The sequence below is a fragment of the Cotesia glomerata genome, linkage group LG9 (genome assembly GCF_020080835.1).
Source record: "Cotesia glomerata isolate CgM1 linkage group LG9, MPM_Cglom_v2.3, whole genome shotgun sequence".
Taxonomy (NCBI): Eukaryota; Metazoa; Arthropoda; class Insecta; order Hymenoptera; family Braconidae; genus Cotesia; species Cotesia glomerata.
In genome coordinates, this window is record NC_058166.1 from 5,815,227 (window position 1) to 5,959,405 (window position 144,179).

The window sequence follows — 144,179 nt, forward strand, 5'->3', positions numbered from 1 at the left end:
CAATGCTTTAAGATAGGAACAAAACATTTTATGTGTGTTTTGTTAAAACACTTGGATTTACAGTGTTATTAGTAAATAAATATATATATTTATATTTGTATATTTTTATTTATATTCATAAATCTATTTGTAAGTAAATAAATCATTTATTAAAAATCATTAGTTTTTTGCTAAAATTTTTTTTTTTTAATAAAATCAAAATTTTTTTTTTTAATAAAATCAAAACTGCTAAATTTAGACAGTTGATAAATTGAACAATTGATAGATTAAATTTGTTGATTACAGTACTTGTATACTAATTAAAAAATTTTAATTGAGATAATAGTCGAATCAGTTTAGAAAAGTTTAAAAATAGTTAAAAGTTTTTTTTTTTTTTTTGAAAGAAAGTAAATTTGAAATATTATTTTTGCAATATTATTCTAAAATTTAGGTTAAGAACCTTGTACTTACATTTAATATTATTATTTTTAAGATGTAAATATTTTGTATTTAAATTGCCATTTGGCCTGTGCCTTGGCATAAATAAATTTATCAATCAATCAATCAATCTCTCTCACACACACACACACACACACACACACACACACACACACACACACACACACACACACACACACACACGCACACACAGAAAATAGTCAGCTCTTTAAGTCCTTACAACGTGGAGATCTTATGAGAACTCGATTTTCGAAAACCGGGGTAAAATCAATAACTTCCCGAAATTTTTTAATCATTGATTTTCTTAGCGGGAAGTTAATTCTCGAATGTCAGCTCTGTCCGCACACTGTCTGACGTATACACGCGAATAATATTTTCTCTCTTAACAACCTGTTAATTCATTATAATGGACAATAAATTACACTCAGTCAATAATCCTTATAAGAATTTCGAATAAAATATTGCGGTTTTTATAACCGATAGTCGTTTACCCAAATTCTAAATTTTGAAATTCAAAATACATAATCTGATTCAAATTAAAAAATTGTGTCTTGTAAATATTAATTGAACCGAAAAAATTACTTGACACTCTAAATTATATTTTCAAAGTTATGTATTAATTCTAATTTAACGACGAAATTTAACGAAAATAATCGATAATTTTCAATTGTTGATTTACGATCTGCGGGCCTTTAATTCATCTGTCTTTGAATGCATATAATATAACATCGGACAGTGTTAAGATAATATAAAATATTTAAATAAAACTTTATCAGTGAAATATAAAGTATTGAAGAAAAAAAACATTCTTAAAATCAAAAATGAAAAAGTAACTTTTGGTTGTTGATTATCTTGTAAATAATACCTTTATCGATATGCTTTTTTTTCTATGAAATTAAAAATTTTCTTAACGGATAAAAAAAATTTATTTTTTCGTAGTATACAATTCTACCGCAGTAAATCAAAGTCATTAATTTGTTTTATAATTCTAATAATGAAACAATAAACTTGGCATCACTTGAAATAATTTTACAATCTTTTTATAATACAAATTACAAAAAATTTCTATTGTAAAATTGCAATTTTGGTAATTGTTTAGTTTTGCATTCATCTGACTTTTTGGCATATTAAATCGAAAAAAATTACATTTTGTGATTTCTTCATCCAAATTAACCTGAGAGACAATTTTATTTAATAGTAATAAAATTTTATTACTATTTAATAAAACGTTTATTTGGCTAATAAAGGGTAAGGGGAAGTAAACAAGTAGGTTAGGTTAGGATGTCTCGTTGAAAAATCTTTATACTGTTTATTTATTAAGATATTTATTGAAAGATTTTACTGTGAAAATATATTTGAATATATTATAATTAATTGATGATTATTAATTTTTTTTTTTTTTGAGATTAGATTTGTTTTAATGACTTAATATTCGTATAAATGACAGCAAATGAAAGCGACGCTCGTGGCTATTTTCATAAACATATATTAGTATTTAAAAAAATTTTATTAAATACTAATAAAATTTTATTCATATAAAATATAATTTTATTAATATTAACTGTTTTCTTTTCAAGTCCAAATAAACTTTTTTATTACTATTAAATAAAATTGTCTCTCAGTGTATGATATTTCATCGCGGATTGCCGGCAATATCCCGACTAGAAATTGTAGTGAGGAATGCCGAAGAATTAGTGAGGGACAAGTTTGGCTTGCCTAACTTAGGCAAGCCTAATTTGCGCCTTCTTAAATCCACGTTAGGCAAAACGAAGATGAATGCCAAATTTGCATGCCAAATTTGCATGTAATTTGGGACATCTATGGCAAGCCGAACTTCGGCGAACCTTTGGAATGCCTGACTAGCTGGAAGTAACGATAACCAAAGATTTGCCGTAGTTTGGCTTGCCATAAATGTCCCTAATTACCTTTAAGTTTGGTAAACCGAACTTTCGTAAGCCTTTGGATTTTATAATTTCCTGCAAGTTAGGTATTCCAAACATTCGACAAACTTCGTCTTACCATTGATGGCCCCAATTACTTTCAAGTTTGGCAAACCGAACTTCCGTAGACCTTTGGATTTTATAATTTCCTGCAAGTTAGGCATTCCAAACATTCGCCAAACTTCGTCTTACCATAGATGGCCCCAATTACTTTTAAATTTGGCAAACCGAACTTCCGTAGACCTTTGGATTTTATAATTTCCTGCAAGTTAGGCATTCCAAACGTTTGACGAACTTCGGCGTTTCTTGCCAAAGTACTCTAAAACGGAGTGGGAGAAGATATTTGGCTTTAAGTCTTTCCAAAGTTAAGCCTTTTAGTTCTATACATATAAAAGTGTTTATTTATGAGAGTATTTGTGTATTGTACATATAAACATGGTGTCTCATGTACCTTAGGCTTGCCTAGGTTGTACCTCATAAAAACCAAGGTAGGCAGAACGAAATGTTTGGCTTGCCATATTTGAACGTAACTAGGAAAGTTTCATGGATTCCTTAAGTCTGATATATCATGGAAACGCCGAACTGGTTTCAAGTAACGATAACCTGAGTTTTGCTAGTTTGGAGCGAACTTGGCTTTCCAAACTTAGGCTAGCCCAATTCGAATCTTATTTGTTTTAAATTAGGCAAGCCGAACATTGGTTGTGCTTATAAGTATCTTGAAGTAAGAGGTCGCTCATCATCGGCGTAGCGTCGCGGTATGGTATAGGGCCCTCGTGCATCGGGTACCGTGTTCGAGTCTCGCGTTCGACATGTACGATTTTTAATAATTAATAATTACCAATTATAATTACTATTAAGGCGAGTATGAAGTAAAGTTAAGTGTTATGTGTGATTAGTATATCTAACTCCTCTATCATCTCCTTCCCCTTTGACTTATCAAATCTACCAATCAAAAAAATCTCTTCACATTAAAAAACGCTCCAAAAAACAAAAAAAAAAAATTACAGAAAAAATAAAATTAAATAAAAAAAATAATATTAAATAAAAGCAACAAAGAATTTGTTTTTTTTTTTTATTCATGAAATATTTAAAAAATTTAGTCCTAAATTTAATATTTATACTTAAAATAGTAAAAGAAGATAAAAAAATAAGCATTTGTTATTATTAATTTTCGCTTGATAATAAAAAAGCTAAAAATCAAGAAAGAATTAGATTTGGATTCTTCGTTGCGAATTTGGTTTCCAAACTGCAACCTAATCAGGAAGCCAAGTTAGGCTGAGCCTCGCAACTGCGTTATATCCCAAACTTCGGCCTGGTTTGGATGCCTCACTTACTGCAAGTTTGGAATTCGGTATGCCTTACCTGCGCCAAATCACTGCCTCACTGAAATTTCTAGTCGGGAGTATTCTACACTGAGACAACAAATTTATTTTCAAAAAAATGGGCATCATTGTGACAAGAAATTAATTTTTTGCAAATTTTAAACAATTTCATCTTTAGCTGAAGAACTAAAAATTTTTCTCACAGTAACTTTCTTGTTGAAAAAACATTTTTTCGATTCGGAAAAAAAAAAAAAAAAAACAATTTTACCTAAACAGCTTGCGAATTTTCATCCAACTTTTTTTCCCCGAATCTAGAAAAATTTTGATTTCTACAGCTAAAAAATAAAACAGTTTAAAATTTTTAACAAATTTATTTCTTATTATATTGCTCATTTTTTTCAAAATAAATTTTTTCTCTCAGCATTTGTGTAAAAATAAACAATTGTTTGGTTTTTTTTTTAATCAAAAAAAATTTTTTTTAATTTTTTATTTAACAATTCTAATTTTGATATAGTAAAAGAAAAACAGGCGATTTTTAAAAAACTTCAAATGTCATTTTTATATTTAAAAGTATTGTATGGACCATGAAACTGAATTTTTTCCATTAAAATTTTTTTTTTTATTTCGTAAACAAAGAAACATGTTTTTAACATATAATCCTCAATAATAATAACAATAACTGTAGGAATAATTGTAGTAGATACATATTTTCCCTCTTTAATAGAATTCATTTATATAGCAGTATAGTAATAACATATATAGTTTTCATGCTCATGGACTCGAAACTTACACGACAGCAGAGAAAAGATAGGAGGGGAGCCACACCAAGTTCTTCACCGACAAGTCCGCTTTGCATTTCCCTATACTTACGCTCGCATTTGTTCGTCGTTCGATGTGTGTGAGGTAGGTTAGTGAATCGGCGAGCGTTATCTTGATGCACAGAGCGTGCAGACGGTCAGTATACTTACATTTGTGCATTACAAACGAAACGAACAAATCCAGTTTTTAAATTATTTGTTATTCGAAGTTGTTCAAATTAATTCAATAATTAATTTTTATTTTTGTTAATTATTTACACTTGTTGTTAATTGTCAACGAAAATTTTTAGTGATTTAAGTGTAAAACTGTTAAATGATGACATTTAAATCATTTTTAAAAAATCTTCAGTACAAGTTTTTATAAAACAAAAAGTTAAACTCGTTCTATTGGATACTCAGTTTTTGTGTGAGTGCAAACCGAGTGCATACGAAGTGCTTAATACGCATTAGTGGTTATTTGGATATTAATACGATGAAAAAATAATTTTTAATGGTTGTATAATTCTACTGACATTTGGTAAGTCTTTAATAGAACGAAAAATAAAAAAATTACTAAAATAAAATGATTTTTTCATACGTATATAAAATTGAACGCAAATATAGCAGCTCTGTTTCTCTGTTTATCCTCTTCTGTCTCATGATTAGTCATTAAGTAAAGAGGTAGCTATTGATTCGAGAATTTTTTTTCCGAAGTGCACGTAATGAATAATCATCGAAGGGTGGAACATTTATACAGGAATAAAAAAAGCTGGATAAAAAGCAAAAAAAATCAAAAAGTAGAGAAATCAGTTTGAAAGCATCTCCATACTTCATTTTCTTTGCCGATGTTTATTCGCCGTCGTTTTTCATGCGCTTGCATGGTCTGATTCGCTCGAGTGCAAATAGGGAGGGTTGTTTTATTTCTAAAGTCCGCAAATGCAAGTACAATATATATAAGTATATATATATATATATATATATATATATAGCATATATATATATATATATATATGTATATATATATATATATATATATAAATATATTTATTGTATGTTAACTTATCTTATTTAAAGATAAAAAAAAAATAAATGCACAATCTAAAAATATTAAATATTAATATTTTATCTTAAATTTTAATTTTTATTGGTAGTTTTAATATTGGAGAGAAACCAATTGTAAATTTAAAAATTAAAAAAAAAAAATTTGGAACGTACTTGGTGTGCGTGGTTGCAAAATATTTTACTTTTAATGAAATTCGTAAAATTTATTTACTAGGACTTTCAAAAAAATTGAAATACACAATGACGCACACCAAGTACGTTCAAAAATTTTTTTTTTAATTTTTAAATTTACAACAAAATTTTTTTTAATTTTCGAAAATCGTATACAATCATATCGGTTACTTGGATTTTTCAATTTTTTATTTTATATCGAAAAAAATAGTCTTATGAACGTGGACTTGGCGCGATTTTTTTACAGTGAAACTGTTTTTGTTCGGTTTTAAATACAGAGCACATTTATCCACCGAGTAAATGAATACACACTTTCGGTTATATGTATGTGTGTAATACATCACTGCGTAAGGATAGGTCATGAAACGTTTAAATTAGAGAAGACAGAAGTAGCTTTGTTTCATGAGTATTTGGTGTGCAAGTAATCGTTGCTAGTAACTGCGGTATATATAATTTTCTGCTGATAAATATTTTACAACAAAAATATTTTTTTTTTTAATCAGTAACTTTTTTTTCTTAAAATTCATCGAAAATAAAAAAATTTTTTTACTTAAATAAATTTTTTTATAAAAATCCTTAAATTGCTTATTTTAAAACCAAAAAAAAAATTACTAAAAATCATTTTACTCATTTGGATAAATTTTATTAACAATATTAATTTTTTTAATCATTAAAGTGTTGAAAAGTAATTATTTTAAAATTAAAATAATAATTTTCTTATTTCGACTGATGGATGACTTGTTTAAAAATGATGAACGTGTGTGTGTGTGTGTGTATGTTATGAATGTGTCGTTAGCATTTAATTGTGATGGTAATAATAATAAATATAATCAGTACTGTTAAAAGAAAAACTCAAGCAAAACATGAATAATTTTTTTTTTTTTTTTGAGAAGCGACATAATATGAAAAAGCGATATTGAAGAAAAGGAGAGTGTGGTTATTTTGGAATGACCGTGGCCCTGCTCTCGAGCCATTCTCTTTCGTTGAACATTCTGCATCAAAGAATGCATAGCATGGGTATGTGATCGTTTCGACTTTCAATGTTGTATATAATACATGTACCATGTACCCGGTAGTTTGGCGGTAGAACCGTAATGCAGCTGGTCGCCAGACAAAAGAGAGGGGTGACGCACGTTATGGAGAATTTGGGGAGGGGGTCAGTAGTACTGAAGGCTTAATACTCGACACTGTATGGCAAGTTAACCCAGGTCAGTGTACGAGGACAGAAAATAAAAAAAAAATAGCAGAGGGCGACGACCGAATTTACTCATTGTATTAGGGAGGAAGCAAGAGAATTTCACACGCCCAGGAACAGTAGAGAGTTATAAGTTTATGAGGGGTCAATGTTTTTGGATGAGAAATAATTACATCCGTTGTCAAACAAACCAACAATCTGTCGATGATAAGGAATAATATTTGCTAAAATAATTTATAATTTTGTTTTTATTATCTTTAGATGGATGCTTCATTGCAATTTTACATTTTATTATTCATGTATGCTTGAAGATACTTTGCATTTTAAATTAAGTTATGTGATTCTTTTCAATTGATTGTTACTGATGATTGTATGATAGAGTTTTTTGACACTAATAAAACCTAACCACTTCATAAACCGAAAAAAAACAGTCACACTTTTTAAAATATGAAAAAATTTTGAGAATTTGAAACGTGCGCACACTGTGGCTTTCCTTTTTTAAAATATAATTATAGACATTTCTTAGATTTGAAAAAAAATCAAAATTATTCTAACAAAAAAATATTTACACTTATAATTGATAAAAAATTTGATTTGTATAGAAAAGATATATTGACAGGCAGTCCCCTCTTTTTTTCATGTTGCACTCACTGCGAGAAACAATACTATCTTTGTTGCACTCATGATTATAAAGCTATTGCAATAAATAATTTAAAAATCTATTACGTAACAGAGCGTTTTTTTCAAAATTTGTCTAGAAGATAAATATAAAGCTGCAATCGTAGGGACCAGCGGTTAATAAAAAATTTTTTAGAAAGAAAAATGAAAGTTGAACAAATATATTTTTTTTTTCAAACTGACAAAAAAAAAAATTTTCTCAAAATTTGAATATTTTTTCAATACTGCAAATCGACGTTCTAATTAGCAAATTGTCTAACTCCATTTTAGAGAATCTTCTATTTGTACTCTCTTAAAAGAAATCAGTGGAATTTCACTGGTTCACCAGTGGAAGTTCACTGATTCCAACCAGTGAATACAATGTCACTGGTGAATCAGTGGATTTCACAGATTCAACCAGTGGACATACCAGCGCGCATGCGTGCAGATATTTTGTTCACTGATTCAATCAGTGAATTTCACTGATTCACCAGTGAAATTGCATTCACTGGTTAGAATCACCGACCTTCACTGGTGAACCAGTGAAATTTCACTGATTTCTTTTAAGAGAGTACGAAAAAAACAATTATTTCAAAATTTATTATCACTTTTAAAAATCATTTAATATCATTATTATCTAATAGAGATATAATATTTAGGTTTGAATCATTCAAATAATTTATAATTCGATTATGGCTACATCGAAATGTTAAAAAACCACCCTCTAAAAAATAAGGAGTTAGACAAATTGCTAATTAGATCGTCGAAATAATTATTTTCACTGGTAATTTTTAAAAATTTGAATTTTTTTTATCAGTGTCATACTTTATACTCCCTCATGGATCATTTGTGAAGCAATATTCTATATATGTGAATTACATAACTTCTATCATTGATTTATTTTATTATTAATTTTGACAGTTTTAAAAAACGTACTGGCAATTTGTTAGAACAATAATTGGATGAAAAAAATTGTTTTCTAGATAAAAATTGATATTTATTGACTATTTGTTTAACTTCTAATTTCTATTTAAGACAATCGTTCCGTAAGACTAAAAAATCTGATGGAAATCAATTGACCCTGAAAGTCATCCGTTAAACTTCTCACATATTTTAGAGTGCTAGGTTCGAAAATGAATTAAATTTGAATTTTTGAGCTTGAATTGATCATTTTCAAAGGGGAAAATTAAAAAATATGTAACTGAAATTTCAGGTACAAAAATTTCAATCATTAATAAAGGTGTTTTAATCAAGAATAAAAATAATATTTTATCTATCTATCACAACCCAATCATGGCGCTGCAACATGCTGTTGTCCTGTTGCTCCCACAGGAAAGTTCCTGTTGCTTCCACAAGCAAAAACCTGTTGCTGCATCAGAATTTTGTCCTGTTGCTCCCACAGGACAGCATCCTGTTGCAGTAATTATTTATAATTTTCGTTTATGATTTGTTTACCTGTTTATGTTATTTAGTAGAATAATTGATAAGAAAATGTTATTTTTTTTTAAATTTATTTTATTTTTGGAAAATACATTTTTTTCTCCCTTTTTGAGGAAATACTTTATTTAATCTCCAAAAATTAAAAGAATTTTTTTGGCAGCTACTAATAATTTTTGTTAGTTATTTTGAATACAAAAAAAGAAAAGGTTCAACGTACAGATAAAAATAAAATAAAAATATATATCCAATGTTTTTTTGCTTAAGTCATATTTCCGCAGTTGGAATTACAAAACATTTTGTTCGATACGTTATGTGTAAAGTGAGAAATTCGATACATTTGAATTTACGATATGAGCTTGAGATTACATGGTGCATCCAGAACGGATTTAAGCCTGGTGTTATAAAAACGAGCAAAACGAGTGAGCGAATCAAAATCGCTCATTTCGAACATATACGTCAAAAATAATTACTTCTTTTAAATTTCATGTTAAATTTATCAGAAAATTCCCGATGTGTATATAGTATACTATTAGCTGCGGGAAGTCATGAAATGGTTATATACTGTTTGTCGGTAACTAAAATAGTTTTTAAGTTTCTTTCAACAAATTTTACTAGATCTATACCATATAATTTTGCCGTAATTGACCATAAAATGAACTATTTTTTTTTGTAAATTTTATTTAAAAAATGATAATAGATCAAGCGTTGCACAATGGCCCTCAATTACTGTGGCTCAATGGTAATTTTCAAAGAAAAAGTCTTTCCGTGCACTTACAGAATGTTAAAAAGATTATTCAGTTTGCTGTAAACGATGAAAAATATTTTTACAATTAAATGGTAATAAGCAATGACGTCTCAACCGACATTTTTAAAAAATTATTTTCGACAACGTTCGTTCATCGTACCATTATGTCTGAACATGAATATGTTATCGACAAAATTTCGAAGAAAATGTTGGATAAAGCGTTATTGCTTATTGCCATCCTATTGATAATCAAAATTGGGAAAATGAGAAGTTTCCGATCAAAAAAAACTATATTTTAACTATTTAAGGTAGTTTTCATGGTACAATATTGTCAAAAAATTAGAGATTATACGCGCCGCAAAAGTATATGAGCTTTTAGCTAAGTAATCCATATATAATTTTTATCCAAGACTGTACCCGTGGAGATGCAACCTATACAATTGTTTTTGTCCGACTCCGTATATATACATACTTTTTCATAAATTATTGAACTTTAATCCGTTAATTATAAATAATTAGACGGTCAAAAATTTTTTTTTTAAACTCACAACAAACACATTAAAAGACTGTCAGTTTTTTGAAAGTTTTTGACAGTTTTTTTTTTATAACTAAGAAACTGATGGTACAGAACTGCAGAGAGCGTACACTGATAAAAAAATTGACTTGACTCAAGAGCCAAAGTCTTGAACCAAGAATACCATTTAAATAAAATGATTTTCTTGAGTCAAGAGAATAAATTCTTGAGCTAAGAAATTATTCTTGGTCTAAGAAACTTTTCTTGAGTCAAGAATTTATTCTCTTGACTCAAGAAAATCATTTTCTTCGAAATGGAATTCTTGGTTCAAGAGTTTGGCTCTTGAGTCATAAGTCAATTTTTTTATCAGTGCATGCAATCAAATATCCAATTTTTAATTGAATTCATCTTGGGTTATAGGTGGTCAATCGACGTCAAATTTTTAGGGTAATTGTATAATCATGTCCTTAATAAGTGTACAAAAATTTAGAATTCTCTAACGGTATGCCTCAACCACGACAACTACCTTAATAATAATTAATTAACTATTTTTTTGGTCAGTCAAAATTATATTTTGGTTTTTTTTTTTTTTTTTGTTTTTTTTTTTTTTTTAGTTTGAGCAAAGTGCGAGTGAAACTTCCGAAAAACAATCTAAATTATAACAATACTTTTTATATACGAATCTACATTTATTATTAAATAATCATTACATTCGTCACCATGTTTGGTACATGAGACATTTAAAGGAAAATTACTTCAAAAATCCAAAATTTTTAGAAACAAATCTAGCTTGTACAACAATTTCGATGTAAAATGATCGTCATAAAAAATTTCGGTCATTTTTAGATCAATTTATTAACAATTTATAAAAAATGAACACAATAGTAATTTATCAAGTTGATCAATTGACAAACGCGTTCTCTGTCTTGCATCTCTACACAGAAATGAAGAATTGCTTGCGCTAAGAAAATTTTAAGGAAGACCAAAGTTATTTTGGAGCAAAAACAAATTTTTTGGTTCAATAAAGTTTGACTATGTTCAAGAAATTACAACTTCATTCAAGAAACGTTCAATCTTTCTTTATGTTTTTTTTCAGTCGAGAAAATTTACTCTTGAATCAAAAATTTTGACTTTCTGTGTAGTCCTTTCGGTCAAGCAATTTTTTAAATTATAGTAATTTATGTTATATTGCCGCAAAGTGGCGATTTTCTGACATTCGCTTTAAAGTTTGTAACGCGAATGTACGAAAACGAGCGTAAATTTCCGTCCTCGGCTTCGCCTCGGACGTTAAAATTTCGCCCGTTTTCGTACATTCCCGCCACGAATCTTAAGCTTATATCGCAACATCGTCGTTGTCAAAATCACCACTTAGTGGCCAAATGACATACAATATTTTTTATTATTATCGCTCCATAAGTTTAATTTTTGAGGGATAGGAGGCAAATAATGACATAATCAAATTTTATGAAGTTTCACAAGAGCAAAAAAACTTAATTTTATATTAATTATCTTTTTGTTAATATTTATTTATAACGTTGTTGTTATTTTATTAAAATTAGGTCTGCTTCGTAATAAATTGCCACACAGTAAAAAATTTTTCGTCAAATTTAACACAAAAATTTGTGTTGATGACTTTTTTTACACAATTTGTGTTGAATCAACACTCTATTGTGTTGAATCAACATACTAAAATGTTAAATTCTACACAAACATTTTTACACTTTACACAAGGGCGAAAAATTTTTTACTTTGCAGCAGAGAAAGAATTAGCGCTACTCAATAGTAACTAAGTTTAAAATTTACTCAAAATCCATCGGTCAGTACACTAGAATTTGATTTATTTCGTTCTAAATTTCATCCGATTGCACAAGGACAGTACGGCAAAAAAAGGGGGAAGTAAACTTTGCGGTCTAGGCCGCGGAAAAAAGGCGGTATGGTAGTCTCTAGAAATGAGTATCTTTTCGGACGCCACCCAGCGCTCAAAAATTGAACTTTTGGAGCGAGTATAACAAAAAAATATATTGACTTCAGTTAGAAATGACCAGGAGATGCAAGTGGTTGAGCCGTTCTATCTAGAAATAAAAAATTATAAAAAGAATTAGTTTTCTTTTTTTATGATTCAATCTCTTTGGTTGAAGATTCTAATGCATCCTAAAATTAATTAGATATACGACAAATTACTTTCAAAAATACACACATAATCTATTTGCGACCGTAATGAAACACATGAATATGTCAAATGAAACAATTTTATAATAACAATAACATTCATGCGGCACAATTGTATAATGCAAAAAAATCAAGTAGACTTTAGTGTGAGTTTCTTTGATATACCCCGGTAGCTTTAATCTTCAGGTGTCAAGATGAACGTTAGAGTGGTTGGCACGGCGCCATTGAAAAGCAGGAAAAACGACGCTGAAAGTACACTACTCTTAGCCTCGTCGCTCCTTTGCTCTGTGGTGCTCTGAGTTTTTCAACCTCTTTCAATGATCGTAGACCGATAGTAGTAGGTAGAGTAATTTCTAGGATCGACAAGCAACAAGTAGATACAGTTTTACTACTGTACACAAACATTTTCCCCAGATAACTTCAATATATATGTTCTCGCTTTATTGGATCTTTTTCTTAGTACAATAATATCCCTCTACATATCTAAGTAAAGCTTGGTCCTGAAACTGCTTAGTAGTATCTATAAGTTGGTTTTAATTGTAGGCATAGGTATACCAAAGAAACTTTAATTGTAAATAAAGTTCTTCAGTCAACTGAATTCTTTTCGTTCAAAATGAGAAAAAAAGGTTGTATTTTACTGTTTATATTTTATAACATTTTTAACTTCCCGCTAAGAAAATTAAATATTTTCAAAAATCGGGAAGTTATTGTTCTTACTTCGTTTTTCGAAAATCGAGTTTTCATCAGATCTCGACGTTTTGAGGTCCTAGGAAGCTTCCCTGGCTATTCCCGCGATGGTGTCTATGTCTGTATGTATGTAGGGGAACCTGGGGCACGAAGTCCCCCTGGGGCACGACGGCCCTCCTCAAAAATCGGGTAAAAATTTTTTTTTCAATTTCCGTCAGGTTATGACCTCTATAATGTTTTATAATATTTTAAGCCAATATGTGATAGGCCGAAAAAATTTTTTTTCGTGACAATTTTTAACTTCCCGCTAAGAAAATCGAAGATTTTCAAAAATCGGGAAGTTATTGTTTTCACCCCGTTTTGCAAAAATCGAGTTTTCATCAGATCTCGACGTTTGAAGGTCACAGGAAGCTTCCTTGACTATCCCCGCGAGGTTGTCACTATGTCTGTATGTATGTTTAGGTATAAAATTAGCGGGAAGTTGCACGGATGGCCTTCAGGGTCTACCGTTTTTCTAATTTTTTTTTTTTCGAATTGTAATAAATTTGTGATAAAATGAATTAGAAAAAATTTAATTGAACTAAAAAATTGAATCATTCAGGGGAGAGTGGTACACGACGATCCCTGGGGCATAACGGCCCCTCTCATGAATTAGGAAATAAATTGTTTTTTTTCATTTTCCGTCAAGTTATGACCTCCCGAGTAAAAATAAAAATTGATTTATAAAAAATAAAATTTTTATCCACTGCCGCAACACCGCTGCGTTTTTTAGGAATTACTTTGAAATTCCTTGTTCGATCAATATAAACTTAAAAGTTCTTTATGAGGCTTTAAAAACTGCGTTAAATGCCACCAACCACGAAAAAATCGGTTAATTCATTCAAAAGTTAGTGCGGTTTAAAAATTCGAAAAATAGTGTTTTATTCAACTTCTAGCAGATTTTTGAGCTCGGAGAGCTCAAAATGATACGAAAATTATATCTTTGAGCTCGAAGAGCTCAAAAACGTAATAAGTGTAGGTTTGTACGCTTAAGTATGAAATGAGCGGGAACTTGCAGGGATGGCCTTTAGAGTCAACCGTTTTCCTAATTTATTTTGTTTAACTGAGGGCTTTTTTTTGCTTCATTTTGATTTTTTTCTTTGAGTTCTCGGCGATACTCGATACTCGTTAGAATTGTGGTTTTCCCTCGACGACGTTTTCTGGGAGGAGAATTTCTAGATTTTGATGGTGATTTTTTCAGTGAAAAAAAATTTTTTTCATCTGATTTTTTTTGGGGGGGGGGGGGGGCCGTCGTGCCCCAAAAAAAAATTTTTTTTTTTCAATTTCTTGCAAAAATTCGATTGATTAATTCGAAATAGATAGAAAATAAACGAATTTGATGGTTAAAAGCCACAAAAAGTAAAAATCGGCTTAGGGAGGCCGTCGTGCCCCAGGCTCCCCTACAGACATACGGACATCATCGCGGAAACATTCAGGGAAGCTTCCTAGGATACCAAAACGTCAACATCCGTTGAAAACTCGATTTTCGAAAAACGGGGTGAAACCAATAACTTCCCAACTTTTGAAAATTTTCAATTTTCTTAGCGGGAAGTTAAAAATTTTTCCAAATGTGGTTTTTTTAATGACTTTCAAACAGCGCGACCAATCAATTCCAAAAACTAATCAGCCCTTAACATCAAAAAACCACGTTGATCGCCACCAATCTGGTCAAAATCGGTTGATTCGTTCGTGAGTTATCGTTGACGAAAGAAATAAAAAAAAAGTATTTTTTTCGAATTACACCGAAACTTCCGGTCTTATCAATTTGTGTTTAAAAATGCATCATAGAATTTGAAAAACTGCGTCGAATACCGCCAACTGCGTGAAAATAGGTTCATTCATTCAAAAGTTATTGCGGTTTAAAAATTCAAAAAATAGTGTTTTATTAAACTTCTATCAGACTTTTGAGCTCGGAGAGCTCGAAACTACACGAAAATTATATTTTTGAGCTCTTCGAGCTCAAAAACATAATAAGTGCAATTTTGAGAGCTTGATTACGAAAGTAGCAGGAAGTTGCAGGGATGGCCTTCAGGGTCAACCGTTTTTCTAATTTTTTATAATGTTATAAGTTTAAGTCAGAAAAAAACTTTGAAGTCAAAAAATTTGTATTTCTTTATATGCCGAAAAATATTTATTAATACAGAGAGTAGCAAAAATACAAAAATTTATATGCTAAAAACAAGTAAAATAATATCTTAATTCAAAAGTCGCGCCATTGTTGGAACAAGTCGGTAATATCTTAAACCAATGTTACCGTTTATCTTAATCCAAAAGAAAGAAATTCGTGGGCGAAGTTGTATACATCTTATTTTAAAACAACCAAGTTTCTTGATTCAAGAATCAATTTCTGAAGTTAAGAGAATTCAATAACTTAAAACAAGAATGACATTTTGAAGGAAAAGTTTTTCTTGAATCGTCATTTTTTTTATCAGTAAAATAGAAAGCTTTGAGCTTGTAAATGGCGGAAAATTTTAGAAATTGCTTGCAAAGTCAAGTATTTTTATTTATTTATTTAAATTTTTTATTTTCAATTTTTAATGTGCTTGTGGAACTAAAAAATTTGTAGATTTTGCCGGTTTTTGGTATCATACAATTTTCATTTTTAAATACATTCACGAAAAAAACTATGTAGTAAATGAGTGAAGTCAATAGTTCCCACATCAATTAACAGGTGGCAAAAGATAGCCTATAATTTTCATTGACAAAGTGGTAGATTGAGTACTTATAAAGATCCCGTGTTGCAAATAACCTTTACAATGTTATTTATATTCAATTCTAAAATTAATAAAAACTATACAGAAAGAAAAAATTCTGGATTCGAGGGTAAATTTTTGGACATTTCTATTCATACGTAAAAAAGTCCTGATAAATCCACGCCGCGTGAATGTAAGGGCATTAAATTCACGCTGCGTGAATGTAAAGGCCCTTATATTCACGCTGTGTGGATTTGTCAAGATTTTTTTGCGTGTGAATAGACACATCTTAAATTTTTTTGGCTTAAAATCATACTAAGGAATACTAAATTTATCGAATTAACTCAAATTTTATTGAACCAAGAAAATTTGTTCTTGCTCCAAAATAACTTTAATATTTTCCAAAATTTTCTTGGTGCGAAAAATTATTTTTCCTGTGTACCTTACTAATTCTATTCCTTATTTATTTAATATTAGTAAATAATGTTACACATTTTATCAACGAATAAGGTTTAGTGAAAATATTTATCTCACTTATCTGTCTCAAATCTTTTAATTCCAAACATACTATTATAACAAATTGGAAATTTGTGATCCCATTAAAGATATTGAGGATAGATAGTTTTTATATTTCACAATTTTGAACTATTCCCACATTATTCATCGTAAATATCCGTTTGAATACAGTTTTATTCACTCCTTAAATTACACGGAAAAAAAAAGATGATTTAAAATTTGCACCACAAATGATGTAAAAATCCGATTGTACGAGTGGCGTTAGTTTTGGATTGAGGTGATACAAATATTGTATCACCGTGATGTAGATTTTACATCACAGTGGAGTAAATTATGCGTGCCCTACACGCATGCGCCTGAATATTGTATAGGTTATATTTGTTGTTAATGTTTGTAAAACACATACCCCATCGCTATTTATTTCTAAAAGTTTAAATATCTATGTATATAGAGGGTAGGGGGGCAAGATGGACCGCTAAAGAAAAAAATAATAATCTCAGTTTTTCTCACTGGTTTCATTTTTTTTCAGTCCAACACGTATTTGGTATCAATAGGGGACGGACGGGCAAGACGGAGAGGGCGGGTAAAATGAATAATCGTTTTAAATCGCTGGTCGGTCGATAGAAACATTTTAGACAACAATCTATCAATCTATTAATGTAACTACACTTACCGTTATCGATAAAGCATTGGTTTTACGCATACTTGTGGGAATTTTTTTATAAATATTGAAATTTAGGAAAAAAAAAAAATTTTTAAATCGTAAGTATACAGTACTTAGTTTAATGTTGTTAAGGACGATGCAGATTTGATTTTTCGAAACCTGTCATAGCAGAAGCGCTTTAGTATTTTTCTATTTTTTATAATGATAATTTAGGTGATGCGGTGCTGCTTGGTACGCATTAATCTTTTTCTTCCAATCATCACTACTGGATTGTGCTATTTTATTAAACGGAAGCTCAAATAATTTGTTATTATTTTCATCGCTACTTTAATTATAAACTTTAAATATCTATGTATATAGCCAAGGTTAAGAATGGATATGATTGTAATAATATAGTTTTTCTCACTGGTTTCATTTTTTTTCAGTCCAACACGTATTTGGTATCAATAAGCTGTAATATCCGTTGAAAAATAACAATTTCGAAAAATGAGGCATGACAGGCACCTAAAAAAATTTATTATTTGAGTTTTTTAACTCGTTTTACTTGTTTTCTTAGCTTCTTATCACGTACCTATGATACGCTGATTAAAAAAATAAAAATCTTAAAATATAGAGCAAAATGGATCCCCTTAAAAATTAAATTATTTCGGTGGTTTTATTCGTTTTACGAAATTATTTTTGGTTCAAAGAAATTTTACTGCATCAAAAATTTTTCTGCATCACTCAAGATTATTTAATTCTTCAAAATGATGTTCTCTTTCTTTCTCTCAAATTAGTAAAAGATTACGACTATAAAATAAAAATCAGAATCAAGACCTATAATTCGAACATATCATTGGAGTTCCTAACTGATAGTAACATTAGTAACCTTAACCGTAGGTTTACCAAAATTTGGAATACTACACTGATAAAAAAATTGACTTGACTCAAGAGCCAAACTCTTGAACCAAGAATTCCATTTTGAAGAAAATGATTTTCTTGAGTCAAGAGAATAAATTGTTGACTCAAGAAAATTTTCTTAGACCAAGAATAATTTATGTATCTTAATGGTTTTTACTTTCCATGGTTTGCAAATTTAAACAATTATTTTATATGACCTAATTTTTTCAGTTAAAACTTTAATTTTTTTAATATTTTTTTGTTTATTGTTTAAATTTCACGAAATGTAAAATTTGTACTCATAAATAACAAGTTCAATTATTGTTTTAACATAAATTTAACTTTTTTCTTTTAAGTGAATTTCGCATTTTTTTAATGTCATCGTTATTACATTGAAAAACTATAAAATTGACAGTTTTAGATTGACAGTTTTCACAATGTGAAAATAACATTTTTGGGTTGACAGCGGTAAATCTGTAAATTTGACAGTTTTTTCTGTAATTTTGACAGAGTCTTTTTTTCCGTGTTGAGAACCTCCGTTAGAGAACGCATGATCGCTGAAACTTCGTCTTGTAGGAGAGTTAAATTTAAGGTGTTAAGTTCCTTAAAAATGGTAGTTCTTGAATGTTTGAGCAGAGTAGATCTGTCATTGTTGTGGTATGGATTCTGTCATCAACTTGGTCGAATTTTCGTCGAATTTCATATCACTTTTTAACGCATGCGTAATCTAGCTGTACTTTTCAGTCCAAGTACAGGTTATATCTATGTTGTTTACATTTGTGTTTTTTCATAATTATTCCTAAAATAATAGTAAATAAATAAAAAAATATGTAACCTATAATTGTGCATTAAAAATTAAAAGAATGTTCAATAGAAATACCGGTCAAAAATTCCTATCTACGCGTATTTACTGTCTAATTCTGTAACCGAGGCGAGAATATAGAAGCCGTCGAATAAGTTTCATTTAAAAAAAAGTTGGTATCACCAGTGGTGCAGTTTTTATGTCACCTGTGTGAACACTTCTTCTGAAAGAGTCCGAAATCTTCGAATGACGTTGAATTTTGATGACAAATTAAAATTTTTTCTCACGACACTTTTTCTGATGTTGTATAAGAAAAAGTAAACATCTAAGAACTGTTATTCGTACTCATAAAAAATTATTCTCAGTTTTTTTAGAGAAATACTTCCACATGGATCATGTTAGGTTTAGAGTATACATTTTTTATAACTATCTAATTCGAAATTTATAGATTCCTGTATTTATCATAAATCGCAAGATAATCTTTTTTTTTTGTTCTACTTTTTTTTTAAATATTAAAAAAATAAAAAAAATAATGCTATTATTACATATTTAAAAAATAAAAAAATATATTTCTTTTCATTTTCACGATACATATACATTACTCTCTCAACAATTTATTGCAAGAGATTTTTAAGAATACTTTTCTTATCATTTATGTACATTTAAATTCAAGAGCATGAAACATCTACTGTCTTAGAAATGCAACACTCTTGTCTGACCTTGCGGACCAGCTATCCAGAACTTCCTTCTACCGTCTAAGCTTGAAAAAATTTTTATTGTGAATACTTATAATATATAATTGAATTCGTGGATTCCTTTTTTCTCTTATTGAGTTTTAATTTATTTTTTCTAAAGTAGACTGTAAAATTAACAAATTTTCCACTTCAAATACTTCTTAAAAAATTTGAACAATAAAATTCTTGTAACTTCATTTTAAAAAAAATTTTCTCAACTTATTCTGTTTTCGTTTAATGAAATTCAATAGTATTAATTTTCTCAGTTTGAATTTGAAATCAAAAGTACCAGTCGAGAATTAGCATCAACAAAGATTCCTTGTTAAATATAATATTATTTAATGAAGAATAAATTTAATGATTACAACTGCAGTTTGTCTTTTAACAAATGTTCTTAGCGTATATGTGACGCACAGTGACGCTGTATATAGTGCACCACGGCTGATACGATAAGCAGAGATATACGGTCAAGGCCTTTTTGCAGCCGGCGTCCGTTCCCTTTCCGACACGCTGGATACCCGTTGAATGCCGGGGTCGTTACTTGTGCAGTATAGCATATACCAATGAAAGTATCAACCATGCAGTCAGAGGTTCCTTGGAAATTATGAAACACAGAATAAGTCAATTTTTTGGGGACGAGCATACCACTTGCTTCGAGCCTTTTTAGCAAGTGCTGGCTAACAAAAGATCGACAAAAAATAACCGGTAAATTGGTTGACCTACTCAGCATGACCTTGAGACACATGAAACAATGAGAGCTGGAGTTTTTGTTTCGTTTGAAATCGACAGTAAATTCGTTTCAATTATTTTAACTTATAATCCGAAGCCGGACTCCAAAATGTTACAAGCATCGCCGTATGCACGCATACTAGATATGCTAGATGAATAAATAAATTGATGATATTTTTATCGTTAATCTTTGGGTCACCAATGCATTTCGTATTGCTTATATTATATATTTATATATTATACTTGTTCTTTTCGAAACTTGCATAATTTAATCATTTGGAATAAATAATTCATGACGATAATTTTATATTTCCTTGATAGATAAGTATTAAAAATATGACTGTACATGAATAAAATGGTTGTTTAGTAATTTTATTAATATTAAACATTTTTTTTAGTCAATTAAAATTTTTTGCCTATTTAAATTCAGAAGAAACAAGATGGAATTTAAAAATTTATCAAGCATAAGTATGTGCCATAGGTATATCAATGGATACCATATTTCTGTTTAATCTATAAACTGTATCGCTCTAATGCCCCTGAAGATTTTGTGAGGCTCCGCCTTCCACTTCTATCCGACCCATTCTAAACAAATGAATCATGCTCCAAAATGGCTGACTGAATTTAGACGTCACGTGGCTTCGACACACGCACTAGAAGTTGTATACATACACACATGTGTTGCGGGATGTCGAGTCGGGTGAGCAACTCACGCGAGCCTCACCAAACACATGCATACCAAACACATACCCAATGAAGACTATTTCTTCCCTCCGCTAACGCTCATTCAATATGTCTTTCTCTCTTACACACGTCCTGCAAACAATTTAATGTTGTTTCGGAATAAGAACTTCACTATTATACACTATACTATACGATATCATACCATGAACTCGCCATAGAGTCGTTCGATCACGTTCATATTGTTCTTTCTTTTGTTACGACTTAATAACCTTTCATTAATTTTTATTCACTGTTCCAAACCACGAGTATTACCTACACATTGCAATCATTATCAATGATTATTATATATAAGATTATCAATACATATCTATTATCATTAATGATAAATTTTTAATGTATGTGTCTGTTATATGGATGTAATATGTCGATGTTGAGTTATTAGTCATACGTAACAAAACGTTATTAGTTATTGTTATTATTAGTGTAAAATTTAATAAAAAAAAGACATTAGCTTGAAAGTGTAAGTAAGTTTTAATAATTTAACAAAAATGGTGGATCTAAAATATTTGAGAATGCGTGATATTACTGCAACAGTGTAAAAAGACCTCGAAAATCCACCTCCGCAATCGCCGTGGGCGGACATTTTTCGGGACGTGGCTTAGGCATTGGTTCGCTCGAACAAGAAGAGAAAGGCTTGATGCTTAGATGTGTAGTAAATAAGGGGGAGAGTTTAGAAGGCCGCCATAGAATGTAATGTCAAGTATAGGGAATTGGTTTTATGCTACACACAAACCCAATGGCGCAAACTTCTTTAAGTTCTCTTTTCTGAAATACATTAATTTTAAAGTAACTTTATTGCGTCGAGTGAGATACATTTAGAGTTGGAAGGGGGCTTGCAAGGCATTCCATTATGGTATTTAATCTTAGTATTTTTCTGGGTTATAAGTGCTATTAAACTGCCATTTTTTATTTTTGCGAATTCGGTTTAGTTGAAGTGATATTTCACCTTATCTGTTTTGAAGCGATAAAAGTTATTTAATTTCTAAGTCTTTTTTTTTGTACACTACATTCGAATGTTAGCAAAGTTTAATATGCACAAATACATGCAAATAAGTATTTTTCATTTATACATAGTTATGAATGGTATTATATCTATTGTGACGCTGGGAAGAAACTTAACTTAATTAAAGAGAAAAATCCTGAAACGAGAAGATCATTTTGAAGAATTTGATTATCAATTATTATATAAACTGGATATAAAGATGATCAAGTGATTCAGTCAAGTTTAATTATTAGTTGCGTCCCATTGTATATATAATATATTTATACTTCTTCATATGTGATCCAAAATGGATTACATACCATTTGGTTAATGATTAATCAAACTGTAAAATTCTAGAACCAATCAATTTTAATTGGCTTAAGAACTTCTCTATACTTACAATTCGACGCAGACAAATTCTTCAAAATGATTTTCCTGTTTCAAGATTTTTACGGCTAATTTTTCTATTACACTAAAGAAAATTATTTATTTTATAAGTAAATTCTTGAAGCAAGAAAATAATTTCAAAAAATTTTCTTGTATTGAATCAAGTAGAGACATTTTTGAACTAAGAAATCGTTTTTATTTTAAGTAAATTTTACTTGAATCAAGAAATTTTCTACTTAGAAATTTTCTACTAATCTACTTTTCAAAATGATTTTCTTGATTCAAGATTCTCTCAATGTTCTATTAACAAAAACTTTTTGTAAATGAATCAATTTCAATAATTGAAAAATTTGAAACAAAAAAAATGCAACTAACCAAAAAATTTTTTTACGTGAAGAAAATTGGTGACTAAAATTTATATTTTAAACGTTGTATGATAACATTAAAGACCATATGGAGTTTTAGTCTAGAAAAATATACACAGAAAAAAAAGTATATGTTCGTACATGTAGACCAAAAATATGTTACAAGTTATTGTCTTCATCAAATATTTAACGGTTTTACACGCAAGTCTTCTAGGCAAACAATTGAATTAAACGCGCGGAAAACTCAAGTTTGAATTTCTACGAAGTCAAAGTCACGAAATTAGGAGGATATATATCTATAATTTAACACATAATATAAAACAATGATACCATTGAACATAAATTATAACAATTTTTAACCATATTTTTCAGTGAATTTTTTTTTTTCTAAAGAAAAATTTCTTAAGCACAGAATCTTTGATTTTAAAAAATTAATTTATTAATAAAATTTAATATCAAAAATGAAAAAATATTTAATATGAATTCTTATTATTGTATCGTCATTATACCGAAATTCAAAGTAGTAATAGCTCCTTACGTCAAAGATTTTTTTCTTAAAACTACTTCGTCAACTTCTGAGTAATCAAATCTAGACCGCAACAGTTGTTAACTATCAGAAAAAATTTTTAATTTCCTCGACCTTGGCATGATAAAGTACAAAGTTTTCGATAAAACCACAGAAATCTAATTGTTAAAATAATAATAATAAAAACAAAATGATTACAGCAATATTTATTAAAATGAGTCCACTATAAGTTCTTTTTAAATTTAGACACTTCAATATTCTCTGAAGAAATCGATATAACCTCAAAGTTGGGTGGAGCTGTTGCGCAGAGTAATTTATTTACTTAATCAGTTTCGCATTGATGTTGGAGTTCTAAGATTACCGATGGAGTTATGTTGCAGGAAAAAAAAATTATGAGAATAATACATTAGTACAGGCATGCAGATACTATTTCTCCATTTTTAGTTGATGCGTTGAATTTTTTAATCATATTAGTATATAAAAAGTACAATGCAACGAATTGTCTTCTATTAAGAGTGTCATGGTCATATAAGTATATCTATTCAGCGGATTGGTGCCATTATGATATCAACCAGAGCACAAAACTAAAAACAAAAATATATTTTAACGAAAGAAGAAGAAAATTAATAAATATATTGTTAGTAAAAAATAATTGGTTAAAACGAAGGATTTATTTATAATAAAGAAAATGATTTACTGATTTTACCTTGAAGTAATTTTTCCTGATTGGCAGACTCTCGAGCTGAAAATTCAATTGAATTTATTGATAATTTCTGCGTTGCATTCTACTAATACAATAATACAAATATCTGTTATTCGGAAGTGTATATATAAGTATATAAGTATGTATGTGCATAAGATAGAATAAATGTTGTATACTGAAAGTGGTATAAACGAATCCGGCTAGCCGATTATTAGTATTGGTGTCTACTACTTGAAAGACTGGTGTAAGCGTTGATGGAAGTAGTATTATTGTAGATAGTGTATGTGCATGAGGACGAAAATGCATTGGGAATAGTTTGGTACAACGTCAACGTCGGCGGAGGGCGCACGAGTAGTTATATTAAAGTGTGTAGTGGTGAGTCTCATATCGGTGGTGGTTGGCGGGATGCGAGGAAACGTAACTAGTGGTGGGGTTGCTCAGATGGAGGCGCTTGTAGCACGAAAGTTGCGCTGACGGACGCGGATACAGTTACGGGAGCGCAGCGCGACCCAACGCAACTCGCAAACGCATATCTAGACGTAACAGTCAGGAGAGCCCTGAGTACTCTCCCTCTCTCTCTCTCTTTTTTTTCTTTCTCTCTCTCTCCCTTTTTATCTTTGTGGCCTCCTTTAGTATATCCTCACAGAATAAAACCTACAATAGAGAAAGAGGAATGTTATTTTGAGACGAGAGAATAATAATAATAATAATAATAATAATAATAATAATTAACACATTTAATAATTTAATAAAACACTAAATAATTCGACGACTCAAGGAAAATAAGTGATTAACGTGGAAAACGAGAGCAAGGAAGTTGTTGTAATTTTGGTGATACACATCTACAGTGACAAAGTGTTTAAAGTTATTAAAAATTGATTAATTAATTAATTAATTGATTTAAAAAAAAAAATTATTTTGAAAATCTTTAAAAATACTTTAGATGCAGTGAAAGGTTAATCGAAAATAAATAAACTACCAAGTGAATAAAATATAAGAAGCTTCTCGCTTGTCGAACCAGTGCTCACAAACGTCATCATTGTCCTCGTGTTCGTGCATGGTTCAAGTTCGTTTTGTTTAAATATATATTATCTAAAGTATAAATCGTGTTGCTTTACTGCTGCGATTACCTGATGATGCTGGCTAATGTCAATGTACTATTTTGTATTTTGTTTTCGCTGATACCATATCCACAACAGGTTGTTTAATATAAAAGTGAACCCTCGAGACAGCCCGGTTATGATATCCGCGCACGCTGACGACTAACAACGATGTTCTCTTTGTTTTCGTTGTTCTGCGAGTTTGCGCTGGCGCTTTTCTATCCGACGGCGGTAAATCACTATTTTCAATTTAATTACATTTTTGTGTGCGAACAAGCAAATCTTCAAATTTTTAATTAACTTACTTAACAACACTAGCAACTTTTTATTAATTAAAAAAAAAAAAAACATTTAAATACAATAGACTAGAAACAGTGAACTTTGTTGACATAATTATTTTAATTACTTATGATTTTAATGACATATAATAAATTTGTTAGTTTTTTTTTATTTTGCTACTTTTTAACGAAAAAAAAAGTGTGTTTTTTTTTAAAATAAAGTTTAAAGTTACTCCAAAATAATTAACATATGTATTGTGTTTCCGGCATCGCGAGTATCTCATTGTGAATATAATACAAATACAATTAATATTTTTTTCACTCATCAGTTTATTTATTGTTTGCCGACATCGACGTCAGTTTACACTTATTAAAACCGATCAATAGATAATACATGTGTAGCTGAATTTACATGCTATATATATTCAATTATCATCAGCAAGATGTATCGAATTAATCAGATCAAAAGTTAAATCGAAGGTGCGTGACAAGTTTCTTTATTTAGATAAATAATTAATCATATCGTCACATTTCTGATACATTGTTCTGGTTTATAAATTTAATTAAAATCGAAATTAAAAATAAAAACACCCAAATTAAAGGCCCAAGTAATTGTAAGGGGTAGTTTGTCAGTCCAACACCATCCAGGCTAGTAAGCAGTTGTGTACTATTTTTCTTGCAAATAAATCTATTATTATACTTTTTAAAAATATTGCCTCGTCCTGTAATTTCTTTTAATTAATATAATATAAAAATCTATATTCTACATATAGTTAAAAGCAGCTGACTTGTGACTATTTTTACGTCAACAATTGTTATCTGCGAAAACTCAATTTTTCTTCAGTGGATATTTTTATAAATATAAACTAATGAAAATAGAATACCCAATAAGTAATTTCTTTATTATTAACTCCCTATAAACGAGCAACAATGGTTTAGTTCCATTCGTCGACAGTGATGCTTGTCCTCATTCTGTACATACACTAAGATTTTATTTCGAGTTGTTGTTTCGTCATAACGAATATTCTCATAAGCACAAGGGCGAATCTGAGGGTAAAGAGTAGGAAGAGAATCGAGTGACGAGGGGAATGAGAAAAATGAGGGAGTCTACAGCAAATGCTGTTTCATATACGAACGTACATGCACATAAACGTATGAACGTATGTGCATGCACATATACTCGGTAATGTATGTAAGAAAATAAAATGCATCTTCAAAAATATTATGCAAACAAAGGAAAATAATAAAATTAAAAAAAAAAATAATAAAAAAGAAAAATATTTTTTTAAATGTTAAAATTTTTCTTGAGTCATCCGATCGCAACGTATAGATATTTAAGTATTAAATATACGACTCTTGGCCACTAAAATGGACGAAAGTATACTTTTAAATCGTCACTGCGACGACGCTACTTATCCCTCCCTTATTAATTGCACTCCTACTGAGTTTTTTCTCTCTTTATTTTTAATTTCTTTTTTTTTTATTTTTTTATTTCTTATAACATAATACGCTATATCTCTGCATTACTGTGAATTCGAAACTGGCACTGACAAACGAGCTCACAACATTTTCTTATCACATAAGCCTTTGTCAGCCATTTGTGGTATATCATGAATTTTTTTTTCTCTTTCTATCTGTTTCCTCTACGTGCTCTTATAATGCCACAATATGCACGTTTAATTACCACATGATTCAATTGTAAAGTTTGATTACTTTTTTACTTGTTTTACGTTTTAAATTTCAAGGGCATGTTCATGTAAATATAAATTTAACTAAAGACAAGTAAAATTGCTGGTAGCAATTAGTTCGGTAGTTTTATTTTTTGCTTCTACAAAACCTTTCAGTACATGTAGTTGCTTAACAGAAATTAACGCTATTGAAAGACTTGATCTCCTATTTTATTGTTAGAATTCTTACGTTATGATCTACCGGCTGTCTGCTGCACCACGTGCACGCGGAAACCTGTCGCGCCTTCAATGTACATACAACATACATGCTTACTCGCTGCAAACTTGAATACGAGTAGTCCGGAATGGACCAACGCGCATCCGGAAAACACCGTTGAGCATGCGCTTATTCCAACACAATCTGCTATATCGAATCTGTTCAACAGTTTGTTTCCATTTCTGTTTTTTTTTTTTTTTTTTTTTTTAATTGCTTTTTTCGTTTTTTTTTTTTACAATAACATTCAACAATGAACCATGTCCCAGACCGACCGAGTTATTGAAGTTTCAATTTTATATAACAATAATAATACCGTGACATGTATATAAATAACACAAACCCATGCATGTGGATAATAAAAAAAGTAACAAAATTACATTCAAACCGAAATTTTTATTGCCTCCCACGAGTATATGATGTTCATTGAATAATGGTAATAGTATTAATGGTACTTCGACGCTACTACCATTACACGGAACGAGGCAAAAACGGAACGTTTAAAAATTATTAATTACAATAAAATTTTATTAACATTGGTAAAGTTGGTGGGTATGCTCTAAATTATTGATCAATTTTCATTTTGAAAGCTCTTTTTCCACTCGATAAATGACAACGTTCTAATAAGATAAATTTTTATTTAAAAAATTCGATGTAAAATAAATCGATGACCTTTTAGGCAAGGACTAAATTAAGTTTTTTTTGTCTTCCTAATGAGCTATTATGCGAATTCTTCTGAGCTCAGAAAAAATAATTACGGTGCCTTTTATTAATTAAGTTCAATACTTTTTTTTTGTCGGGTTTGAAACATGTGAAAAATCAATACGGTTACGTAATATTCGAGGAAGGGGTTGTTTATAAATTACGTAAGACATTTTTGGTGAGTTCCACCCTCCCCTTTCTGTCGTACAATATCATAAGATTTCGATTACTCTAAATAAAAATATGATATCAAAATTTAGTCGATTATTTAATTTGGCAATCGGAGGAATCAGAAACATTTGGGATTCGAAAAATACTGTTTTTTAAATAATTCAAAGCTTCTTCATTAGTCATTTAAAATATTTAAGATCCTCAATGATCATTTATTGATTGATTGCCAGTTCTTCATTTCTTATTAAGTTGTATTATAGTTAAGGCATTTCTTATTAAGTTAATTATATAAAGTAAAAAAATCAAGTTGAATATTTTCACCTATTTAGGCAGAATAAGCACCTCTCAAAATGAAACTTGCGGTAACTGTTTAAGTTCAATATTTCTTAAAGACAAAATAGTTTCGAAGGATATAATTATTAACAATGTTACTGTAATTCTTAGTAGTCGTAAGTATTGACAAGTGAACTTTTTGCGGTGCTTAATGTACAATATATAATATGTAAACGCACACTATACATATCGTTATACATATTATTTTACAAAGAATAATGTAGAGAAAAAAATAATTTATTATATCTTTAAATTCAAAATTCTCTTTAAGTATAGGAAAATAGTCAATTGAAGTTCCTGATTTGCACTAAGTTAATTATTAATATTATATTAAGACTCTTATAGCCTTTTCAGCTACACTTTTAATCAAGATCAGTAATTTTATGCACATTATTTTTATTACAAGGATTTTAATTTGGATGCTAATAAGCAATAATGCCTTAACCATTTTTTTTTTTTTTCATTTTATTAATGGCATTTTCGGGTTTAGGCATGTTTAATACAAAATTTTTAAAAAAATTTTCGTTAAAATGTAATTGCTCATTACAATCCATTCGAAGAAGAACTTTCTTAGAATATATTCGAATGTAATTTTAAACGATGTACTTAATTACTCGAATTACCGCTTTGCAAGTGAAAACTTTGGACTATTTTTTTCTATATTGCGAATTTCGTGTAACTACACAGTAAAAAATTTTTCGTCAAATTTAACATAAAAATTTGTGTTGATGACTTTTCTTACACAATTTGTGTTGAATCAACACTCTATTGTGTTGAATCAATATACTAAAATGTTAAATTCTACACAAACATTTTTACACTTTACACAATGACGAAAAATTTTTTACTGTGTATTTACTAATCAATTTTTATAATTATAAATTTGATTTATATAACAATATCACACAATCTTTGAATTCAAAAATAATGTCTTAAAATTCATACCCGCTAAATATTGTTTTATTAATCATCGCTATCGTCTATTTCTATAATAGTTATTATTCTATACGAATTATATCAAATTAAGAAATAGTCTGCTAATGCAATGCAATTTAATTCGTTCATTCATACAGCATATATTTTTATTTTTTTCGGTACTGTAACAAAAAACTTATTGCTATCAAAAATACTAAAAACATTACATTCTAGAAAAAACTAGTTGCAATAGCGTTAACGCCCGCGCTACCATACAAATGTATCTATCTCCATACTATACCCTCGCTAATTACCCCTATGCCAGTAACCGTAATCCCACTGTGGCCAGTTAAGTGTAAGGATAATAGGGTCTCAGTGATAAATTACATAATGCAAAGTAGAAATAAAATCCAGTCAAGTAATTAATTTCGTGATAAGATAATATGAAAATATAATATAATGCATAATCTATAATACTTTCTTTGATCATAAAAAATATTTTAAAAATACTATCGGGATTCGTTGAGTGATTTTGAAATTAAGTTATCTAAGCATTAGAATAAATTTACACTTCTATCTAAGCCTCAGCGGTTTCTCCAAGTTCTACTGCAATAGCCTTTTATAGGGTAAACATAATTCTGCAGCTACAAATAGTTCATATTTTCAGCTTAAATTAACTCAAACACAGTTTTTTTCATTCGAAAAATTTAACACAATTACAAAATTAAATTCAATCAATTTTTAATCTATAAGATGAAAATTTATCAATAATTGATAACATTTTTCTTCAAATATTTCGATGATACATGGCTATTTTTTTCTGCTGCAACGTTAATGAGATACTTCTGCATCCATATTGATCATCTTACACTTGTATATCTTGTTCTACTGGCTACTTTAGAGAAAGCTATGTTCACCCGGTATTTCAGTAGGTTAGAGTAGAAAATTCGGTACGACCTCAATTTTAAGGATTACGAAAATTTTTACTTTATAACATTCGTATCTATTGTACTGAAAACAAGTTAGTTACACTTGCATTATTTTTATATTTTTCACCAGTAGAAACATTTATGTTAATTTTTAATGAACTCTTTTGAAGCACTATTAACTTCTACTAAATAAATTAAATGAAAAAAAAAAAAAATTTTTTTATACAATTGCAACAAATAAAAGAGTTTTATCGGGTTCTAGATCTAAAAGACATTCAAAGAAATCAAAAACAATTATATTGGCTAATTTTGATGAAACTATCTATGAGTGAACAAAAATTAGACTGAAGGTGTATACTATTGAATATTTGAACACGATGATCTTATGACAGATCATTATATTATATAAAAATTTGTGAGTCTCAAGGGATAGAAATACATCATTATCTTTGATTCCGTTATAAGTAACCATTAAGAATCCCAATGAAATATCTCTATAAAAAATACGATTTTTGTCGTACAGATTTTATTCGAAAATCAAATGTATTATTTTAACAAACGTTATTCAAGAAATCTAACATTGCATCAACAGACTCGATAGAGTCTGGCGCCAAGTTCCGTTCTCAATCCAGACTACCGAGTGTGTATATACCGTAAGCAGAACGGTTTTTTGAGGTTACAAATTTTTTTTCAAATTTATTTTGATTTTTTTTTTATATGATATTTTATAATAGTAGTTCATGCTTTTTATTACGCGTATTACTTGATTATTATCAATTATCTTTATAATTTCCATTTAAAATTATTAAAAATAATCAGCACAAACTATAGCGACCCAGATTTTTAGATTTTAACTTTTTTCTTATGTAAAAAGCGGACGGCCAGAGACTAAATAATATAAGGATGCATGCTAATCTTATAATAGATGGAAAACTACAGTGAAAAAAATATATTTGACAGCTTGCAATTACACACGCCAGGCAGCGCAAGAATAACTTTTGCATGAACTATAGCTTAAAGGGGATAGTTTGCCACCGGAAATGCATTAAATTAAAATTGTCAATTTTTATTATAATTACAAAAAATACTGAAATCCGAATAAAAACAGTTTCACTGTAAAAAAATCGCGCCAAGTCCACGTTCATAAGAGTATTAAGAAAAAAAATTTTTATTTCTTTACAAAAAGATATAAAATAAAAAATTAAAAAATCCAAGTAACCGATATGGTTGTATATGATTTTTGGACATTTTTGTTGTAAATTTAAAAATTAAAAGAAACAATTTTGGAACGTACTTGGTGTGCGTCATTGTGTACTTCAATTTTTTTTAAAAGTCCTAGTAGATAGATTTTAGGAATTTGATAAAAAGTGAAATATTTCGTAACCACGCACACTAAATACGTTCCAAAATTGTTTCTTTTAATTTTTAAATTTACAACAAAATTTTTTTTAATTTCTGAAAATCATATACAACCATATCGGTTACTTGGATTTTTTAATTTTTAATTTTATATCTTTTTGTAAAGAAATAAAAATTGTTTTTCTTAATAGTCTTATGAACGTGGACTTGGCGCGATTTTTTTACAGTGAAACTGTTTTTGTTCGGATGGAGTAAACTACAGTAAACGATTTAACATATCTTACAGAGTGTAAAAAGTAATCGTGATCACAAAAAAAAATATAGTTTACCTGCGATAAGTTGAACAAAAAAAATATTTAATGTAAATTGAAGCAAAACGAACGTTTCAAAATAATTTTTTTATTTATTACAATTAAAACATGAACGATTCTAAAAACTGTATCAGAAAGTAAAATTTGAAGTAGGATTAAGATCATATTTAAGGATAAGAAGCCAGAACAAAGGTGTTGTAAATTCCTGCAAGAAGCATGCAAATAATATTAGTGATTTTTTTGTGTGAATCGTGTTTACAGAAAAGTAATAATTCTAGAATAGCACCAGTCAATACGAATTTCTTAGCACTTTGTAGATTATTCAATCGATACTGAAATTAATGGATTCTTTGTATTGACTATCACGAATATTTAAATAAATATTATTCTTGAATGAAAATTTTTTTTTTCAATGCACGCTAAATGGAATAAGAAACTCGTCTATTGTCTAATCATGGAATTCCAATGTTTTGGTACAGATAGTGTGAATTTATTCCTGAATCTAAACAGTCACAAAAGTAATCCCAGAATGTAAGTATATGGTACTAGTATGACCACGGAAAAATCCTGTAGAAGGAGTAGGACTGTACATTACTTACGGGCGGTACTCTCTGTTGCAGTCGAGAAAAAAAAATATCCTCGAGACTTCATTCTGTAGCATTCATAGCAGTTTTTTTCCATCTAAATGCTCTAGAGTGTCCCGTGTTAGCAATTTTCATAATATTCTCTCAAGTACATTTTGTTTAGGAGTGATAATTACTCAGGTGTTCTCACAGAAATTTTCAGTTGGTAAAGATTATACTTTTAAAAATGTTATTTTTAAAACATAATCAATGCTGCTGGTTTCCGTTCGTTGTTTTTCATTGTATTATGTTTTTTTTTCTACAGTCAAGCCCTTTAATTATCATTGATTTTTAATGATTCTAGAGTATTATTATTGTGATCTGAAGTCGATGATACTTCCATTCACTGCACATGTGAAATTTAAAATAAAGTATATGATAAAACTGAAGCTTTGTAATACACTTAATTATCATCCGAGTGTATATTTGACTAATTATGAGATAATTAACAATATTTTTTTTTCTTCTATCTCTTAAAAAAAATGTTATTACTATTTGATGTTAGATCCTAAAAAGCATTAAAATTTGAAGGTGATTAAAAAATAAACCTGTACAAATCAAAAAGTTGTGATATATTCAAAGATAAAAGTGACAAAAAAGTTTCGTATAATATTAAAGAAGTATAAGTAACAATTATTGTCAAAAATCAAAAATTACTCATTACTTTTAATTTTCAGATACCAAAAGCTTTTGCTGTTGCTTAATTAATTTTTGCATTACTGAAAATATAAACTTTTTTAAACAATTTAATACTGATAAAAAAATTGAATATGAAAAAAAAATCTTAAGGTAGTTGTCATGATACAATATTGTCAAATTAGAGATTATACGCGCCGCAAAAGTATCTGAGCTTGTAGCTAAGTAATCCATAATTTTTACGCAAGACTGTACCCGTGGAGACGCTACCCATACAATTGTTTCTGTCCGACTCCTTAGATATATACTTTTTCATAAATTGTTGAACTTTAATCCGTTATTTATAAATAATTAGACGGTCAAAAATTTTTTTTTATTTTTTTTTAAACTCACATCAAATACATTAATGTAGTACTACCGGTTTTAGAATTGACGTTCAGAATTTAATGAAATTTGGCATATTGGTACTTAATAATATCATAATTAAGCAGTAAAATTTTTGGAAGTATGGCAAGTCCTGGAAAAAAGATACTAATATCTACATATTTTTGCTTTTACCATTGATCCTTATGGAGAATTACAGACTTTATTTTATTTCACAAAACTGGACGTTCAGATTCTTATAAAAATCAAGACAACGAGAGAAAATAATATCTAGAACATATTTAATAACAATCTGTATGTTTTCCAAGAATATGAGAATATTTATTAACAAAGCACATTCAAAATTTATCTCTGTCTCTCTTTCTCCAACGTGATTTAGTATAGAGAAATCTACTACGTTAATCAAATAAGGCTAGGTTTTGGGATTTGACTCTTGTGGTAACGGTAGTACTAGCTTAAAAGACTCTCAGTTTTTTGAAAGCTTCTGACATTTAGTTTTTTTTTTTTTTATAGCTAAGAAACTGGTACAGAACTGCAGAAAGCGTATGTAATAAATATTAAATATCCAATTTTTAATTGAATTCATCTTGGATTATAGGTGATCAATCGATTTCAAATCTTTAGGGTAATGGTATCATCATGTCCTTAATAAGTATACAAAAATTTAGAATTTTCTGACGGTATGCCTTAACCACAACAACTACCTTAAACCAATAAAATCATTCTGAAGAATTTGATTGTCTTTGATCAAAAAGGTTCTGTTGGTATCAATATAGTCTTAGTTGGTTCAAGAATTTTTTGCTTTATTCAAGATAATCAAATAATATTCTTGATTCAAAATATTTTCTTCTTCAATATATCTTTGTTTTCGCTTTGTAATAAAATAAATTCGGTCTTTTTTTTCTTTTTTGATTTTAACAAATTAAGAAGAAAAATTTTCACTATAATGAAAGATTCTTCACACAGAAATAAACTAAATTTTGCCTTAATAAAATGTTTACTTCATCAGAGAAAATTTCGGCCTTTCTTGGAAATTCGTTAGACCGTAAAAGAAACCATTTTTTCCCGTGCAAAAAAATATGATATCATTTTCTAAACGTCAGTCTTGGAAGAGCATGTAACAATAAAACTTAATTTCAACTGGAGTCGTGATAAAAATAAATGAAAACATATATAACGAATTACACGATTCTAATTATCCTAAAATTGTTTTTCGAGTATCTATAATAATTCTAAAATTATTATAAATGGATTTTTTTCCGAAAATTTACTCTTTTAATTTCAAGTTATCATCATTATTTAGTAGACACCTTCTCAGTTTTTCTTTTTCCATACGATAAATTTTTTATACCTTTATCCAAGGACCACTATTCATCACCTTCCTAAGGGTCCTATATTTCGAAATGTTTGATAATTGAGACTCAAGGAAAAAGAGGTATAAGATCGATAAAATTTTTTTTTTTTTGATGTTGCAGTCAGCTAGACTTATGTAAAGGGTGCTCAAAAGGGATAAGTATGATCCACGCCAGTAGTTTTCGTCGCTTTTTAAAGTCTCGTCAGTAGGGGTTAAAGAAAGAGGACGAAAAAAAAGAGTGCAAGTATAGCAGAGGGTCGGGTTCGCCTGCCAGTTACTTCTATACTTGTTTTACGACAAAGGCGCTCGACGCATTTTTATAATTGCATTTTTAATTTGAAAGATTCTTCGATGTTTTTTTTTATTCGAGACATTTTATGATAATATTTAAAATATGTTACTTTATAGTATTTCGAGCTTAGTTATTCTATTCGTTACAAAATTTTTTTAACATATCAAATTCATAAGGGATAAAAAAAAATTTGTATGACATGAAAATTAATCGTTGTATGAATACTAATTCATTCATATCAAAATATTAATTTCATTAAATACAGGTTTTGTAAGAGTGACAGTTTCAAATATAAAATTTACTAGATACAGCTATTGTAATAACTGTTATTACCTGTAAAAAATTTTTATGATATGCCGATATAATGCTTGACATGAAAGTTGTCATATCAAACCATACTTGGCATGAATTTAAAGTTTCGGTACAGATATGGTAAAAAGTATTACGTTATAAGCATATCGCGTTACTAATGCCAAAAGGGCGTATAAAAAAATCTTTTTTTGTCCAATCAACTTGTGAATGTAGAAAAGTAAAAATCTGGTTGAACAACTAAAAAAAATTTTTTTAGCTTTAAAAAAAAAATTTTAATGCCAATGAGGCATATATGAAGAATTAGCTAAAATAGCTTTTAACGACTTCAAAACGTCGAAATCTAATGAAAAATTGATTTTTGGAAATTTAACTCAAAACACTTTCAATTTTTCGTATTTTATGGAAATTCATTAAAAATTTTATTTTTTATTTTTAACTTGTTAAAAACATTGAAAATTTCAAAAAATTCGGCTGTAATAGTGTTTTCAATTAAATTTTCACAAGTCAATTTCTCATTAGATCTCGACGTTTTGACGTCCTCAGAAGCTGTTTTGACTATTTGTTCGTATACTCCCTTTTGTCAATTTCAATTAAAATTATAAATGACCATCAATGAATTGTACACTGAGAGAAATTTGCATAGTTAGCTGAATTACAACATCACAAATATAAAAATACAGTTTTCTAAACTTAGTTAATACAGAAAAATATAGTTACTCGACCTACACTGATAAAAAAATTGACTTGACTCAAGAGCCAAACTCTTGAACCAAGAATACCATTTTGAAGAAAATGATATTCTTAAGTCAAGAGAATAAATTCTTGAGCTAAGAAATTATTCTTGGTCTAAGAAAATTTTCTTGAGTCAAGAATTTATTCTCTTGACTCAAGAAAATATTTTTCTTCAAAATGGAATTCTTGGTTCAAGAGTTTGGCTCTTGAGTCAAGTCAATTTTTTTATCAGTGTATGCATTAGTTGAAGTAACTTTTGATAAATAATTACATAATGTATACTTCAATAAATATTTTTCCGTTATTGTGTTAAATAAAAAATCAGTTGGTGACTGAAGGTAATATAAACAATGTCTCAGATAGCTGAATTAGAAGAACCCTAGGCATGCAACCTAAAGATCCGGGTTCGATTCCTGGTCCGGTCTGTCCTAATTATTTTTCTGTTTTCTGAGTTTAAGTAAATCAAGATGACTATTATACCCATTTTTAACTAAAAATAGAATAAGTACACTGAAAAAAAAGTTTTTTTGCTTTGCACCATCTACTGTGTGGTAACAAATGTATTCTTACGGGTACAATCTGTACAGCTACGAGTAGCATTCTGGATAGCCCCGACTAGAAATTACTTTGGGATTACCCAGCGTATACATCTGGACCTGATTGGGTCCCGATGAGGCACGCCCAATTGGGAAATTCCTATAAGGGCCTAATTAGCCCCCAATCGGGCAATTCCAACGTAAAAATAAAAATTTTTATTCAGTTTTTCCCGATAGGGCCCTGCATGGGACCTAAATGGGAAATCCCAATGCAAAAATGAGAAGTTTCATTCAGTTTTTCCCAATAGGGTCCTGTGTGGGACCTAAGAGGGATAACCCAACGGAAAAAAATACAATTTCTAAATTTTCCCCAGTGGGATTTGTGTGGGATCTAAGAGGGATAACCCAACGAAAAATAATTATAAAATTGCTAAGTTTCCCCGAGTGGGATCGGTGTGGGACCAAAGAGAATTTTCCCAACGTAATGTAAATAAGGCATTGATGGGTTTTCCTAACTGGGCTCGTAGTAGGATCCAATTGGGATAACCCAACCTGAGAGTAGATGCATGAAGAAATAATCTTTAAATTTAGACAATCGTTTATTTATATAAAAAATCAATCACCCAAAGATCTGTGAGCTTATATTATTAACATATATTCATTGTAAATTAATTAGAAATAAAAATAAAAATTAGCCGATAAGTATAGAAAAGAATTAGGAAAAAAAATCATCTAACATTGATAAATAAAAACTACAAAATTTAGCTTCATCAAATTTTACATAACCTTATATTTTGAAAAATTTAATTTTACGAGATTAAAAATACATTGTAAAAAATCGGAATGAATTCGGAGTAAATCTTAATCCAAATTAAAATTTAATCCCATTACTCGGAGTTTTGGTGTAAAGTAATTAAACAATTTGCGTGTAGAGTAAATCCGAAGTTTTTTTAGCGGAGTTATTTTAGATTAATTTGGGATCAATTCCAGATTAAGTTCAAGTACTCCACAGAAAAAAAAGGTTCACTTGAGCCAAGAAAATATTTTTCTTCCTAATTATTTTCTTGAGCGAAAAAAAAAATTTTTTTTGGCACAAGAAATTTCACTTATTCCAATAAAATTAATTTTCTTGCTTATTAAAGAAATAAGTATCTTGATCCAAGAAAATTTATTTAAGTTAAGAAAATCTTGTTGTTTTGAGAAAATTCAGCCTCTTGCTCGAAAAAATTTAGTTCTTGGAAGAAGTAAATTTTCTTATCTTGAGAAAATTTCTCTCTTGCTCCAAAAAATTAAATATCTCGATAGAAGTAAATTTTCATTAATATTTTTATTGATCAACATGTCAAATGGGAAGATCAAATAATATTGAATCATTTTTTTTATTCAAAATGTATAATTGCACGCTAAAATAATACAAAATCGGTATCAAATATTTAAGAGAAAAATTTTCTCCAGGTGAGAAAATTTTTTTCTCAGCTGAAGTAGGTGGCGCTGCTTCCCTAAAGTATCTAAAAATCTTGATTAAATATAAAAATTTATTGTATCAAGTATTTATGATAAATTGAATTAAGAAAAAACTACTTCCACCAAGAATAAAATTTCAAGAAAAATTTTTACTTCGGCCAACACAACTTCGGTCTTCCTTCAGGCATCCGAAAATTTTCTTAAACCAAGATTTTTGTTCTCCAGTAAAGGAATTTTCCTTTCTGTGTGAGTTCTTAGACTGAAATACATTTTGATGTTGCTGAAACAAGATTCATATTCAGAATTTTTACTTCTTAGTATAAAAAAAACTTTTAATTGAAGATAATTTTTATTGTCAGTATGTAAAAATTCAATTTTTGAAAAATATCCAACTTTTGAGGATTCACATTTGCAAAAGAATTTATATTGTAAAAAAAATTAAACTTTTTCATAATTAAATTTTTATCCATACAATAAAATTTTAAAAATTAACTTGCATTTCAAAAAAATTTTAATTTTCAAAAAAAAAATTTTTTGTGTTAGTATAAGGGGGATTCCAAATTAAATCGGACAGTTATAAGGAATTTTATTTTTTCAATTTTGTTACATTTTTCGGTAATTTTTTTTTTTTTATTTTTCAATTTTTTATTTAATTTATACAAAAATTGTATTTTCACGTCAGTAAAGTGGATAAATAAAAAAAAAACAAACAATTTCTTAAAGCTTGAGCATAACATGAATAATGTCTCAGTCAACCAGTAAAGTTCATGTAAACGAGATAGGAACTATCCTCATCAGCACTCCCGCTTTGACCAGCGGTAACGTCAAGGACTGAGGACCCAGAGAATGCAAGTTCGAGCCCAACTCACAACAAGGATTTTTTCGATCAACGATTTCATTTCAATTCAAATTAAATTTACTAATGGGGTCTAATATAATATGAGTATCTGATCCCAAATTATTTTTAATCTTTTCGAAAATCATAATATTTTTTCTTTCAAAATTTAGATTGGGTTCTGATAGGGATTTCCCCCTTGGGACCTAAAAGGGATTGCCCAATGAGGGCCGCATAGGACTTTGCGTGACATCCCCATGTGGGGTCCCTATTAGGAAACTCAACGCGGGCCCAATAGGTCTTACATTAAAATTTCTAGTCGGGGCGACCGTCACGATCCATTCGGGTGCCATTCACGACATTATTGCTACCGTTAGTATACAGTTTTCCTAACTTCACTATCCTCTAGATAGCTAAAAGTGTATCGTGACAGAAGCAATATCGTATCGTGCAGAGCAGAAAACCGTTTTACCAGTGTAACTAGCCAAAAAAAACGACTGTTTTTTTTTTTAACGGTACTGTGAAAATATCGTTCATGATGATGAAAAAAAATTATCGTGAAAGTTTGAGCCCTTAATAATCATGTTTTAAGGGGTGTATCGTTACGACTATTAGTTTTTTAACAGCTACTGCATTATTTACACAAAAGTCGTAAATCATCCATTTTAAAAATTTTTCCATACCATATCCTTGAAGGAAATTAAATTCCCTTCAAAAAAGCTCTCTTAGTAAATTGACATAGGACGAGTCAAATCAATGAATTTTTTTCAAAAAATCAAAATTTATCGGGGTATTATCTTAATAAATAAATACATTTTAAGACAATTAGTAAAATCTGCCATCAATTGATAAACAATGGTTTTATTAAGATAATACCCCGATAAATTTTGATTTTTTGAAAAAAATTCATTGATCTGCAGAAGAAAAAGGTATTTTTACTATTTGTCTCAAATTTGTCAAACAAAAGGAACCAATTATGTCTAGCGCAAAATAAACGGTTAATTACGTTTGAATTTTACAGTCAACGCTCTCTGTATTTGACTCGCCCGTACAGGACCATTCTCTGTATTTGACTCGTCCTTGTCGATAAGAGCTGTGTAAAATCGTCAAGCACAGAGGAAGAATGTGGTTAAATACAGAGAGGTCCAATACAGAGAGCGTCGACTGTATTTTAAAGACGAATAACTTTGAAAGGAGTGAATTTGATGAAAAATGATAAGAGGCCTTTTTTGTAGAGCATGAAATTTTACTACAGAATAATTGATTGCTGTATAAAAAAAATTGATATTTATGGTGGTTACCAAAATCCAGAATTAAAATTAAAAAATTGAAAAAATAAATTAATGTTTAAGGCTCGATTACAAGGAAACGACTCGTCTTACGTCAATTTACTAAGAGAGCTTTTTTGTAGGGAATTTAATTTCCTTCAAGGTTATGGCATGGAAAAATTTTTGAAATGGATGATGTACGACTTTTGTGTACATAATGCAGTACCTGTTAAAAAACAAATAGTCGTAACGATACACCCCTTAACATGATTATTAAGGGCTCAAACTTTCACGATAATTTTTTTTCATCATCATGAACGATATTTTCACAGTACCGTTAAAAAAAAAAATTGGGAAAACGGTTGACCCTGAAGGCCATCCCTGCAACTTCCCGCCAATTCTATACCTAGCGCTTGAAATTGCGCTTATGACGTTTTTGAACTCTTCAAGCTCATAAATACAATTTGTGTGTTATTTTGAGCTCTCCGAGCTCAAAAAAATAGCTTTTGTATGCTTTTGAGCTCTTCAAGCTCAAAAGTATGATAGAAGTTTGATAAAACGCTATTTTTTGAATTTTCAAATCGCAATAACTTTTGAATGAATAAACCGATTTCACGCGGTTGGCGGCATTCAACGTAGTTTTTAAAACTCTATGATACATTTTTAAACACAAATTGATAAGACCGAAAGTTTCGGTGTAATTCGAAAAAAACACTTTTTTTTCGATTTCTTTCGTCAACGATAACTCACGAACGAATCAACCGATTTTGACCAAATTGGTGGCGGCCGACGTGGTTTTTTGATGTTAAGAGCTGATTAGTTGTTGGAATTGATCGGTCGAGCCGTTTGAAAGTTATTAAAAAAAAACCACATTTGGAAAATTTTTTTTTCGCCGTTTTTTTTAAGATTTCTCAAAATCTATCGGTCCGAATCGGTCCAACTTGAATTTAAAATCTAAGTTTAGTCAAACCCTTTCGAATGGCACCAATCGCGATCAAATCGGTCAAGCCGTTAAAAAGTTATGAGAGGTTTACATACATACATACATACATACATACACACACACACACACACACACACACACACACACACACACACACACACACACACACACACACACATACACACATATACACACACACATCCATACTTACAGACATACAGACACCATCGCGGGAATAGTCAGGGAAGCTTCCTAGGACCTCGAAACGTCGAGATTCAATGAAAACTCGATTTTCGTAAAACGGGGTGAAAACAATAACTTCCCGATTTTTGAAAATTTTCAATTTTCTTAGCGGGAAGTTAAAAAGTAGTCGTTTTTTTTGGCCCAGTCTAAGTAACTATGTTATTGGGAATGCGTTGTCGAGCTAGCAGCGGCAAATCCTATTTTGGACGAATATTATTATTGATTTCTCGGAATCTAAACAAGCAAAAAATTTTAATTGGAGCAACTAATTAGCAACAAATTTAGCACCACAAATACATTTTGTTGCTTTAATAATGAGTCAATGCATGATGGACGAGTTCATGCTAGCTCGATATACTTTTATTGGGATACAATATTATAAATAATTTTAAGTGTAAGAACTTCAGTTAAATACAGTAGCGCTCAAAAGTATTTTGACAATATTATGCGTTAGTTTTTTTCATCAATTTCAAAATACATTGGTGCCATCATTTTCCTAATATTTTAAAAATTAAACTTTCTTTTGTTACGAACAAGGACCACTTGACACTATTCTGTAGATTATTCAAAAGCTATTAAAAAAATAAATAAATGATTATTGTGTTTCATATTTATTTTTAATTAAACCATTAAATATATTTGTCAAAATACTTTTGACCGCTACTGTAATGGTGATGTTAATTAACTAGATTTTCCTAGTTCAAAGAACCAGATTTTTCTCTTAGTATGTGAAACATAGTAAAACATAGTTCCCAAACTTTCAAACCTCAACAAAATGACTAAATAACAGATTAACTTATATTAGAGCTTTCGTCATCCATCAAGGGAGTCAAATCTTAAATGAGAATGATATAATACATCTAGTGTCCCTATCCTTTTTAATTTCACTGAAATATAATCACCACAAGGTCGTACTCATTTGGATTTTCACCCGTCGGTGATAAGAGCCTTGGACCAATCCACCTAAATGATACCGAATAATCAACACTCCGGTAGCATAGGGTCATGAAGGAATGAAATATTCTTTAAGTGGTCAAAAATGATAGTTTATTGAAACTAATTAACGAGAAAATTTAATATATGCAATAATTAATTAAAAAATTTATAAAAATTATTCAGCAATTTTTAAGCTCAAAATCTTTATCCTGATTTTCTATAAGAATAAATTTTGAATCTTTTAAATAATGAATTTCCATGCATAAATATCGAAATTCACAATCACCACTATAAATTCATGCCCAATGGATTTAAGCAATTAGTTTCTCTCATGTCGGTGTGGAGAATCTTTCAGTAGTGTTCCAATTCCATACTCCATGAGCATACCGCTTAACCGTGAGAAGATGTCGTTTTGTTTCTCTACCTTTTGGGAGACGTTCATGTTTAATTTTATCACTCATTTATCATACGTACGTCTCTCATTTACACTTACAACTTTTACTATAGCTCACATTCTAAAACGTGCAAAGATATTACGTGATGCAAATATACACATTCTTGCATCAATGCTCTGGCAATATCAAGGAGAGAAATAGATAAACTACGAGTTAATGGTCTTTTTGTTTAAATTTATAGAAGGTCTTATTAAATATAATATCTGTCAAAAATTTAGAATATTAAAATAGCTTACTCTACTTTTTGTAATTTTACCAAATTTTTTTATTTTTAAAAATACAATTGCTCTCTTAGTTAATTTATTATTTTGCTAAGTAACTTTTTTCCCTTTCATCAATTATTCTTAATTATTTAATCAATTGACTTTTTGTAAAATTTAAACAGTATTTTTTTATATATAGTTTTCATGTTACAACCAATCGACTTCGTCACAGTGCAACGTGAAATAAACACTATTTCTAATGTATTTAAATATTTCTATAATAAATATCATCTTTCTTAATTAAATGTTATTATTACATTGACTCTTAAAATTATTTAAACCGTATCAAGCACTGGTAGGAAATCATCTTCTATTTCGGATGCCGAATTGTCTTTTTTTGCACGACAAATCATGCAAAACACCAGAGAGTGCTTTACAATCGAAAAATTTGTTTCGCCTCATTTCGGCAACTATTTTTATTATTATACTCTTGTTAATTAACGAAATCAAGATATTTTGCATACTATTGTCAAGATAATTTAATGGAGATTAATTTTATACTTTTTAAAAATTGATTAAGTGCAATAGAAACGGAAAAAAACATCAAAATAGTTGAAAAACTTTTCCCGTCCTTCAAGCATGAAACCCGTAAACACTGTAATTTGCCAAAAAATCCATTAGTTGATTCTAAATTTTTTATTTTTAATTCTTTGAAGAAATTTCAGGTCCCCTATTGCGAATGACTATGTAACTCAGTGTCGTTTAATTGCAATTTATAAAATAAAAGAACCAAAAGATTATGTCTTTATGTATTATGTACATTTTATTATCAGTATTTAATAGTAATTATCTTTAAAACTCTTGTGAAAAAAAATTTTTTTTAAAATAATATTTATCAGTAATTATTCATTTTACCCATACGAAGTTGCTGATGCTCAACAATTTCCGTTCATTGGCCAAGGCACGGCTACTAATGCTCCGCCAAGTATCGGCGTTTTGTATCGGCCTGGCCTCGGTAAACCATTGGCTTTAATTTTTGGCCAAGCATTGGCGATTTGTACTGGCCTAGTCTAGGTAAGCCATCGGCTACCGCACGATATTTATTATAATATAATGGTATATGATTTGATTATCAGCCATTGCTTGGCCGATACTCTGGCTAATTTTTTATTACACTTGAAAACAATTAATAGGTGTTAGTCATTACTATGTTGTATTATTGTTTTAATTTAACGTTTGACCAAATTATAAACTAATATGTACTAAAAATTAGTAAATCAATTTTTAAAAAATATCTTACGAGATTTTTTTAGGAGAAAACACTAATTTAAATTATTAACAATGTTTTTTTTTTTTACAGATATTATATTGATCATTTTTTAGTTTTTAATAAACATTTTTATTATTCAACAAGCTCTATTAAGATTAAATCAACATTTGTTTTCACTAAAACAGATTTAATAAGTAATGAATATTTTTTTGGAGGACTTTTTCGATAAATTTTTACATTACCCAATCAGTTAAACCTATTTCTTTTAGTATTAAAAAAAAAAAAATTTAGCAAAAAACTCATGATTTTTAATAAATGATTTATTTACTTACAAATAGATTTATGAATATAAATAAATAAATAAATATATATATATATATATATATATATATATATATATATATATATATATATTTATTTATTTATTTACTAATAAATCATTTATTTTTAATTAATTTTGAACTTCTTGCTTAAAAAATGAAGTTTTAAAAAACTAGGAAGTTATTTTTTATTATTAAAATTCAGAAATTTTTCAATTATGAAATAAATAGAAAAATTCGTAACAACAATCAACTTAACTCAATTATACTGAGAAAAATTGATTGTTGAACATTGAAATGATTAAACTAAGAACACTACACTCAGATCAGTTAGCAGCGCCCGTGACACCGCTCGAGACTTCCACGCAGACGGACCATGTTCAAATCCCTTTACATCCGGATTTTTTCAGAATTAATTTCTATCAACCAGTAGTCCATAACCTCAGAATAATAATAATTCAAAAATAAACAACGAAAAAAAATTTTTTTTAATTATTTTACCTAAAATTTGATTTTTTTGCCTATGCTTGGCCGATGCTCGGCCAATGGTTGGTTACTATGTTCGGCCGATGCTCAGTCGCCTATATCGGCTGGGTGTTACCATCCGATGTTCGCCCAGTCTTGGCCCAACGATATTTCATGATACTCGGCCGATACTTAAAGATCGGTTACCAGTCTTGGCCCAGTATCGGGCCGATCTTCATTTTTTGTATGGGTACACTATGTTTTTAAATTAACTAAGCTTTTAAGCTTTAATTCATTTTATTTGTTTATATTAATTTAGTTGATAATTTTTAGGAACAAAAAACAATATTTATTTTAAAAAAACGAAATATTTCATATATCCGGGCTTCTGAAATTTTTTTCGTTTTTTTTCCAAAAAATTACATTAAAAAAAAATTTTTTTTATTTGGTGTGGTCCTAATAGGTCAATTTTTGAAAAAGTTCGAGCGATTTAAACAAAAAGAGTGGTTTTTTTCAAAAATTCGTAACTTTTTTTGGGTTGGGTAAAAAAATCTGAAATAATTCCTATACAGAAAAAAAGGTTCACTTGAGCCAACAAAATATTTTTCTTCCTAATTATTTTCTTGAGCGAAAAAAAAATTTTTTTTTACACAAGAAATTTCACTTATCACAACAAAACTAATTCTCTTGCTTTAAGAAATACGTATCTTGATCCCAAAAAAATTTATTTAAGTCAAGAAAATCTTCTTATTTTGAGAAAATTCAGCCTCTTGCTCCAAAAATTTTAGTTCTTGATAGAAGTAAATTTTCTTGTCTTGAGAAAATTTTTCTTTTGCTCCAAAAAATTAAATATCTCGATAGTGAATTTTCATTGATATTTTTATTGATTAACATGTCAAATGGAAAGATCAAATAATATTGAATCATTTTTTTTCCATTCAATATGTATAATTGCACGCTAAAATAATATAAAATGGGTATCAAATATTCAAGAGAAAAATTTTCTCAAGGTGAGAAAATTTTTTTCTTAGCTGAAGTAAGTGGCGCTGCTTCTCTAAAGTATCTAAAAATCTTGATCAAATATAAAAATTTATTGTATCAAGTATTTATGATAATTTGAATTAAGAAAAAATTACTTTCACTAAGATTAGAATTTCAAGAAAAATTTTTACTTCGGCCAACACAACTTCGGTCTTCCTTCAGGCACCCGAAAATTTTCTTTAGCCAAGAATTTTGTTCTCCAGTCAAGAAATTTTTCTTTCTGTGTAATAATGTCTTTTAGGGGGTAGAAAAAGAAAGAAAACTTTGAGCGAATTCGAAGAGGGTCGGGTAAAAAATTTGTCGATTTGACATGGAATGACCCTTATGTATTGAGATTACACTGTAAATCCAAGTGTTTTAACAAAACACACATAAAGTGTTTTGTTCCTATCTTGAAGCATTGTAGTCACTTTTAAAACACTTCCATGTGTTTTAATTTCCCATGTTAAATGCCCATTTGTAGTCACTTTTAAAACACTTCGATTTACAGTGTAGTAAAGTTAGAAGCGCTAAATATAGTATTAGAAACTAATAGCTAATACTGGTCTCTGCTTTAAGCTCAAGCAAACAACAATAGATGAGTAGACTCTCAACAGCAGTCATGACTATCACAGTTATATCTCTAGTAGTTTTTAAAATACCATAATAAAAAAAATACAGAACTCTTTGAAGTATAACTTGAGCATGAGAAAGTAAACGATAGTGTGAAAGAGCAAGCACTTGAAAGATGACAGTATAAAAGAAGATCTTGTAGCAATTTGATATTATTCAACATACATCTCTCGACATAACTTTTAGATACAATTATAAGTGCAACTGCTTCGATAGAAAAAGACGAAATATTAATTCATTCATTAAAATTATAATGACAAAACTTAACTAGTTAAAAGTATTTAGAAAATATATAGGTTAAATTTTGAATGTAAAAACTTATTTCTGTAAATTCTTAAAGCTTTTCAACATCCCCAAGCTTTGAAGAATTAAATCCCAATCAACTTTCTTGATAAATTATCATTTTTATTAATGATGCAACTGCTGTGTAATGAAAAGTTAACTGCGCAACGTAAGCCTGAAAAATCAATCAAGTTTAGGTACTTTACTGACTAAAAAGTAACTTAGCACCATGGGCTTGTTCATCACCACAAACGTGGCGGTGTCTCGCGGATGGGTGTAGAACGAAAAAATTGCGCAGGTAGAAAAGCACAAAGGAGAAGACCATGGGTAACAGAGATGGATGAAAGAACGCTTACCACCTAGCTACTACCTATTGATCGGCGATTCTTTTTCTCTTGTTACATATTAGACGCGCTCTTCTCTTTTCTTCTGGTAATTCTGTCTGTACGAAAACGCCCATACAAGTTTTTACTGTTTGCGTCGTCTGTGTAACTCTATTTTTTTACTTTTTTACTGCTTATAATCTACATCTTACTTTAATCATCCCTTCAGTACTTCTTTGAACTTTTAAGCTTGCTAAAAAAATCCAAAATTTTTCTTAAAACAAAATCGAGCTCAATCTTGTTTGAGACTGGTTTTTTTAACGTCTACATTTCTTCCGTCTAGAACTTTATCCTATTTATTATCGAATACGATGCTTTATAAGAGACCGTCCATAAATTACGTCACACATGGCGAGGTAGGTCACCTTAGGTTTTCCGACAAAATGTGACTGAAAGCTCCCAGAGGATATTAAGTATTGTGGTCTCAAAAAAGTAAAATATTTAAATAATAAATTTTGCGATCTATGGATTGATAGGCAAAGACTTTTTTTGTTCTACTGATGTGACTCTACCGAACATTATATGAAACTACCCACATAACTAACCATGTATGAAGTACTTTACTATCTTCAAACAAGATCAACATACTATTTGTCCTAGAATTTCTGTCTCTTGAGTTACGTGCTAACGTTGGTTCAAGATATTACCGATTTATTTTTAAAATGCTGTCAAAATAATCAGAGTTGTACAACTTTTTATATCGTCAAAAAAAATTTTTAAATATTTTTAAGTATTTTGCATGAAAATAATTATTTTTGAATCACAAATAGAAGATCATTAGATAAAAACGAAATTTTGGTCACTTGTAGAAAAAAAAAAATGCAAAATTTTTAGCCTCTACCAGAATTAAGTCAAAATTTGAATTGTCACTTTTTTTTTTTTAAATTCCCAAGTAGGAAAAAAATGAATCTCTATTTTTAATAGTTGCTATTCTTCGAAAAAAATTTTTTTTCTTTTTTGAGGTAGGGCTATAACAAAATCCTTACTAATTAAAAATATTTTTTATCATGACTAAGAAAACTATAATAATATCAACCAGGGTGCGCCATTTGTTACCCCTCTCCCCTAAATTAACTTTTTGTGACTTCTTTAATTTTTTTGTTTCAAAAATTTTTTTTCATATTTTTGAAATACGAAGAAGTAAATAAGAAAAAAACAATAGAAAGGGATGAGAGGTACAGGCGGGCCTTGTATCTACTCCCAATATTGAGGTAACTCTAATATGAGGCAGGATAACTTCACTTCCGAATAGATTTTCGTACATATAATTTCGACTTATCCTAATTATCGCTGTTTATCCTCGCGTAAACCTTCATTTTGTATTTATAAGTCATTCTTGATAAGCATTGACAATTATAATAACTGAAAAAAAGAATTTTGGATGAAAACTCGCAAGTAATTTTTCTAAAATTATTTTTTTCCAAATCAAAAAAATTTTTTTTCAACAAGAAAGTTACTTAAAAAAAAATTTTTAACTTTTTCCTAAAATTTCCTAAATCAGTTTCTCTAGACTAAAATACCCGCTTAAACTAAGATGATGATACTGAAGACAAGAAATTCTTGAAGTAATCGTCTTATAAAAATTTCTTGGATCAAACTTCTATCAGAGTTCATATGATATCGGTTTTTAATGTCATCTCGTTTGTACTTGGACTTCAAACATTAAAACTTTAAAAAGTCGTGTTATAATTATTAATTACAGATATTAATTTATAAATTAAACAATTATTATATTCTAAAAATAATGATTCTCAAAGTTTAATTAATGATGCTTATATTTTTTTGGTTTTTGTTTTAGGTAAAACAGGAACCTTCAAATATCAGTAGCAAATCATACTGTCGGTGAAATCATATAGTTGCAGGGCAACAAGAGAGAGCATAATAAAGAAAAGTAATCTTCAAAGAAGCCAGAACTGCCAACAGCAGCTACGGCAGGAAAAAGATCCAAGTTACAAACGATAAGAAGACGACGAAAAAGAAAAGGTTGTTTAAAATCTGGTGGAAAATCATCTTACGTGGTCAAATGTATACGCGAGTGGAGCGCGGGAGCGAGAAAGTAACTAAAGTAACTGAAAGCATTAACAGTCACATCCACAAAATAAGTAATCTTTAACGCATTTATATACCATTAATGAAACCTCGAAATATCTGTCACTTTCTCCTCCCGCGCCACCACTGGCCGATTAAAAAAACTCAACTCGGTTAGCTAAATCGTTAATTGTGACTAAAACGATCGACCGATATTTTGAAGAACAACGCGCGTAATAAGATATTCATGTTATAATATAAAGAGAAATGACAAAGCAGAAGTAACATCGTTACATAAGTTGCTGAGTACTGAAAATAAGTGGAAACAGAAAGCTGATACCTTGGTTGACTTCAACACGGATACAATAAAATATTGGTTGCATGCGCATCCCGCACAGGGGCCATACCTACACTCTAAGATGTGATTTTGAAAATGGCGGATTGTCCCTATGCTCGCTGCATACAGGAACGCAGACACATTCGAAGAGAGTTGCTGCGATGGACAAAAAATATGGTTTTTGTAGTCGGTAAGTGTTTTTTTACATCATTTTTTATTTAGACATCTCCTAAGCATCATCATACTAAATCAACTATTCTTTATAATCTTTCATTTTTTTGGAAATTTTTACAATTAATTGCATTAAATTTGAAGAGCTACTTTGAATTCAAGGTCACTTAAAGGTGCACGGAAAAAAGAAAACTCGAAAAATTACGGTATAAAATATAAAATTGGTCCCGTCGCAATCAAAACTAGAAAAATTACAGCTTGAAATAACATTTTTCTAAATTCAATTTTTTAATTTAATATTGCGAATTTAGAAATTCTTACGAAATTTAAGATTGCGAATTTAGAAATTCTTACAAGTCTACACTGATAAAAAAAATATCTTCGTTAAAAAAAAATATTCTTGCTCCAAGAAAATTATTTTAAAGAGAACTATTAGTCGTCTTATTTCATAAAGTTCTTGTCTTGATTTCATATTTCTTGGAGTGAGAGATCTAATGACTCCAATCGATAACATTTTTACTTGGTTTAAGACTATATTATCTTCGATCAATACAAGTGAATTCTTCATTCAAAAACGATTCTCTTTGATAAAGAATAATTTTATTTTGTTTGAAAAATAATTGTTGATTCAAGAACAAATTTTTTTATTTATAATGTTATAAGTTTAAGTCAGAAAAAAACGTTGAAGTAAAAAAATTTGTATTTTTCTATATGCCGAAAAATATTTATTAATACAGAGAATAGCAAAAATACAAAAATGTATATGCTTAAAACAAGTAAAATAATATGTTAATTCAAAAGTCGCGCCATACTTGAAACAAGTCGGTGATATCTTGAACCAATGTTACCATCTATCTTAATCCAAAAGAAAGAAATTTTTGGGCGAAGTTGTATATATCTTATTTTAAAACAACCAAGTTTCTTGATTCGAGAATCAATTTCTTAAAGTTAAGAGAGTTAAATTACTTAAAACAAGAATGACATTTTGAAGAAAAAGTTTTTCTTGAATCAAGTTATTTTTTTTATCAGTATACTTAACTCAAGAATTTTTTCGCTTGCAATTCGAGATAAAAAAACCCTTCAAAATAATTTCGAATTTTTATCACAATTAATTTAATACTAAAAATTGAATCGTAGTAAAAAAACTCACTAAAATTCATTTCGAAAAAACAAAGTGCAAAAAACTTGATAAATTTAATATTTTTCCGCTTAATCTTCTTGATATCTTACATTACACTGGGTCGGCTTTTTTATGATAAATAAAATTTAGAATGTTATTATATGATGTATGCAATAAACTTGAGTTGTTTTTTAAGAAATGACTGCTTTCTTTATTTTTTGCTACTAAAAGACAAAGTCAATACATCTTATCGGGCCACACTGAAGGATAGAAAATTAAAATCGATAAAAAAGAAATAATTTTATATAGATATCCAATACCTAATATTTTTGATTATTTGAAACTTTTATTAAACAATACACTCGTTTTTTTAGCAAGGTTTGTTTGAATGATAAAACTTTGAATAATAGAGATATATCCTTTCGTAACATAACGTGATGCTACAAAATAGATAAAAGTAGACGTGTGGACTAAGAGACCTGTTGCGAGCAGTGAATGCCAAATACTTTTCGGCTGACTATGCCTTTTCTTGAACTCCCTAAATTAAATACTATCACCGAGAATCGTTGTGCTGTATTTTTTTTTTATCATTTATTGTTAACCTTCGTTAAATGCTGAATCATGCAAATATTTAATGACTCAAATTATAAAATATATAACTCAACTTTCAGTCTCATGTACTGATAAAAAAAAATTGTAATTAAAAAACAATTGCAATTTATCAAAATAAATAAATTTTTGAATTTCTAACAAAAAAAAAAATTTTTTTACGTTGATCCGAATCTTACATGGCGCGGATTTATAAAAAAAATTAAATCAATCTAATCTCGAAAATAAAATAAAATTAATCGATGAATTTCGCGAAATCAAAAGCCAGTGTTTTATAGAAGACGAAATGATAAAATAATATTAGAGATGCACGGGCGTCGGCTGAGCGGAAGTGCTGCGCAAAACCACGTACCTTGACCACGGACAAGCCGCCGCCCAAACGCTTTTCTTTTACTTTACAAAATCTCTCCCTTCTTTCCAGCAATGGTTCTATCTTCAACCCCCTTCACTCAACCCGAAATGCACCCTATCATCCCTCCACGTCCTTGTATCCCTTCTACTCGGACTATCCCCACTCGCTACCCTTAACTTTCTTCCCCTCGTCTTTCTCGAGTCTCTGTTTCCTCTCGACACGTTTCGATCTTCCGCTGGCCTAATCGACCATACGCTTTATCGTAACAAATGTGAAAACTCTCGAAATTTTCTTGCTAATTTGTCTAACCAACCAACGTCATTCTTCTGATTTCACAGTTAAGTGTTATGCTTTTCAAAAGATATACAGATTATTTATTGAGTGCTGTGTATTAGTGACGATGGAGACAATGTTAAGTTTTTAAAAAAGTTTTATTTGGCTTAAACAAACATTGCTGATTTATTAGACATGATAATATTTTAGGTAAGGGTTTTTCTACATTGGCTTTCTGCATGTTTTGACTTTAAGATCTCATAGTAGAATTTTGTCTCAATCAAAGTCATTTAAAATCGCATTCTTATCACTTTTGTTTGAACTATATTTTGTTAGGAATTGAAGCATTACAATTAAAAATTTTTTTCAAGTTGAAGCTTTCAATCTCAAAGAAAAAAATTTCCGTTTTTGAGAACATACTGGAAAAAAATTTTTTTTATTTCCTATATATTCTCAAATTTAAGTTATTTTAATTATAAAAATATCTGATATATTTTTACTTAGATATTTTTTGGAGAGTATTCATAACATCTGAATTTTCATACAAAATCTGAGATGATTAATTTAGATAATTTATAAGGAATTATTTTGCGCGCTAAAAAAAGTGGCTATCTAAAAAAATTTTTTTATTTTTTTTTTTTTCATTCTTTCCTATTAATAAAATTAAAAATTTTTATTTAACTTTTATTATAATTGACCAATTTTACATTTGTTATTCAAGAAAAATTATTTTGAGTAATGGCATTATGGTTATTGATAAAATTCAAATCTTGTTAGAATTTAAATAATTATTGTAATAATATTCAATATTATATAATATAATTTGATAACATTTAATAAAGTTTACTGAGTTTATGGATAAATAATATTTTCTTGTTTTTTTTTTTTTTTTTTTTTCTTAATAAATAATTTAATCGAAATTTAGATTGAAAAAATTGCCAAGAGTAAAAAAATATGAATGTCATTTTAAAAATTTTCTTTTTTTAATTAAAATTCAGTATTTATAAATTTTAATTATTTGTAAATTATTTTAAATTACGTCAATAGTGATCAGTTGCTTTCAATTCATTGTCATAAACTGGGCCACAGTGAGGATCACAAAGTGGGTCCATGAACCTCGGTTTTTTAAATATGTATTTAAAATATTTACGAAATTAAATAAACTAACAACCTGCAGTTACTATGTGACTGTCGAGATTTACTGATTATGAATAAAAAAATTTTGGCATAATGATATTTTTCATATTTATTACACTTTACATAGTTTGGGTACATTTTAAATAAATTTTAAAAATAATATTGCTATTACAGGATCAATTACAAATAATTTAATAGACAGATACGTGACAGATTAAATTTATAGAAATAATAAATTAATCAAAACTGCTCTAAAAACTAAACATAAAAAATTAACTTTCACTGAAAAATATATAAAACCGTGAAAGGCACAAATTCTTGTTAAAACCTTTCTTACGATACCAAATTTAACTATAAAAATTCCTTTCAAAATAATAATATGCTCGTCATAAAATTTTTCTTACTCTCTCAATTATTTAAATCATAAATGACAATCGTTGAAAAAATATCAAAAGCAATTTACGACGAAAATACCTTTTACAAAATTTTTCTTAGTCTCTTAATTATGTAAATTAATTTTCGACGTATAACCACATTCACAAGTACAAAACAAAATATGTAAATAAACAAATGACTCGTATCGAAGAATTTAAATCTATCCACAGATTCGGTAGAATCTGGCTCCAAGTTCCGTTCAAATCCGTTGTAAATGGAGCGCCAGACTACCGACTATGTTTACTGTAAGCAGAACGGTATTTTGAGGTTGCAAAATTTTATTTAATTCTACGGTTCTTCTTGTTCCTAAATTTTACATTATAACAGTAATTCATGCTTTATTTTACTGATATTAATTAATTATATTCAATTATAATAATTAATCTACTTGAAATTATTAAATTTTATCAGCACAAACTATAGCAAGCTCAAAAATTTCGATCCTGACTTTTTTTCTATGTAAAAAGTGACATGCCACAGACTAAATAATTCGAGAATGCATGGTAATCTTCCAATAGATGGGAAACTACAGTTAAAAAAATACATTTAACAGCTTGCATCTACATCCGCCAGGGTGCGCTGGAATTGTTTTTACATAAACTGTAGCTTCAAGAGGATAGTTTGCTATAAAAAATGCAGCCAACGCGAGATTTAAGTTGGTACCAATTGTAAATTTTTATTATAATTACAAAAAATACTAAAATCCGAACAAAAACAGTTTCACTGTAAAAAAAAATCGCGCCAAGTCCACGTTCATAAGACTATTAAGAAAAAAAAATTTCTTATTTCTTTACAAAAAGATATAAAATAAAAAAATAAAAAAATTCAAGTAACCGATATGCTTGTATTTGATTTTCGGAAATTAAAAAAAATTTTACTGTAAATTTGAAAACTAAAAAAAAAATTTTGGAACATACTTGGTGTGCGTCATTGTGTATTTCAATTTTTTTAAAGTCCTAGTAAATAGATTTTACGAATTTCATTAAAAGTAAAATATTTTGCAACCACGCACACTAAATACGTTCCAAAATTTTTTTTTTAATTTTCAAATTTACAATAAAATTTTTTTTAATTTCCGAAAATCAAATACAATCATATCGGTTACTTGAATTTTTTTATTTTTTTATTTTATATCTTTTTGTAAAGAAATAAGAAATTTTTTTTTCTTAATAGTCTTATGAACGTGGACTTGGCGCGATTTTTTTTTTACAGTGAAACTGTTTTTGTTCGGATTTATAACTACTTCGAAAACTTATGATAAATTAACTGTTGCTGAAAAGCATATATGAAACATTAAAAAGGCACAAATTCAGGTCATGCATGACCTTTCCAACGATACTAAATTTAATTTAAAAAGTTCATTGTCACATAAATACACTGGAGAAAAAATTTTTTTTATTCTATTAATGATATAGATTGAAAGACGTATAAAACTTTATTTAAAACATCATCCGTGTAACTTGCCAATAAAATCATTAAGTTTTTTTTTTGCTAAGTTTTCTAATAAATATTTCAATTCAACATCAACTGTTGCTTCAAAAGGTCAGAAACTGAGCCCTTACTTGAAAAATTTAAGAAATTGTAAAGTTTTGAATCTTGTATTATTTTAGAAAAAAATTTTCTAAAATCTATCGTGTTTATTTTAAAATGAGCTTCCCATAGAGGAAAGTGCCACGGGGCCTAGCTTGGCCCAGCCTTGGCTCAACTATGTAAAACTCTGGGCCAAGCTTGTAAGCCAGGCTTGGCCCAGTCCTGGTTGAAGTCTGGGATGATAACGATGGGCCAAGCCTGGTTACCAGGACTGGCCCACGCCTGGTTACCAGGGCTGAGCCATACTTAATTTTCAAGTCTGGCCCATGCCATTTGATAAAAAATGATAAAAAAGAATTATTGGAATGTTATTTTTTTATTTTATTTTGTAAGTAAAGTAAATTCAAACCTAACTGTTGCTAATTATAAGAAATAAAGTGTGAAAATCGTATCCGTTCTCCTAATCGAGATTCGAACCCGAGCCGCGCGCTTGCCAGACCGATAACTAACCCCTACACCGTACGACCGATAAGTTGATGCACATCTTATTATTCTGATAAGCTAAATCTATATAGTGACGAAGTGTGACGGTTTATTATTTATATAATTTATGTTATTTAATATTGTGTTTCGATGAAAATGAACTATTTTTTACAAATGTTTATTATAGTTAAAAAAAATGAAAGAGTCAAGTTGTTATATTACTTTAAACTTTGTACATCGTTCTGTATATTTTTAATATCTTATGATAAATTTTCATGTTTAAAATTATCAATATTAAAAATTCAACTGTAAATTATGATATTTTAATTTTTTTAAGACTACATCAATTTTGACGATATGCAATTGTCTTGGTTAAATAATAAATTTTAAATTTTAGAATTTGTTAGCAAATATTCGTTAAACAATAAATGTTTACTGTTTAAAATTCTATTACTTAATGATTTGTTAAGTTTGAATTTCCCATTGAATGGCTAAGGCTAGGTTACCCAATTCTGGCTCAAGTCTTGGTTGCCATTCAACGCCCATGGCTACAAAGAAAAAAAATTTACTTAAATCAAGTAAATAATTTTTAAGAATTTCATCTTCTTGATTTGAGTAGAAAAATTCTTAAACTAAGAAATTTTTCTCGATTTAAGTAAATTTTATTTAATTAAAGAATTTTTCGTTTTGATTGAAGACAATTAAACTCTTCAAAGTTATTTTCTTGGTTCAAGAATTTTTCTCTTGAATTAAGTTAATTTTTTTTTTCAGTGTAGGTTTCTCAATCTTGGCTAACCCTTGGGTAATCATTGTGGCCGTGACTGGGTAACCCAGTTCTGGCCCAGGCTCGGGTAATAATTGGGCCGACCAAGGCGTGGTTGCCCAGTCTTGGCCCAAGCTTGGGTCACCGATGAATCGCCAAGGCTAGGTTAGCCAGTCTTGGCACAAGCTTGGATAATTATTGGCATGGCCGATGCTGGGTTAACCAGTCTTGGCCCACGCTTGGGTCGCCAATGAATGGCCAAGGCTGAGTTAGCCAGTCTTGGCCCAAGGTTGGGTAATCATTGGCATGGCCGAGGCTGGGTTAAACAGCCTGGCCCACGCATGGGCTAATACAGGTACGCCGAAGCTAGGTTTCCCAGTACTGGCCCAAGCCAGGCCCCTTTGTCAACTCTGGGGGTTTCCTGCATGGGTTTTAACAAACTATCCTAGCAATTAACAAGCTTACTCATCAAAATTGATTGTTAAATCTACACTGATAGAAGGATTTCTTAGCATTTAAGAAGATTTCTTTGTATTTAAGAAATCATTTCTTAAACATCATTTCTTAGCATTTAAAAAATATTCCTTAGTATTTATATTTCTTAATATTTAAGAAATGTTTCTTTGTATTTAAGAAATATTTTTTAAATACTAAGAAATGATGTTTAAGAAATGATTTCTTAAATACAAAGAGATCTTTTTAAATACTAAAAAATCCTTCTATCAGTGTATGTTATAAAATCGGCTAAGCTTGCACTCGAGCATTATTTAATAAAAGTCAATTACTATATTTTTTTACTTGAATGACAATTTTTTCAAAACTAACTAAGCTTTTTCGTTAAGTCGTTTTAATGAATTTCTGTAAGCAATAACTTGAAGATTATTTCATAAATATAGATCCTCGATAATAAACTCTTGAATATTTTATTGAAAGTCTATTTTGAATACTCCAATGCAGAAGGAGGCCCCTTGAGATTCAGGAAAACATTAACATCTCACCGTCTCCTAGTGATTATATTTTAAAGAATAGGAATACTATGCATGCGAGTATTACTTTTATGTCCAGACTTCGACCCCCTTGGGGGTAGACAGAAGCCCCACCACAGTTTGTCCGTCATGATTCCTACGGCAGCAATCAATGCGACTTATTATGATGACACAATGATGTCTTTTTTATAGGCAATCTAGTTTTTTGAACAACTTTTACACAAAGAGATTAATGTTTGTTTCATTCAACTCGTTTATGAGATTAATGTTTGTTTTATTCAACTCATGACAGAATTTTTTTTATTACCGCAATATATATAGTTAGGATATACTGATTAATAAATTAACTTAAGAATAATAGGTCCCATCTTTTTTTCTCTTTGCACTCATCGAAAGAACCGGTACTATCTGTGTCGCACTCGCAACAACAAAGTTATTGCAGATTCATAAATTTTTCTTAAACAAATCAAAATTTTGTAAAAAAACGCTCTTATAGAAAATAGATAATTAAATAATCTATCAAGTAGCAGAGAGTTTTTTCTCTAATTTTACTTTGTTTAGAGAGATTCATGAAGTTACAATAGCTGGGACCAGCTCTTAATTCAAAAGAAAAATTCTTGAGTTAAAAACATCATTTTTAAGAATTTGATGAATAATTAAGTGGAAAAATCTTGATCTGAGAAATTTTTCTTAATTCAACTAAATTTTACTTAATTTCAGAATTTTTCCACACAGAAAAAAGGTTCACTTGAGCCAAAAAAATATTTTTCTTCCTAATTATTTTCTTGAGCGAAAAAAAAATTTTTTTTGAAACAAGAAATTTCACTTATTCCAACAAAATTAATTTTCTTGCTTTAAGAAATACGTATCTTGATCCAAGAAAATTAATTTAAGTCAAGAAAATCTTGTTGTTTTGAGAAAATTCAGCCTTTTGCTCCAAAAAATTTAGTTCTTGATAGAAGTAAATTTTCTTGTCTTGAGAAAATTTCTCTCTTGCTCCAAAAAATTAAATATCTCGATAGAAGTAAATTTTCATGAATATTTTTATTGATTGATCTAACATGAATATTTTTATTTATTGATCCAACACTTTCATAGCTCAATATTTTTTTACTTATTCTCTTGAGCTCTTCAAGAATTCAGTGGGCTAATAATCTTACTATAATTTACTAATACATCAGATTTCATCAACTTCTGAACGGTAAATCTCTAATCGAGGGTACGACTTCCAACAAAATGTTAAAAATAACAGAAGTAAAATACGAGGAAGTACAAAGCTTTAAATTTCAGTTAATTCTGATTCGAAAAAAATGAAAAGGTTTATAATTCTAAAAATATAGACAACAAAGTTAGCCAACAATAGCGTACCTACTTTTAAGTATAAATAGCTCGAGTTTTACATTCACGTTGTATGCTTTTACATAAATAAATCGATATTATAAAATATGAGCAGTAACTATTTAAAAATCTTAAAAGCCTTGAAGCTTACGCACACAAAAGCTTTATTAAAATTCCTTAAACTAATAGATACTGATTTACGAAGCGATAATTTCGCTTTGTTCGAGTTCGTAAATATTGTTGCATATATTTCGACATTGAAGAAATTATTGAATAATTCAATAGAAGTTTCACTCTATTTAAGCAAAATAATAGTTGATTCAAATTGTATAAATTAAGAACAAATACAATAAAGTTTTTATAATTGTTGGTTTTTAGTTTATTTTGATAGCTTAAATTTTGAAAATCTATGAACGAGATAGAACGTTATTTCTATCTAAATTGACTTATAAGTTAACTACCAAAACTAGGGTCATATCTACGAAATACCATAAATGTCATAATAGGTGATAGAGTTTCGTCCCGAATACACAAACAGTCTCTTCAGTAGAGCTACCGCAACATATTCTACCTTAGACCATTCTTAATCAATACAAGCTAAGCTAAAAATCTGAAAATAAGCTTCATGTAAAGAAACAGAAACAGATGCTAACATATATAAATAAAAATTTTTTTAATTAATTAACACACATGCCCTTAAATACAGTGGATACTTTTTTCTTGATATATTATACAACAAAATTTTGAGAAAATATTGTATAAAAAAAAAAAACAGGCGGCCACCTTTATACAATAAATTCACTCAAATCAAAAGTTAAAAACTCTTAGATCAAGAGTATATTTAATTATTGTCAGTCCTCTATTCAAGAATTATATAAATTCAATCAAGTACTCTACTGTTTTCAAACAAAGTATATAAGTGCGTTTAAAAATTACAATTCGTGAATAATTGCTACTTTTTATTTCATAAAAAAAAAAAATAGATATTTTTTTGTACATTTTAAACGTACTTGTCAAAGTAATCAAGCTCGAAAAATTATGATTTTAATGAACTTCAAAATAAAAATTTTAATTTCCTTAAGGACAAAATAATTTTCATTAATTATAATTATATGTGCATATGTTTTAAAACACATGCACTCAAACAAAATTTAAGAAAACTGCATTGCTATTAGATAAAAAGAATTAGTCTTGGGTAAAGAATTTGATTGTATCGATCGAAGATAATATACCCTTCAATCATATGATAATATATGACTATAGTCATCAATCGAAGATCTTGGTCTTTTAGCCAAGACAACGAAATTTAACACAAGAAATTTTTTAAACAAGAGAACCAATCTTTAAGTAAATTTTTTTGATGAAGATTATCTTTCTTGAGATGATCAATGAGTTGTCATCATAATGTTTATCTGTTTTATACATAGTAAAAAATTTTTCGTCATTGTGTAAAGTGTAAAAATGTTTGTCTAGAATTTAACATTTTAGTGTGTAAAATTTAACATTTTAGTATGTTGATTCAACACAATAGAGTGTTGATTCAACACAAATTGTGTAAAAAAAGTCATCAACACAAATTTTTGTGTTAAATTTGACGAAAAATTTTTTACTTTGTAATTTTCCGCTATGAAAATGAATGATTTTTAAAAAATCGGAGTTATTGATTTCACCCCGGTTTTCGAAAATCGAGTTTTCATATCAGATCAGTTTCGTGATCCTAGGAAGCTATTGAGGTTCTAGGAGATCCTTTGCCATTAGATTTCACGTGAATTTGAATCAATTCGGCTTTGTAGATTTTAACTGTAATAAATAATAGTTGATTTATAACAAATAATGATCAACTGAAAAAAATTACCGTTTCAAACAGTATATTCGCTATGTGAATGTCGAAAATGTTAAAGTATAATAATTAAGAATTTTGACTTTGATATTTATCATTTCGTACCTAAAAAATGATCGCATGATATGTAAAAAATATAAATTATAGTTACTAAATTTTCTATGTAAGCAACGTTAATATTTACAAAGTAAAATGGTAAATTTTAAACGCAACGCTAAAAACGAAACTATAATTATTGATTTGCTTGGACTGTCAAAATATATATTTTAAGAGTAGAATTTTTACTGTTTCAAATGTTAAATTCTCCGAGTGTGAGACCTTCTCTTTCTCCTCATACCATTATACACTATATATTGAAACGGCAATTTTTACTGTTTAAAACTGCAATTTTTTAAGATGAGAGAGTCGTTATTTATTATAGTGACAGTTACTAATCACATTTTCAATATTAAATTATAAATTATGGCTTTTACACTTTTTACATTGAGTTCTGTAATATTTACATTTTTGCCATCCCGATGTCCGCTTACTGTTTGAAACTATAAAAATTAACCGGAATCCGAGTGAATTTGAATGTTTACTTTTTTCCGTGTAATTAAAAACAAAATCCTTTCAGCCTTTTCAAAAATTGAATTTTTTTCCAATCTAACATCTACATAAATATTGTAGAATAATATAGTTACAGTGATACGATCACTTAGAAATTTTAACACAATAGTTTTAGATAGGGTAAAAGACCCCATTAGTGGCGGTGACCCCATTACTGACACTTTCTTTGATTTTGGTACTTATTCAATAAATGAAATCATTAATTTCAATAATCAATATATTATTTCTAATCGTTAAGATCTTTAGATCAAAAAAATTTTTAGTTATTATTCCAAGTAGAACATTTTTTCATTGAAAGAAAAAGTGCCACTAATAGGGGTTAAAGGTGTCACTAATGGGGGTCTTTTACCTTACAAGGGAGGGTGGGGCACGGCGGTGGTTATTTTACATCTAATTAGTTTACCTTGGCTCTACCTTGAACAAATTTACCAAAATTTTGGAAAAATTCTTAAAAAAAAATTATTTCTTTCTGGGGCATACCGGCCCCCACCAAAGAACAATAACAAAAATTTTTCTTTTCTACCGTTAAAAATATTTTGAAAAATCTAAAAGTATTTTCTTATTTTTATAACTCTCTAGATTTAATTGTCATTCGAAAAATATTTATGTAATTAAGAGACTAAGGAAAATTTAGTGACGGGTGTATCTTTATCGTAAATTGGGTTTGATATTTTTAGTGATAGTTATTTTTAATTTAAATAATTGAGAGAGGAAGGAAAATTTTGTGACGAGCGAGATTAAAGAAATTTTTATAGTTTAATTTGGTATCATCAGAAAGGTCGAGACAAGAATTAGTGCCTTTTCACAGTTTTATATATTTTTCAGTGATAGTCAATTTTGAATGTAATATTTTTGGAGGAGTTTTTAATAGTTTATTGGTTCTTGAAATTTGTTCGGTCACATTTGTCCATCAAATTATTTGTAATTGATTCTATGATAGCACAATTATTTTTTAAATTTATTTAAAAAGTACCCAAATTATGTACAGTGTGTATATAAACGGTAAACAAATCATTAAGCCAAAGTTTTCTTATTCATAATTCGTAAATCTTGGCAGTCGCATAGTGACTGCAGGTTGCTAGTATAATTAATAATTTAATAATTACAAATAATTTACATTTAATGTATTGTTAAGAAATTTTGATTTTGTTACGTTTTTGAAAATTTATGATAAATGATGATGAATAATATTTTTGAGTTGTTAAATATGTGAATATAAATAGAGTAATTAAAAATTGTTTAGTTATTAATAAATATTCAATATTCTATATCTTTCGACTTTAATTTTTTTAATTTCATTGTAAAAGAAAAAGAAATTTTTTTTGACTCAATCTCTTTGGGTGGTCCATTATTCCCTCGATATAATACATTAGCTTAAAAATATGTGAGTATATCAAATCTATGGTAATTTGATATGTAGAAAAAAAAAAATTTGTTTTGAGAAAATTTTGAAGGAGAGCCGTTATACTCCAGATACAATATATTAGCTCAAAAATATACAAATATATCAAATTTATGATAATTTGGTATAAAAAAAAAAATTATTTTTTGACCAAATTTTGAAGGGGGGCCGTTATACTGCAGGGGGTCATCATACCCCAACCTCCCTTATGTACTTACGAAACAAGTAAAAAAAAATTTTTTTTTTTTTAAGTTACAAGCTCACGAAGAAAAAAAAACAACACTGATTACTATTTTATACAGTACTCAGTAGTGTTTTGGAAGAAAATGAGGTTAAAATGTTTGGGACAGTAGAGAGCGTTATATAAAAACTACTGACTATTGTCTGGACACTACTGAGTCGTGTTCTAGCACTAACTAGTCGTGTTTCGTACAGCACTCACTACTGACTATGAACATTTTTCTAATATTTGTTCGAAACAGTAATCATTGCTGTTTTATTTTCTCCGTGCTCAAATGACCTCTTAAATCTACTAATTTAGTTCTAAAAAATAAATATGAAGAACGATTGATGGCCGTGAATCTTGAAATAACCGGACAGTGGGCTTATGATTATTTGATGTAGTTCTGGTCATGTCACAGGTCTGGAACGAGTAGCAGAAGAGTTAATGGGCCGTAGGAGATGGAAGCAGTATCAGGATACCCTGTACAGCAGCACTCGCAGCGAATCAGCTACGCAGCCACATCATCGGCTTTATTCGACGTTTTCAACGGTCGGGAACTCAAGTACCGGGAGTTTGAACCAGGTGAGCCATCGAACGTCACTAGGCCCAAGCCCAACGGCAACAACAACTCCGGAATCAATAGTTACGAAACAACTTGCCGATCACAAAAGCGACGAAAGTCAGCATTGTTTCAAACCCGAAGACATAAAGCTCAAGGTCGAAACAGCAGTAGACAAAAACGGTATTTTCTCAGAGTCTTTGGAACATGGAGAAGTTTTTGTCAACTTAAAACAGAATTCAAATCAACGATTAGACGACGAAAAGACCGAGAAGAAAAACAACGAGAACGATTTGGAGAGTGTGGACATAAAACTCAATCTCGAAGACGAAAAGGTGACTGCGCCAGTCAGCCCGTTACGAGAAAACAACAAAGGTGCAAAAGACGAGCCTATAGATACGACAGAGACAAAGGTAAATTTTAAATCATTTTTACCTGTTATTATTTTAATCGTTAAGTACACACCAAATTATTAAACCATTTCTTCCATAGACAAAAAGGGTAAGTTATAAGTTTTACATGAACATCAAGCTAACGGGTATTCTTTTCCCTTGGTATACGTTCTCATAAAAATTTAAACTGTATTCTGTTACCTTTTTGCATCAATAAAAAATTTACTTTATAAAAAAAATTTATCATCATACACTGAGAGAAAAAATTTATTTAGATAAAAATGAGTAATGTTGAAATAAAAAATTAATTTGCTAAAAATTTTAAACAATTTTATTTTTTAGCTGAAGAAATAACAATTTTTTTTCGGTAACTTTTTTGTTGAAAGATTCTAGATTTGGGAAAAAATAATTTTGAATGAAAATTCGCAAGTTGTCGATTTAAAATTAATTCTCTAAATCAAAACTTTTTTTCAACAAAAAGGTTACTGTGAAAAACATTTCTATTTCTTCAGCTAAGAAATAAAATTGTTTAAAATTCTTTACAAATTTTTTGTCACAACAATGCCCATTTAAAAAAAAAAAAATTTTACTGTCAGTGTAGAGTAAAATTTTACGTTTAATACTTTTATTTTGACTCAGGTCACAAAAAAAAGCTTAACACCGACGAAAAAGAAAAATATGGTAGTCCTCCAAAAGATTGATATATTTTTCTCAAGTTATATTCTTCTTAATTTCTTTATTTGATTTTTTATGCATTTAGGTAGATATTTTTGGATATATATCATAAGCGAAAAGAATTTTACCGCTACAGTTACTGTTAGGAAATGATCTATTACTTTATTTACTTATTTTGTATTAACTATACATCTTTTCTCAAAAACAAATCATTTAATTTCCAAATAAAGAATCAAAAAGCACGAATAAAAAATAGTTTAACGTTTAAAATTGAGAAGTTTATATATAGTTTGGAAAAATATGGAATTCTTGAGAATTTTATTAAAAACCGCAAAAATGATAAGTTATGAAGCCAGGTCGCCCCCATGGAAATAATATATATTTTGAATATATTAAAAATATGTCATTTTATATTTTGAATATAAATAAAATATATTTAATATATACGTGAAATATATAAAAATATATTTCACGTATGTTTCAAATATATTCTAATTACAGTACTTTTGGCCATTTTTTATATATAAAAAATATATTTCTGATGTAAAAAAAATATGCGCAAAATATATTTTTTTGTATGATAAATATAAATGTTGAATATATAAAAAATATACATTGAGAAAACAGTTCATTTAAATGAAATGAGGCTTATTAACTATAAATAAATCTCTTATTTAAATATCACAAGAAATATTTATTTGATACAAATAAATTGATTTATTTGAGACAAAGACAGTATATTTGAATGAAATCCAGATTTGTTTATAGTTAACAAATATTTCTTTGGTGCTAACAATGATATATTTCAACTAAATCAGATTTGTTAACTATAAATAAATGGTATGTTTGAATATACTCAAAGCAATGATTTTTCGTTTTAGGTTAGGAAAGTAGTAAAAGTAGACATATCGAACGTTTGAGGTTAAATGGGCAATTCTTTTGAAATTATTAATTATACTGAAATTAACAATAATACTATAAAGTTAGTCGACGTTTTTAATTTTTTTTTTGTTTATTAAATTAGATCTAGAAAATATTTTTTAAAAATTGCACTTATAATTTTTCAAGTTTTTTACGAATGAAGTTTTTTAAAAAAATTTCTTTTGTAACAATTTTTTCAATAAAAAAAATTCTAAAAATTTTTAGATGACGGCTAACTTAATTTTCATAAATTAACAGACATCTGTCAATTTTTAGGACTTTTATAATAATAAAATTATCACGAAAAAATTTTAATTAAAAAGTTCCACGTCTAAAAATTAAAAAAAAATTACAAGTGCATTAAAATATGTTTTTTATCGTTGATCTGTAATAAAAATTAAAAAAATTGACAGCTGTCTGCTAACTTCAGCATCATAATTATTAATGTCTATTATAGTTAACTATTTCAATACATATTTGTCTAAGCATATATATATATATTTTATTTTATTTATTTCTACAAAAATTAAACAAATACATTTGTAAACTGAGTTAATTTTCATTATTTATTTTTTACAAATCACGTCGAGAAATAACAGTGGCGACCGTAGCGACACCAAGCGTAATTTACTTAAAGTGAGATTTGTTAATAGTTAACAAATCTTTATTTAAATGAAATAAATGAGTCGATTCAGTTAAATAAACCAAAATGAGGTAGTATTTGATTCAAAGTAATATATATTTGAATAAAAGAAATTTATTAACATTAAATATATATTTTTAATTTATTTCAAATAAATCTGTGCATTTGAGCCAAACAAACTGTTTTCTCAGTGTACTCAGAATGTTCTTAAATATGTTTTTAAATATTAGCAGTTTTATATACTGAAAATATTTTCCAGACTATATTTTTTATATATTTTAAATATAATTAATATATACATAAAATATACTTAAAATCTATAGGACAAAATTAACAGCCCGAGATTTTGGATTTTGTTAACTTGAGAACATTTGCCAGTGCATGGTTACAATGTTTGTTCCGGAAAACTTTAAACTATGCCAGTTTCTTGTACGGTTCAAAATCTCGAGCTGTCAATTTTGTCCTATATACTTTAAGTATATTTTAATTATATTTAAAATATATAAAAAATATAGTCTGGAAAATATTTTCATTGTATAGAGCTGCTTATATTTAAAATACATTTTAAGTATATTTTTTATATATTCGACATTTATATTTATCATACAAAAAAAATATATTTTGCGTATATTTTTCTTATATTTTTTATATACAAAAAACGGCCAAAAGTACTGTAATTAGAATATATTTGAAATCTACGTGAAATATATTTTTATATATTTCACGTATATAATAAATATATTTTATTTATATTCAAAATATAAAATGACATATATTTTTAATATATCCAAAATATATATTATTTACATGGGGGCGAATTTAATTCAAGAGTTTTGTAAATTAATAAGTCGAATATTTTTGAAAAACAAAATTTGTTACTTTTAAATAATTACCCGATGCTAAAAATCTCTACTGTTCTTTGGCTTTTTACTTATTAACAACATTTTTTTTTAAATTCTCGTCTGTCAAATTTGACATCGCGCGATATTTATTACCAAAAGTAGTATTTTATTTGATACATTTGTTCTACATCGGGAAAAAATGATCAGGACTGATCAGACCTGTTCATATCTGATCAGGCTTGAAATTCGACCTGATCAGGCCTGAAATTAGGCCTGATCAGACCTGTCCGTGCCTATTCATGTCTGAACCGTTAAATATGCTCAGACCTAATCAGACCTGTTCATGTCTGAAGTGTTAAATACGCTCAGACCTGATCAGACCTGATCATGCCTGCTTATGTCTGTTCATGCCTGTTCATGTTTGAAGCATTAAATACGCTCAGACCTGATCAAGCCTGTTTATGTCTGAAGTATTAAATATGCTCATACCTGATCAGACCTGTCCATGCCTGTTCATGTCTAAAGCGTTAAATACGCTCAGACCTGATCAGACTTGTCCATGTCTAATCATGTCTGATCTAGCCTAAAATAGATAAGGATTAAAACTCCATATATCAGCTGACAAGAACTGTTCATGCATGATTTGCCCTCTTAAATGATATTTTAAGTCTGGAAGAAAAATTTTATCGAACTATAGACTGCAGTTCTATTTTTAAAATTAATTTGTTCCGTATGACGTATCACTTTCTATCCCCTTATAAATTTTAAATGTACAACTTTCATCTAAAATTTCGGCTTATATAAGCATGAACTTTTTAATTTTCCATGCCAAAACGATGATTTTTAACGATGAATTTAGACGCAGTGACATACAATTTTTTACTGTGTTCTATTGAATACGCGAAAAATAAGATTATTTATTAAAAGTTTGAGTTTGATAGCGTGAAAATACCAAAATATATCAGTTGATATCGATAGGCGATAAGTCCTTTCAAGGTGTCTGTCCACAGATTCGGTAGAATCTGGCGCCAAGTTCCGTTCAAATCCGTTGTAAACGGAGCGCCAGACTACCGACTGTGTTTACTGTAAGCAGAACGGTTTTTTGAGGCTGCGAAATTTTATTTAATTCTACGGTACTTTTTTTTATCCAATTTGTTTATCATAACAGTAATTCATAATTTACTTCACCGTATTAATTAATTATATTCACTTATAACAATTTATTTACTTGAAATTATTAAATTTTATCAGCACATACTATAGCTCGCTCACAAATTTCGATCCTGACTTTTTTTTTATGGAGAAAGGTCAGCGCCACAGACTAGATAAAATAAAAATGTGTAATAATCCTCCTATAGATAAGCAACTACAGTTAAAAAAAGTAATTCACAGCTTACATTTACGGCCGCCAGAGTGCACTGGAATTACATCTACATAAACTGTAGCTTCAAGGGGATAGTTTGCAGTAAAAAATGCAGTCAACACGAGATTTAAGTTGGTACCGATTGTAAATTTTCATTATAATTACAAAAAATACTAAAATCCGAACAAAAACAGTTTCACTGTAAAAAAGTCGCGCCAAGTCCACGTTCATAAGACTATTAGGAAAAAAAAATTTTTTTTTTTCTTTAAAAAAAGATACAAAATAAAAAAATTAAAAAATCCAAGTAACCGATATGATTGTTTTTGATTTTCGGAAATTAAAAAAAATTTTATTGTAAATTTAAAAATTAAAAAAAAAATTTTAGAACGTATTTAGTGTGCGTGGTTGCAAAATATTTTACTTTTAATGAAATTCGTAAAATCTATTTACTAGGACTTTAAAAACATTGAAATAGACAATGACGCAAGAACATGCCTGGCCAGGTCTGATCAGACCCGGTCATTTTTCATATCTGATCAGACCTGAAGACTCATGCCTGTTCATATCTGATCATTTTTTCCCGGGACATTAATTTTATTTTTATAAAATTAAATTATTTCAAAAGTATATCTAACTTACGCAGAATTATTCGAGCTTTAATTTAAAAACAAAATTATTTTTAACTTCCCGCTAAAAAAATTAAAAATTTTCAAAAATCGGGAAGTTATTGGTTTTACCCCGTTTTGAGAAAATCGAGTTTTCATCAGATCTCGACGTTTTAAGGTCATAGGAAGCTTCCCTGACTCTTCCCGCGATGGTGTCCGTGCGGCTGTATGCATGTGTGTGTGTGTGTGTGTGTGTGTGTGTGTGTGTGTGTGTGTGTCTGTGTTTTATAGAGGAGGTCAAATACATTTACGTATACCAGGACGAGATGTTTATCCTGGGTATGTCGGACTCGGAAGTCAATATTGTTGACAACAATACCGACTAAACATCCTCCTCTCTCTTTCCCCATAGATGTTACGGGGAAGACTGGATCGGGACCGCGTTAGCATTACTTCAATCCAGTCCGTGTTGCGTCTCACGACGGTTGCTCCTAGTTACTAGTGTGTGTGTGTGTGTGTGTGTGTGTGTATGTGTGTGTGTAAACTTCTTATAACTTTTGAACGGCTCAGCCGATCGGATCAAAATAGGTGGCGATCCAAAGAGTATCATTGCCATTAAATTTCGTAAAAATTTGAATTGATTCGGTTTACTAGATTTTGAGAAATCTCAAAAATAAAATTTTCAAAAAATCGTTTTTTTGGAATAACTTTTAAACGGCTCTATCGATCAACTCCAAAAACTAATCCGCTTTTAAGTTTGAAAAACTACGTCGATTGCCACCAGTCCCGTGAAAATCGGTTGATTCGTTCAAGAGTTATTCTGAGCAAGGCTTCGTGACGCTGTCAAATTATTTGGCAACGCAGGTAAGCTCAAAGATTCGGGGACTAGATTAGACAGACATACGAACGAGACTCTTGTAGGGGGGATAAGTATTATAGCTTAAACAGGTCTTACGGCTGTACCTCCCCGCATAGGCCCCGCTGGTAACTGATCGGGTTGTCATTATATTACCGATCAGGCTAACGCAGTCGTTGAATGGGTTGATACAGTTAAGTGAGTACGAGGACAGATTGACATTAAATTCAACTCAATTCACATCTGTCCTATGATAGCGTAAATGCTTGAGGGCAGGGTTTTTCCTTGCCCGCAAACTTGGCTGTGTATTTCCTACGTGAGGGTAGGACAGATATACGTGCGTGTATAGCTCTTTTGAGCCCAGGAAACGGCCTCTTCGGAGGTAGGTAAAAGCCTCGCCATATATTCTTCGTTCAAGAGTTATCGAAAACGAAAAATTTCGAAAAAAGTGTTTTTTTCACATAACTTCGACTTTTCTCTTTGGATCGTTTTTGATGAAATAGAATAATTATTAGAACCCAAAAAACCACGTCGATCGCCACCAAGAACGTGAAAATCGGTTAATTGGTTCGTAAGTTATCGTTGTCGAAAAAATTCGGAAAAATTGAATTTTTCAAATTACTTTAAGATTTTCGGTTCGATCAGTTTATGTTTAAAAGTGTATCATAGAATTGAAAAAACTGCGTGAAATACTGCCAACCGCGTGAAAATCAGTTCGTTCATTCAAAAATTATTGCAGTTTGAAAATTAAAAAAATACTGTTTTATTAAACTTCTATCAGACTTTTGAGCTCGAAGAGCTCCATGAGCTCAGAGAGCTCGAACTAACATACAAATTATATTTTTGAGCTCGAAGAGCTCAAAAACGTCATAAGTGCAATTTTAAGCGCTTAGATATGGAATTAGCGGGAAGTTGCAGGGATGGGCTTTAGGGTCAACCGTTTTCCAGATTTTTTTTCCTAAATCGGATAATTGAAATTAAATATTACTAGTTCTTTTTACCCTCATTGCTGTTAGAGTAATACGGTTTAGATGTTTGCCTGTGAAGTGTTAACGTTAAAAACTTTCAATTTATTGATTAATTTTATTCAATATTGAATAAAATTTTTTTAATCTAAAAATTATCTTTTTTTTTTTTTTTTATTCAGGAACAGGTGGCAGAAAGTTTATCGAACCAAATACAAGGATCACCGTGTCTATTGCGGGTAAAGAAAGAAGAAGAGCTTCAAGAATTACCGCTACAAGTGAATTGTGGCGAAACAATCAGAAGCGTCACAGATTCCGAAATAAACAAATCAGCACCAGCAATAGGAAGTGCAGAAGAACAACAAGCATCAATAGGTTTCCCACCGTTACATTTCCATCGGCACACCAGTCCACCACCAGAGGACTGGAAACCTCTAGACAAGTGTTGCTTATGTCTCGATGGAAAATTATTTCACGAAGATCAACCTCCTCTTGTTAGTTATCACTTCTTAACTTTTAAATTAATTTTATTAAAATACATAATATCAACATTTACAGTTTATTTTTAATTAATTGTTTATTACAGAGTCCTCAAAGCGAAAGCAGCGGTAGTTCGAGATCTGCAGAGTCACCCATGTCTGTGCAAGTCGACCCGATGGCAGCCTCCGTGGTTGCAGCCGCGCTCAGCGGAACATATCCGACCTTATTGCCACAGTGGTGTCTACCACCGAGAGAAACACCTCTTATGGTTGTACAATCTCTTCAAGAAACCGGCCAGTTGTCCGATCAACCACTTGATCTCTCAGCAAAACCGAAAAGTTCTCAGGTTTGTCATTTAAAAAGTATATTGCAGATAATTTACAATTTTTTTTTTAATATTTCTAACAAGCGGTCAAAGTTTTCTTTACTGTTAAGTTTTTTTAAGGTAGTTGTTGTAGTTAAGGCATACCGTCAAAAAATTATAAATTTTTGTATACTTATTAAGGACATGAAGATATAATTACCCTAAAAATTTGAAGTCGATTGACCACCTATAACCCGAGATGAATTCAATTAAAAATTGGATATTTAACATTGATTTCATACGCTCTTTGCAGTTCTGTACCAGTTTCTTAGTTATAAAAAAAAACTAACTGTCCGAAACTTTCAAAAAACTGAGTCTTTTAATGTATTTGTTGTGAGTTTAAAAAAAAATAAAAAAAAATTTTTAGCGGTCTAATTATTTATAAATAACGGATTAAAGTTCAACAATTTATGAAAAAAGTATATTTCTACGGAGTCGGATAGAAACAATTGTATGGGTTGCGTCTTCAAGGGTACAGTCTTGCGTAAAAATTATGGATTACTTAGCTACAAGCTCAGATACTTTTGCGGCGCGTATAATATCTCTAATTTTTTGACAATATTGTACCATGACAACTACCTTAAGGGTAGCCGCTTTGACGGCCGAAAAAATAAGTGATTTTCGGAAATTTTTTTGATCGAAAAAATAAATAAATTTGGGGATCAGATTTTTTTGTTCTATCAAATGTACATTGAAAATTTATATTCTAAATTTATATTAAGAAATATCATCGTTACAAAGTTATTCAAATTCTTGCCCACACAGTAAAAAATTTTTCGTCAAATTTAACACAAAAATTTGTATTGATGACTTTTTTTACACAATTTGTGTTGAATCAACACTCTATTGTGTTGAATCAACATACTAAAATGTTAAATTCTACACAAAAATTTTTACACTTTACACAATGACGAAAAATTTTTTACTGTGCAGCCGAACAAAAAATGCTTTCACCATGGTTGTACTATCTCGAAAACGGGACATCCAAAAAAAATTTTTTGTTACGTTATAATCTGTATGAATATGGTTATCGATGCACATAACCGATTTCTTCTTATTTTGACTTGAAAAAAATTAGTAACTGATTGAAAATTTTTTCATATTTTTGACTTTTTCTTTGGATTGATATTTATTTGAGCGAAAACGATCGGTATACCTAGTCTCACTAGAGTGACTATCTCCGAAAATTTTCGAAATTTTTATCTACAATTTTACACACATATTTTTTAGCATATCAATTTTGATTAACAGGAATAAAAAATGAATTGTTTTTTTTTCGTACAGTAGCTCTCCCTCTTCTTAAAGGCAAAAATTAAAATTTTCCGTGCATATATATTAAGGAGGTTCATCAGCAAGAAAAATATAGACTATCGCTCATTTACTTCCAGTCACGTAATATATCGAAAGTCGCTAGCTTCAATATTTTTTATAAAAAAATCAATACCGCTCGTTTATGTTATTTTTGATCAAAAATACTTGTTATAACTTCAATTAAATATTCTCAGTTTTTCAAAAAAATCCTAAGAAAAATATGGTTGTTATTCAATAAAATATTCACTCTAACTACGGTCAGGATAGGAAATACATGTTAGATGTCCAATTTCAATTGCATCGCAAGGATTATTAAAAAAAATTTATTCGTATAGAGGACACTTAAAATCATTCAAAAATTGAAGAATATTGTAAGAAAAGTGATTTTTCACGGAACCTCCTATTAATAACTTATTAAGATCATCATAAAAATTTACAAAAAATCTCATTCTAGGAAAACAACATATCTGTGCTGGAACAACAAAAAATACCTCTGAGAATGCCGACAGGGTTAGATCCTAAAAGTTTATTTGCGTAAGTATTAATTTTTTTTATATGACCAAAAAAAAAATAGTTAACTATCTATGGAAGTTTTGCATTTTTATACCATTGAAATTGTAGGAAAATTACTTTTTTACTTACTTGAATATGATAACTCATTTTGAGTAAATGTAATGTAATTTGTCGCCGTTTTTAATACCGCAAAAGAAAATTTTATCTGGTACCAAAAATGTCTAAAAAAAAATTACTCTAAATTCTGTATTTTTTAATAATTCAATAGCTGGTGATCTCAAGTATTGACATCTATTGAAAAATTGAACAAACTTTTATAAGCAATAAGTAACTGCTAAATAGTTCGATACAAAAAATTTTATAAACTTTAGTAATTCACATTTTTCTTGTTAAAACTGTAAAATATATTTATAAGTATTCATGCATAATAACGAAAAATGGAGACCTAAATTATAATTATTAGTTAAGAAAAATCCAATAAATTACTGGCGAAAATTGCATTGCTTTTGTATCGTGAATTTTCATACCCCGATATTTTAGCGCGTAAAATTTTTTATCGTCTTCTATTATTAGCTGCACTGTAATCTGTACCTCCTGACTTAACAAAAGAGTGAAAGAGTTGTGCAACAACCGGCAGAAGAATAAGAAAAAGATAGCAAATACTCAAGCTGGTTCATACCCGCTAACCGATAAGATTACAAGAGAGTAATGTCTTTCACCTCGAAATTCGTTAAAGACTCATTCGGTCGGTTCAACTCCCTCGTCGTTTCCAGTACGTTTTATAAAAAGTTTACAATATTAAAACGAAATAAAATAAATATTTAGCAAAACAGATGCTCAAGTTCATTCACTTAGCAATTGATCATGGGTGGATGCCTTGATATCATCAGCCGAATACAAAGTTTACCAAACTGGATACGTACTTTTATCAGTATAAATTCAGAGTCAGGCAACGCGCAACATGCTCTCGAGAACAATGCACTCACATTATATCTCATATGAAGGACAAGATTTTAAAGTTAGCCCTGGGTTCATTTACACTTAATCTTATCACCTTTTATTTAAAAAAAACTTTGATACTTTGTGTATCATTTTTTTTTATTTATATTTTTAATTGTCAAAATAACTTTGAAAGAATATTCAATCGAATAAATTTATTAAAAAATTATTTATTAGTTTCAGTTTTTTTTTTTTTTTTTATATTAAAGTATTTTATTTGGCAAAGAATTTTAAATTATGAAAAACTAAATCAATTTAATATTTTTTGAATATTTAATATATAGCACTTTTATCAAAGCAAAAAATGATAAGAGTATTGATATTTGATATTTATTAATCCTGACGTGCATAGATAATATTCTGAAAGTGATTTTATCATTTTTAAGTTAGTTTTAAATGTTTTTATTAATCATAAGAAGATGCAATATTAGATAAATATGTTGTGTGATTTTATCGTGATGTGATTGGGACTATTATTATTATAATAGTTATTATTATAATAATCTATACTTATTATAAATGATCGAGTAGGAGCAAATTTATATTTCATGAAAAATTTAATATTTATAGACTAACAGAAAAATTAAAAAAAATTGCTGGTTTATTTTCAACATCCTGATTTTTCGTATAATTAAGAGGTAGAGATCCATGCTAAAAGGGCGCACAAAAAAATTTTTTTTAATATTTGTTTTACAAGACATGCGCCTTTTAAGCTTTTAGGAAAGTAGTGCCTAATGAAAATTGAAATTTTAATACAAAATGTTGACAAATAGTTTCACGAGACAAGTTAGATCTAAATTTTTATTTTAAATCTTAAATTTTTTGTTAAAAAAATTTTTTTCATAAAAATTATTTTAAAAAAAAACCAAAATTTACAGATTTTTCCTTTAATTATTGTTTTGGATTATAGGTAGGCCATAAGTCAGAATCATTTTTTTAAAATGTTCATTTTTTGAGCTTTTATGTATTTTGTAATTTTTCTAAAAATATTTCTAATTTTAATTTTAAAAGAGCATATAGTTAGAATACGCCCCCGTTGACTGCAACATTTTTTTAATTTTTAGGCTTAAGATAAGCATTTTAGTAAATTGCTCAGAAAAAAAATTTATAGGCCCTTTTAGCTTAAGGCCATAAGATTTTTAAATTCCTAAAATTAAAAGGGCACACAATTAAATATATACGCCCTTTTAGCGTTTGATTTAATATTTGATTAATATGCGTAGAATAAATTTACCAGTCGAATGGCGATAAAAAAAAATGATGCGCCCTTTTATCTTTTGGCACAAGATATTTCGGGCATCGGTAAAAATTACACAAGAAAAATATTTTCGATTAAAAAAATTAAAATAAATAAATTTTATTAAACAGCTCATCTTTCCGCGCCAAACCAAGATTGACAGGTCCGGTTGGAGCAGGTGGTGTGTCTGTAGTAGGTGGTGGAAGGCGAACTTACACAGAAGAAGAGTTACAAGCTGCACTCAGGGATATTCAAAGTGGAAAACTTGGAACGCGAAGGGCAGCTGTAATCTATGGAATACCAAGAAGCACCTTACGTAATAAGGTCTACAAGCTTGCAATGGAACGTGAAAGAGACGCGTCTCTGACTAGCACCCACTCACACACCCACGAGTCTGGTGTTTCAGCATCAACCAATACATCTACTACCTTATTAACAACAACAACAATAACTACAACAACAGCAACAACACCATCTACACCAAATACGACCCAAAATGCCTCCGCAAATACTCCGTCCTCGCCAATGGATGAGGTAGGTTTTGGGGATGAAAAAATTTAAATTTAACAAATAAATTATATATAAATATTATGGAAGAAAAGTTTTTTTCCAAGTTCTATTTATTACATTGAGATATCTATAACATACTTTCATTTAAGTTTATCCAGAATTAGAATCTTTCTAGTATTTACAATTTTTTGTCATTTATTTTTTAAATAATAATTATTCTACGGGAATTGGAACTAAAAGCTTATCAAATTACAATACTGAATCAGAAGCTGGTAATTTAAGGGGGATAGCCACTGTGACGGTCGAAAAAATCGGTGACTATCGGGAATTTTTCTTTTACACAGTAAAAAATTTTTCGTCATTGTGTAGAGTGTTAAAATTTGTGTGTAAAATATTAGACTCTAGTGTGTAGAATTTAACATTCTAGTGTGTTAAATCATTAAATCAACACACGAAAGTGTTAAATTCTATATACTAGAGTGTAATATTCAACACAGAAATTTTAACACTTTACACAATGACGCAAAATTTTTTACTGTGTATGATCAGGTTTTTTTTTTGTTTTATTAAATGTACATTGAAGATTAATATCCTAAATTTTCACGAAGAAATATCAAACCGTAACAAAGTTATTAACATTCTTGTCCAGCCCCAAAAAAAATTCCCCTTTCATGGTCACATCGTTATCTCGAAAACGGGTCATGCGAAAAAAAATTTTTGTTACGTTATAATCTGTATGAATGTAATTATCGCTGCACGTAGCCGATTTTTTTTTATTTTGATTTGAAAAAAAAAATAACGACTGATTGAAAATTTTTTCATATTTTTGGCTTTTTTTGGATTCAAACGACCTTAAAAAATTTTAAAAATCAAAAATTTTTAAAACAGCTACGTACAACCTTAGCAACTGTAAAGATGAACAAAAGAAAATTTTGAAAATCGGTTGATATTTGTTTGTGTTATTGACGCGAATCTTGAAAAAGTTGTTTTCAGAAAAACGCGTTTAAAGTTTTCAGTCTATTTTACTTGACGTTACTCTAAAATCATGTATCTCTTGAAATATTTATATTCAAATTAAACTATTTAGTTCTGGACCATATGGAGGTTGTTCTTCCTTATCTCCAGTGGTGTCCATGATTTTAAAAATTTTTTTATTGACTGGATTCGACATTTTTGTCTGAGCGCTGAACGAAAACGGTCGGTTACCTGCTCTTACTAAAGTGATTATAGCTTTAAAAATTTTCGAAAATTTGATCTAAAATTTTATACACATATTTTTGAGTTTATAAGTTTTGATTGAAAGCAAAAGAAATTTTTTTTTTTATTCGTCACAGTGTCTACCACCCTTAAGTACAAGTATAGAAACAATTGCTTTTAAATTTCTCAAAATGAGTTTTATTTTCGAAACATAACAGAAGTCATTTATTTAAAAATAAATATTTCTTGAAACGCATACAAACTTATACTGTTGAATAAAAAGTTATTTTTCTTTTCATAATATTTTTTCTTGTAAATTTTCAATTTTTGTAGTAAGAAGTAGTAAGATGCGTTACAAGGCTGACAGCGAATAACTACTCCGAAAAAATTGAAACTATAGATCCGATCTATTTTTGATTAATTACAATATTAAATTTTTTTCGTGCAAAATTAAGAAACACATTGAATTTTTTTTTTTTAATTGCAATTGTTTCTACAGTAAGCTTCCAACAAATAAAATTTCTATACTTACAGAATAACAAGATCCTAGCAGATTCTAATTCTGTATAAAAAATATTATTCGGGTGTTATTATTAAAATTAAAATCCTCTACTTAACTTTTAAATTGGGGTCATCAGTATGGAAATAATTTAACTTACTACCGCGAAAAAAATAAATTTTCGTACTATACTTACAATTAACTTTATTTCTCGTTTGTTATCTCTAAGATGATATTATCTTATATTCTTTGAATCTCCAATATATTTGATCAGAGAGAAGGAATGGAGCTTCCCCAAAACGAACCTCTAGCATGACTAATAATTAATGAATCTGTATAGAGTAAGCATCTGCATGATTTACACATGAGCACCGAAAATAAACTTATAACCGATATAATTCCAGATTTCTATAAATATCCATTAGTTTTCGTTTAATTCCGCATGAACTATCATTTTTAATATCGTTATCAATATTTTTAGTTAAACATTCGGCTATTTGATGTCCGAAAAATTCTGAAAATCGAGGTAAGTTTTGGGCAAGCATTCACAAAGATAATTCGTATAATTATTCTTTTATTTTCATTATACTGAGCTCAGGTTCGTTTATTTTTTTTGCAATGCATTCGATACATATTTTTTTCATATTATTAGATGTATTTTGTGTAATAAATAAAAAAATTATGCTGGATATCAATTTTCGCGCTGTACTGCTTGAAATATCATTTAGATGCACGCATAAATAAAAGTTGACTTTTCGAAGTCAAATTTCATTTTTGACTTTTTTTAACCAGAAAATTTACTCTTAAAAAAATTCCTACTTTATCCTTCGATAATTTCGATCTTGAATCTTAAATGAATATTTATATTTCAGTCAAGAATTTTTCAAACCTTAAGCGCGATAAATCCATACACGGAAAGAAAATTATAGGAACTATTCCTATACCATTATGGGAATGGTTCCCATAATGCTATAGGAATAATTCCTATACTATTATAGAAACTATTCCTATATCATTATGGAAACTAATCCCATAATATTATGGGAACTATTCCTATAATATTATGGGAATGGTTCCCATAATGCTATAGGAATCATTCCTATACTATTATAGGAATGGTTTTCATAATTTATGGGAACCATTCTCATAATAGTATAGGAATGGTTTCCACAACATATAGGTTTAAATCCTACATGGAAAAAAAAAAAATTGGGGCTGCCGCATGATACATTCCTGTGGAAGATACATGACTTTCATATGATAGCAACATGATTTTCATGTGGCAGGCAATAATTGTTAAAACAACAATAATGATTAAATAATAATAATAATAATAATAATAATAATAATAATAATTCATATTATTAAGAGAATAAGAACAATTTTATCTCCTGGATAGTCACATGATGAAATCGATTTTTTAGTGAAATTTAGTGTCATTGCAAAAGACTTGACATGAATTTGTGCCTTTTCAAGGTTTCATATCATTCTCGTCGATAGTCAATTTATGATGATAGTCAATTTATAATAGATATTTAGGTTGCATTTGAAAATGCTCTATCTCTAAACATATAATTGAGAAATGACCTTGTATCTTGTTAACTATTGACATTTTTGAAGATATAAGCTCATCCCGACATTACACTCATCGAGACCTTTCATTTGAGTACCCACATCAATTTTTCATATATTTTATATATTCATATATATATTATATATATATATATATTATATATATTCATATATATTATATATATATATATATTATATATATATATATATATATATATATATATATATATATATATATATATATGTATATATGAAAAATATATAAAAAATGCATGTGGGCACTCAAATGAAAGCTCTTGATGAGTGTAACATCGGGATGAGCTTATATTTTCAAAAATATCAATAGTTTACCAGATACAAGGTCATTTCTTCATTATGTATCTAGTCTAGACACAGAGCATTTTCGAATGCAGCCTAAATTCTTATTATAATAAATTGACTATTAGTGAGAATGATATGAAACCTTGAAAAGGCACAACTCCAAGCAAAAACCCATTTTATCACATAAATACACTGGCCACAAAATTTTCCTTATTCTCTTAATAATATAGATTATTACTATTATGATTATTATTATTAGTATTTAATTATTATTGTTGTTTTAACTATTATTGCCTACAATATGAAAATCATGTGGCTGCCCAATTTTTTTTTTTCCGTGTATATATTATAGGAATCATTTCGAACTCACTCCGCACGAAGATTTTATCTTTATTTTATTTTGAGAATGATTCCCATAATAGTATAGGAATGATTTCTATAATATTCTAGGAATCCTTCCTATACCATTAAGGGAATAGTTCCCATAATGATATAGGAACCATTACTATATCATTATGGGAATATTTTCCATAATATTATAGGAATGGTTCCTATAATTGTATAAAAATCATTCCTATAATTATAGAAACCATTCCTATACCATTATGGGAACCATTCCCATCATTATGGGAAATTTTCCCATAATTCTGGGAAAATTTCCTATAATTATGGGAACAGTTCCCATAATTCATCGGAATAGTTCCTACAATTGCTCGGGAACTGTTCCCATAAAATCATGGGAATAGTTCCCATATTTTTCTTTCCGTGTAGGCTCTATTCTCACCTAAAAATAAAATTTGAAATTTTGTCGGGTCGGAAAAAATTTATAAAAAAGCTCGCTTGTTATAATTTCTCTCTACGCTAGAGTCAAATATATACTAACTTTTTATTACATTTTTTGGGATCTTGATAAAAATTTTTAAACGTAATGGGAATTTTATAAATTAATTAAATTAATTAATTAAAATAATTTTTCAGTGAAGGTCTAATAGAAATTTGGTTTTTATACCGGGATATTGAAAAGGTTGAAAAATTAAATACTCAAAAATTTCACATATAAACACTTTGAATAATTTTTTTGAAAAAAAAAAAAAAAAAAAAAAGAAAAACAAAAAATTTTGTTTTCTATATGGATTATTATTAGAGAAGTAATAAACAAAAAACCGAAATAATATTAAGTTTGGAAAATCAAAAAGTGCACGATTTATAACGCTCATTTAACTTATAAGAAAAAAAATAAGTTGTACTGACTTATTTGCATTAGATGGACAATTTAAGGATGTTCATGCGCTACGCTAGAGTCAAATGAATATTAGCTTTTTATGAAATTTAATGAAGTCTTGAGAAAAATTGCACGAGTCATGATGCGAAGCATCAGAGAGTGCTTTACGATCGAAAAATTTTTTTCGCCTCATTTTAGCAACTATTTTTAGTATTATAGCCTTGTTAGTTTACGGAATCAAGATATTTTGCATACTATTGTCGAGATAATTTAATGGAGATTAATTCCATAATTTCTAAAAATTGATTTACTGCAATAGAAACGGAAAAAAACATCAAAATAGGTCAAAAAATTTTCCTGTCCGTCATGTATGAAACCCCGGAAACACTATAACTTGTGAAAAAATCAATTATTTGAGTTAAATTTTTTTTTTTTTAAATTCTAATCGACGATTGTAGGTCACTGAATGCGAATGGTTAATTAATTCAGTGTCGTTTAATTACAATTAATAAAAAACGAAAACTACAAGACTGTATATCTATATATATCCATGTAAAATTAACATGGATGGTGATATATCTATATCTATAGATATTATGTACATTTTATTCCACCAGGGGCGCTTGTGCAGTACCTTCCTACTACACATATGTATATACAGCTGTTTTTTCGGCAATTAATTTTGAACGACTTAAGTTTTTTTTTTTTTTTTTTTATATTTCATAATTAAATGAGCATTATGAGTCGTGCACTTTTGGATTTTCCAAACTTTTTTTAAATATATCAACAATCTTATAATGATTTAAAAATTTTTTTTGTTTACCTAAAATATTTTTTAGGCATCTACTTTAGAAAATCAGTAAATCTAAATTAGTCGTTGATTTGCCGTCGATCTTTATTGTTTATTAAATTTGACAAATCTGTTATTTCTAACCATGTAATTAGCTGAATTGAAGTGCTTGTTTTCAGTACGGTCAAAAATCAACTAAGATAATTTCAATTGTACCAAGTAAAATAATAAATAATTAATTTAAACGTTTGTTAACACTATCTTTTTGATGCATTTATAAAAACTGCTTGAATCAGATAATTTTTTAAAATATTATTTATTATAGTATCTACTTTATAATATAAAAATTATAATTTTAAATTTAAAAAATGCTGATTTGCCCTAAGGTAGTATGTTAAAAATCTAATTTTTAATCGTTAATAACTTTTTGAAATAATCAATAACGAATTTTAAATTTTTGAAGGAAGATCACTATGATGAAACTTATCAAAACTAAAAATTATAAATGTATATTAACTATTAAGTCTTACGCATGAATTTCCTTAAAAAAATCACAATTTATTTTATCACAACTATAAATGATAAAATGAATATTCGTCTAAATGAAAGAAATTCGATTGTGATATCTGTACGAAACTGAATTAATTAGAGCAATAATTCAATGAAACAACACTTATTCCAAATAATTCTTATTACAAATCAAATATTCTAATTAAATTGATTTATCAAGATAAATGAAATAATTATCAGAATTTAAAACTCCAAATAAGTTGTCTCAGTATGACCTACTAAAAATAATGTACACAGTATTGTGCCATAGTGATAACTGCAGTCAATATTTATTTATTTAATTTAATAAAATTTATACATTCGTATAAAATACTATCAATTTTGCTCGATGTTATCTCATACCTGCATGACGCTTGATTATTTCGCGTCCAACTAAGATACAGTGGAGTCTCTCCAACTTTTTTCTTCTCTAACTTAGACTTCGGAAATTAAATACTGATCGCAATAAAAGTTGCAGAGACTCCACTATATTCGAAACACTTATGTAAACTAAAACATCAAACACTATTTTTTCAAGACAGATACATTGAAAAGTTATTTATCACACAGTCGTACAAATTTAAGAATAAATGTTAGATTAATCATCTATTCGAGAATGATAGTATTAAATACTTTTGTAAGAATTGTTTAATGGATGATAAAAGAGATTAATTGTTCTGCAGGCGGATGACAAGGAACTGTCTGGTGCTGAAGACGAGAAAGAAGTTGAAAAAGCTTTATTAAAACCTTTACTTTCACTGGAAGATCTCGTAAGATTTTCGGCTTTAGAAGCTGGAGGTGGAGACTCACTTAGGACTCTGCTTCAACGTGGCCAAGAATCCGGCACGGAATGGCCAGGCTTTGAGCATCCTAACATCGGTCCATACATTCAGAAAATGCTTGCTGCTGCAGCACCATTTAAAGGTTAATATTTTACTGATCTAGTACACAGAGAAAAAATTTATTTTTAAAAAAATTTTGTAATAAAAAATAAATTTGTTTAAAATTTAAACAATTTTATTTTTTAGCTGAAGAAAGAAAAAATTATTTTAATGAAAAAAAGTTTTTTAAATTTAGAAAAATAAAAATTTGGATGAAAATTTGTAAGTTGTCTATTTAAAATTATTTTTTTCCAAATCAAAAAAAAAATTTTTTTTAACTACACGGAAAGAACAAGATTACGCTGGATAACATTCCAGATTATATTCAGTGACATTTGTAGTAAAAAAAATTTCAGATAGTAGCTAGTATAATCCAGATTTTACTGAGTGATATCGCGGAGATATCACTGAGTATAATCCAAAATTCTACTGAGTATAATGCAAATTTTATAGGATAAAATCTCGGATTATATCCAGTGGAATCTTACGCAGTATAATCTGAAATTTCACTATGGGAAATGGGACAATACAATGAGTATAACCCAGATATCACTCAGTACAATTTGGATTATACTAGCTACTATCTGAAATTTCTTTTCACTACAGATGTCACTGAGTATAATCTGGAATGTTATCCAGTGTAATCTTATTCTTTCCGTGTAGAGACTTACTGAGAAAAAAATTTTTATTTCTTCATCTAAAAAATAGAATTGTTTAAGATTTTCAATAAATTTATTTCTTATTACATTGCTCATTTTTTCAAAATAAATTTTTGTTTGTGTAGTTAATTAATGAAATTAAGTTTCTATCAAGCTAAAAGGTGTAATTAGGTCACTTTTAACAGAATATATATTTTTTTTTTAATTTTCTTGGTCTGCAGTACTTAACACCTACGACCAGTCATTGTAAGCTTTCAAAAATCGATAGAAACTAATTTCAAATATTTTATTAAGTGTAGTTATTTGTACCAACTAAAATCAACAATTCTCTAATATTTATTTATTTGCAGACTTGGAGTCTCAAGACTACAAAATACCTGAAGCTATGAAACGGCTAATGACTGAAGACAAGAGAACACACAATAACCTAAATGGAGATCAAAATCAGCAACAGCTGGTTCATTCCCATCAATTCCATCAGTCATCACAAGCTCAACAAAATCTTCCTATGACGAATAATGATTTTAATCCGGCAATTGAAGAAGAAGCGAGTGACAGTGCTCAAGGCAGAGCTATACTGAAAATTCCGTCCTACAAGCCAGCGGGCACATCAGGTTCAAGCAAAAATAACGGGGAACCAACATCAACTGCATTTGCCCAAGGTTTTGCAGCGATATCTGGTACTGCAACGAGTCCTGGTCTTATAGAACGCGCAAGTCCAGCCTTCTCAGGCACAAGTAGTCCCACCAATTCTCTTGTTGGTAAAGCAGTAGGCGTCAATTTTCGTGACGTTATAGCTAAAAGTATTAGCTCGAAGTTTCAAGAAGGACAATCTAATTTAGCTGGTCAGCCCTCAGCTCCAGGCCAAGCCGCCGCAATACTCAGTGATTCGAATCCGTATAAAAGAGGACGGTATACACCACCTCAGCAGCCCCAATCTCAGCAGCAGTCACAAATACAGCAACAAAAACTTCAATCCCAAGATAGTAAATCAAAAGCAAGCTCTGGTGGCAAAGGTACTAGACCCAAAAGAGGAAAATATAGAAATTATGATAGGGATAGTCTTGTTGAAGCTGTTCGCGCTGTACAAAGAGGAGAAATGAGCGTTCACAGAGCAGGAAGTTACTATGGTGTACCACATTCCACTTTAGAGTATAAAGTTAAAGAAAGACATCTTATGAGACCTAGAAAAAGGTAAATAATTATCATAAATAATCACGTGTGAAAAGGTAAAAAGCGCACAAAAAAATTTGTTTTAAAATCATTCAAAACACAAATAAAAGATCTGTAAAAATATAATTTAAACATCTTAAAGCTAAAAGGACGTATCTCAAGACATGCGCCCCTTAAACTTTTAAAAAAGTAGTGCCTAAAGCTATAAAGGCGAAAAAAATTTGAGTTTTAATTCAAAATTTTGATAAACAGTTTTACAAGACAAGTTAGATCCAAAAAACAGTTTAATAGACAAAGCTCAATTATTATAAAAAGGAACAAAATGAAAACAATTGCTTAGTTTCGCAGTTACTCTGTTATTAAATATAAAATTCACATGATTGAAATTTTTTTGACATACGACACATTTTTTTTTCTCAAAGTTGATAAAAAATTAAATAATAAAAAAATTTTTGTTCATAAATATGATAAAAAAAAAAAAAAAAAAAAAAATTAACTGATTTTCTCTTTAACTACCTGGAAAAAAGAAACATCGAAAAATTACATTATAAATAGTAATAAGCGTCACTTCGTATAAAAAATTAGAAAAATTGCAGTTTGAAATAACATTTTTCTAAATTCAAACTTGAATGTTAATTTTCTGAGCTTTCAATGTAATATTTACATTTTACAATGTAATTCTTACAAAATCTGTAATAATTACAATCTGAACTGTAATTTTTCTAGTTTTTTATATGAAGGGCCACGTTACATTACATAATGTAATTTTTCTATTTTTCTTTTTTCCGTGTATTGTCTTGGATTATAGATACGCCATAATAAATCAGAATATTTTTTTTTTAATTCAAAAATGTTAATTCTTTTTAATTTTTAGGCTTAAGATAAGTATTTTAGTAAATTGCTCGGAAAAAAATTTATAATTTTTAGCTTAAGGTCATAAAATTTTCAAATTCTTAAAACTAAAAGGATACTTAATTAAATACATATGCCCTTTTAGTTTCGGAAAATGTTTGATTTTTATGCGTAGAATATGTCTACCAGTCGATTGACGATAAAAAAATAAATTATGCGCCCTTTTCCTTTTGACACGTATAATAATTATAAATTTATAAGTTATTAATAAATATTAATTTCTTAAATTCCATAGAGATCAAAAACCTCAGGATGACAAAACCAAGGAATCGACCAATACCACTGCTACGGTACGACCTGGTCCTCAGGACAAAAAAGCTCCTGTAAAAACTCAAAAAACATTTGCAACTGGTCCAGGAAGTATATCAGGTCCAAATGGTCTTAAAATTCCGCCATTTTTAGAAAATCTGCCGCATTTGCCCTTTCCCCATCCATTTAACTTTTGGGGCCCACCGCCATTTATGTCTTCGCCTTTCATTCCTGGTGCTTCTAATGTACCGACAATGCTCCCTGAACAATACTTTGCAACACAAAGAATACGAGGCTTGCAGGAACAGCAGAGAAGTGCAATAGTACAGCAGCAAAGGGATAAAGATACCGCTGGTACTGATTCAGAACCAGGAACGTCGAATTCCCGAGGTTCGTCGATTGTAAAAACAACCCGAGAAATGGCTGAAAGTCTTTACGATGGCAGTGGTGTAAACGGAAGCTTTTTAGATAATCTGATCAGATCGAGTCTTGAAACAGGTATTCCAAGAGAGCAGCGGTTAAGTACAGAAGGTCAATCATCAACCCCAGTAGGACACTATCACTCAGATGTGATTGGAAGCAAAGCTTTGTTGGACCAACTCTGTCGGAATCCTAGGAGGACACCCTTATCCAGAGGGGCGCAAGACAGCAGTGAAGACGAGAGTTATCGAGGAGCAACGACAAAATCGTTGCCTGAGAGACCTGAAAGAGTTCCTACCGTTGACTTGAGCCCTTCACCCGATGGGACGAAAGTTGATGACCAAACAAATGAACGCGTTACTTCTGCGGCGACCCCCTTGGTCGTCACTAGAACTACCAGTAGAGACGAGGATACTAGAGATTCTAAAGTAGATAAAATCAACAGAGAACAAGAGGTTTACAATGGCGGTAAAGATGACCGCGAATCAAATAAAACGGTGAGTTTACAGCAACAACAGCTGAATAACTACTCAGATGTACACAACCTCTATCCCGTATCAACCGACAAAAAAAGTGCCTGTGATAGTAAGCTTAAAATAGATCATTCGAATCAGAAAACTCAACATTCCTATTCGCACCAAAAGGAATTTGCAAATGTAAGCGGACTAGTGCAATTGCAAAAAGAGTATACCGGTGCAAATAGTAGATCTACCGACGGAAACCAACCGACAAACTCTCAACTGGCGACCCAACCTGCCCAGGAGCCTTGCAACCCTCCACTGAGTATGGAAGACTCTATAGAGCAGTAAACAAAAAGTTAGTATCATCTCGTTAACAAACAGATCAAAGAAAGCAAACAAAATATTATATAATTAGAAATCATTTTTGATTATACTTAATAATTACTAAACAAGTCATCATCTTCTTTGACGCAAGTATTTAAAAGATTGTTTGATCTTTTTATTTAAATTGTCTTATGACACCGATTATATTATTTTTGTTATTGGCGAATCAATATTTTAATAAGTTAGGTAAAAATTTTTAAATTATTTATAAGCTACGCAATTTAAATTGAAACTTTTAAAACAGTCCTGCGGGTGATTAAATTATATAAAATTGATCAATTTTTACTAATCAGTGGTAAAAGTATTTATATTAGTTTAAAATAAAAAACTAACTTATGATGATGATGATAATTTATAAAATAAAATAAAAAAACGCCCAGGTCTATTGCGTGGTATAGTATCTATAATTACTGAATACTATTCGAAGAGATATAACAAATGCCATATTTGGCAACGATATAGAATCATATAAAATCATCATACCATTTATCATAAACTTAATTACTCAAATTACACATAAATATACGTGGAAGTAAACTTCATACATCGATAAATATATCTAGAGACAACCTAAATTAACTCGCAGACAAAATACAAACTGTATAACACAAGACAATTAACAAAACAAAAAAGATACAAATGCGCACGATCATTTAAAACACCCGCACACTTACTTATTGTGAATACATACTAATATTATTTGAACTTTAAGTATGTGATGGTTCATAAATATATATATGTTAATATATACAAAGGGCAGGTGAAAAAATAATGAAAATTGACACAACATATTTTTTCCTCTATCAATGTAAAACTAACTAATATAATTACCGATAATTAACATTAATTAACTATTAAAAAGCAACATAATTATATTTAAGAATATTATAAATATATATAAATATATACATATATTTTTGATCATTACGAAATATGAGATTAGAAAAAAAAACTAAATAAAGAAAAAATAGCAAGCCAAAATTTTTATTGGCTTGCGCTATTTAAGAAGAAAGCGTGAGCTAAAAAAAATAAAATCAAGAAACAAAGGCATTTTCACATGGCGACAATATTATATAGAGTCTCAATTCTTCTGGGTGGACATAATGATAAATAAAAAAAAAAAAAATAACATATGGAATAGAATTTTTTAAGTAAAAGTTATATAAGATTATAGTAAAACTTATATTCTTGTCTCGCTAATTATATGTAGTTCAATAAAAATAATATCTATTGCTGAATGACGAATAAAATAGTTAAAATTATTTTCGAGTTAGACAAAAAAATCATTATTTACACTTATTAATAAAATGAATGAAAGTTCATAAAAGAAAATCAAATTTTATCCTCAGGAATTTTATTTGTCATTCATCAATCGATAATTATTATATTGGCAGTGTTTTACTGTGGATGATCGAAAAACAATTTAGAACAAAATATTAGAAAGATTGAAAAAAAAGAAACAATTTAAAGATAATAGGCCAATTAAAAGAAAAATTCTGAAGAAATTTCTACGCGGGTTTTTTTCGAACAATTTCTATTAGTCCGAAATTTTTTATACAAATGGAAAATTTTCTGCCGTAAATGGTATGGTGGACTAATTATTTCCATTTAATTATTAAATTTAATTAATGAAAGACTCAATAGGGTATGTGAAAATGATATCAATGGATCAAAGTAGATAAAGAAGAGTATAAATTAAGGCGCGGATAGAATAATGTTTGAAACTAGTATGATCGAGCAGCATAATTTTAAGTAATTTACATTATACAAAGAAAAAATATAAAACACTAACCAAAATGAAGAACCAGAAGAAATTAGGGCCTGAATATTTGCTAACGTTTCAAAATTATTAAGGAAATCACGTTTTCGGCGCAACAATTTTATCAGAAATTTAAAAAAAAATTATGATGAATAACGAAGTACCTACACGCTAAATAAACAAAAATTTCCACCCACTCATAGCACTAAGCCTATTCCCGCAAGTTCTCATATTATTATATCTATTTAAGTATACTACGGATAATGTGATGAGAAAAAAAAATTACTGAGGATGAAGAAAGTATAAAAAAACTATCTTGGACATAAACATACACATAACAGATATTATTATAAAACAGTTAAATGTTCTATTGGACCAAACTTTCGTATAAAATGAACAAAAACTTATAAAAGATAAATTACCATAATGTTAAGGATGAATATGTAACCGTAACTATTATACTGTACATGTGTGAACAACCGTACAGAACTTTTTTATGTACTCGTAAATAGATACTCGTTTTAGATTTCGCACTTATCACGGCTCATATTACTGATATGACTGAAACTTTAACGTGTACAATATTACGACAAGTATGAGGCAGAAAATCTTAAATGAACTGGCCACCAAAATAATACTATTTATTTTTTAGTGAATTTTTTTTTTTTCAATTTTTGAGTGGCTAATTCATTTTTGTCTTCTTCCTAATATTTAAACAACATTTCACATTTTATTAAATTATTCTCTTTGCTTAATTACATGAAGTTTTAAAAATTTATTTATTAATATTATTAGAGATATTAATTTAAAAACTTTTTAATTTAAATTTTTAATAGGTTACATTGTAATATTCATAAAAAAATTGAATTTTATAAAAAGGTATTTTTTTAACAAAAAAAATTGAGAGATTTTAAATATTTTTTTATTTGTTAAATAAAAATTATCGACTTAAAAATTTTTTTTCAAAAATATGTGTTTTATAAATTAATATCTCTAAATATATTTTTTTTTAAATAAATAATTAAATAATATGTGAAATGTTACTTCTGTTAAATACATACACGGATAGACAGAGATAAAATATATTTAAAAGAAAGTTCGAAATCGATAAATAATTAAAATTAAAATTATAATAAATAGAAATTAAAATTACAGTAAAAATTTTTTCTTACTGAAATTTTGAAAATTCTTGAAAGTTACCATTTTAATAAATTCAAATTTAACTTATAAAATATTTTACTGTCCTATATTTTTGAAACTCGAGTTGGAAAGGTATTAAATAATTTATTTGTCTATTCGAACCAGTGTGTTTTAAAAATACAAAACATCTCTTAAAAAATCTATCGATATGTGTGTATTTAAAAGTTGTACTATAAAAATAGCATAAAGAGCAAGACTAACTTAATAATAATAATAAAAACTTAACTAAATTCATCTATTCAAAGAAAATGAAAAATAATTGAAAATTCCAAGTTATCGTGTGTAAACATTAAGGTCTCTTTTAGGATTTAATCAAAACAACTAACGCAAAAAAAGCATTAATGATTATTGTATGTAATTGTAATTAAATAATCCCGTCATTTTCATCACTTTGTGCTAATGTATCAGTCATTTTTAAAATGAATATAATCCAAGCAAAATTACAGAAAAAGTATAGCGTAAGTTACTGTTGAATAAAAGTTAAATCTTTAAAAAAATTTTAAAATCTCTTTAAATACGAAAAATGATACAAAAAAAAAAAAATACACATAGTTCTTAGTAATTTTCGATCTTACTATTACAAACAACTCTTCTTTTATTGTGATACCATATTCTGATCCATTTAATAAGTATTTCTTCAAACTTTTAATGAAAAATGAAAATATCGTTATATGTGAAATCTATATTATGGCATACATATATCATTGATTGTCGTTATTAGTTATCATTATGATTAATTGCAAAAAAACGATACAATTATCGAGTTTAATATTATTATTATTATTATTATTATAATATATATATATATATATATATATATATATATATATATATATATATATATAAATATATTTATGTCGAGTTATTGACAATCGACATTTAACTGAAATAAAAATAATTCATATAAAAATTTGATTTTTTCAATACGAAATGAAGATATTTAAAACTATAAATTGTAACTAAAAACTTTTTTATTTTATTTAAAAATAATTAAATCACCAGGAAAGATACTATCGAAAATTGATTTACAAAGGAGATAGCTTTTCGAAGTAAATTATTAAATTCATAATATTCAATGCCAAATATAGTTAGGATATTAAATCTAAATAAAATCAATGCATTGAAAATTGAAAATAAATTAAAAATATTTTAACGTATTATTTAAATATTAAAATTATATATTAAATCGTTCGTGATATTTTAATTTTTTATTTAAAAATCGATCGAGCTATCACTTGTTGTAATCATAGACGATGTGCTAATGATTCAGTGTGATGAGTTAATTAATGAGACGGGCAAAGTTTTAAGATTAAATGAAAATATATTATATTAAAATATCTGTGATGTAAAAAAGTAACAAAATTTTGATGTATATTTTTCACAAACATATTGTAACCTCCTAGTATATATGTTTAAGATAATTAGTAATATATTATTAAATTACTATACGAAGAAAAAAAATTAAGATACATTTACGAGATTCATCTGGTCGTTAAATGGGACCAAGATGGCGAATATAAACCGGAAAGTCGAGAAAAGATAATCCCTCTAGTCATTTTATAAATTTATAACTCAAATTAATGAAACAAAATTTTTCGTAGTTATATATTTTGATGATTAGCCTTGCAAAGTTGTTTTTAAATGTAAAGTATAATGAATTTTTGGTATTTATTTATTTTTAAAACTAAAACTAGCGACTGAGGGAAAAAAAGTCCGATTGGCCCTGAAACAGCTCAATGTCAGCTACCTCACAATATTTCACGTTTGGTATGGTTCAATCATGATGTTCAAGTATCACGATGATCTAAGTTTTCAGAATCAACTTTAAAAATAGAGATGAAAATAAAAATCATACAATATATTGCTCATTATTTTCCTAAAAATAAATTTAATAAAAAGTAATTATAACTATATTGTGGAGGTATACGTTTAAAAAAAAAAAAGTCATACATTACATATTTTTATGTTTAAATGTGTATCTATGGTATTTATTAGATTATCATTGTTACTTGAACTAGCAATGAAGAGGATAGGGGGTGTGAGAATGGTCTAAGCAGTTCCACATTGTGCCTAAGTTTTAAAGTTAAATTTTTACCAACACTTGCAGTTAAATATAACGATGTAGATGCAAAAATTTAGTTCTAACGACAATACATATTAAAAAATGATTAAAGAAATAGTTGAAGTACTACAGTAATGATTGGAAATAAATATGAAGTAATCTATAAAATATAAGAAAATCATAGTAGAAATAATTATGTATAATTTATATAACAACTATACTAATGTATAAATAAATGTTGTTCAATATAAATTATATATAATTTTTAGGAATCAATGATTATACATTGGACTTTATATATTCTACAAGAATATAAGAAAAAAAAAAAAATAATAATAAAAGCAAAATGATACCTCCTGCGTTTTAGGGCCACTTAGTCGCCATCTTGTGTTCTAATTTATGTTTCATTAAATTACGTCGAAATAAGTGCAATTAGTTACACGAAAACTATTAAGACAAGTTGAGAATCGTGCAGGAACGATTATACATACTTGAGCCATGGTTATTGAAGTGTGTGTATGTGTATACATATGTGTAGATGTGTAAACATATATGTATATAGATACACATAAGTGTTTGTACGCGTGAGTGTGTTTGCGTGTGTAAATGCGTGTATATACTTATATGTATAAGAAAAAGACAAAAAAACGATAAAAAAACTGTTACGTGGTAGGTTATCGTTTTTTGAAAATTCTATTTTCAATTTATGCATTCTCGAATGTTGGGATTTTCGTGATCAACGAAATGCTGGCCTGTCGTCCATATAGACACACATTCAGACCTCAGTTAAAGCCACCAAGTTTAAGCAGTAATGCATTCCCGACGTCAATTAACGAAATTTTTTATTTTAATATTTATCAGTAGTAGTTTTCTTGTTATTTTTTATACAATTATATTTCAATCGGAACTTAATATGATTAAATGATTCGAATGATACTAAAAAGTGTAAAAAAATTTATAAATAAGATTGGAGATGTTGATACTATTGTGTTGAATATTTTGTTATTTGTTATTTAAGTATAAACATCTAATTGGCTTTAATTCGAAACTAAGTTTCACAGTCAAATTATGACTCTAAAATATTATATTAAAAGTGGTTACATACGTATACGATATGACGACCGGTATTAAATAAGATATTTACATTACTTAGATATAAAATAAAAAAATAATTTTTAATTGATGTCGGGCATGTTGGAATACTTGAGCGCGAGAATGACAACACAGGGAAAATCCACCGCTTTGCAAAACTTTTCACCGTGTTCATTTTTTCTATAAATTCAAAATTTAGCTGGGAATAATAATAATTTTTTAAGTCTTAAAACTGGAATACTAAAACAAAACTTCTGATACATCCTTTTTTGCAATTGAAATTATTAAATTATTTATTACTGTTTTTAATTACGCATATGTGTGATTTTTAAATTTCGGTGGAAAGTCTATTTGCAGTGGCTAAGCCTAGTTTAAATACATTACTATAAGATGTTAAATACCACTTTTTAAAAATGAGTACTGAATAATTAATCATTTAAATATCAGGCAGTACTAAGTTAACGAAGCTTTAGTTCTATGTATATATGAGAGGCGTTCCATGCCAAACCACCGAGCTCGTTACCTACAATACTTGTTATTTTATTTATTTTTTTAAATTTTGCGGCATTTGTTGTGAGTAATTTTTATTGTTATTAGTAAAAATTAAACAAAAATTCAGAGTTTTTTTCTATTTGTTTAGACAATTTATAATAATTATTCTATTTAATCGTTCCAATCGAAATTATACTTCTATTTTTTACTTTAAAGATAACCTTTTGTTTGCTTTAATAGTTTCTTTTTTTGAGTTTCATCATCTTGACTTAAGAGACCAATATTTTCTATCGCTATAATTAAATTCTTCATCCAAGAATAATTATCTTCTTTCCTTTTAAAAGATTAGAATATTTTTGCTTAAAAACTAATTTCTTCTTTAAAGATAGCAAAAAAAGACAAAATTTTTTCTTCAATATATTCTAAAAATGATTTGGAATTGTTTTTTTCATGACACATTGAGAGAAAAAATTTATTTTGAAAAAAGTGAGCAATTTTGCAATAAGAAATTAATTTGGTGAAAATTTTAAACAATTTTGTTTCTTTAGCTGAAGAAATAAAAATTTTTTGACATTAATTTTCTTTTTAAAAAAAAAAGTTTTCTAGATTTGGGATAAAATAATTTTGGATGAAAATTCACAAGATGTTTATCTAAAATTGTTTTTTTACAAATCTAAATAACTTTTTTTAACGAGAGAGTTACTGCGAGAAAAATTTTTATTTCTTCAGGTAAGAAATAAAATTATTTAAAATTTTAGACAAATTAATTTTTTATTACAAAATTGCTAATTTTTTTCAAAAGAAATTTTTTTCTAGAAGAAATAAAATTTTTTTACAAAAAAAATTACTCATAATAGACGTTACAAAATATATATATAAAAAAAGAGCAGGATCAAAATCATTGGGGTGAAAAGCTCGATGGTCTGATATAGATCTCTGTATATATAACTATATATGTATAGTGTTTTTCTATACTCACTTCATCAGCCCAGCCTCGTTGTTTAAATCTGTAATATTAACTTACTCCACAAATAAATAATCTAAAGTGGGCGGTACATTAAAGAAAAAAAAATTTTAAAAAAATGTATTCTTTAATATACGAACAGTGGTGAATGTTAAGGCATAGTAAACTACAGCGGACCAAGAATCTTGGTAGATTTGGTGCTAGTAGAAAAATATTTCTTTTAATTGTGCGTCGATAATTGAAATAAATATATAAAATTTATGTAAATATTTTATTATAATGTTATATAAATATGTTTCTAATCGACGCATTAATTTTTGTATAAGAATTTATAAAACAAATTTTGTTTATTATCGAAAAAAATAAAATAAAAAAAAAAGTAAAGACAAAGGCTTGAAGATGATAGCGGTAGATTGTATAAATAAAAAAGATTATATGTAACTACGTTTATAAACAACGAGACCGGGCTTTTTATTCTACAATGGATTTTAATTAAAAGTAATATTAAAATGAATCGATAAAGAAATATAACGAATATAATAAAATCCCGAAATTCAGTATAAAATATGTATAAAAATATTGAATATCTCCCTGTCGTGCAGCAACAAAAATACTTAAATAATTCAGAATTGTAAAACCATATGCCCCCAAGCAAATACCTTCCTCTGCGCAATAACTCCTTACAGTTTGTTAAGTTCACACATACAATAATCACATAAAAACACACGCTACAGAATATACTTGCAAACAATACTAATACACAGTTTTTAAAATAACACATAAAAACAGTCTGCTCTTTACAGCATGTATTAATCAATACAGTATCCAGATACAAGGTCGTCTCCTTACAGTCTTACAATGAATCGCTGCTTTTCAGTGCTACAAGTTAAATTCACAATATTTGTTTCAATTTTTTGTAAAACTTTGAATTTTCACACAATTCTGATATCTTCGAGATACAGATTAAAACAAATCAGTAAAAGTACACCGACGCGTAACATAGGTGGCGCATTACAGGCACTTGGTGCAAGACACTACCGTGTCTTTAGATTAATAGAAAAACCAAATAATTAACAATTCAATAGACTGGGAAGAATATGTGAAATTGCTTGTAGAACTGTAAATTAACGCGGATCAAAAACTCTATCATCGATTGCAAACTCATCGATGTTATGGAGCAACAAAAAACCGGCTACAACATATACGAACAATAGAAATGCTTATAACTTTATAGACATTGTCAGCTATCTATAATATACTCACGAAAATTAATATAGAAGCGTATGGTCAGCATTTGCTACATTAAAACTATAATAATAAAAAAAATCCAAAAAAGCATATTTGAACAATTAATAAAAGGTCATATGCAACAATGGAGGAATAAAAAAAGTGAAACTTTAAAATAATATATATTACAACAGAATAATAATGCAGATTGCTTTATTTTTAACAGTTGATACTTGTCTTCTGTTAGTAAATAAAACAAATGTCCCCTCAAATCAAAACCTGCAGCCAACATAAAATATACAATAAGTACAGAAAATACAATCTACTAATAATTAATTATATCTATGTATAATAATTATACATATAATTATTATATATACATATAAATATAATACATATATTTAAATTTGAATATATACATATATAAATATCTCTATATTAACGAAATGAAAATTATATTATTCATAAAAATAAAGTACTGTATTACTATTAATGTTGAATTTAAAAATAATACAAAATAACATTCCAACCATCTATGTGCCACACGATTTTTTATATTCTCTTGAAAAATAATAAAAGTGATAATGATAATATAATTATAGTAATCGTCAAGTTACACAGTGACTAAGTGGGAGAAATATCCACTAATTTTTGTTTTATTTTATTTTACACTGAGAGAAAAAATTTATTTAAAAAAAATGAGCAATTTTTTAAGAAATTAATTTATTAAGAAATGTTATTTCTTCGCTGAAAAAATAAAAATTTTTCTCAATGTAACTTTCTTGTTTAAAAAAACGAATTTTATATGAACAACTTATGAATTTTCATCCAAAATCTAGAAAAATTTTTGTTTAGCAAAAAAGTCACTGAAAAATTTTTATTTCTTCAGATAAAAAATAAAATTATTTAAAATTTTAAACAAATTACTTTCTGATTACATTGCTAACTTTTTTCAAAACAAATTTTTTTTCTCAGTGTATTTATTGAAATTTCGGCATATTCCTGAAAAATATTTTCTCCCGCTTTTCGATTCCTCTCTTATGAAGTATATAACACTAAAATGAAAAAAGTATAATTTTATCATAAAATACATTCCTTTTGTGTATATTAAGACCAACAAACTTATTTATTACTTGTGACGATTGCAAATAATATATAATTATGACTTTCTATAAGTATTTAAAGATAAATATTATATATAATGTATGGAATTATATGAGAGGAATGGCGATTACAATTGTAAATTTTTTTCATTTATTGTATGGTTAAAAAAATTTTTTTGTATGCTTCTTAGTAAATCTTTCTTACTGTTAAGATAGATAAAGAAATTATTAGGAAAAATGTAAAAATATAAATTGATCAACACAAGAGAGGGCATTAATAACTAAACCTGAAACGTAATAACAGATACATTAAAGTTTAAGTACGCTGGAATTTACTGTGTACACTTTCATTGTTAACAATATATTTTTCAATCCATCGGATAATGACATATACATATACATATTCATATTCATATACATATACATATACATATACATATGTATATATAATAAAAACTCACATTTTGTTCAACTATTAATTAAATAGAATTAAATATACAAACTATTATAATGATAGTAATAAAAACTCCTCAAATACAAAAAAAAAACAATGATGCAAATATTCTCACATTAAAAAGTAACTAAACATTCAATAATATTAACTAAATAACAGTTTTCTCATAATCATTATCCAGCAATTATCATATTGAACTGATTAAATATTTTCACTGTTTTGATCACCAGTTTCATTGACTCGACTATCAATTCACTTACAGTTATTGATAATCATTTACTAATTGAATTACAGAACTAGCACCATAGATTAATTGCTGTAAAAATTAATAGTAATTAAAATAATTTTATTACCAACAAATTATATCTAAGATTCGGTAAAAGTCTGACGTAAAAACAAAGTTGGAATTGATTAATATTGAAGTATATATTTACTATTTATTTGCAACGGTACTTTATTTCGGACAACTCTTCGCATTGATATATATACACTTGTAAATGAAAATTGTGATATTTTGAGTAATAATTATCATCAATTTCTTTAATTGTAGCTTGAAAATGTCAAAAGTATTTGTTTCCCGCGATACAATCTCAACATTACATTTACATTACTGAAAAACATACAACTTACCCGAAAAGTATAAACTTACTGCATATATGTATGTCAACGTGAAAATAATCATTAAAATGGACTTTTGTACTTACTAAACTTTGACACATTGTAACCTAAGTATCAGTTTATGGAATATCATAATTTTAATGTGTCATTTTTAATACTTCATTTTATACATGCATCTTTAAAGTAATTTATCTTGTATCGGTTTTTTTTTTTTTTTTTTTTTTTAATCAAAAAATCTCTCAAACCAAAATTTTATAAAAATATCATATTTTGGACTTAAAAAATAGTTTATTTGATTTTATTCAGAAGGTTAAATTTAAAATTAAAAATAAAATATTTTTGACATTGTTTCAAATAGTAAAAGATCAAAAAACAATCAAATGTGTTCGCGTTATTTGTACAAATAGATAAAAATACCTATTTTTTCGAAAAATTTTATAAATGATCAAATTTTTTTGATCGCGTTTAAAAAAGGAACAAATATCATTACATTATAATTCAAAAATCGAATAACCGGAAATAAACCACATTTATTTTTTATTTCTGAAAAATTTTGCTTTACCAAAATGACATAATATTCAAATATTTCAACTTAAAAACAATCAGTTAGAAAAATTTTTATCACAATCCGTAACAACTTCATTGTTTTGTGAATTTCCAAACAATTGCAACTAAACATTCTTTGTAAACCTTTTATTAAAACTAAATAAGGTACATCTAACAATACAATGTCACATTCGCTAGGAAACATTTGATAAATTATGTAAAAAGAACTTAATTTTATTTTCCAAAGACTTTTTTATATTAAATAATTTTTTCCATATCAACTAAATTTTTTCATTCCATTAGATATGAATAAATTATTTAGTTTATAAGATTTTATAATCATATAATCTTTAATAATAAATTATTTATTTTATTTCTGTTAGATGCCAGTTATTATAAATAACATCTCTTTATCTGTATTCACAAAATAAAAAAAATCGATTTATCGACCTGACGCGTATATAGATATGAATATTTAATTTACCGTTATACTTATATATGTATGTATTGTTTCGTCCAATTTATTTCTTAAGTTACTATCATAGAAAAACATTTTTTAATTTTATTCAATATAATACAAATAATATTATTAAATAATTGTTTTTATCTGCAATCATATATTGTTATCATAGTTTTAGACATGTTTATAACTATAAGTGTTATTATAATCATTTTAATTCAATTATTATTATTATTATTATTATTTTATTTTTTTTTTGTTAAAAATTTCTAGAAATCAGTTAATCGGTCTTGGTGAGAGCTCTTCAGGTCACAGACAAGGGCCCCGAGTGCAATCGATTAAAATCGAAATATCGTTAGAATAATGATAATTAAAATTATTAATTATTTCTAAATTGTTCAATAATTTATATTTCCTTAATATACCCACCGCCCATCTTAAATATTATTTTATAGTTAATTGCTCTGTATGTAAAAGAGCGATATTTTATGTAAGTTTTCAATCGATTGAAATTTTCTTACGTACCTCAACACATGTAAGTTAATATTAAATCAACATTCGAATTTAGTGTTTTTATACATGTATATGCAGGTAGTTGAAAGTGTGTCAAGAGGTATTTTTTATATTATATATCAATTTTCAATTATTATTCAAGGGAAGTTGAGAATAATTAAAGATTAAATAAGAAGAGTAGTAATGTCAAGTTATCGAGTTACGTTGGTGTTATTTTATAATTATACATATTTTTTTCTGATAATTCACATCATTGATTATTATTACTATTATTATTATTTTTATTTTTATTATTATGACTATAATTATCTAACACAACTTTTTTGTTTACTCTTTCTTATACTAAAAATATAAACTATCGTTTCATTAAAATAGTAACAAAAGTTCTTTTGTCAAAGTATATATATATATTACCATATCAATATTGCATTACAATTCTTTGTTATATATAAACAAATCTGATGAAATTTAGTAATTGTAACACCAGATTGTTTATGTTTTAAGTATTAATGCATATTAATAAGTACACTTTTCATCTATAGATCCATTAATATATGCAGAAATACATCATCATTAGAAAAAAAGGATTGCGAATTAATATATTGATACATTTCATTAAAAATAATATAATTATAAACATTCCCAACAATCGAAAATTTTCCATCATTTAAAATTTTTATAAATGTACAAAAATAGTTAACATCAATAAAATAATGATGGAAAATAGATTGTTAAATAATCTTTTTCATTCCTAGTTATTGTTATACTTTTGTTAGCGTTTATGTTTATACAAATAATTGTAATAACTTGAGAAAAAAAAAAAATGTGAACGTATACGATTGTCATGAGATGTTTATATAATCTTAATTTATAAAGAGTGTAAGAAATGCTTGAAACAATGTACGCGTCATTTTTAAAAATGTTTCTAAATTATGTTCGTATAAAAAAAATAAAAATTAATCAAAAAATTAAATTGTATATTATACTTATTGTACAGACAAGAAATTCCATAAGAATCCCGAGGAGTTAACTTGTCAATGAAATTTTTAATGTAAAATATTTTAATTTTTATAAATAATTTGAAAAACGTTTTTTTATTGTTATCAAAATGGTTGTGAAATTATAATTTTTAACATATGTTAATCAACGTGAAAAATTTCTTGTATTAGAAAGAAATCCTATTGTATACATCAAGAAAATTATGGAAAATTGATTATGATTATTTGAATTAAAAATAATATTATTTTTACTGGGAAAAAAGTACATATCAAGCTCTACATTTTTAAATTTATAATAAAGATAATAACTGGCATTTGCTTTTAAAATTTTTAGTATCCTAAAGCATTTTATTTTGCCTTGTGAATGAACCGTGGTTTTATGAATATTCATGAGCCTGTAGAGCTAAAGTATATGAGACTGATTTAATAGTAAAATTATTCACAAGACAAAAAAATGCTCCAATCAAAAAAAAAATTTTTTTTTTTTTTCATTATATTAAATATTGTTATTTTCCTTCATAATAATGACATAAATAATCAAAGTAATATTATGCATTCTACTCTACGTTATACAAAACAATTATTTTGTTATCTTTTAAGATAATTTACAGTAATAAACAATAAGATCTTGTAAATGAAGTGACAATTAATGCCAGTTGTAATTAAACAGAAGAACACTGAACAGAAAACATAAAACCCGAATCAAAGAACAATGACAAACAGCAAACATGATAAAATGATTCATCAGTATATGATTATGGTATAGCGGAAATGTGATAAAAAAAAAACTAAAACCGGTGTTGAAAAGCTTAATAAATGAAGAAACATAGAAAATTCCAACGACTTAAAAAGTATGATATTAACAAAATAAAATTTACCCATATACTTTCATGCTATATCACTAAATACTAAATCCATATGACACGTATATATACGTAATACAAAAAAATAGATTTAAATTCTCATAGCACTTTTTTATAATATATGAATGATAGTTTTTTTTAATTAAAACAAATGATTACATACGCAAATAAATAATTTAAACCATGAAAATGTATGAATATAATGTTTGCAGTTAGGTGGGACCAAAAATGACTTTATATCTTTATGTGCATATCTAAGCAACGTATAATTTTATTTATTAAGCATCCATTCATAACTGCTAAACAAACCAATCCATCACTCTCGTATATTAACTACGATTATGGATAGTTTAGATTTAATGAGGTAAATACCTTATTTATTATTATTAATATAATTATTATTCTTATTATTTTTATTTTATAATAATAATAATAATAATAATAATAATAATAATAATAATAATAATTATTATTAATATTATTATTATTATTATTATTATTATTATTATTATTATTATTATTTGTAAAGATAATTATTAACTTTATGGTCTTTATTCATATTATTAATATTATTATTATAGTAAAAGGATTATATTATTATTTCCAGAGTTGTATAAGATACATTTATTATAAAACCGAGTAGAATCGTACGTAATCTATAAATATTAATTATTTTTATCTACATGATTATCATTATGAAACATTTTGTTGTATTATTTTCAATAAAAATCTTATAAAAATTTTAATTTTTTTCTTTTTAATGATTTTAGTGGCATTTATTATATTTTATACAAAAACATTTGTGTTGAAAATACATGAACTGAAATTAATAATAAATTGGAAGAATAATTTTAATTGACTAATACTTTTGTTCAAGTACAAATTGTTGACTAAATCTAGTTTAACTCTAATATATTCAACTCAAATCAATAAAGATATCGATTCAAGTTTAAAAAAAATATTTGATTTTATGATCAACTGCTTGCTTGCAAAACTGAAAAAATAAACAATTTACTGAAACGCTTAGAATTTTTGACTATGTATCCATGAAAAAGTTACGTCTGATTATATCTACACTATTCTCCTGAATAACTACTGTCTTATTCACTCCGAGAACAATGCTAGCACCGGAGGTGATAATTCCAAAAACTTCACTCTCAATGAATTAAGGTAGAGAGGAAAAATTTATTTTTATAAAAATTAGCAATTTTGAAATAAGAAATTAATTTTTTGAAAATCTTAAACAATTTTATTTCTTAGCTGAAGAAATAAAAAGTGTTTTTAGGAAAAAATAATTTGGGATAAAAATTCTTAAGTTGTCTATCTAAAATTGTTTTTTTCCAAATCAAAAAAACTTTTTTTCAACAAGAAAGTTACTTTGAGAAAAATTTTGATTTCTTCAATTACGAAATAAAATTTTCAACAAATTAATTTTTTTTCATAACAATACCTATTTTGTTTCAAAACAAATTTTTTCTCTCAGTGTACTATTCTCAAATCATTACTTACCATAGAAATACTATATTAAAATGAAAAAAAAAAAAAAAAATATTTAAATAATTATATTTCAGCAACAAAACGATAAAGTGCTACTTTTATTTTATTGATTTATCAAAAAAACATTCTTTTTTTATTCAGTTATTTTTTTTTCCAATTCTGTCGAGGAATTTTTTTTAGCATAACAGAGAATATTTGTTATTAATTTTTTTGGAAAATAATAATATTTATTAGAAATTTTGTAATTAAATACATTGAATTTTAAACACTAAAAAATTCTGAATTTTCGGGATTTATTAGTGATTTATTTTTAATTTATTTTCAAACTGTGAAAAAAAAATTAACAAAATCTGCCAAAAAGTGGTTTCACAGGAAAATTACCTTAAATATAATTTTTTATGTGACAAATTTCTGCATAGACTAAATATATATTCACAAAAAAAAAATATAAATGTACACTGAAAAAAAAATTAATTTGAATCAAGTAAAATTTACTTAAACCAAGAAAAATTTGTTTGTTTAAGAATTTTTCTTTTGAAATCAAGAAGATGAAATCCTTTAAGTTTAGTTACTTGATTAAAGAAAAATTTTTTCTCCGGTCTAAAATGAACTCGGAGCGAATTCATTACTTTTAAAATTGAAATCCTAAATATTATTATCTAAAAAAATTTTCAAATGTCTAAACCAAAATTTTTAATCAAGGGTTTTAATTTTGAGCAAGCAGATTAGATCTATTAAGAGTAAATAGATAAAAAATAACACGGAACAAGTTTTTTACCTGAATAATTATTTCCATTAATTAATTATTCATTTATCGACATAAGCTTGACTTCAAAAATGTTTGATTGAATTCTCTTAAAAACAAACTTAAAACAAAACGATGTGAATATAAAACATATAAATAATAGAATGGTTGAAAAGATTGATACACTCATTATAAAATAAACACACGTACTTGGTAAGTTATTAATACTGTGCATTGCCTTTTGACTATGGTGTCAAAATATAACATGCATTCAACAGATATAAGTGATTGCAAACATTTTTTACTCATTATTATATCAATTTGTTGATGCTATTTATTTTTTGCTTAATCGTACAACATTTATTATTCAATAATCCTATAAATAATGAATAAAATAATTAAATTTTAAATTTCTTACCAAGATAAAATGCTCTTAAGCAGTAGCATTTTTAATATTTAATTAATTAAAGTATGTTTTAATCGTAAGTTCAATCAGGGATATTACGATAAATAAATTCTGCTCGATACCGATCTCAGTCGGGATTCTTCGTTATTGATCTGTGATTTAAATCTGTATACTTTATTATCGACTTATATTTAGTATTTTAACATAGAATCCGAGATTCATAAATAAGAAATAAAAAAAAAACAAAACAAAAAATAAATATAAATAATTAGTTCAAAAGTTAGTGGATATATTGTAATTATGAGAAAAGAAACTCATTTAAATTTTCGTTTTAAAAAAATTAAAATGAAATATCGACCAACTAAGATGTTTTTAAGGATTAATTATTTCATAGTCAACTCATTAAGAAAAAAAAATACACTACCACATTTTAAATCTAAGGCAGGCATGGGTAACCTTAGCTCTATTAATTTAGCTTGAATCCTATGGTGATTAAACTATTTCCTTATTGCATCATGATGTCTATACATACAACAAAGATTACCCATATCTGAAGATCTTAAGTGTAAGCTACTACTCATAATAATTATTTATAAAATAAAAGTATACATTATAAATAGTATATATTATACATATTATATAGGGTGGGTGAAATTATACGATTTTTTCGCTTTGGAGTGTTATTTTCTGAAAATATTGACCAAAATATAAAGAAATTAATAAATTAAGTATGATGAATACAGATTATTCTTTATTTATTTGTCGATCCATCCATCTTATTTTTTATAAAAAAAAAATTATTAATATAGTTTTTAAAGTACGTATCTAAAGGGAAAGTTAAACATTCATAGAATTTATAAAAGACTTCATAATACTTTCAAATATATCGGACAAAAAATCAAAATTTGATAAACTAAAAACTGATCGTTTGAATGAATCCATTTACACTAAGACATAAAATTTCTCTTAAAAAAAATGAGCAATTTTGAAATAAAAAATTAATTTGTTAACATATTTTAAACAATTTTATTTCTTAGCTGAAAAAATGAAAATTTTTTTCAAAGTAACTTTGTTGATGAAAAAAAGTTTTCTAGATTTGGATAAAAAAATCTTTTTTTTTCACAAAAAAAGTTACTGTGCGAAATATTTTAATTTCTTCAACTAAGAAGTTAAATTTTCAACAAATTAATTTTTGTCCCAACAATGCCCATTTTTTTCAAAAAAAAATTTTTCTCAGTGTGACTCGTCATTACTAAAAAATATTGTCTAACGAGAAATGTTCAACTTTCCTTTTAATTTCAATCAACATTTAGCATATTCAATTCAATTTCTTAATTTACTATGATTATAATAATAAGGTAAGTATTATAAAAATATTACTAATGCTAACAATTTTATTTATTCTCTGAAGCAAAATGATAGAATAAAAGCAAATGAACTATTTATTATACAATGTCTAATTTTTTATTATTGCAATTTCTAAAATTATAATAAATCAAATAATTGCTATTTAATCTTTTGTAAGAAAACAAAAATACACTGTTAAAAATTTCTATTGTAATTTTACAAGAAATGTATTGGAAGCTAATAGGCAAAACATTTATTTAAAATTACAATCAGGTATAGTAATATTATGAAACATCTAGGCTAGTGGTGCTGTCACCAGACCAAAAGGGAGACAGGTGAAATTGTAAACCTTGCCTTTGTAAACTACGCAAAGATATCTTCGATGACTTGGTTTTATTGGAATATGAAAGTATGCCTGAAATAAGTCCACTTTCGCTAGAAAATCGCCTTTTTGAAGAAATTGTAGGATTTTCTGTTGATTTGTTAACCGAAACTTTTTTGGAATCAGGTATTGATTTAGTTGGTACAAGTTGAAGATTTGGCGAGCTGAACCATTCGACTTGGAAATCAGGAACATTGGAGAGATGAAACCTGTCAAACCGCTGGTTAATTCCAAGGCTCCCAACTTCAGCAACTGTTTTATTTTTGTGGGCATTCGGAACGATACTTTTGTGCTGAACTTCTTTTTGTTTGCTTCGGAAAAAGGAAATGATACTCATTTTTTTTACAAACGGGATAGTGTAACCTTCTATCAACTTCAAAATGTAGTCTGGAGCTTCTTGCGGTCTTGTGTAACTCGTGTGGATTTTCCTATTATTACTATTTTCTTACAAGAGAGATGCATTATAAATGCAATACTTCTCTCACACTCACTTATCCCCACCCTCGGTACCTCAGGCCGTGTCGTGTTTTTTTTTTTTTTTCATAACAACCTGACATCAATTTGATACCATTTTTCTACGGTAACTACTCCTATGCTGGTAAAGTAACTAACCCCAGTAGTGTAGACATCAACGAATATTCAATACGTAGAGTGTTAGTAGTGGTAGTCATGAGATATCGGTAGCATTAGTATTAGTAAAGATGCTGCACGTGTAATGCCCCACTCGACCTATTTAGAGAATTTATTGCTTCCCCAAGAAATACACTGACTTCGGTAAAGTCATGAAATAAGTACCAGAATCAAAATCAGATGTTGGTTAACCCTCGCGAATCTATTCATCCAAGGTACACCAAACGTACCTCGATCTATGTTGATCATAACAAGAGATGGTCAACCTCACAACAATCGTCAGAAATCGCAAGCAGGGTTTTCATATACCAGATTAGATAAGCAGCGGAATCTGTATGCGCGCATCGAGTTGGCCATCAAAAAGACCACGGAAAGTATATCTTTACTAGCTGACCCGGCAAACGTTGTTTTGCCATGTGAATAATTTCTAGAGAATTTCTAGTGTCGAAAAAAAATTACTAACTTATTGGAAGTGTATAAGGATGTGGAATATGAGTCAAAAAGGCCTGGAGCGCTGTGAACAATGAGGGAATGTTGTTTAAAAATAACAAAACAACAAACATTAATTGTTTTAATTTATTAAAAGTAATAATTATTTATATAATTAATTAATTACATAATATTAATCTCTTAATGCTGCAGCGTGAACAATATTTTTTGTTAGCCCGTCTTTAGCTAATACAAACAAACTTGATGGTTTACCCACTCGAGAGCATGCAACGTATAATTGTCCGTGTGAAAAACATGGTGTGCTCAAATCTAAGTCACAAACAGACATTGTTTGGCCTTAGGATTTATTAATAGTCATTGCAAATGCCAATCTAATCGGAAATTGAATACGCTTAAATCGAATTGGCACATCTGTGGGTATAATAGGTATTCGTGGTATCAATATATTTTCACCTCGAAACTTGCCATTTAAAATGGTGCCTTCGATAACGTTTTTCATTAATTTTTTAATGACTAATCGCGTACCGTTGCATAGCCGTGGCGGGTTCAAATTACGAAGCAAAATAATTGGAGATCCAACCTTCAATTGTAAGTTATGTGGTGGCATGCCTGGCAAATCTAGTGAGTTCAAAAACTCTGTTGGAAAATTTACAGCTTCAGTGTCATCGCAACCTGTATCAATAGATTTATATGATACCAAGTCCCCTGGCAATAACTGTATCTTCAGATTTAAAATGTCAACGTCCACATTTTTTGCAGCTAACATTGCTCTTTCTGCAAGCCACTAGAGATTTATGTAATTCGTGTGTACATCGGGAAATATTTGTTCAATGAGAGCATCTTGCGAATCAATGATTGTGCAGAAATCATTCGCTAATTTTATGTATCCAGTTTCAGCTATAGTGACTTTTCCATCGCCGATATCTAAAAGTTGTTTTGAGAATGTTTCAGCGGATGGATCTTGAAGCATTTGAACGCGCATATTTACTTTCAGATGTACTATTTCAACATTACGCCACAATGTCGATGATTTTAAGCAAGCGTTGATTTCGTCAGCGTATGTTGAACGTGAAATGACGGAAAGTGTTTGTCTGAAGTCACCTGAAAGGACTAACAGAGTGCCACCAAATAGTTTGTCGTTGTTTTTAATATCTTTCAATGTCCTGTTCAACGCCTCAAGCGAATGTTTGTGTGCTATGGTACATTCATCCCAGATGCCATTATTGGATCGTATTTTGACGAGAATTAGCGAAATAAGGAATGTCTTGCCAGTTCCACCTGGTGCATCTAAAAAGAAAAACCCACCTTGTCCTGCTGAAACTGCGAGCATAATGCGGTCGTAAATGGTTCTTTGTTCCTCATTCATTAGTGGGACATTGCGAGTAACAATCGCCGCCGTTTCTACAGTGTTGTACTGCATTTCACGGTTCATTTCAGTGTTCATTAAATCAGTTGCACCTCGATTTGGCGAATTCATACCGAAATGACTGAGTGGTAAGTTGGCAATGATAATGCAAAGATCCTCAATAGCAATCAATGCTTCATTGTACATATCGTCGCTGAATGTTATCGCTAGATCGTTACACCGTGTACGATGTTGATGCAATACATCATCAGTCATTGAATCTTTGTGATTATCCCACAATATCTCTGCTCGGGCTGGAAAACATGTAGTCAACACTATAGCGAATAGTAGACGAATTTGTATTGCTGTACAGTTCAATGTTGCTTCAGCAAGCATACATTCCCACTGATTGTCATCTTCTAGCAAGCCGAGTGCAAGGCATGCATCTTTATACGTTGTATACTGTTGCCCATTCACTTTACGTATATCTTGAAATGACAATGGGCCAGTAACATTAACCAACAATAGTCGAAGATAAAAGCACTCAGTCTGTTTTGGATTCACTGTAAATACTCGCCCCAAGGCGTTTGATTTGAATAAATTGGGGCATGCATCAACTGGTGAGCCTTGCTTGCAAGGTATCCATTGTTTTGTTTGAGCCCATGTGAAATAGCGTGGTACTTGTGAATAGAGTAAAGTACGTGCAAAGGCACCAAAATCATCCGCACGATAACACAATTCAAAAAATTCAGTGAGTGTAGTTTTTGGTGGATTTATAGCACGATCAATCGCTGTCTCGTTCGTGAAATATACACGCTGACCATTTTCAAGATGAATGGCTAACTGAACAACTGCTGGATCCCGTTCATGAATTGGAAAACCAAAGATACGCCAAACAGCTTCATTGGAGCTGATGTACCGATCTATTTGGTAGAGCGTTATTTCATCGTTTATATTTACTGGAGGAGCATTCACATTGGTATTTTCCACTCTAAACACCGCCATGTCACTGCCTTTATAGACATACTTGCAAATGTATTTGATGCTCTTCACAGAACTGCAGAACTCAACATTAATATGAGCATTGTATGTTTTGCTCAGCAGGGGCGAATATGGCACGACCCAACGATTGTCAATATTAATGTCTGTGTTGCTGATGTTTTTAATAAATGATTGTCCGCCATTATCTGGATTCCTTCGACGATATATTGGATATCCGTCGACATTTGTGATTGTATCGTTAGTGAAATCTTTAGGGAAATTTTTTGTACATTTTCCATCTGACATGCAAGACGATGAACGATTAAAAGTACCACATGGGCCATGAATCATGTTTGCTGTAACAATATCAAACAGCAATTGATTAGTAGACGGATCGGGAATTTCTGCAGAAATTATATTATCTATTTCTTCAGGACGGATTTTGTCGATTAACCAAACCAAAATGTGGGAATGAGGTAATCCTCGCTTTTGCCACTCAACCGAATACAGCCAGCAACGTGTGGGATCGAATACATGTGATTTAGTAATAAAATTTATTAATGACTTCAGCTTTTGTCTAAACACACGTGCTTTAATGTCATGACGATGTATTGCATTTTGGCCAGGCAACAGCAAAGATGTAATCTCTGGCCATTTTGGATTACATGTGAACGTGATAAATAAACACGGTTGCCCATATTCGCGCACGAAAGTCAGAGCGTCCTGTATATACTCTTGCATATGACGTGGACTGCCTACGTACGATGATGGTAGAATGACAGAGTTACCAATTTGGGCGGCGTCAGCGTTGTTGACAATAGCGTCTCGCAAGTGAATGTACTCTTCCACACGTAGCTTGAGTTGATTATATCGTAAGTATCGTAGTCGTTCGCCTTCTATCTTCGCGTACATGTCGACCATGAATTGTTGACAAAGCTCTCGAAATCGTAGAATGACGTTATCGAGCCCGCGTCTAATCATCAATCTATACGCATAATAATCCTTCGAGCTAACGTTCTTGTTTATTTCGGCTCCTGTAATAATATATTCATAAATATTAATTTAAGTTAATTGCGTTTAATAATTTAATTGTTTTGTTAAAAGTGTAATAATCAAATTCATAATAAATGAAGTACCTGATACGGGATCTCGATGTTTAATATTTATGCTATATCCGTCTTGCCCCTTCCAGAAGATAAGCGGATATTGGAGAGCGTCATATGAACGGTGTGTATCAGCAATGAACTGAAGATTATTATTTCTCCTACGAATCACAATGTCTCGTGCACCTGTACGATCGCCAACCATGATTCCAGCAACGTCGTCTGCAACAGGTGCATTGAATCTACGAATGTGTTCTCCAGCTGATGTTTTATCAGGATTAATAACAATAGCGTGATTATCGCGTTCTAATTTGTGCATGTGGGATTTGAATATTTTCAACAATTCATTATGCTCATTCAATAGAGCATCCAGCTCGCTGACGATGCGTCGAGCAAAGAATGAATCAAGGTTATTGTAGCCACAACGTAAATCCACCCGATTGGCTAGTGCGCTTCCGGAGTCCTCGCCTCCCATAAAGTAGATTTGTATAAATACATGTGGTTCGTTTGGCATTAGCAGCAATGAGCCTATTTTATGATAAACTTGACCTCTGATTTTAAATGTAGAATTGTATTGTTGACCATTTGCATTAGTATTTTGAACTATTTCTGTTGCTCCGAACGATGTCATTTGAAAGCATGAGTTGAATGTTCGAATGGACTTCAGGAACACGTTAGAATCTGGATCTGTGCCGATAAGCAAACCGTTCAATGGTTCCGGTGGTGTTTCAATTACAGGTAGTTGTACCTTCCCTGACACGCAACACATCCCGGCTGGTTCATTTTTGAATTTCAAAGCATGACAATACGGGCATTCTTTGTCCATAGCACCAATTAATACTTTTGAATGAGCATAATATTCAATATCGGGCTCATACTGGAATGCTAGACGCAGAAATGATGTAGCTACAAATGCTCGATGTGCCTGTTGGCGTTGTTGGTCATTCGCTCTGCGTCTATTGACAGTAAAACGGTGTGATTGTCGTTGTTCTAATCTCATGACTTCACTCACGACACGTGCTCCAGTATTTTCTTCCTGAACTTGTTCTTCGGTTCTTTGGGCTCTTCTATTTCGAATGCTTATAGATTTATTTGTATCACGGCTCAAATTGGCCCCTTTGCGTTTTGTTGGCATTTTTCACTGTACAATACAAAACACACATGAATAGAAATGATTGAATTATTTAATTATTATATTTAATTATCTAAGTTAGAGCTCTTATAAGTAAACACAAAAAAAAATTTTCCAATTGTAATAAAAATCTAACTTTCACCGAATTCGTTTTTCACCATTCCCAACAATATTTTCGTTATAAATAAGAAAGAAAAATTTTTGATTTTATAATAAACGTAAAAAATAATTTATACTTACAACTCAATAGCCGTTGTTTGCGGGAACTCGTGACACGTGATGAGTATTTTAGAGGTTATGTAAGTCACTTAATTAACTGATCGTGCGATTTACACTCAAAATTAATAATTTTATTAGTTATTAATAATTAATTATATTCAATAATATTAGTTATTAATAAATAAATAATAAAGTTACTCGAGAATATATTTGATATGAGAGTTACACTGAGATAGTAAAAATGTTTAACTACTACGCTTGAAGCATAAACACTAATAATAGCCGAAAACTGTAGAGATAACATCCCTACTCCGTGCTGTTTACAGAGTGAGAAGTGACACCGGTAGACACATGGAGGGGATAACTTACCAAGTGATAATAATTGATGTTATCGAGCGGGATATAAAATGATAAAATTATGAAAATGACTATTAAAAAGCAAGGGTTGGTGATAAAAAAGTGCAAATTTAGAGTTGTATGTATTTTTTGATGCCACATAATAAAAAAATAAAAAAAAAACTTTTGGGGTGAACACCCCTTATCACTTAGAGGTTAGAAAAATAGATAGTAGCCGATTCTCAGGCTTACTGAATATGCATAAAAAATTTCATGAGAATCGGTCAAGCCGTCTCGGAGGAGTATGGTAACGAACATTGTGACACGACAATTTTATATGTTAGATATATATATATATATATATATATATATATACAGGGTGTCCCAGTCACGGACGCCATTGTAGCATCTGATGAAAAAAAATAATTCTGAGACGAAAAGTCCTTAGCCATTTTCAATTAACCGTATAGATAATTATTATTAAGTAAAAATAAAGTCTCTTTATTTGTTAGAGAGAGAGCGCCAGTGTCCAGTAAAGTATGAGCCAAACAAAGACACAACTAACTGTATGACTAACTAGTTTATAGCCAACATAGTCACACATATTTACTTACACATTCACACGTGCAAGCGTCTTCGTTGGAATGCACTTGACTTGACACTAGTGCTCTCTCTAACGCATAAAAGGACGTTATTTTAATTAATAATTAAGTATCTATGCTCCTGATTAAAAAATGGCTAAGGACTTTTCGTCTCAGTATTATTTTGTTTATCAGATGCTACAATGGCGTCCGTTACTTCTGGGACACTCTGTATATATATATATATATATATATATATATCTTATATCTATATATCTATATATATATATATATATATATATAAGAGATTCCTACCTATATATTGACTCATCACGATATCTCTGGAACCATAAGGCGTAGCGACTTGAAATTTGGTAGGAATATTCCTTTCACCGAGTAGAAGTCAGCTAAGAACGGATTTTACGAAATTCCACCCACAAGGGGGGTTGTGGGGGCGTTAAGAATAGAAAATTCCCATTTTTAACCTATAGCTCCTATCGACTTCAAATTTGGTAGGAATCTCCTATATGTGATGTAGAAATGATCTAAGAGCGGATTTTACGACAATCTACTCCCAATATGGATTGCGGGGGTGGACGTGAACAATGAAAATTAAAAATTTCCGACTTCTAGCTCCTACAGACTCCTAATTTTGTATGAATTTTGTGTAAGTGATGTAAAAATAATTTATAAACGAATTTTACGATATCCCACTCCACAGAGGAATGCGGGGGTGGGTCTTAACAATGAACATTTTAAATTTTTTAGCTGTAGCTCCTAAAGGCTCAAAATTTGATAAGTATCTGCTATATGCGAGGTAGAAATGATCTAAGAGTGGATTTTATGACAATCTACTCCCAATATGGATTGCAGGGGTGGACGTTAACAATGAAAATTAAAAATTTTCGACTTTTAGCTCCTACAGACTCCTAATTTTGTATGAATTTTGTGTAAGTGATGTAAAAATAATTTATGAACGAATTTTACGATATCCCACTCCACAAAGGAGTGCGGGGGTGGGTTTAACAATGAAAATTTTAAATTTCCGAGCTGTAGCTCCTATAGGCTCCAAATTTGGTAAGAATCTGTTCTATGGGATGTAGAAATGATTCAAGAGCGGATTTAATGACAGCCTACCCCCAATATGGATTGCGGGGGTGGGCGTTAACAATAAAAATTTTAAATTTCCGAGCTACAGCTCCGACAGACTCATAATTTTGTATGAATTTTCTGTAAGTAATGTAAAAATAATTTATGAACGAATTTAACGATATCCCTCCCCACAGGGGGGTGCGGGGGTGGGTTTTAACAATTAAAATTTTAAATTTTCGAGCTGTAGCTCCTATAAGCTCCAAATTTGAAAAGAATCTGCTATATGCGATAAACTGAAACTAAGGAAACGACCCAAAGTCGAAGAAAGTATTTACTAGCGTTATAGATTGAAATATAGATTAACTATCAAGTTGGAATACTAAAATAAAATAATAAATCCACAGATTCGGTAGAATCTGGCGCCAAGGTCCGTTCAAAAATCCCGTTGTAAACGGAGCGCCAGACTACCGAATGTGTTTACCGTAAGCAGAACGGTTTAGTGAGGTTTGAAAATTATTAAACCACCTTATTGACTGTTTGATGCAATTGATAATAAATATGTATTCTATATGGTGTGAATTGCTAATTTAATTAATTTATAGTCCACTAGTCATTATTTTTTTTAATTAAAATTTGATAAATTCACTAGCAGAAACTATAGCAACGCCGTTTTTTAGATCCTGGATATTTTTTGATGAGAAAAGAGCAGGTTTTACTATAGCACGCAATCCACAGATTCGGTAGAATCTGGCGCCAAGTTTCGTTCAAATCAAATCCGTTGTAAACGGAGCGCCAGACTACCGACTGTGTTTACTGGAAACATTACGATATTTTGAGGTTGCAAATTTTATTTAATTCTATGGTACTTTTTTTTTCTAAATTGTCTATTACAACAGTATTTTATACCTTATTTTACTGATATTAATTAAATTATAATCAATTATAACACTTAATCTACTTGAAATTATTAAATTTAATGAGCACAAACTATAGCAACGCAAAAATTTCGATCCTGACTTTTTTTCGATGGGGAATGGTCAGTGCCACAGACTAGATAAAATAAAAATGTATAGTAATCCTCCTATAGATACGCAACTATACTAAAAAAAGGTAATTAACAGCTTGCATCTACGGCCGTCAGGGTGCACTGGAATTATTATTTCTACATAAACTGTAGCTTTAATCAAGGGGATAGTTTGCGGTAAAAAATGCAGCCAACGCGAGATTTAAGTTAGTACCGTAGAAAAGTAAACTCCAATCTTAAAGGTGCTCACACATATGTTAATGAACTAAGATAAATTGCTTGCAGTTATTCTTTTATTTATTTACTTTGTTTATTTACTTTGAGCTCTCTGCGAGAAAGTATTGTATATAATTCTATATAATAAACTAACGATGTGGCTAAGGTACAGCAGACAAACTATACGACTCCGTACACAAACCACACTGTATGTATACGGAGTGCTACAAATCCCGGGAAATTCAAATTTTATACGTAAACACGCTTGTGGAGCTACACATGTACGGAGTCGTACAATACTTCTAAATAAATGAAATAATAATAATAATAATAATAATAATAATAATAATAATAATAATAATAATAATAATGTGCGGTCATACATCTGGCGAGGGGTAAGTGCTCTGATACGGGTGATGATGTCGAGTTAGTAGATGGGAGCATCTTAAGACAATTAGGCGCCGGAGAGTTGTATAGATACCTAGGAATGGAAGAGCACCGCATGCATGCGGTCTCTGAAGTCCGAGCAACTCTCTGTAGTGAGTATGTTAGGAGACTCCGGAAAATTTGGTCCTCCGAACTTTCCGGCAAAAATAAAGTCTCCGCCACTAACATGCTCGCTGTCCCAGTCTTACTATACTCTTTCGGTGTCCTGAAATGGGCCCGAAAGAATTTACGAGATCTCGACATCAAAACCCGTAAGGTTATCAATATGAATCGGAGCATGCACCCCAATTCATCAGTCGCCAGATTATACCTCTCCCGGTCCATCGGTGGGAGAGGTCTGCAGAGTTTGGAGCGGCTGCATGATCGTTTGGTCCTGGGCTTAACATTCGAGGTTGTCAATTTCACTGCAGACGAGGATGACTTCCTTATGCAAATCGTACATAAACATGAAAATGCGCATAAGGGGTCGTTCTTGTATAAGGCAGCTATATATGCAGCAAGAACCCTTGGTCTTGGAGAGATAAACGCTCTTATGGAACTCCGAAAGGAAGAATTTAAGAGCGTCATCAGGAACGCCGAGGAAAAACAACTCCTAGGCGAACTGATGGACAAGTCCATGCACAGCGTGTACTTCAAACACGTGCGTGATCATGGCTTGTCCACCCAGCTGACCTTTTCCTTCTTAAAGTCAGCTGGCCTCATGTCCGAGACTGAAGGGTTCATATTTGCCTGCCAAGATGGTGTCATTAACACTCTAGAATACCGTAGCAAGGTGCTCCAGGTGCAGCTTCTGGACACGTCATGTAGGATGTGTAAACAACACCCGGAGACGCTCATACACCTTTTGTCGGCATGTTCTGTGCTGGCGAGAGGTGCATATATCCAGCGTCACAACGTTGCCCTGAGAGTACTGTACTACTATCTTCGTCATTACTACGGTATTGATATGACACCAGTGCTGCCTTATCTACCAGGAGATATTCCCCAGGTTGTTGAGAATGACAGTTGCAAAATTTACTGGAACATGCCATTTGCAACAACCCGGCGGATCGATCACAAAAAACCTGATATTGTGCTCTTCGACAAGGCCACTCGTGACATTTATGTCATTGAGTTCTCGGCCCCGGCTGAACACAACATCTCAGCCAAAGAAGAGCACAAGAGAAAAATATATCAGGATCTCCTATTTGAAATTGGCAAACTTTACCCAGGTTACCGTGTCAAACTAGTCGTCCTAATCGTTGGCGTCCTTGGAGGGATGAAACAGTCTTTTGTATCCTCACTTGCCAAAGTTCCAGCTTGCACGTCAAAAACTGAGTTCTTGGCTGTCAGGATGCAGAAGGCTGTAATATTAGGTTCCCTCCGTCTACTTAGGGAAATGACTTTGGCCTGCTGTGGCCGCTAACCGCCTTGTTGTGCGGAGTAGTCCAGCAGTAATGGATGGAGCTCAGGCTGGGCCCTCGGAGAGTCGGACTTCGGGGACAACCCCCCTGAGCATTTAATAACATAATAATAATAATAGTTAGTAAAATGAAAATAATTATAATGGTAATAATAAATTGATAATTATAACAGTAACCATATTTATCATTATTATTATAATTATTATTATTATTATTGTTTTTAAATTATTCAGTATTAAGATATTAAATTTAAATTTACAATTATCTCAATTACAAAAAAGGTAAAAATTCATGTAAAGTTAAAAATCCAATTGATAATTTAGTTTATGAATCTAAGTCAAAGAGTATTCGCGGCTTATTTATATAAAATTTTATTAATGCTGCTAGATATTGTACGAAAAGTGATACTTTAATTGATTTACAGTAAAAGCTCTTAAAAGTTACCCAGGTAGTCTTCCTCGCTTTTATTGATGTTTTATGAGAAATTGAGACAGAACTACGGTAACTTTTAACAGCTTTCACTGTATATTGAAACTTTATAAACATTCAATTTCCGCGGGAAAAATACAAACTTTGAATTAAAAATCTTTTAAATAACAAAAAATGTTAAAATTTATTTTTAGTATAAAATTCCTAGAATTAATTATTAAATAACTTTCCATGTGTATTTTTCTAAATATATTTTCTTCTAATTCAGTCGTATTTGTTAACTACAGTCAATACTTAAAAAAGCTAGAATTGTTTGATTTTGCTTTCTTCGGAAAACTCAGCTGATCAAGATCTGAGTAATTCTGTTCGAGCAATGTTCAGATACTACAACAATGTCTTGATGATTGTTGCCTGTAGGTGGCATTACGGCTTAATTGAGCGGAAGTTTGAAACGATGACATTCCTTAAATAATACGAATATTATTTATAAGTTTACGAATTGTGTCATTTACTAACAACAATTTGATAATGACACTCAATAATCATAAAAATAATATTAATCTACAGATTCGGTAGAATCTGGCACCAAGTTCCGTTCAAAAATCCCGTTGCAAACGGAGCGCCAGACTACCGAATGTGTTAACAGTAAGCAGAACGGTTTTTTGAGGTTGTATAATTTTTTTTAATTATACGGTACTTTTTTTCACTAATTTGTATATTATAACAGTGGGTCATAATTAATTTTACCGTATTAATCAATTTATATTCACTTATAACAATTTATTTACATAAAATTATTAAATTTTATCAGCACATACTATAGCGCGCTCACATTTTTCGATCCTGACTTTTTTTTGATGGAGAAAAGTCAGCGCCACAGACTAGATAAAATAAAAATGTGTAGTAATCCTCCTATAGATACGCAACTACAGTTAAAAAAAGTATTGACAGCTTACATTTACGGCCGCCAGGGTGCACTGAAATTATATCTACATAAGCTGTAGCTTCAAGGAGATAGTTTGCGGTAAAAAATGCAGCCAACGCGAGATTTAAGTTAGTACCGTAGAAAAGTAAACTCCAGTCTTAAAGGTGCTCACACACATGTTAATAAACTAAGGTAAATTGCTTGCAGTTATCCTTTTATTTATTTACTTTGAGATCACTGCGAGAAAGTATTGTTGTATATAATTCTATATAATAAACTAACGATGTGGCTAAGGTACAGCAAGCAAACGATACGACTCCGTACACAAACAGCACCGTATATATACGGAGTGTTACAAATCCCGGGAAATTCAAATTTTATACGTAACTAGCTGTTACCCGCCCGCTCCGCTGGGCGCTTTATAGAATTGTATTTTTAGATCTAGATTTGAAATTTAATTGGAAGATTGTTTTGACTTGCACAGATTCCAAATTCCATCAAATTGGTCTGTATATTGTGTCCACATGATTATTCTAGCTAAAATTCATTGTAACTTTCAATGTGCAATCACTATAACATTCCCGTGGCTTTCTTCCAAAAATGAATATTAATTGACACGAAGAAAAAAAATTTTAAATGAGCATTGTAAGTTTTAGTTAAAGTAATTGCAGGTCTCATAAGTGAAGTTGAAATCTGCCTAGCTTAAATTGTGACGAATTTGGCTGTTAATTAAAATTTCTTCCGTAACATCAATTATACATAGAAAATTATTTGTACTTGTTTTTTACGAATTTTCTTAAAATGAGTAGCCAAATTTTTTTTCTATATCTCATGTGTTTAGAAAATGCAATGCTTTTAATCTGTTACATTTTCGCGATCCCATAATAAGAACAATTCATCAGTTATGTGATCAGCAAAAAAAAATGTATGTAAAATTCTTAGTCGACTTTTTTGCCGCTGCCAAAGAGACGATTGTTGTAAGAAAATATCACTATTAAGAAAGAAAAATATTTAAATCCGTTGACCTTGGAGGCCATCCCAGTATTTGCCTGTTTCTCTTCAGATTCTATCAAATTTTATATTTGTAGGAACTGTATTTAAAGAATATGAATTTTTTGACAATTATTACTCCCGCACTTCTATGTGGGGGAGGAATTTCGTAAGATCCTATTCGAGATAATTTCTACATTATAAATAAAAGATTTCAACAAAACTTCGAGTCTATAAAAACTATCGATTGGAAACGAGAAATTTTCATTGTTAACGCCCCCACCATCCCTTTTGGGGTTAGAATTCGAGAAAATCCATTCTCAACTGAACTTGACATCGTACACGAAGATTCCTACCAAATTTAGAATCTGCAGGAGTTACAGTTTGGAAATTAAAATTTTAGATTTTGACACCCACCCCCGCAATCCCTATCGGAAGTAGAATTTTTTGGGATCCGTTTTGAGATGATCTCATGACAAATGAAAGATTCCTACTTAATTTCAAGTTTGTAGAAGTTACAGTTTGGAAATGGAAATTTGAAATTCTAACACCCACCCCCGCAATCCCTGTCGGAAGTAGAATTTATTGAAATCCGTTTTGAGATGATCTCTACATGACAAATAAAAGATTCCTACCAAATTTACGCCTTCTAGAAGCTATGTTTTGGAAATTAAGATTTTTTTTTGTCAACACCCACCCCCGCAATCCTTATTGGGGGTGATTCGTCGTAAAATCCGCTCTTAGATTATTTCTACATCACATAGAAGATTCTTACCAAATTTGGAGTCTATAAGAGCTATAGCTTGGAAATTAAAAATTTTAATTGTTAACATCCACCCCCGCAAACTCCTGTGAGGTATCTTAAAATTCGTTCGTATATTATTTCTACATCTCTTAGAGAAAATTCCTACTTAATTGGAGTCTGTAGGAGCTATAGCTTGAAAATTAAAAATTGTCATTGTTAATACCCACCCCCACAATCCGTATTGGGAGTAGGCTGTCATTAAATCCACTCTTGAATCATTTATACATCACATAGAGCAGATTCTTACCAAATTTGGAGCCTATAGGAGCTACAGCTCTGAAATTTAAAATTTTCATTATTAACACCCACCCCCGCAACCCCTTGTGGAGTAGGATATCGTTAAATTCGTTTATAAATTATTTTTACATCACTAACAAAAAATTCATACAAAATTAGGATTCTCTAGGAGCTATAGCTCGGAAATTTTAAATTTTCATTGTTAACGCCCACCCCCGCAATCCATATTGGGAGTAGATTGTCATAAAATCCGCTCTTAGATCATTTCTACATCACATATAGGAGATTCCTGCCAAATTTGGAGTCAATAGGAGCTATAGTTTAAAAATGGGAATTTTCCATTGTCAACGCCCCCGCAACCCCCCTTGTAGACGGAATTTCGTAAAATCCGTTCTTAGCTGACCTTTACACGGCGAAAGAAATATTCCTACCAAATTTCAAGTCTCTACGCTTTATGGTTTCAGAGATATCGTGATGAGTCAATATATAGGTGGAAATCTCTTATATATATATATAGATTCACAAATATAGGTATACAAATACATAGAGTGATCATATAATGGTACATGATCATCTATTAGGGCTTTTACCTTATATAAAAATTTTTAATTTTTTTTATATTTAATGCCTTCTTATTATCCTTTAGGAATTGAATTTTATAATTTTTTAATCAACGCCCACGCAAGGATTTGTGAGGGTGGCATTTCATAAAATTCATTCTTTACAGCTCAAAAACTCCAAAAAAATCAATCTGGCCAAGTTTCAATCCTTTAGCCGCTATAGATTAAAAGGTACAATTTCTTTTAATTTTACGCCCACGCACGGACATGTGGGGGTAGAATTTAATGAAATTTATTCTTAACAGCTCAAAAACGCCAAAAAAGCATTCTGGCCATGTTTCAAAGTATTAATAGCTATAGATTGAAATTTACGAATTTTTTCTTAATTTGACGCCCACGCACGGGCACGCCAGGGGGGTGGAATGTCACAGAATTCGTTTTTAAAAAATTTCTAAATGTAATTTGAAACATTTTGACCAAGTTTTGAACTATTAAAAGCCATAATTGAAAAATATGAATTTTTTTTCATGAACACCCCCGCCACCCCCCTTGTGGGTGGAATTTCGTGAAATCCGTTCTTAGCTGACCTCTACTTGGCAAAAGGAATATTCCTGCCAAATTTCAAGTCTCTAGGTCTTATAGTTCCAGAGATATCGTGATGAGTGACTATCTATATCTATAGAAAGTCTCCTATATATATATATATAGATACACGCTTGTAGAATGGCACATGTACGAAGTCGTACACATACTACAGAATAAATGAAGTAATAATAATAATAATAATAATAATAATAATAATAATAATAATAATAATAATAATAATAATAATAATAATAATAATAATAATAATAATAATAATAATAATAATAATAATAATAATAATAATAATAATAATAATAATAATAATAATAATAATAATAATAATAATAATAATAGTTAAAAAATGGAAATAATTATAATGTTAATAATAAATTGATAAATATAATAACAACGATATTTATTATTATTATAATTATTATTATTATTATGTTATTAAATGCTCAGGGGGGTTGTCCCCGAAGTCCGACTCTCCGAGGGCCCAGCCTGAGCTCCATCCATTACTGCTGGACCACTCCGCACAACAAGGCGGTTAGCGGCCACAGCAGGCCAAAGTCATTTCCCTAAGTAGACGGAGGGAACCTAATATTACAGCCTTCTGTATCCTGACAGCCAAGAACTCAGATTTTGACGTGCAAGCTGGAACTTTGGCAAGTGAGGATACAAAAGACTGTTTCATCCCTCCAAGGACGCCAACGATTAGGACGACTAGTTTGACACGGTAACCTGGGTAAAGTTTGCCAATTTCAAATAGGAGATCCTGATATATTTTTCTTTTGTGCTCTTCTTTGGCTGAGATGTTGTGTTCAGCCGGGGCCGAGAACTCAATGACATAAATGTCACGAGTGGCCTTGTCGAAGAGCACAATATCAGGTTTGTTGTGATCGATCCGCCGGGTTGTTGCAAATGGCATGTTCCAGTAAATTTTGCAACTGTCATTCTCAACAACCTGGGGAATATCTCCTGGTAGATAAGGCAGCACTGGTGTCATATCAATACCGAAGTAATGACGAAGATAGTAGTACAGTACTCTCAGGGCAGCGTTGTGACGCTGAATATATGTACCTCTCGCCAACACAGGACATGCCGACAAAAGGTGCATGAGCGTCTCCGGGTGTTGTTTACACATCCTACATGACGTGTCCAGAAGCTGCACCTGGAGCACCTTGCTACGGTATTCTAGAGTGTTAATGACACCATCTTGGCAGGCAAATATGAACCCTTCAGTCTCGGACATGAGGCCAGCTGACTTTAAGAAGGAAAAGGTCAGCTGGGTGGACAAGCCATGATCACGCACGTGTTTGAAGTACACGCTGTGCATGGACTTGTCCATCAGTTCGCCTAGGAGTTGTTTTTCCTCGGCGTTCCTGATGACGCTCTTAAATTCTTCCTTTCGGAGTTCCATAAGAGCGTTTATCTCTCCAAGACCAAGGGTTCTTGCTGCATATATAGCTGCCTTATACAAGAACGACCCCTTATGCGCATTTTCATGTTTATGTACGATTTGCATAAGGAAGTCATCCTCGTCTGCAGTGAAATTGACAACCTCGAATGTTAAGCCCAGGACCAAACGATCATGCAGCCGCTCCAAACTCTGCAGACCTCTCCCACCGATGGACCGGGAGAGGTATAATCTGGCGACTGATGAATTGGGGTGCATGCTCCGATTCATATTGATAACCTTACGGGTTTTGATGTCGAGATCTCGTAAATTCTTTCGGGCCCATTTCAGGACACCGAAAGAGTATAGTAAGACTGGGACAGCGAGCATGTTAGTGGCGGAGACTTTATTTTTGCCGGAAAGTTCGGAGGACCAAATTTTCCGGAGTCTCCTAACATACTCACTACGGAGAGTTGCTCGGACTTCAGAGACCGCATGCATGCGGTGCTCTTCCATTCCTAGGTATCTATACAACTCTCCGGCGCCTAATTGTCTTAAGATGCTCCCATCTACTAACTCGACATCATCACCCGTATCAGAGCACTTACCCCTCGCCAGATGTATGACCGCACACTTGTCCAACCCAAAAGACATTCCGACATCTCGTGTGTACTCTGCTACGATGTTCAGGGCTGCCTGTAGATGATCTTCATTAGCACTATATAGCTTCAGATCATCTATGTAAAGCAGATGGGTGATCGAGTATTTTCGATCACCCGGAGGCCCCACAGAGTACCCATGGGTTTTACGGAGAGCAACAGATATAGGCAGCAGTGAGATGCAAAACAGCAGAGGGCTCAAGGAATCGCCTTGGAAGACCCCTCGTTTGTACTCTACAACTCCGGTTACGTGCAGTGCGTTTCCATTTCCTATATGGAAACGCGTTCGCCAGAGCTGCATTGTACGCCGAATGCATTCCACCGTTTCGGGATTGACCCCCAGGCATTTGAGGAGGTATAAAATCAACTCATGAGGAGTTGAGTCAAATGCCTTGCGATAGTCAATCCAGGCCATTGACAGGTTGCGTTGATAGTAGATCGCATCTTGTATGACACATCGATCAACTATCAGGTTCTCTTTGCAACCTGACAGGCCTCTTCTGTTGCCACGCTGTTCATATATCTGTTGCCATATAGGTCCTATCTCCTGCAAGATACGGTTATTCAAAATTTTTGTAAAAATTTTATAAACCGCATTCAGGCAGGTGATAGGCCTGTAATTTTTTGGGTCAGACAAGTCACCTTTTTTGGGTATCAGTACGGTTCGCCCTTCTACGAGCCAGTCTGGAATCGGTTCGTCAGCTCTGATGTAGGATGTAAATATACGGGCCAAATGGAGGTGGGTAGAAGTAAACTTCTTCCACCAGAAGACTTTAATGCCATCTGGTCCCGGGGCAGCCCAATTTCTGCTGCCATCTAGAGCTAAACGAACTTCATTTTCACTGACTGCAGGGCTCTCTTCATCAGCATTCTGTCGACGGTGTTTCCGACAAAATGCTTTGAAGTCATGCAGAGCTGGAGTGTTGGCGTTTACGTTTGGTTGATCTCCATACAACTCAGTCCAAAAGGCTTCCACCCGCTCAGGTGCTGGATAATTCCCGGTAACAACAGTCTTTGGTGTCAGAAAGCGTGAAGGGCTAGATCGGAACAACGAATTGTCGACCAGCCGTTTCAGCCTTTTCTCTAGTGACTTTTTGGCAGTCACTAGAGCTCGCAATTTATTAAGCGACTCTTCTTTGATGACAAGAAGAGTACTTTTATTCAATGTGTGATGACGCCACCGAAGTTCAGCAGCAATGCGACGTACTCGGGGCGTGTATGCTCGTTGGGTTGTTTCGAACTCAATCACACATTGGATGCGAGAGACATGTTTCCGGGATCTGTCAATTTTGTCGCCAAGTTGTGCAATGCGCTGTCTCAACCTTGCCTCGATTGAGAGACGATGTCTCTCTCTCGGAAAAGCCGAAACTGCTGCACCATACACAACCTGGTTCACAGCGAGCAGAGTGGAATCCTCCTGGATCTGTGTAAGGAGATCTTCATTGACCTTGTCAAGTTGTTGTTGGGAGTAAGTTATCTTTTTAGATATACTTACTTGCCGTCCTATAAAGGGATTGTTGTTATCCAAGGAGGAACGGCGTCGCTCTTGGTGTAATTGCGCCGGAAAGGAAAGTCTATTAGACTGCCTTCTATCCGGCACAAGCGATCGTCTGTTACGCCGGAGATGAGCGGCATAGTTACGCAGGTGTTTCGGCGTAAAATGTGCTAGCTCCGGATGCATGTCACTCCAAAGAGTGTGCATCCGGGCTATGTAACCGATCATCCCCGGCTCGCTGCGCTGGTAACACGCCAAGAGATCGACTCGCAGTTCCTCCGTCCACTTAAAGTTAGTCCTTAAAGCGCCAGTGTCATCATCATTTATCGGGTCCGGTGTGCTCCTCCCACCTGATAAATGGTCCTCATCCGAAAAGGACCGGTTGTGGGGAGCACTTCTGAGATTATGTCTTGTTGTAACTCAGAGTTTCAATGCAGTGGGTAGTTGGCCCACTGCACCTGTTACGTCGTTTGCCTACAGACCTGGTGTTCTGGTCTGCGTTTCCCGCGGTGCGCCACTTGGAGGCCACGTAACAAGCCCGCCATTATTATTATTATGTTATTAAATGTTATTAAATGCTCAGGGGGGTTGTCCCCGGAGTCCGATTCTCCGAGGGCCCAGCCTGAGCTCCATCCATTACTGCTGTACCACTCCGCACAACAAGGCGGTTAGTGATCACAGCAGGCCAAAGTCATTTTCCTAAGTAGACGGAGGGAACCTAGTATGACAGCCTTCTGCATCCTGACCGCCAAGAATTCAGCTTTTGATGAGCAAGCTGGAACTCTGGCAAGTGAGGATACAAAAGACTGTTTCATCCCTCCGAGGACGCCAACAATCAGGACGACGAGCTTGACACGGTAACCTGGGTAAAGTTTGCCAATTTCAAACAGGAGATCCTGATATATCTGTCTTTTGTGCTCTTCTTTGGCTGAGATGTTGTATTCAGCCGGGGCCGAGAACTCAATGACATAAATGTCACGAGTAGCCTTGTCGAAGAGCACAATATCAGGTTTGTTGTGATCGATCCGCCGAGTTGTTGCAAACGGCATGTTCCAATAAATTTTGCAACTGTCATTCTCAACAACCTGGGGAATATCTCCTGGCAGATAAGGCAGCACTGGTGTCATATCAATACCGTAGTAATGACGAAGATAGTAGTACAGTACTCTCAGGGCAGCGTTGTGACGCTGGATATATGCACCTCTCGCCAGCACAGGACATGCTGACAAAAGGTGCATGAGCGTCTCCGGGTGTTGTTTACACATCCTACATGACGTGTCCAGAAGCTGCACCTGGAGCACCTTGCTACGGTATTCTAGAGTGTTAATGACACCATCTTGGCAAGCAAATATGAACCCTTCAGTCTCGGACATCAGGCCAGCTGACTTTAAGAAGGAAAACGTCAGCTGGGTGGACAAGCCATGATCACGCACGTGTTTGAAGAACACGCTGTGCATGGACTTGTCCATCAGTTCGCCTAGGAGTAGTTTTTCCTCGGCGTTCCTGATGACGCTCTTGAATTCCTCCTTTCGGAGTTCCATAAGAGCGTTTATCTCTCCAAGACCAAGGGTTCTTGCTGCATATATAGCTGCCTTATACAAGAACGACCCCTTATGCGCATTCTCATGTTTATGAACAATTTGCATAAGAAAGTCATCCTCGTCTGCAGTGAAATTGACAACTTCGTGTGTTAAACCCAGGACCAAACGATCATGCAGCCGCTCCAAACTCTGCAGACCTCTCCCACCGATGGACCGGGAGAGGTATAATCTGGCGACTGATGAATTGGGGTGCATGCTCCGGTTCATGTTGATAGTCTTACGGGTTTTGATGTCGAGATCTCGCAGATCCTTTCGGGCCCATTTTAAGACACCGAAAGAGTATAGTAAGACTGGGACAGCGAGCGTGTTAGTAGCGGAGACTTTATTTTTACCGGAAAGTTCGGAGGACCAAATTTTCCGGAGTCTCCTAACATACTCGCTACGGAGAGTTGCTTGGACTTCGGAGACCGCATGCATGCGGTGCTCTTCCATTCCTAGATATCTATACAACTCTCCGGCGTCTAATTGTCTTAAAACGCTCCCATCTACCAACTCGACATCATCACCCGTAACAGAGCACTTACCCCTCGCCAGATGTACGACCGCACACTTGTCCAACCCAAAAGACATTCCAACATCCCGCGTGTACTCTGCTACGATGTTAAGAGCCGCCTGTAGATGATCTTCATCAGCACTATACAGCTTCAGGTCATCCATATAAAGCAGATGGGTAATCGAGTATTTTCGATCACCCGGAGGCCCCACTGAGTACCCACGAGTTTTACGGAGAGCAACAGATATAGGCAGCAGTGAGATGCAAAACAGCAGAGGGCTTAAGGAATCACCTTGGAAGACCCCTCGTTTGTACTCTACAACTCCGGTTATGTGCAATGCGTTTCCACTTCCAATGTGGAAACGCGTTCGCCAGAGCTGCATTGTACGCCGAATGCATTCCACTATTTCAGGATTGACCCCCAGGCATTTGAGGAGATATAAAATCAACTCATGAGGAGTTGAGTCAAATGCCTTGCGATAGTCGATCCAGGCCATTGACAGGTTGCGTTGATAGTAGATCGCATCTTGTATGACACATCGATCAACTATCAAGTTCTCTTTGCAACCTGACAGGCCTCTTTTGCTGCCACGCTGTTCATATATCTGTTGCCATACAGGTTCTATCTCCTGCAAAATACGGTTGTTTAAAATTTTTGTAAAAATTTTATAAACCGCATTCAAGCAGGTGATAGGCCTGTAATTCTTTGGGTCAGACAAGTCACCTTTTTTTGGTATCAGTACGGTTCGCCCTTCCACGAGCCAGTCTGGAATCGGTTCGTCAGCTCTAATGTACGATGTAAATATACGGGCCAGATGGAGGTGGGTAGAAGTAAACTTCTTCCACCAAAAGACATTTATGCCATCTGGTCCCGGGGCAGCCCAATTTTTGCTGCCATTTAGAGCTGAACGAACTTCATTCACACTGACTGCAGGGCTCTCTTCATCAGCATTCTGTCTACGGTGTTCCCGACAGAATGCTTTAAAGTCGTGCAGAGCTGGATTATTGGCGTTCACGTTTGGTTGATCTCCATACAACTCAGTCCAAAAAGCTTCCACCCGCTCAGGTGTTGGATAATTCCCGGTAACATCGGTCTTTGATGTCAGAAAGCGTGAAGGGCTGGATCGAAACAACGAGTTGTCGACCAACCGCTTCAGCCTTTTCTCTAGTGACTTTTTGGCAGTCACTAGAGCCCGCAATTTATTGAGAGACTCTTCCTTGATGACAAGAAGAGTACTCTTATTCAGTGTGTGATGACGCCACCGAAGTTCAGCAGCAATGCGCCGAATTCGGGGCGTGTATGCTCTTTGAGTTGTTTCAAACTCAATCACACACTGAATGCGGGAGACCTGTTTCCGGGATCTGTCAATTTTGAGTCCAAGTTGTGAGATGCGCTGTCTCAACCTTGCCTCGATCGAGAGACAATGTCTCTCTCTCGGAAAAGCTGAAACTGCTGCACCATACACAACCTGGCTCACAGTGAGCAGGGTGGAATCCTCCAGGATGTTTGCACGGAGATCTTCATTTACCGCTTCTAGCTGTTGTTGGGAGTAAGTTATCTTTTTAGATATACTTACTTGCCGTCCTATAAAGGGATTGTTGTCATCCAAGGAGGAACGGCGTCGCTCTTGGTGTAATTGCGCCGGAAAGGAAAGTCTATTAGACTGCCTTCTATCCGGCACAAGCGATCTTCTATTACGCCGAAGATAAGCGGCATAATTACGCAGGTGTTTAGGCGTAAAATGCTCTAGCTCCGGATGCATATCACTCCAAAGAGTGTGCATCCGGGCCATATAACCGCTCACCCCCGGCTCGCTACGTTGGTAGCACACCAAGAGGTCGACTCGTAGTTCCTCCGTCCACTTAAAGTAAGTCCTTAAAGCGCCAGGGTCGTCATCGTTCATCGGGTCCGGCGTGCTCCTCCCACCTGATGAATGGTCCTCATCCGAAAAGGACCGGTTGTGGGGAGCACTTCTGAGATTACGTCTTGTTGTAACTCAGTATTTCAATGCAGTGGGTAGTTGGCCCACTGCATCGGCTACGTCGTTCGCCTACAGACCTGGTGTTATGGTCTGCGTTTCCCGCGATGCGCCGCTTGGAGGCCACGTAGCAAGCACCGCTTATTATTATTGTGTATTTCAATTTTTTTAAAGTCCTAGTAAATAGATTTTACGAATTTCATCAAAAGTAAAATATTTTGCAACCACGCACACTAAATACGTTCTAAAATTTTTTTTTTAATTTTTAAATTTACAATAAAATTTTTTTTAATTTCCGAAAATCATAAACAATCATATCGGTTACTTGGATTTTTTTATTTTTTTATTTTGTATGTTTTTGTAAAGAAAAAAAAAATTTTTTTTTTCCTAATAGTCTTATGAACATGGACTTGGCGCGACTTTTTTATAGTGAAAATGTTTTTGTTCGGATTATAATAACGACAATATTAACAATGACAATATGGATAATACTAAAAATATTTATAATGGTAAAAATAAATTGATAATACGATTTATTATTATTATTATCATTGATATTGTTTTTTAATTATTAAGTATTAAAGTATTAAATTCAAATTTACAACTATCACAACTACAAAAATGTAAAAAATTTTTCAAAATATATGTGAAATTAAAAGCTTACAACTGATCATTTAGTTTATCAATCTGAGCTAAAAAGTATTCGCGGCTTATTGATATAAAATTTTATCAATGCTGCTAGATATTGTACGAAAAGTGATACTTTAAATGATTTTTTTGCACGCCTCATAACGCGAAGCGCGTGAGGTTGTGCTTTATACTCGACTCGTCAAGGTCAAGTAATTTTTTGATCTTTAAATGCCTCTATTACAACCATATTACACTTATACAATAATATAAGTAGATGTACACGGAGAAAACACTTAAATTAAACCATCTTTTACTTTCTAAAATCATTTCATGTAGCTATTTTGAAAAAAAAAAGGTTTTAAAAAAAATTTTACGTGGACGTCCGGATGTCACCCCATTTTGGATGTACCAATGATTACTCCCGAACAAATTGATATTTCAAGACCGGACCTTTTTTATTAGTTTACGAATGCGATCATCTGGGTCCGTATTTCATATCAGTAGCCTAGTTTACGTATTTTTTTTTTAAATTGAATTTTTATTAAAATTTCTTACGATATAACCGTACAAAGACAAACGAATTTTTCTTATTTGTCACGTGAAAACTATGGCGCCACTTGATAAAGCTAGATTTTTTTAGAGTGCGTGCGCATATAACAAGAAAAGAGGGCGCTGATATTTAAAAAAAAAAAAAATACTCTGTAAGAAATTACTTAATTATAATTTTCTTTTTTTTTTATCAGTTACACAATTTATTTTTTCTTAAAAAATGAATGAGCGTTATGAGGCGTGCACTTTTGGATTTTCCAAACTTTTTTTTTTTTTTTTTTTTTTTTATTGTTTCCAGATGTACAGTTATTTTAATAACTCTGTTACATTTTACAAATGTTTATATCCTCAACCTGTATTTCCTACTTTTTTATTATCGAATTTCCTGCTTTTTATTTTTGCGGCTGTGGTCCGACTTGTGCTTTCTGTACCGTATTTACCCTGCACCTTGCCTCTCAGGCTGTTGGAACAGAATCATGGGGAAACCACAGAGAAAACCCATGATAGTACAGTCGGAGCTGGGCTAAGTCTACAGTGATTGATAAGAAACTCTTCTTTATCGACCACTGAAGCATTAGGCCCTTCTCCTAGTGTACAGAGATCCCTCGCGCTAGCCAACGCTGACTAGAGCGGTCACTCATTCAAGTTGTTGCTTAAAATGGGTGATCGCTCAAGTCAAACGTGTGCCGCCCGGCTATCTCTGCCACGTTCAGAGGCTGGCAACGTAACGCACATATTTTTATCTATAATCACTGAAAAATATTGGTGCGTGCCGGGATCGAACCCGGGTCCCACTCTTTCGAAAAGCGGGCACCGAGCCGACTAGGCTATTGCCAACCTACTTTAAATGATTTATATTGAAACTTTATAAACATTCAATTTCCGCGGGAAAAATACAAACTTTGAATTAAAAATTTTTTTAAAAACAAAAAATGTTAAAATATTTTTTTTAATATAAAATCCCTAGAATCAATTAGTGAATAACTTTCCATATGTATTTTTCTAAATATATTTTCTTCGAATTCAATTGCATTTAGTAACTAGAGTCAATACTTAAAAGAGCTAGAATTTTTTGATTTTTCTTTCTTCGGAAAAGTCAGCTGATCAAGATCTGAGTAATTCTGTTCGAGCAATGTACAGACACTACAAACGTCTTGATGATTGTAGCCTGTAGGTGGCACTGCTTGTTAATTAAGCGAAGTTTGAAACAATGATATTTCTTACATAATACGAATATTATATTACGAGTCTCGTTCTTCGAGATTACATCGTAGTACCGCTACTTTGACAAATTCTAACCACACGTTTTAGAGTATAAATTGAAAAATTTCGGCTTCCCGCCGCCTGCTCCTACGTCGCACTCTAGCGGCTAATTGTCATAACGTTCTTTGTGCTAGACAAAATCACATGTTTGAGAATTTTATTTATTTTATATATTAATTTTTATTCACGATTTACTGGCCTATATTGTTTTTTCTTTTTTTTTTTGGATCAAGAAAAATTTTTTACCCGTATCAAGATAATGGGTAAAGATAAAAAACGAAGCAGAGAAAGAGATGAGAATGACAATTGTGAGAAGCGGATTCGGAGGTTAGAGAGAGTAGTGCAATGTCTCTCAGACACAGTTATGAAAGCATTCGAAAAAGATAAACTAAATTTTATTGTTATAAATTTATCTCTAAGATAACACGACGTCAGGACTCGAAAAAATGAGACCTCGACGGGCGTTCTGGCTGGTGAATTTTGCACGTAGGAGGCAATAACAACCAGTGCAATAAACGTCCATCTGGTATTATGGGAAAAATTAATTGATTAAATTTTTCTTGCAGATGGAATTCGGGCCGATTCTGATAAAGAAAATGAAACCGTCAATCCTCAAGTAGAGAATCCCGCGTTGAAAGAGCAAAAGTCTGTCTCGGACTCAGACAAGTTCGTTGACGAGCTTGCGCAGATGCAGCCTGAGAATGTGACTCAAGTAGTAGCTAATACAGGGTCTACTGAGACAACTGAGTCTAAGAAATTAGATGACGAGGTAGAACTGCTTCTAGGAGATGATCCAGGAGCAAAGAAAAAAGAACAAGTGGGGCTGCACGAGAGTTTGGTGTCGCGTTGGTCATCTTGGCTGACTGACGGGTTACCAAAAGAGGTTAAAGACAAGGTGTTAGAGAAATATCCGCGTAAGGGAAATATTTCTCTCGAGGCCCCAGAATTAAATGAAGAAATTTCAGCTACACTGAACGAAACGGGCGTCAAGAGAGATCAGCTATTTACCCTAGAACAAAACCTAGCTGGTTCGGCCTTGTCAGCCTTGGGACAAGGCATTACAATGATCATCAGAGATGAAGAAGAGCCTCTAGATCGCCTAGAGTTGTTAGAAATACTAGCGGATGCAGGCAAACTCATGGCACAATTGCACTACCAGGTCTCTTCAGCTAGAAGAGCTTTTATCTCTCCAATATTGACCAAGTCAATGAAAAACTTGTTACAGGCGACCAAGCCTGGGTCTCTGTTGTTTGGAGAGAAGCTAACCGAGAAGATTAAAACCGCAAAGTCTATGGAGAAAATTGGCAAAGAGATCAAGGCGTCTCCTCTTCCTTCGTCCTCTAGTAATAACAAAAAAGTAAGCAACCCAGCGCCGAGACGTACTTTAAACTAGAGGGGCCCATTTGCGAGACAGGGTAACTCGTATCAGGGCCCGAAACAGTACCAGGCGAAGTTTCCCTCATCTCAGCACAGCAGCAAGAACGTATACAGCAATGCCTCGAAGTCAACCAGCAAGACTCAACCACCAACGGATGCAGGGAAGAAGAAATAAATAATGAGGTGAGATTAGTTGCAGGAAGGCTCAGTCAGTTTCTTCCACAATGGAAAAAGATCACCAGTGATTCTTTTGTCCTAAATTGTGTGAAAGGATATGAAATTCCTTTTCTTGAAAAACCACCTTGGGCCCTGAGCTTTAACAGACTTACGTTTTTCGTCAGAAAACGAAAGATCTTTAGAAAATGAAATAAAGAAGCTAATAGCTATGAGGGCGATAGTTAGATGCGAACCCGTAGAAGACCAATTTTTATCACCGTTTTTTCTTGTTCCGAAACCAAATGGTGCTAAGAGATTCATTTTAAACCTTAAATGCTTAGATCAATTTATAAATACTAGTCATTTTAAAATTGAGGATATGAGAGTAGCCTTAAAATTAATTTATCAAAATTATTTTCTGTGTAACTTGGACTTGAAAGATGCGTATTTTTTGGTAAAAATTGGTCCCCGTAGTCGAAAATTTTTAAGATTTAAATTCAAAGACCAGATCTTTGAATTTCAATGTTTACCTTTTGGACTTTGTACAAGCCCGTATGTGTTCACAAAATTACTAAAGCCAGTCCTGAACTTTCTTAGAGAAAGAGGATGGTTATCGACAGCGTACCTAGACGATACGCTTTGCATCGGTAAGTCTCTGTCTGAATGTAGAAAAAATGTAGCAGCAACGAGAAAAATTTTCAAAGAGCTTGGATTTATCGTAAATGAAGAGAAAAGTAAACATGAACCAGATTACAAATGTCAGTATTTAGGTTTTATTATAAACTCCAGAGACATGATACTCTCCTTACCTGGGGAAAAAAAGTGTAAGTTAATTAAAATAATTCAAGAATTTTTGAGCAAAGATTCTTGTCTCATTAGAGAGATGGCGGGTTTAATCGGAGTACTGGTTGCAGCATGCCCAGGTGTACCGTATGGCATGCTATATACCATGATGTTAGAGAGAGAAAAAATGAAGGCACTAATCCTAAATGATCAAAACTTTGATCGATGTATGATTATTCACTCTCAGGTAAAGAAAGATCTTGAGTGGTGGCTGAATAATATTCCAGTAGTAAAAAATCCGATTAGGTCTTTAAATTATAAGTTAGAGATTTTCTCTGATGCATCGCTCACAGGTTGGGGTGCTCACTGCAATGGAGATAATGCTCATGGATTCTGGTCTCAGAAAGAAAAGAGGTTACATATAAATCAGTTAGAGATTATAGCAGCGCTCCTAGCACTTAAGTGCTTTGCTAAAGAAGTTCAAAATTGCGAAATCTTGCTTAGAGTTGACAACACCACGGCGATTTTGTACATTAATCGAATGGGTGGGTTACAATACGTAGAACTTCATCAAAGAGCTAAAGATATCTGGACTTGGTGCGAAAAGAGAAAGATCTGGATTTTCGCTTCTTACATTCCCTCACGAGAAAACACAGACGCAGACAGGGAATCTAGAAGAGTCAATATAGATACTGAATGGGAATTAGGGGCCCCCTTTTTTCAAACCATAATAGAAAAATGGGGGTTACCAGAAATAGACTTGTTCGCATCAAGAAGTAATGCTAAGACCAAAATTTTCTGCGCCTGGAAACGGGATCCAGAAGCTCGTTACATTGATTCTTTTACTATAGATTGGAGTAGATATTTTTTTTATGCTTTCCCACCCTTCGCAATGGTTGCCAAAGTATTGCAAAAAATTATTTCAGATAAAGCTCAGGGAATAGTGGTGGTTCCCCATTGGCCTACTCAGCCTTGGTTTCCCTTATTTAAGTCAATACTATCAGAAAAACCGCTGCATTTTTCGCCTTCACCTAATTTACTGTTATCTCCTTGCAGGTCTCTAATCCATCCGTTAGCGAATCATCTTTCCCTGGTTGCAGGGAAGCTCTCCGGCGCTCGTATCAACAAAAACTGATACCAACGGAAGCAGTAGAAATTTTAATTTCTTCTCTAACAGATTCTACCCTCAAACAGTACAACGTAGCTCTTAAGAACTGGTGGAGTTATTGTCAGAGTACCAACAGAGATTCTTTACAACCAGACATTTACCTAGTACTAAAATATTTAACCTTTCGATTCAATCAAGATGCATCATATGGCACGCTTAACTCAGAAAGATCAGCGATTAATCTTATAAGCACGATAGACTTGGGTAGCGATCCTTCAATTAGTCGTTTTTTCAAAGGAGTGTTTAAGAACAGACCACCCAAGCCTAAATATGACACCACCTGGAACACGGAGGCAGTCTTGAACTGGGTAGTAGCACTGGGACCATTGAAAACCCTGGACCTAAAAACTCTCACCTTTTAGTTGGTATCTTTATTAGCCTTAGCTACAGCGCATAGGGTTCAGACATTGTCCTTAATCAAATTAAGCGACATGATAATCTCAAAAACCAATGTCATTATAAAAGTGTCTGATCAGATTAAAACATCTAGAGTCGGGGCTGCTCAACCTTCCTTTAATCTACCATTTTTTAAAGAGCGAAAGAGCGCTTGCGTCGCTACGGTATTGTTAGAATACCTAAAAAGAACCAAAGATCTGAGAGGGAAAGAGGACTACCTGTTTATTACATTTAAGAGGCCCTACCGTAGGGCAACTCCCCAATCAATAAGCCGCTGGATAAGGTGCTGTCTTGTGGAAGCTGGGATAGATCCTAAGTACACTGCTCACAGTACCAGACACGCAGCCACGTCTGCTGCAGAGGCAAAAGGTTTAGATGTAAACATCATAAAGAGTACAGCAGGATGGTCAGCCAGCTCACAGGTGTTCGCTAAGTTCTACAAACGTCCAATAGAACTAAGAAGAGAATCGTTTGTAGAGGTGCTATTTGATCAACAAAGTCGATGAGGCTTAAATTAAGTTAAGGTTTGAAAATTAATGTTATGGCATTAAGCTCTGTAACAGGTAATTAATAAAAAGTAAGTTGGTTTGCTCTAAACATCTACGATGTAATCTCGAAGAACGAGACTCGTAATATAATAAAAAATCAAACAAACTTACCTTAAGTGATGTTCGATTGTAATTATATAAGAGTCTCGTTCGAGATGATTACATCCCACCCAAAAGAAAATTTTTTATTTTTCTCCCAAAAAATTTCTTCCCATCCCTAAATTAAAGAGTTTAGTTAAGGCTTAATTCCATAACATTGGGACAAGCTTTAAACTATATGACAATTAGCCGCTAGAGTGCGACGTAGGAGCAGGCGGCGGGAAGCCGAAATTTTTCAATTTATACTCTAAAACGTGTGGTTAGAATTAGTCAAAGTAGCGGTACTACGATGTAATCATCTCGAACGAGACTCTTATATAATTACAATCGAACATCACTTAAGGTAAGTTCGTTTGATTTTGAATTATTTATATGTTTACGAATTGTGATATTTACTAACAACAATATGATATTGACACTAAATAATAATAAAAATAATAATAATTATAATAACGACAATATTAACAATGACAATATGGATAATACTAAAAATATTTATAATGGTAAAAATAAATTGATAATACGATTTATTATTATTATTATCATTGATATTGTTTTTAAATTATTAAGTATTAAAGTATTAAATTTAAATTTACAACTATCACAACTACAAAAATGTAAAAATTTTTTTAAAATATATGTAAAATTAAAAGCTTACAATTGATCATTTAGTTTTACAATCTAAGCTAAAGAATGTTCGCGGCTTATTGATATAAAAGTTTATCAATGCTGCTAGATATTGTACGAAAAGTGATACTTTAAATGATTTATATTGAAACTTTATAAACATTCAATTTCCGCGGGAAAAATACAAACTTTGAATTAAAAATTTTTTTAAAAACAAAAAATGTTAAAATATTTTTTTTAATATTAAATCCCTAGAATTAATTAGTGAATAACTTTCCATATGTATTTTTCTAAATATATTTTCTTATAATTCAATTGCATTTAGTAACTAGAGTCAATACTTAAAAGAGCTAGAATTTTTTGATTTTTCTTTCTTCGGAAAAGTCAGCTGATCAAGATCTGAGTAATTCTGTTCGAGCACTGTACAGATACTACAAACGTCTTGATGATTGTAGACTGTAGGTGGCACTACTTGTTAACTAAGCGAAGTTTGAAACGATGATATTTCTTACATAATACGAATATTATTTATAAGTTTACGAATTGTGATATTTACTAACAACAATATTATATTGACACTAAATAATAATGAAAATAATAATAATTATAATAACGACAATACTAACAATGACAATATGGATAATACTAAAAATATTTATAATGGTAAAAATAAATTGGTAATACGATTTATTATTATTATTATCATTGATATTGTTTTTAAATTATTAAGTATTAAAGTCTTAAATTTAAATTTACAACTATCACAATTACAAAAATGTAAAAATTTTTTAAAAATATATGTAAAATTAAAAGCTTACAATTGATCATTTAGTTTATCAATCTAAGCTAAAGAATGTTCGCGGCTTATTGATATAAAATTTTATCAATGCTGCTAGATATTGTACGAAAAGTGATACTTTAAATGATTCATATTGAAACTTTATAAACATTCAATTTCCGCGGGAAAAATACAAACTTTGAATTAAAAATTTTTTTAAAAACAAAAAATGTTAAAATATTTTTTTCAATATAAAATCCCTAGAATTAATTATTAAATAACTTTCCATTCGTATTTTTCTAAATATACTTTCTTTTCATTTAGTTGTATTTATTAACTAGAGTCAATATTTAAGGGCCAGTTTTTCAATCTAGGATAAAATTGTTGATTATTTATAGGAATAATGTTATAAATAAACGTGTAAATAATTGTCAAATAGTTTGAAATACAATTTATCAATAAGAAGAAAATATTATACGTAGTAACAACTTAATGGTTCAAGAAAGACTAACTACTTACAAGTAGACAGTAATACAATAATCCCTATTGGTATTTATGAGTAACATATTAAATTCAGATAACTATAGAAATATATAAGTATGCATGTTTGCTATAGTGATTAAACTTTCAACACACCCTCTCAAACTGCATACTCTAAAATATTAATTAATTTTGTAATTAGTAACCGAATCCAAAACCATCCATACATTTTTCATGCATAACTCGAGATAATGGTTTTGTTAACACATCAGCAATCATCTCATTCGTCGATACATGGCATACATTTATCAACTTATTCGTAATTGCTCCGCGTATAAAATGATATTTTATATCAATATGTTTCGTTCGCGCATGAAACATGGGATCAACAGCTAAACATTGTGCGCCATAGTTATCTACAAAAATATTCATTTTTGCCCAATCACTCAGTTCTAATTCGCGAAACAGACTTTGCAAATACAAAGCTTCTTTCGTAGCCTCTGCTAGACTCACATACTCGGCCTCGGTCGACGACAGAGCAACCGTACGTTGTTTTTGAGATTTCCAAGATATAGCCGCGCCGCTGAACAAAAATACATAGCCTGAATAAGACTTTCGGTCAATCGTACACCCACCCCAATCGGAGTCTGAATAACCAACTAAAGCCTTATCAACTTTACTATAAACAAGTCCAGCACTTATAGTCCTAGTTAAATATCTTAACACACGTTTTGCAGCCAACCAATGACATTTACGTGGCTTTTCAACGAATTGAGCTAACCTAGAGACAGTATTCGAAATATCAGGTCGAGTCGCTACAGATATATACATAAGGGCACCAATTGATTCGCAATATGGATACTCTTCATGTGACTTATTCTCGCTCACATTTTCAAAATGTACATTTAATTCGGAAGGCGTTGCAACCGGATTACAGTCATTCATTCCGTATTGTTTAAGCAATGCAGCGATATATCCCGATTGAGAGAGCTCTATTTGCTCTTCATACTGAACTATTTCTAAACCAAGACAATATTTTGCAAGACCTAATTCTTTTAATTCAAAAGATTCCATTAAATCTCGCTTTAGTTTATCTATCTCTTTCATATCATTTGACGCAATAAGAATATCATCTACATACACTAATATTAAAGTTATACAATTTTTAATTCTTTGAAAGAATAAACAAGGTTCATTTTTTGCTATTTTAAAACCAACTTGTCCTAATTTCTCACTTAATGTCGCGTACCACTGTCTGCCAGCCTGTTTTAGGCCATATAGTGCCTTTTTCAGCTTGCACGCATTTCCACCACTCTTTAGTTGGTGTAACATTTCTTTAGCACGCGCACACACTTTTATATCAAACTTATCACTGGCGATGATTCTCTGCAGCATCTCGATCAGCATATCCGGTACCTTCATGATCACTTCTTCTTTCAATGACCCATTTAGGTATGCGGTCACTACGTCGAACTGCCAAATTTGTAGCTTGAGTTGCGCTGCGAGTGCTAGCATTAATCTCAAAGTCTCTAGCCTCGCGACAGGTGCAAATGTCTGGTGATAGTCAACGCCGTACCTTTGACTATATCCTTTAGCCACTAATCGGGCCTTGCGTTTGACGATTTTACCCAACAACATTTTCTTCATCGCTCCTTTTAATAATATCCCAAGTATTATTCTTTATCAGCGATATAACCTCACTTTCAATAGCCTCCAGCCATTCATCTGATACATCACTCTTGAGCGCTTCTTTTATACTAACCTCTGCAACATTGACAAAAACGTCGTCCTCGATTTCATCTTCATTGCCAACTTGGTTATTTGAATCGGGGTCACCACTTGGTGACGGGGTCTACCGCGCCCACGTTTAACAGTCTGTTTTTTAGGAGAAACGCTTTCATCCTGGGGCGTCTGTGGCGATTCAGGGGATTTTTGGACAGGTCGTGGCGATAATTCGACTGTCTTCTTGTGATCATCGTTTGACATTATCCACTCGTCAAAAATCTGTGTATCCCAAGGGCCATTACATGTATCCTCATTGAACTTCACGTCTCACGCTTCAATTAACTTCCGTGCACCTGGAATCCACACGCGAAAACCTTTTCATTCTCTCGGATATCCTACAAAAATGCCACTTGTGGACCTCGGAGCCAATTTATCTTTATTTGGTTCTTTATTTAACACAGCCACTTTGGACCCAAACTTTTTGAAGTAATTTATATTATTTCGTCTGCCCGTCCACATTTCATACGGAATTGCAAAGTCTGAACTGGCTGTAGGGCAACGATTTCTAATATGACACGCTGTGGCTATAGCCTCAGACCAAAACATCCCGCTCATTCCAGACGACAGCAATAAACACCGACCCATATCCAACAGTGTACGGTTCATCCGTTCACTTACTCCATTCTGTTGGGGAGTATAAGGTACACTCAATCGCCGCGTAATACCCTGGTCGGCCAAATATTTATCAAACTCTGTATTACAATACTCGCGACCATTATCCGATTGTAAACACTTAATCTTTTTGCCTGTTTGTCTCTCAACTAATTGTTGATATAGTCTGAATGCTTCAAAAACCCCACACTTGCGCTTGATAAAATACACTTCGCACCACCTCGTACAGTCATCAACAAAAGTAACGAAGTATTTTGCTCCACCGGTGGATTCGGTTCTAAATGGACCAACAACGTCCAAATGTACTATTTCAAGTACCTCTTTGCACTTTTCATGTTTAATGCGAAAAGGCAAAGCAGTCATTTTACCTTTTAGGCACACCTCACAACTAGATAACCGATCCACGTTACTTACATTTATTTTTGGTAAAAACCCGTCACTTACTAATTTTACAAGATCTTTACCGTTCAAATGTCCAAGTCTCTCATGCCACAATAATAACTGATCATCGAGTTTGCTAATTGCAGTTTCCGCACACTCGACACTTTCGCGCACATAATACAGGTCATCATTGCGATCGGCAATCATCATCACATCTCCTTGAGAACTACGCACAATCGCACTGTCCTTTTTGAAAATGACTTCAAAATTTTTATCGGTGATTTTTGCAACTGATATTAAATTAGATCTTAAGTTAGGCACATACAAAGTATCGCGAAATTCTATCAGTTTTTGGCCCTTGTCACTACTTACTGATATACACACTTTACCTTTACCTTCAACTTCAGTTGTCGCATCACTTGCAAGGTTCAACCTAACGTTTGACGCTTTATTTATCATGTTGAACAACACACCACTTCCACATAAGTGTGACGTACACCCACTGTCTAAAACCCATGGCTTATCGGCAGCTTTGGTTGCTGCTTTATACACACAATCAGAATTTATTACAGTATGACTCACTGTGAAGGCCGCATCAACATTATTTGCCAAGTCATTGGGCTTATTTGGGGATTTATTTACTTTCTTGCTAGGACAGGCATTAGCCTTATGTCCCCTTCCCCCACATTTGTAACACTTGAACTCACGTTTCCCGCCCGATTGTACGTGGCCTTTCTTTGGGCGAAACGCCATTGCAACGACGTCATTATCACTCTCCTCCCGCGTGGACTCATTATACTCAAGGATTTTTACTTTCAGCCCTTCCGGAGACGGTAGTGTGTCCCGCGTCTCTATTGCTGTACGAAAAGCTTGATACGATGGAGGGAGACTATTAAATAATATGACAGTCTGTAGATTGTCGCTTATCACCTCTCCCATGCTTACGAGCTTGTCCGTAGTCTCGAAGAAGCCATTCATGTGATCTCTGACATCACTACCCTCGCACATTTTTCGCTGAATAAGTTGCTTCAGCAATGCCGCCTTTTTTGCAGGTCCAGTTGACGCATATACCGATTGCAACTTAATCCAAATCTCGTTCGACGTCTTGCAATGTTTAATGTCCTTCAACAAACGTGGTTGAATCGACAGAATGAGTTCTGTCCTCGCCTGATTATCTTTTTCAATCCAATTTGTGAGTGCTTCCGTTGGTACTGCTGATGAACCACGTGCCGGCTTCACTGTTGTTCCGTCAACGTATTTCCATAAACCATTTCTCCTCAGCCATGCTTCGATTTGGATTGTCCATGTGTCGTAATTTTCCTTCGACAACAATTCAATTCGCGAAGCTGACGATCCCGTATTTGACGCCATTTTTAATTACGAAAAAGAACACTCGTTAACAACGCGTGACCAACAAAAATATACAACGTAAAACACTATTTACTATAAAAATGTAGGTATGCACACTGGGCCCATAACCTGTTGATTATTTATAGGAATAATGTTATAAATAAACGTGTAAATAATTGGCAAATAGTTTCAAATACAATTTATTAATAAGAAGAAAATATTATACGTAGTAACAACTTAATGGTTCAAGAAAGACTAACTACTTACAAGTAGACAGTAATACAATAATCCCTATTGGTATTTATGAGTAACATATTAAATTCAGATAACTATAGAAATATATGTATGCATGTTTGCTATAGTGATTAAACTTTCAACAAAAATTTTATCTAATGATAAAATATATCTATATATTTCATATATTAATATACTGGCATCATAATTTTATCCTGGATAAAATTTTATCTTGATTTGAAAAACTGGCCCTAAAAGAGCTAGAATTGTTTGATTTTGCTTTCTTCGGAAAAGTCAGCTTATCAAGATCTGAGTAATTCTGTTCGAGCAATGTACAGAAACTACAAACGTCTTGATGATTGTTGCCTGTAGGTGGCACTACTTGTTAATTGAGCGAAGTTTGAAACGATGATATTTCTTACATAATATTTATTAACCAGTCTAAATACACAACAGACTAAACGTTGTTCGAGTTCTACTTTCTAGGGATAAACCAGCTGTTCAGTCTCTGGGGAATTTTCATTGAAGATAGTGTACATTCTATAATCTCATGGTTGTTGCCTGTAGATGGCAATGTCATTCAATTCGGCGGGTTTTAAATAATCTTAATCTCTTTATAATACGTAACATAACTATGCGTTTGATACATTGTGTTATTTACTAACAACAATATCATAATAACAATAAATAATATTGGTAATCATAATAACAAAAACAATAATAGTAATTATAATCCGAACAAAAACAGTTTCACTGTAAAAAAATCGCGCCAAGTCCACGTTCATAAGACTATTAAGGAAAAAAATTTTTTTTTTTTCTTTACAAAAAGATATAAAATAGAAAAATGAAAAAATCAACAGACTCGATAGAGTCTGGCGCCAAGTTCCGTTCTCAAGCCAGACTACCGAGTGTGTATATACCGTAAGCAGAACGGTTTTTTGAGGTTACAAATTTTTTTTCAAATTTATTTTGATTTTTTTTTTATATGATATTTTATAATAGTAGTTCATGCTTTTTATTACGCGTATTACTTGATTATTATCAATTATCTTTATAATTTCTATTTAAAATTATTAAAAATAATCAGCACAAACTGTAGCGACTCTGATTTTTAGATTTTAACTTTTTTCTTATGTAAAAAGCGGACGGCCAGAGACTAAATAATATAAGGATGCATGCTAATCTTATAATAGATGGGAAACTACAGTGAAAAAAAGATATTTGACAGCTTGCAATTACACACGCCAGGCGGCGCAAGAATAACTTTTGCATGAACTATAGCTTAAAGGGGATAGTTTGCCACCGGAAATGTATTAAATTAAAATTGTCAATTTTTATTATAATTACAAAAAATACTGAAATCCGAACAAAAACAGTTTCACTGTAAAAAATTGCGCCAAGTGCACGTTCATAAAACTCATCTCAATAACATTT

General features: G+C 30.6%; 3 protein-coding genes and 1 long non-coding RNA gene across 9 annotated transcripts; 2 read left to right on the top strand and 2 right to left on the bottom strand.

Moving 5' to 3' along the window:
* Nucleotides 1-4,827: 4,827 nt before the first annotated feature.
* Nucleotides 4,828-100,989, top strand: LOC123271993 (mushroom body large-type Kenyon cell-specific protein 1). Of its 6 annotated transcripts, none has more exons than XM_044738558.1 (11): nt 4,828-5,035; nt 49,327-50,083; nt 63,583-64,136; nt 71,168-71,479; nt 71,572-71,811; nt 73,595-73,674; nt 76,021-76,423; nt 83,233-83,473; nt 84,440-85,283; nt 86,410-87,659; nt 99,939-100,989. In XM_044738558.1, exons 2-10 carry the CDS (start codon nt 49,990-49,992, stop codon nt 87,650-87,652), a joined length of 4,011 nt encoding a protein of 1,336 aa, XP_044594493.1. In that variant the 5' UTR covers nt 4,828-5,035; nt 49,327-49,989; the 3' UTR covers nt 87,653-87,659; nt 99,939-100,989. The 6 variants fall into 6 exon arrangements, with proteins under 6 accessions (XP_044594493.1, XP_044594494.1, XP_044594491.1 ...); XM_044738559.1 differs by lacking the exon at nt 4,828-5,035 and adding an exon at nt 24,548-24,966; XM_044738556.1 differs by lacking the exon at nt 4,828-5,035 and adding an exon at nt 25,110-25,231.
* LOC123271994 lies at nt 23,157-25,161 on the bottom strand. The gene is made up of 3 exons (XR_006511003.1): nt 25,031-25,161; nt 23,904-24,554; nt 23,157-23,781 (listed from the first exon to the last, which is right to left on the bottom strand). It is a non-coding gene; the product is annotated as an uncharacterized LOC123271994 (long non-coding RNA).
* A 5,329-nt stretch (nt 100,990-106,318) lies between the features above and the next one.
* Nucleotides 106,319-111,400, bottom strand: LOC123271745. Its single transcript, XM_044738141.1, has 3 exons — nt 111,112-111,400; nt 108,342-110,856; nt 106,319-106,727 (listed from the first exon to the last, which is right to left on the bottom strand). Exons 1-3 carry the CDS (start codon nt 111,398-111,400, stop codon nt 106,319-106,321), a joined length of 3,213 nt encoding a protein of 1,070 aa, XP_044594076.1.
* Nucleotides 111,401-132,230: 20,830 nt separating this feature from the next.
* Nucleotides 132,231-133,364, top strand: LOC123271746. Its single transcript, XM_044738142.1, has 2 exons — nt 132,231-132,279; nt 132,538-133,364. The coding sequence occupies exons 1-2, from the start codon at nt 132,231-132,233 to the stop codon at nt 133,362-133,364; spliced, it is 876 nt and encodes a 291-aa protein (XP_044594077.1).
* Nucleotides 133,365-144,179: the final 10,815 nt, after the last annotated feature.

Excerpts from the sequence above, each read along its gene's own strand:
- LOC123271993 (XM_044738558.1), top strand. The coding sequence starts at position 49,990 with ATGGCGGATTGTCCCTATGCTCGCTGCATACAGGAACGCAGACACATT. Across the intron at positions 64,137-71,167 it reads TAGATACGACAGAGACAAAG|GAACAGGTGGCAGAAAGTTT; the intron begins GTAAATTTTAAA and ends TTTTTTATTCAG. Across the intron at positions 71,812-73,594 it reads CAAAACCGAAAAGTTCTCAG|GAAAACAACATATCTGTGCT; the intron begins GTTTGTCATTTA and ends ATCTCATTCTAG.
- LOC123271746 (XM_044738142.1), top strand. The coding sequence starts at position 132,231 with ATGGGTAAAGATAAAAAACGAAGCAGAGAAAGAGATGAGAATGACAAT. Across the intron at positions 132,280-132,537 it reads AAGAGATGAGAATGACAATT|ATGGAATTCGGGCCGATTCT; the intron begins GTGAGAAGCGGA and ends TTTTTCTTGCAG.
- LOC123271745 (XM_044738141.1), bottom strand. The coding sequence starts at position 111,400 with ATGGGAGGCGAGGACTCCGGAAGCGCACTAGCCAATCGGGTGGATTTA. Across the intron at positions 110,857-111,111 it reads CATGGTTGGCGATCGTACAG|GAGCCGAAATAAACAAGAAC; the intron begins GTGCACGAGACA and ends ATATTATTACAG. Across the intron at positions 106,728-108,341 it reads TTCTGCACAATCATTGATTC|CAAACAAAAAGAAGTTCAGC; the intron begins GCAAGATGCTCT and ends CTTTTTCCGAAG.